Source organism: Lytechinus pictus, unplaced genomic scaffold, assembly GCF_037042905.1.
Source record: "Lytechinus pictus isolate F3 Inbred unplaced genomic scaffold, Lp3.0 scaffold_20, whole genome shotgun sequence".
Lineage (NCBI taxonomy): Eukaryota > Metazoa > Echinodermata > Echinoidea > Temnopleuroida > Toxopneustidae > Lytechinus > Lytechinus pictus.
This window is the reverse complement of record NW_026974141.1, coordinates 12,370,804-12,492,699: the sequence shown is the minus strand read 5'-3', so window position 1 is coordinate 12,492,699 and position 121,896 is coordinate 12,370,804. Positions and strand designations below refer to the sequence as shown.

Here is a 121,896-nt window from a genome sequence, read left to right as displayed (position 1 = left end):
TTCCACTTTGGTTTGGTAATAAATTCGCCGCTAATCGAAATCACCTTTTTATGTCTTGAAAATGAAGCAAATTGATCTTCATTAATCATTCCATCGATCTAGGGGTGAACATTGGTGCACAGAAAAGGGGGACGGGGTCTACGGTGCCCCGAAAGGTCGGGGTGCATTGCCGAAAATATCGCGCGAGCTGTTATGGCGTGCTATATATTATGTACGTGTATTCCAACTATTCCACTTTGGTGGCCGGGGGCTGGTAATAAATTCGCCGCTAATCGAAATCACCTTTTTATGTCTTGAAAATCAGCGAAATTGATCTTTATTAGTCATTCCATCGATTTAGGGGTGAACATTGGTGCACAGAAAAGGGGGACGGGGTCTACGATGCCCCGAAAGGTAGGGGGTGCATGGACGAAAATGCTATGTATTATATACGTGTATTCCAACAATTCCACTTTGGTTTGGTAATAAATTCGCCGCTAATCGAAATCACCTTTTTATGTCTTGAAAATGAAGCAAATTGATCTTCATTACTCATTCCATCGATCTAGGGGTGAACATTGGTGCACAGAAAAGGGGGACGGGGTCTACGGTGCCCCGAAAGGTCGGGGTGCATTGCCGAAAATATCGCGCGAGCTGTTATGGCGTGCTATATATTATGTACGTGTATTCCAACTATTCCACTTTGGTGGCCGGGGGCTGGTAATAAATTCGCCGCTAATCGAAATCACCTTTTTATGTCTTGAAAATCAGCGAAATTGATCTTTATTAGTCATTCCATCGATTTAGGGGTGAACATTGGTGCACAGAAAAGGGGGACGGGGTCTACGATGCCCCGAAAGGTAGGGGGTGCATGGACGAAAATGCTATGTATTATATACGTGTATTCCAACAATTCCACTTTGGTTTGGTAATAAATTCGCCGCTAATCGAAATCACCTTTTTATGTCTTGAAAATGAAGCAAATTGATCTTCATTAATCATTCCATCGATCTAGGGGTGAACATTGGTGCACAGAAAAGGGGGACGGGGTCTACGGTGCCCCGAAAGGTCGGGGTGCATTGCCGAAAATATCGCGCGAGCTGTTATGGCGTGCTATATATTATGTACGTGTATTCCAACTATTCCACTTTGGTGGCCGGGGGCTGGTAATAAATTCGCCGCTAATCGAAATCACCTTTTTATGTCTTGAAAATCAGCGAAATTGATCTTTATTAGTCATTCCATCGATTTAGGGGTGAACATTGGTGCACAGAAAAGGGGGACGGGGTCTACGATGCCCCGAAAGGTAGGGGGTGCATGGACGAAAATGCTATGTATTATATACGTGTATTCCAACAATTCCACTTTGGTTTGGTAATAAATTCGCCGCTAATCGAAATCACCTTTTTATGTCTTGAAAATGAAGCAAATTGATCTTCATTAATCATTCCATCGATCTAGGGGTGAACATTGGTGCACAGAAAAGGGGGACGGGGTCTACGGTGCCCCGAAAGGTCGGGGTGCATTGCCGAAAATATCGCGCGAGCTGTTATGGCGTGCTATATATTATGTACGTGTATTCCAACTATTCCACTTTGGTGGCCGGGGGCTGGTAATAAATTCGCCGCTAATCGAAATCACCTTTTTATGTCTTGAAAATCAGCGAAATTGATCTTTATTAGTCATTCCATCGATTTAGGGGTGAACATTGGTGCACAGAAAAGGGGGACGGGGTCTACGATGCCCCGAAAGGTAGGGGGTGCATGGACGAAAATGCTATGTATTATATACGTGTATTCCAACAATTCCACTTTGGTTTGGTAATAAATTCGCCGCTAATCGAAATCACCTTTTTATGTCTTGAAAATGAAGCAAATTGATCTTCATTAATCATTCCATCGATCTAGGGGTGAACATTGGTGCACAGAAAAGGGGGACGGGGTCTACGGTGCCCCGAAAGGTCGGGGTGCATTGCCGAAAATATCGCGCGAGCTGTTATGGCGTGCTATATATTATGTACGTGTATTCCAACTATTCCACTTTGGTGGCCGGGGGCTGGTAATAAATTCGCCGCTAATCGAAATCACCTTTTTATGTCTTGAAAATCAGCGAAATTGATCTTTATTAGTCATTCCATCGATTTAGGGGTGAACATTGGTGCACAGAAAAGGGGGACGGGGTCTACGATGCCCCGAAAGGTAGGGGGTGCATGGACGAAAATGCTATGTATTATATACGTGTATTCCAACAATTCCACTTTGGTTTGGTAATAAATTCGCCGCTAATCGAAATCACCTTTTTATGTCTTGAAAATGAAGCAAATTGATCTTCATTACTCATTCCATCGATCTAGGGGTGAACATTGGTGCACAGAAAAGGGGGACGGGGTCTACGGTGCCCCGAAAGGTCGGGGTGCATTGCCGAAAATATCGCGCGAGCTGTTATGGCGTGCTATATATTATGTACGTGTATTCCAACTATTCCACTTTGGTGGCCGGGGGCTGGTAATAAATTCGCCGCTAATCGAAATCACCTTTTTATGTCTTGAAAATCAGCGAAATTGATCTTTATTAGTCATTCCATCGATTTAGGGGTGAACATTGGTGCACAGAAAAGGGGGACGGGGTCTACGATGCCCCGAAAGGTAGGGGGTGCATGGACGAAAATGCTATGTATTATATACGTGTATTCCAACAATTCCACTTTGGTTTGGTAATAAATTCGCCGCTAATCGAAATCACCTTTTTATGTCTTGAAAATGAAGCAAATTGATCTTCATTACTCATTCCATCGATCTAGGGGTGAACATTGGTGCACAGAAAAGGGGGACGGGGTCTACGGTGCCCCGAAAGGTCGGGGTGCATTGCCGAAAATATCGCGCGAGCTGTTATGGCGTGCTATATATTATGTACGTGTATTCCAACTATTCCACTTTGGTGGCCGGGGGCTGGTAATAAATTCGCCGCTAATCGAAATCACCTTTTTATGTCTTGAAAATCAGCGAAATTGATCTTTATTAGTCATTCCATCGATTTAGGGGTGAACATTGGTGCACAGAAAAGGGGGACGGGGTCTACGATGCCCCGAAAGGTAGGGGGTGCATGGACGAAAATGCTATGTATTATATACGTGTATTCCAACAATTCCACTTTGGTTTGGTAATAAATTCGCCGCTAATCGAAATCACCTTTTTATGTCTTGAAAATGAAGCAAATTGATCTTCATTAATCATTCCATCGATCTAGGGGTGAACATTGGTGCACAGAAAAGGGGGACGGGGTCTACGGTGCCCCGAAAGGTCGGGGTGCATTGCCGAAAATATCGCGCGAGCTGTTATGGCGTGCTATATATTATGTACGTGTATTCCAACTATTCCACTTTGGTGGCCGGGGGCTGGTAATAAATTCGCCGCTAATCGAAATCACCTTTTTATGTCTTGAAAATCAGCGAAATTGATCTTTATTAGTCATTCCATCGATTTAGGGGTGAACATTGGTGCACAGAAAAGGGGGACGGGGTCTACGATGCCCCGAAAGGTAGGGGGTGCATGGACGAAAATGCTATGTATTATATACGTGTATTCCAACAATTCCACTTTGGTTTGGTAATAAATTCGCCGCTAATCGAAATCACCTTTTTATGTCTTGAAAATGAAGCAAATTGATCTTCATTAATCATTCCATCGATCTAGGGGTGAACATTGGTGCACAGAAAAGGGGGACGGGGTCTACGGTGCCCCGAAAGGTCGGGGTGCATTGCCGAAAATATCGCGCGAGCTGTTATGGCGTGCTATATATTATGTACGTGTATTCCAACTATTCCACTTTGGTGGCCGGGGGCTGGTAATAAATTCGCCGCTAATCGAAATCACCTTTTTATGTCTTGAAAATCAGCGAAATTGATCTTTATTAGTCATTCCATCGATTTAGGGGTGAACATTGGTGCACAGAAAAGGGGGACGGGGTCTACGATGCCCCGAAAGGTAGGGGGTGCATGGACGAAAATGCTATGTATTATATACGTGTATTCCAACAATTCCACTTTGGTTTGGTAATAAATTCGCCGCTAATCGAAATCACCTTTTTATGTCTTGAAAATCAGCGAAATTGATCTTTATTAGTCATTCCATCGATTTAGGGGTGAACATTGGTGCACAGAAAAGGGGGACGGGGTCTACGATGCCCCGAAAGGTAGGGGGTGCATGGACGAAAATGCTATGTATTATATACGTGTATTCCAACAATTCCACTTTTGTTTGGTAATAAATTCGCCGCTAATCGAAATCACCTTTTTATGTCTTGAAAATGAAGCAAATTGATCTTCATTAATCATTCCATCGATCTAGGGGTGAACATTGGTGCACAGAAAAGGGGGACGGGGTCTACGGTGCCCCGAAAGGTCGGGGTGCATTGCCGAAAATATCGCGCGAGCTGTTATGGCGTGCTATATATTATGTACGTGTATTCCAACTATTCCACTTTGGTGGCCGGGGGCTGGTAATAAATTCGCCGCTAATCGAAATCACCTTTTTATGTCTTGAAAATCAGCGAAATTGATCTTTATTAGTCATTCCATCGATTTAGGGGTGAACATTGGTGCACAGAAAAGGGGGACGGGGTCTACGATGCCCCGAAAGGTAGGGGGTGCATGGACGAAAATGCTATGTATTATATACGTGTATTCCAACAATTCCACTTTGGTTTGGTAATAAATTCGCCGCTAATCGAAATCACCTTTTTATGTCTTGAAAATGAAGCAAATTGATCTTCATTAATCATTCCATCGATCTAGGGGTGAACATTGGTGCACAGAAAAGGGGGACGGGGTCTACGGTGCCCCGAAAGGTCGGGGTGCATTGCCGAAAATATCGCGCGAGCTGTTATGGCGTGCTATATATTATGTACGTGTATTCCAACTATTCCACTTTGGTGGCCGGGGGCTGGTAATAAATTCGCCGCTAATCGAAATCACCTTTTTATGTCTTGAAAATCAGCGAAATTGATCTTTATTAGTCATTCCATCGATTTAGGGGTGAACATTGGTGCACAGAAAAGGGGGACGGGGTCTACGATGCCCCGAAAGGTAGGGGGTGCATGGACGAAAATGCTATGTATTATATACGTGTATTCCAACAATTCCACTTTGGTTTGGTAATAAATTCGCCGCTAATCGAAATCACCTTTTTATGTCTTGAAAATGAAGCAAATTGATCTTCATTAATCATTCCATCGATCTAGGGGTGAACATTGGTGCACAGAAAAGGGGGACGGGGTCTACGGTGCCCCGAAAGGTCGGGGTGCATTGCCGAAAATATCGCGCGAGCTGTTATGGCGTGCTATATATTATGTACGTGTATTCCAACTATTCCACTTTGGTGGCCGGGGGCTGGTAATAAATTCGCCGCTAATCGAAATCACCTTTTTATGTCTTGAAAATCAGCGAAATTGATCTTTATTAGTCATTCCATCGATTTAGGGGTGAACATTGGTGCACAGAAAAGGGGGACGGGGTCTACGATGCCCCGAAAGGTAGGGGGTGCATGGACGAAAATGCTATGTATTATATACGTGTATTCCAACAATTCCACTTTGGTTTGGTAATAAATTCGCCGCTAATCGAAATCACCTTTTTATGTCTTGAAAATGAAGCAAATTGATCTTCATTAATCATTCCATCGATCTAGGGGTGAACATTGGTGCACAGAAAAGGGGGACGGGGTCTACGGTGCCCCGAAAGGTCGGGGTGCATTGCCGAAAATATCGCGCGAGCTGTTATGGCGTGCTATATATTATGTACGTGTATTCCAACTATTCCACTTTGGTGGCCGGGGGCTGGTAATAAATTCGCCGCTAATCGAAATCACCTTTTTATGTCTTGAAAATCAGCGAAATTGATCTTTATTAGTCATTCCATCGATTTAGGGGTGAACATTGGTGCACAGAAAAGGGGGACGGGGTCTACGATGCCCCGAAAGGTAGGGGGTGCATGGACGAAAATGCTATGTATTATATACGTGTATTCCAACAATTCCACTTTGGTTTGGTAATAAATTCGCCGCTAATCGAAATCACCTTTTTATGTCTTGAAAATGAAGCAAATTGATCTTCATTAATCATTCCATCGATCTAGGGGTGAACATTGGTGCACAGAAAAGGGGACGGGGTCTACGGTGCCCCGAAAGGTCGGGGTGCATTGCCGAAAATATCGCGCGAGCTGTTATGGCGTGCTATATATTATGTACGTGTATTCCAACTATTCCACTTTGGTGGCCGGGGGCTGGTAATAAATTCGCCGCTAATCGAAATCACCTTTTTATGTCTTGAAAATCAGCGAAATTGATCTTTATTAGTCATTCCATCGATTTAGGGGTGAACATTGGTGCACAGAAAAGGGGGACGGGGTCTACGATGCCCCGAAAGGTGGGGGTGCATTGACGAAAATACGGCACTTGCTATTATGGCGTGCTATATTATGTACGTGTATTCCAACAATTCCGCTTTGGTCTGGTAATAAATTCGCCGCTAATCGAAATCACGATTTTATTTCTTAAGAATCAACCAAATTGATCTTTATTAATCACTTCATCGATATAGGGGTGAACATTGGTGCACAGAAAAGGGGGACGGGGTCTACGATGCCCCGAAAGGTGGGGGTGCATTGACGAAAATACGGCACTTGCTATTATGGCGTGCTATATTATGTACGTGTATTCCAACAATTCCGCTTTGGTCTGGTAATAAATTCGCTGCTAATCGAAATCACGATTTTATTTCTTAAAAATCAACCAAATTGATCTTTATTAATCACTACATCGATCTAGGGGTGAACATTGGTGCACAGAAAAGGGGGACGGGGTCTACGATGCCCCGAAAGGTGGGGGTGCATTGACGAAAATACGGCACTTGCTATTATGGCGTGCTATATTATGTACGTATATTCCAACAATTCCGCTTTGGTCTGGTAATAAATTCGCCGCTAATCGAAATCTCGATTTTATTTCTTGAAAATCAACCAAATTGATCTTTATTAATCACTTCATCGATATAGGGGTGAACATTGGTGCACAGAAAAGGGGGACGGTGTCTACGATGCCCCGAAAGGTGGGGGTGCATTGACGAAAATACGGCACTTGCTATTATGGCGTGCTATATTATGTACGTATATTCCAACAATTCCGCTTTGGTCTGGTAATAAATTCGCCGCTAATCGAAATCACGATTTTATTTCTTGAAAATCAACCAAATTGATCTTTATTAATCACTACATCGATCTAGGGGTAAACATTGGTGCACAGAAAAGGGGGACGGGGTCTACGATGCCCCGAAAGGTGGGGGTGCATTGACGAAAATACGGCACTTGCTATTATGGCGTGCTATATTATGTACGTGTATTCCAACAATTCCGCTTTGGTCTGGTAATAAATTCGCCGCTAATCGAAATCACGATTTTATTTCTTAGAAATCAACCAAATGGATCTTTATTAATCACTTCATCGATATAGGGGTGAACATTGGTGCACAGAAAAGGGGGACGGGGTCTACGATGCCCCGAAAGGTGGGGGTGCATTGACGAAAATACGGCACTTGCTATTATGGCGTGCTATATTATGTACGTATATTCCAACAATTCCGCTTTGGTCTGGTAATAAATTCGCCGCTAATCGAAATCACGATTTTATTTCTTAAAAATCAACCAAATTGATCTTTATTAATCACTTCATCGATCTAGGGGTGAACATTGGTGCACAGAAAAGGGGGACGGGGTCTACGATGCCCCGAAAGGTGGGGGTGCATTGACGAAAATACGGCACTTGCTATTATGGCGTGCTATATTATGTACGTGTATTCCAACAATTCCGCTTTGGTCTGGTAATAAATTCGCCGCTAATCGAAATCACGATTTTATTTCTTAAAAATCAACCAAATTGATCTTTATTAATCACTTCATCGATATAGGGGTGAACATTGGTGCACAGAAAAGGGGGACGGGGTCTACGATGCCCCGAAAGGTGGGGGTGTAATTTTTATTGAGAATTTGATATAGATAAAGTTCATGAATATTCATTAGGTGGGCTGATGATATCATATCGGTTATCCCCACTCGTTCTTTTGTATTTTATTATATGATTTTCTACCACTTTATTTTCACCTGGGTCTAAAACAGTTGGAACTGATTCAGTACTTCAGTTATTTGTTGTTGCAACTTCTTATAATACCAATAGAGACATTATTTACAAAAGAGTCAAATTTACAAAGAGAATTTTGAGGTCAGCAGTATTTTGTGAAAATAAAATGCACGCAGTCATGACTATCCATTTGAAGTTATTATGATGTCGTGTTCCAACTTTCGTTTCGCTTATAAAATGTTCTTACATGAAGTCGTTTTTTTAAATCATGTAATGTCTCTTATATTAAAATAATATCCATGAATTAATGAACAAATGCATTAAATTTTGTTTGATATAATATTTTTGATTCTAGGGGGAGGAAATTTGAATATTCATAAATTCATATGATTCAAAAAGATGGAATATACAGGAGAGATTACTTAATTTTCTCCAATGAATGTTAAAGAATAAATTTAAGGCATATAGAACTGGCCGAAATGCGGATCTTTAGAATATCATAACTCTGTTATCCTTGTCCGATTTTGTTTACATTTTACCAAATTTGTTTGATTCTTCTTGATCTCAATTACTTTCAGCTGCACTCATGCCATGTCATGTAGAAACATACTCCCTTTAATTCTTAATATATTCAAATGTTATACAAATCAGTCATATACTAATATTTGAAGCAATCATATTGTGGAATAGTGCATTATTGAAATTCCATATTTTCAGCCATCTGTAAGTTTGGATAACTATGCCTTTTATCTAAATACCATTTTCGCGCGCATTATGACAGTCTTCGAGACGTTTGAATTTAAGCTGTATTTAGGGTCTGCAACTATTAGACTACGCACACGGTGTAGGGCGGTTTGTATCGCGATAGCTCTGTGCGCTGGGTTTGTGCGCTGGCTTGCTTCAATATATTCTGTGCGCTGGGTTTGTGCGCTGGCTTCAGCCTGGTGATCGATCAGGTCAAGATCTACCGGGTATGGGGCGCCAAGTGTAAAGCCATTTATTCTGCTACAAAATCAATGATTTTGTTTGTAACATCAACACCCTGCATTTCTTATTTTGTTACAAAATCAAACAACAGCAATGACATTGTTACAAAATAAACCGACAGTAATGATTTTGTTACAAAATCAATCGACGGAAATGATTTTGTTACAAAATCAATTGACAGAAATGATGTTACAAAATCAATCGACAGAAATGACTTTGTTACAAAATCAGTCGACGGTAATGATTTTGTTACAAAATCAATTGACAGAAATTATTTTGTTACAAGATCAATTGACAGGAAGTATTTTGTTACAGAATCAATAAGAGGAACGGATTTTGTTACAAAATCAATCGGCAGGAATCTTAGTTTTTTATTTTCTTCTATTTTGTTTTGGAGGTATTCTAATTTGGCATTTTCACCTCTCTTAACCATTTCTTTCTTTTTCTTCATTTTTTTTGTAACTTTTATTGTAAGCCACATAAGTCTGTAGACCTATTATGTAAATAAAGTTAGGGCGGACAGCCGGGACGAACAGTCAGTTTATTATTTTTTTCTCTCTTTTTCTTCGCAAAATGTAAAACTTTTAATGTTTAAGTACCAAAAGCATATTTCAGTAAGCAATTAAACACCTTAAAACTTATTAGAAATGCATTCATGAGTATCTGTAGAAAAATACAAAAAAATGAGATATATATTTTTTTACAAAATGGCCTCGAATAGGATAAGTCGCCGTAATTTTCGGGAATTCCGAGCAAATGACCTCTCGCAAAGCATGACCCTGTTGCATGGGAACGATTTTTTTTTACTGGGGGTGCTGATGTCAATTTGACAAGCCCCAAAAATGGTTTTCACGATAAAAGGAAGGTCATTTTGATCCAGTGAAATTCGACAAGTACTAATAAAGCAAACAACCAAAGAAAAGGTTATCACCACAAAGCTAAGGTCATTTTGGTCCTTAGAAATTTGACCCAAAAAAAAATCAAATTTATTTCCACATCTGATTAAAAACACAAGTACAAGTTCATATGCAGATAGATATATACAATAAAAACATTAAAATGAAACATGTTCAGTTCGGAATCATAATGTGGTGGGAATTGACAAAGGCCAAAAGCCTTATATATCAAAATATATATATATCACTTAAAAAATATACGTCGTTTTACTTACATTTCTCCATGTTTAAACATACCAGAATTTGATAAAACAAAATTAAAATATTTTATAAAGGATGTCCTTTTTGCCCCAACACTATACGCGTTTAGAGTCCGATTTGCGCGAGATGTGGAAGGTGGGGCCGTACTTAACCAAATGATGTGTAAACATGGTAAAGGTAAAACCGACGACCGACGGACCCGTGACATATAACAATAAAATATTGCTGTACTTGTTTAGGGGTTCATTTCAGGGAATACTTGCCAAGAGTATCGTTTTGTTTCCAATACTTGTTAAGGATAGGTTTTCAGACGCCAATGCGTGTTAAGGGGTGCATTTTTAGAATATGGAAAATAATTGTATAGGGTGCTTTTCGAGACCTCATGGTCGCGCATGGTATCCACTCGTCAATGGAAGTTACCCCCCTCCCCGGATATACCCCCTCTGTTTACAATACAACGCTGTTATATTCATTGAGATGAAGTCAAAACCTAGAATATAACAATGTGATCCTGCAACTATGATCATGACTGTGATGCCTCTCTCTCTTAGGTGATCCCTCCACTGTTTTGGAGATTCTCAGAAACGAGTACATCAATTCCAGTCCGATAAGTTAGGGATTCAACATCAGGTTGGAGCGGTGGTCATGAATTTTATGTAGAAAAAAGAGAGATTTGAGGAGCAGACTATTATTCACTTCGGAAGGGAGACCAGGGGGTGTTTCATCAACATTTTTGTCGGACAAGTTGTCAGATCTGACATCTTTCCTTAATTCTGATTGGCTGAGAGGTACTGTTACTATGGTAATTGTCGGATAAAACAGAACTTGTCGGACAAAGTCCCTTCATGAAACGCTCCCCAGGTTGATGGGTTAATAGGGTAGCATATAGGGTATGCCGTATTGACATATCACTGATTTAAATCTACATAACATATGTAATGAATTATTTTATCATACATGTGCTTTTTTCTCAATTTTTTTATTTGAACAAGTAGATTTTGTTCTTCTGTTCATGTGATGCATATTTTAGCACTCTTACAAAATAATATTGTTTCACAGCGTTTTACACAATGATTTAGAACAAAACATAACACATGTAAAGATTATCGATTAAAAAGCAAGAGTTTTGAGATGTTTCTTATATACTTTTAAAGATGTAGTTGAAAGCTTGTTCCAGCATTATATCAGTAAAATTTGTTTTATGCGTGTTTTGTATTTGTACTTCCAATTGAATAAACAATTGTTTTCCAATATTACCAGTATTATCATTTTTTATTAAACGTAGTTGTTTTACTAACGATTATGATAATATAAATGTGACCTGATATCACTTGCACTACGACTGCCAATTGAAATTAATCTGATCAGATTTCCCCCCCCCCCATATTTTCATGCATCGATCTTTCTGGTAGAAATAGATTGTAAATGAATTAACTTTTAGTTTTCTGATGATTTGGTTCGGTTCATCTTTGATTCCAACCGACTATGAGAAACGCTGAAAAGTACAAGATTAACATTTTAATGAAAACAGTACTGGAATGAAGTACAATATTATTTTTAAAGATTATTGTGACATGATTGTGTGAGACGGTGTTTGATAAACTTGATTCATATTGAAAATACAAGAAATATAATGGATGTTCATTGCTATAAAGTATACATATTGTTTTGATCAGGACCTGCATCAGTTCTCAACACTCATCAAGAGCGAAATAAAGGTTGTTTTAGAAACAGGGTAACCAAATAATTATTGTCTCATTTGACTCTAAAAAGTCGTGTTTTTTCTTCATTTTTGTGTGTGTGTTGTAAAGAAGTTAAATGATTTTTTAAATATTGTGAGGGATAAAGTCACCTGCTTATTATCTGTAAATTGCTTGAATTTTTGGAGAGGAAATTTTGGACAGAAATGGATTTGACAACATAAAAAAATGATCCGTCTGAGAAATGAATTGATGTGGGTGAAGAAAACATTCTAAGCATGTTCTTAAAGACACAAACACTATTAAAAAAGTAATGTCTAAACATGCGTTAAACCACATAATTCAGTCGGAGAGGAATTTTTTTTTACAGAATTTGCATCTAATTTTTGGTTTATAGTCACAAATAGGCTATATAGCTATCAGGTTTTTTTTATTGTTAGAATATTGCAGTTCAATAATAAATTCTGATTAGTAAAATAATGCCTTATGATTGCCAATAATAAGATGCAAGGGCTCGAAATTTGAAGAAAAAAAATGAAGCAGTCACGGTAATTTTGCTCTAAAATGCAAGATACCTGGTATAGTAATTTTGAGAAGTCAACATTTTTTTTTTGCAGGTCAGTCAAACAATGCCCAATATCATTGATTTGAGATTCAGTACACTTTGTTTTTGTGATACACAGAAGGCATTTTTTTCAATGCCATTGTAAAACAACCCTGGATTTGCATCGAAATGATGATAAAACTTAAATTCAATTTGTTTGTTCTTTTCCATTAAAGGACAAGTCCACCCCAACGCAAATTTAATTTGAATAAAAAGAGAAAACTCCAACAAACTTAACACTGAAAATTTCATCAAAATCGGATGTAAAACAAGAAAGTTATGACATTTTATAGTTTTGCTTAATTTCACAAACCAGTTATAGGCACATCCTGGTCGGTATGCAAATGGGAAGACTGAGGACATCATCCACTCACTATTTCTTTTGTATTTTATTATGTGAAATATAAATTATTCCAATTTTCTCATTGTCATGTCTTACGTAGTTTATTCCTCCATGAACATATGGAATTAGCATATTGTTTGATAGTATGTGGTTCAGTCAAGTTGGTCCTTATTGTCAAATCTGTAAAAAATGAAATATTGTATAATTAAAACAATAAAAAACAAAAGAAATAGTGAGTGAGGGACATCATCGACTGTCTCATTTGCATATATCACTGAGTTGTGCATATCATTGTTTTGTGAAAAATAAGCAAAATTTTAAAATGCCGTAACTTTCTTATTTTACATCGGATTTTGATGAAATTTTCAGCGTTACTTATGCTAGTTTGATTTTTCTCTATTTATTCAAATCAACATTTTTCTGGGGTGGACGATTGCTGACTGTGATTGGCAAAAGAAAGGTAAAAAGGGCATCTTAATTTCATACGGGAATGCATTGGGCACTTATAAGCATAGGCGGCGGAAGCGGGGGGATGGGGGGATGGGGGACCTGCCCCCCCTAAATTTGAGGTGGGGGGGGACGATCCCCCCTAAATTTTAGTTAACCTTTTTTTTTTTTTTTTTTTTTTTTTTGCTTGTCAAGTTTGTTTCCTGCGTGGACCCCAAATTTCTTTTTGATGGTCCCCCCCTATGTTGGTTGATAACTTTTTTTTTTTTTTTGCTTGTCAAAAAATTTGGGTGGTCCCCCTAAAATTTTGTTGGCTTCCGCTGCCAATGCTTATAAGAAGTCAATTGGGAGCTCGTTATACACAGGCCTATATAGCTTCTAAGATGACAGGGGGGCACATATTAACACATACATTTTTATGGGGCATTTTTCCTTGGATAAAAAGGGGCACTATTGAATGCTTCAAAAACGTGTGGGACTATATATGCCCCCTCCCCCCAGTGACGCCCCAAGTTGAACATAGGCCTACTATTTGAGCATATGGAGATACTCAGTGTACGTAGACCAGTCCATATGGTTTAAAACATTACATTATTTGATAATTGAAACTTAGAAATGATGGAAAATAAACATATATACGGCGAGTTCATATGGGTCGATCATTTTATGTACCACAACCGCCCAATTTATTTAATAGTGTATAGATGCCCTATAGCTGGACGTCAGGAGCAATTAAAATTACAAAAACTTCAGATACAAAATCAACAATTTTTAGACATAATAATGTCTTTAGTGTATAGGCCTATTCATCTTTATATAGTCCTATAATAAAAAAAAGAACCTCATTTCGGCTCCCAATACATATAGCCCTCCCCTTCCTTCAATAAAAAAATAATAACTAAATAAGAAAAATTGGGGTACAAGGAAAGGGGGGGGGGGGGCTATAAAAATTGTGAGTCAGCTATAGCGAAGCGAGCGATCGAGCAAAAGTTTTTTTTGATATTTATTACAAAAATATAATTTTGTGAAGGATTTTGACATAATCAGAAATTATATCATATTTCACCCTATTCTCTCGATCTCTTAATCTATTTCCCGTAATTACTTTTTTCTTGGTCGTGAATAACGGGGGGGGGGGGGGGCAAAAGAGCCCCCAGGCCCCATGTGCGCACCACTTGATCAACCTCCCTAACCCCTCCACCATAGATCCGCGCCCCCACTGGAAATAGAAAAATCAAAACAAAGTAATATTTAAAAAAAACTAACTTTTGTTATCCCCCGACTATTATATTACGGGAGCTAGTCGAGTGTTCCCAATCAATTCAGATTACAAAAACACACGTGACGCCTTAATCCGATTGCCTACTTTGCCTGACCCATATTCATAATCATGATATGATAATGAGAACGTGCGAAATTAACTTGGAGGGAAACACTAGTGGAATTGAATTTTAAAGGATTAGAATCAATCAAACAACTATCTTTTGTTGAAGGAGTGATCCCCCGGTAAGGTCAAGAAATCAATAAACATAGAAAATGGGAGATTATTACGAGTATGAGAGCGATGAAAATGATGATCAGAAGCAACCAATTCATCGCAAAATCTACCCAATCTACGGCCGAGACCGCCGGCGCAGTGAAGGGTCGACGTATCTGGTTGGATCGTCGGGCGACAGCAGTGGCAGTGCACTGATGAATTTCGACAGTGATTCTCATTGTGGTATGTATGAAGGGGGGGGGGGGGGGGGGGGATATCGGCGCTAATGCAGTTTGGCACCGGCCACTCACACGTATTGCGAGGTTAATATTACTTAGTATGGGCACCGGCCGACTTCTTTCAAGCAAATTTTCCCACCAGAATTGGCAGAAATTGTTCGTAAATCTGTTAATGTTATGGCAACCGGTAAGTCCCTCGGCCTCACTTATCGGGCTCAGTCACATTTTGACAATATCGCGATCGGGAATGGCTAAGCCTTAAAAGTCTTAGGCTCCGCTCTGATCTCGACGTGATCATTAAAATTCTCAGTCAGACATTGCTTCAGTTGGCTTGCCGTAATTTTTATATGGATTGAAGTTAGCAATTAAAAGATTTGCCTGTGGCAGCTTGCCTGTTTGTTGGCCGCATTTTGCATGATTTTGGTTGCTAATTACATGTACTTCAGTCCATATCAAATTAAATTAGGGCGAAGCCAAGCGAAGTGATGTCTGATTGAGAATTTGAACGATGACGTCGAGATCAAAGCCGAAATACTGCTTTTCCCGATCATGATATTGAAAAGGGGTGGGTACCGTATAATGACCTTGAAATATTGCTATCATGGCTATGAAATTCACTAACAATTTACAGCTTGGAAATTTGCTTGAAGTCGGCCGACGTGTGACGTGTGAAACTGCATTAGCGCCGGGATTTCTGCACACCTAACGTTTTCCTAACTTTGGAATGTCTGCGGTCAGTCCATTTTCATTGTCTGAGCTGCGCACCCATTCACTTACACACAATTCAGAGGCTTTGATGAGAAAGGCTGCATTTTGATGCCGTTAATACATGAAAAGCTTGAAATTCAGTATTATTTCACCATTTTGACTCAGTATTTTAATTGGGTATATGTCCTGTAAAGTTTGTGGTCATGGGCAAATTGTTGCGTGACTTCACTATTTCGCAGACACGCATATATGTGCAAACAAGGGGTATTGCGCAGTCTTCGGGTAATAGGGTAATATATGCTATTAAAGTATGAGGAAATTCAGGCCTTTCATGGTAGTCTTATAAAACGATTCTTCATTGAGTGTTCGAGCGATTTATTCACAAATGCTTATTGCATCATCTGAAGAATCCAATATTTTGCAGAAAAATCCACTATTAACAACTTTCTTACCAGATAAATATCCTTCTTGCACCTGCATCTTTAAGATTTTTCCAAGAGCTCTGTTCCATTTAATTAATTAATAACATGCTTCAGCAATGACTTATATGGGCAGTCCAGGCTGAAAATAATGACTTGAACAGATAAAGGAAAATCAGACAAAACACTGAAGATAAAAATTGGACAAGGAATAACAAAGTTATGGCATATAAAGATTTGCAACATTTCAGTCGAACAGTTCTATGAGTATTAGGCCTGATGACATGAGTGAGCTGATGATGTTATTTCTACATGTATGTACAGTATGCTGTTGAAGTTTTCAATTTTACTCTGTTTATGATAATTATTTTTTAGTATGAAGCTCGTTTAATATTTAATCCTGAAAGATACATGTAAGGAAGAATTTTTGTTTCTGATCTCTGTTCAGATCCGAAGGCCCTGCTTCAAGCGGTGGTGTTTGTCGAAGATGCAGTCAAGTTCCGGAGCATCAAACACAAGATAGACCCTTTCTCTCTCTGGTACTATAGGGTCTACTATTCCAGGCCAATTCAATGGTGAGATATCTCTTTCATGCTCGTGTAGATTTAAGGTCAAGTCCACCCCAGAATAATGTTAATTTGAATAGATATAGAAAAATCAAACTAGCATATATTATAAACGCTGAAAATTTCATCAAAATTGGATGTAAAATAAGAAAGTTATGACATTTTGAAGTTTCGCTTTAACATTTGTTCACAAAACAGTGATATGCTCAACTCAGTGACATGCAAATGAGAGTTGATGATGTCCTTCGCTAACTATTTCTATTGTTTTTTATTGTTTGAATTATACAATATTTAATTTTTTACAGATTTGACAATAAGGACCAACTTGACTGAACCATATAGTATTAAACAATGCTAATTCCACATGTTCAGGGAGGAATTAATCGTTGTTTCACTTGGCAATGAGGAGAAAATTAGAATATATAATATTTTATATAATAAAATACACAATAGTGAGTGGATGACGTCATCGGTCTCCTCATTTGCATACTGACCATGAGTGTGCATATAACTGTTTTGTGAAATTAAGTGAAACTTTAAAATGTCATCCGATTTTGATGAAATTTTCAGTGAAATTATGCTTGTTGATTTTTCTCTTTTTATTCAAATCAACTTTTTGTTAGGGTGGACTTGTCCTTTAATGATCTACTAGTCAATGGAGCAGTTGGATTTACTTACTCTTTGCTGCTTTATAACAGGGCTCGACACTAGCGCCGGTCTGACGGTCCCAGACCGGTAAAAATCAATGTTGGGCCAGTAGATTTTCAGAAATAGCAAGATTTACTGGTCTGACATGACCAGTAAGAAATATCATTGTCGGGCCAGTAATTTTTCCAAAAATAGCAAGATTTATGGGTCCGACATAAACAGTAATAAAAACTATTGTTGGGCCAGTAACTTTTTCAGAAATGGTCAAATTCGCTAGTCCAACATAAACATGAAAAATATTCCATGACGCAAATTGCGAACCATTTTCCTCCCGTTAAATTCTGGCATTCACACACAGAACACACACAGAATGAATCGCATGCAATTTTTAATAGGGTAACATACAGTGAACACATGGCTAGCCAGCCACACAGCCCACATGGTAAATTTCCTACTGGCTGCACGAACGAAGCTTGGCTAACCTCTGGCAGAAATCTCTCACAGAACTGTCGAAATTCACATTTCACACTAATGAAAAGCTCTTATAATGTCCATATTTCCTAAAAAATTGCCAAAATTGGGGTAACTCTGTCATTTGTAAGCAGTAAAAGGAGAAATTTTCACTTCTGTTTTAGTTCAAAGAGATCGGGTTTCGAGTGATATCGTCTGAATACATGATAGCCCCACATATGCATTTGTGTGTGTGTTGATACACTTGGTTTCTTTCGTAGCTAGTACTAGTATATTTTAATTGAGCCAAAAAGAAACTGATAATTTATTTATGATGATAGTTTTAGCTTTCTTCCTTTGTTTTCTTTCAATCTTTCTTTCCTTCTTTCTTTTCAATCTTTCTTTGTTTCTTCCCTCTCTTCTTTTACTGTCTTTCTTTTTAAATTTTCCCTTTTTCTGTGTCTTTCGTTCTTTCATTCTTTCTGTCCTGTTAATATTTTTCTCTATTTCTAATGCTCTCTTTTTCTTTCTTTTTTGATTTCCTTCTTTCTTTAATTCTTGAGTCCATTCATTCTATATTTATCTCTTCTTTCTTTCTTCATTTTTCTTCCTTCTTTTCCCCTTTCTTTCCTTCATTCTTTGTTACTTTCTTTCTTTCCTCATTCCATCCATCCTTTCTTTACCCTTTCTTGTTTTTATTCCTTCTTTCAGCCCTTTCTCTCTTTCATTCTTTCCTTTCTTCTTTGTCTTTTGTTCTTTCTTTTTCCCCTTTGTTCCATCTATCCTTTTACCTTTTCTTTCTTCCTTTTATTTACTGCTTGCTTCCTTTCCTTTCTTTCTTTGAAGTTTGGTCTTTCTTTTTTGTTCTTCCTTTCATTACATTTTTTTTATTTTTTATATTGCTTGCTTGCTTCCTTCCTTCTTTATTCCTTCCCAACATTCTTTTTTCCTTCTATCATTTTCCCTTTTCTTGATTTCTTCCTTCTTTCAATCCTTTCTTTCTGTTTTCCTTCTTTCCATCTCCCCTTTTACCCTTTCGATCTTTCTTTTTTTATTCCTTCTTTCCTTCTTTCTTTCATTACTTTGTCTTTTGTTCTTTCTTTCTATATTGCTTGCTTCATTTCTTTCCTTCTTTCCTTCATTCTTTTTTTCTTTTGTTCTTTCTTTCCTTCCTTTCCTTCTTTGGTTTTTTTTTCCTTCCTTCACATTTTTTCTTTACTTTTTTCTTCCTTCGTTTCTTTTATTCTTTCTTTTTTCCTTCTTTCCATCTCTCCTTTTACCCTTTCTTTCTTGTTTTATTGCTTTTTTCCTTCTTTCTTTTTCTTTTTTCATTACTTTCTGTCTTTTGTTTTTTCTTTCTTTATTGCTTGCATCATTTCTTTCCTTCTTTTTTTTTCTTTCTTCCTTTCTTTCTTTCTTTCCTTCCTTTTTTTCTTTTGTTCTTTCTTTCTTATTTTTGTTCTTTCTTTCCTTCCTTTCCTTCTTTCTTTCTTTAGTTCTTTCTTTTTTGCCTTCCTTCACATCTATCCTTTCTTTACCTTTGCTTTTTTCTTCCCTCCTTCCTTTCTTTTATTCTTTCTTCCTTTCTTTCTTTTTGTCTTTCATTCATTCATTCCTTCATTTTTTTTTTGGGGGGGGGGTAACAAGAAAGGACAGCAAAATAAACTCACGCCTTTTTTTAATGTTTTCTTTATTTTTTGGGACCAGTAGATTTTAGGTTCGGACCAGTAAAAAATGGAAAAACTGGGTATCTACTGGTCCGACATGAATAGGTTGGATCAGTAGAAAAAAAGGGTTAGTGTGGAGCCCTGTTTATAAGCAAACCTATATCTTATGGCTGACATTGACTATTAAATGATACAAATTGGACATCATCTAATATGAATGACCAACATTGAAGGAGAAGGCAAAATATATTTTTTTGTTTGTTTAAATGTAGCCTACTGTACTCTAAAGTTTTTTTTATTTTAAGAATGCTGCATTGATTAATTTGTTTTGGTAGTGATTATGGGAATTCCCCTGCTGGTAAACATTCCTCTGTCCCTGTATTGACAGTTATGCGTCATGACCTTGGCCTATCTTAAATTTTATTATGTTTTGTATTGACTTTGTAAATGTTTTCCTTTATTGTGATTTCAATAAAGTGATATCAAATTCATGGGTGCAGTTGGTTGAGGGGAGGGGCAAGGTGAGGACGTTCTTTTCTAAAATTTAAACGGGTGTAATACTGCACAGCCTTCTTAAAAAAATCTTTTATTTCTATATACTCTCCTTTCCCCCTACTGTTCTTTCTTTTTCACTACGTAAAATATTAAAGTCAGGGGGAGGGAGGAGGAGGAGGGGGGTCCCCTTTTCCCCTGTTCTGTCTTGTACTTGTACATTTACATTTAACTTAACTATTAGTAGCAGAATGAAATGGAAATTATTGCTCAGTGGAGAATATTTTTGCCACACACAGCAACTTTAATCGATTTTGAAGACTTATGGTGTACAGAGTCCATAATAATTAATAAGTGTAATCAGTGAAATGGGATCCATTATTTTGGGATTTACTATCAAATGCAGGCAATCACGTGGATGGAGGGTGAAAAAATAATTAATGGTTTTCCAAAGTTTAAATCAAACTTTCAAAGTGTACATTGGCTGAATATGCTTAATCATAAGAAATGCTTTATTTTTGTGACATGACTGTGCGTGTACTGTAAAGAGAAAAAGAACAAAAGTGGGTTTGGAGGAAGGATGTGGATTGTTACTTGCTTCCTCGCAATATGCTCTTAGCCTTGTACATTTATCGGAAACAAGGCTGTGTCAACCGTGTGTCTGCGGTGAAATGACTGTAAACATATTTCATTGGTCCTCCCCCAAAGGTGACACAACATTTTCTCCGGTCTTTAATATCTCAGAAGGCAGAGAGAATCAGGATTGTTTGTAGTAGTTTTGGGCTCAGAATTATGTGAAGATAAGAATTAGGGTTCATTTGTATGCTTTTCACACTGCATTTCCTTAACCCCATTCTATCCTTATAAACCCCGGACTATCCTTAACCCCATACTATCTTTTTTTCGATTCACACTGTCTTTCTTAACCCCATACTATTTGCTTAGCCGGGGTTAACGCCTTAACCCCTGGCAATCACACAGCTCATTAATATAGATGATTTTACCATACAGAGCGCAATTAACGTGCAATTTCGACTTCTGTGATTGGCTAATGCTTAGCCCCACTTTTCCTTAGCCCGGTTTCGATTCACACTCAATCTCTTAGCACCGCAATTGTGGTGCTAGCACCGCAATATGCCGGCTAACCCTGCTTTTCTGTAGGGCCAGATAGTACCGTACTATTTACCGTGCTAGCCCACTTTGCTAAAACGTAGTGTGAAAACGAAGTGGGCTAAGCTTAACCCCGGGAAATTGGTGGGGCTAAGACCCCCCCTTAGCCCCACCAATTTAGGACAAAAAGTGCAGTGTGAAAAGCATATCAGATGATGTTTGAAGGTTTGCATGGTGGTATGAGCAATTGCAGAAGAGGTTTACGGTACACCATGTGTAAAGTCCTGGAGGGACTGAGATAAGAAAATGGAGGTGAATTGGAAAGGGGAGAAACTACTTTCTAACCTCCACTTTCTCGCCTTTCCAATTCACCTCCAATTCTATCCTCTTTTCTTATCTCGGTCCTTCCAGGACTTTACACATATGGTGTACCGTAAACCTCTTCCGCAATAGGGTTTATTTAGTTGTGGAGGTCAGGTTATAGGTTTGGCTTAATGTGGGCAATGGCGCAATTCCGTAAAATAATCCACTTTTTAGCTCATCCGGCCTGAAGGGCAAGATGAGCTTTTAATATGCCGTGGCGTCCGTCGTCTGTCGTCCGTCCACAATTTCAAAATGCTTCTTCTTCGCCATTTCAAGTCCGATTTCAATTCTGTTTGCTTTATATGATAGCACTAGGTGGGGGATTCAAAACTTCTACACAGAATTTTGAAACTCATTGAATATGCTAATTTATGCACATTTTTCAAAATTCACAAAAATGCTTCTTTATTTGTTGACTGATTTTGAATTTTTTGCTTCCATCTGGTAGAGTTTCATGAGGTTCACCAAACTTCCACACAGAATTTTGAAATTTTGACTAGAACAATTTTTATGCTAATTTATGCGAAATTAATTTATACATATTTTTAAAAATTCACATAAAATGCTTCTTCTTAATTTGTTGACCGATTTTGATTTTTTTTCTTCCATCTGATAGAACTTCATGAGGTTCACCAAACTTCTACACAGAATTTTGAAATTTGGAGTAGAAAAATATTTATGCTAATTTATTCGAAATTCATAAATCACAGAAAATGCCTCTTTAATTGTTGACTGAATTTCAAAATGCTTCTTCTTTGTCATTTCGAGTCTGATTTCAATTGTGTTTGCTTTCTATGATAGCATTAGGGGGGGGGATTCAAAACTTCTACACAGAATTTTGAAACTTTAAATATGCTAATTTATGTGCATTTTTCTAAATTCACAAAAAATGCTTCTCCTTCGTTGTTTGTTGACCAATTTTGATCTTTTGGCTTCCTTCGGATAGCACTTCATGAGGTTCACAAAAAATTTACACAGAATTTTGAACTTTTGACGAGAAAATTTGTTATGCTAATTTATGCGTATTTTTGAAAATTCACATAAAATGCTTCTTCTTCTTTAATTGTTGACCGATTTTGATTTTTTTCTTCCATCTGGTAGAACATCACAAGGTTCACCAAACTTCTACACAGAATTTTGAAATTTTCAGTAGAAAATTATTTATGCTAATTTATGCGAAATTCATAAATAACAGAAAATGGCTCTTTATTTGTTGACCAATTTTGATTTTTTTTTCTTCCATCTGGTAGAGCTGCATGGGGAACACCAAACTTGTACAAAAAATTTTGAAATTTTGTCTAGAAAATTATTTATGCTAATTTATGCACAATTTATTCATAAATCACAAAAAATTATTTTCTCCTTCATTTGTTGATCAGTTTCAATTTTGTTTGCTTTATATGATAGCTCTAGGTGGTGATACAAAACTTCAACACAGAATTTTGAAACTCATTAATATGCAAATTTATTTATATATTTTCAAAACTCACAAAAAATACTTATTTATTTGTTGATTGATTTTGATTATTTTTGTTCCATCTGAGAGCTACATGAGGTTCACCAAGGATCTACACAAGTGTTTAGAAATGTTGACCTGAAAATTATTTATGCTAATTTATATGAAATTTATTCATAGATCACAAAAATGTATGTCATTTCTTCATCAATTTCAATTCTATATCCTCAATTTATTTCACCAATATCATTCACTACAGTGTCAACTGGGCTGAAATTAAAATTGTGTTAAATTTCGTTGCGAGATGCCGGATGAGCTCCACATCATTGATGTGCTAGTTTGTACATGTACATCCGACCCCCATTTTTCTCAAGTTTTATTTCACTTCATTAACTGACCAAGTCATGGTCATTTGAGAGCATTACAGACTGAAAAGAACGTGAAATCAGAGACAGAAAATTTCATGAAGGTCCCACATAGGGGACGGATGTAGGCCTACCTATTTGATGGAATTGCATGTGCAGATTTTCCATTGGAGCAATTGCTACCAGATTAGTGAACCAGATCACATGTTATGGACCCCCCCCACACCCACACTGAGTGTCTATGGTGAAATGTATGTAAACATATTTTTGTCTCTCTTCCCCCACACACTCACCCACACACACACACACACACACACATATCAGGACCCTCTACATAGCAATCTTCACAATCCTGTTTCTAGCATTCTTCGAGCCCCCTTCCTCCCTCACGACCGGCAACAGCTCAGACCCCCGTTACCGTGGCGACCGCATCCATGCACCCTGTGGCGTGACAGAGGGCATCGAGTTCGTCTGTCTCCTGATCTTCTTTTACGATGTCTGCACCAAGGTGAGATGAAATGGATTTAATTTTTTTCCAATAACGTTGAAACTCAATTTACACATGGTGCAGTTTCGTCTATTAAAGGAAAAGTCCACCCAACCATTAGTTAATTTGAATAAAAAGAGAAAAATCCAACAAGCATAACACTGAAAATTTCATCAAAATCGGATGTAAAATACACATGTAAGAAAGTTATGGCATTTTAAAGTTTCGCTTAATTTCATAAAACAGTTATATGCTCATCCTGGTTGGTATGCAAATGAGAAGACTGATGATGTCACCCACGCACTATTTCTTATGTATTTCATTGTATGAAATATGAAATATTCTAATTTCCTCCTCATTGTCAAGTGTCATTGTCATTGTCAAATTTAAATCCTCCCTGAACATGTGGAATTAGCATTGTTTTAATACTATATGGTTTAGTCAAGTTGGTACTTATTGTCAAATCTGTGCAAAATGAAATATTTTATAATTCAAACAATAAAAAACAAAATAATTAGTAATTGATGGACATCATCGACTGTCTCATTTGCGTGTCACTGAGATGTGCACATAACTGTTTTGTGAAAAATAAGCGAAACTTTAAAATGTCATAACATTCTTGTTTTACATCCGATTTTGATGAAATTTTCAGCGTTTTGCTAGTTTGATTTTTCTCTATTCATTCAAAGCAACCTTTTTTGCTGGGGTGGACTTGACCTTTAAATGTTTACAGTTTCCCATGCAAAACTGAATCTTTATTTTTCAGTAGCTACTTCTTACAACCTTTTAACATTGGATAAGCTTTAACATTGCAGTGAATGGGATTTTTTTTTGATTTTTTATTTACCAGTTCTCTTGTGAGCATATCGGGTGTGAAATTGCCCCCAACCCCCAAATATTTAGTTTTTTCCCCCCTGCATCAAACTCAGACCTGCCAACCAGTACGTTTTAGCTGTATTTAGTACGTTTTTGCAACAAAAATATGGCAGTACATTTTTTCTTTGAAAAATACGTTTAAAAAAAAAAATTATTGAGAAAAATAATCTCTATATGTCTCTATTTCTTAAAACGTACACAAATATGGTTTTTAGATCAATGTAATTTCAGGTAACTTGTTTTTTTTTTCAATCTTTTTGTTAAAACCAGGGTGAAGATATACACATGTTTTAATGTTTTTTTTTTTCATCTGCAAGAGCAGTGCGCATTTAAGCTTGCATGCAGCTTGAGCGCCGCGATGAGCGAGTGCGCCAAGAATTTTATTATGAAGTACACTTTTTTGGGGAAAAATACAGTTTTTCATTCCCAGAATTTGGCAGGTCTGCATATTTATCTCACATGGTAAAAATACTGATTTTTTTTGTCAAAATACTGATTTTGGGGGATAAGAATACTGAAAATGTAAAATACAACTTGGCAGCTCTGCAAACTGATCCAAAATGGTCTAATATTTTCTAAATTTTATGAAAATATCCCAGAAAATTTCCTTATGGGACATTATTTGATATCACACTCATGTTACATGATGACAGTCTGTGCCATGCTGTGGTCATTCCTTCGGCGGCTCCCTACATAGAATGTGCAGACGGATCGTACACAGAATGAAGGGTCTTTTCACACGAAAATCTTGAATCATCATTGTAGCGATTATTGCAATTCGTCTTTAGAATCATTGTACCATTCACACGTTCACTCAAAAACTGTGATTTGCATTCAAATTCCTGAGCAAAGACGGTATTGTGTCCTAGGTGACTTGTCAATCAAACCCAATCAAAGCACTGCATCGCAAAAAAGAAACTACGACGAGTGCATGACCGTTGTATTATCTACGGAAGTGCTTGAAAGGTCACGTAAGCTCCGCCCGTCAAAAGGTGTTTCGGAGGTCAACCCTTTCAGACGTACAATTCGTCCCGTAATTTGAGTGAAACTTAACTGGAATTCACCTCCGGAGTAGAATTTGAATTTGTGATCATGATTCTAGTTTGGTTTTACATGTGCTAAAAATTCGTCATTAGAATTATTTTTTACTGGAATCATTCAAATTACGATTTGGTACCGTGTGAAAGGGCGGCAAATCTCATTAAATAACACAGGAATGACTCTCATGATATCCACGTATATACATGTAGGTCTTGATGTATATATTTAACATGTTTAGGCCAATTCTTGAACTGATTTTGCTTAAATATATGTCACAGTCTGTTTAAAAAAATTAGGTTTCTTTATTTAGCTGAAAAAGTAGCTGAATATCCTACACTGTAAGTGCCTACTCAACGACTTCTGAACAATATGAGCATGGTGCAAAGGTTTTTTGTTGGATGAATAGACTCAACTACAACAGGTGGGTGTTTCATAAAGCTGTTCGTAAGTTAAGAGCGACTTTAAGAACGACTGGTGATCTTTTCTAGTGGTAAATGGTATTCATCATTAATTATTTAGCACGTAAGAAAGGTTCACCAGTCGTTCTTAAAGTCGCTCTTAACTTACGAACAGCTTTATGAAACACCCACCAGGATTTCAAACTTTCACTTTCAAATCCTCAAGAGGTGTTATGTATAAAAACATTGAAAACAAAACAATGCTGTTCCTTCGATAATAATAATACAGGCCAAGATTTATGAAGTTGTTCACAAGTCATTTAATGAGTCACTTACCATACACCACTGTGAATAGGAAAACATACATGTACGTAAGAGTAGACAGAGTTGTCTTCCTTGTGCCTCCCCTGAACTGAAAAAAAAAATAATTTCAAAATTTTCTTAGAAATCACCTATTCTAAGATAAAATCCATCTGGAAATGTTTGATTGATTTGATTTATTGTTTTCTTCTGCATCCATAACATTCGTATAATACATTTTTCATAACATAATAAACATAATATGCTAGCATTTTTGGCATGAATCATAAATAAAGAGTATTAAAAAGATAATTTCAGACAAAAATGATTAACTATATGATATTCACAATTTGCAGGAGAAGGATTGTCATCATAAGCAGATTGCTTGAAAAAAATGACAATCCCAAACTTATACTAATTGAATTAATACATTTATAAAGCAGAATGGGCATACATTTTCAAATACGAAACATGAATTCATGCAATATTAAAGTATGAAGATGATAAAGCTGAGGGTGACGGTGATATGATGATGATGATGATGATGAAGGCCATGGAGATGATGGTGGTCATGATGAAGATATTGGTAATGACTAAATCGAAGGAGGAATAAATTCACGATAAAAAGGATATGACACAGAAATTTTACTTCAAATATTCCGATAATAACATAGATTTAACGTTTGCCTTAAATGAGTGAAGAGACGAAGATTGTTTTACAGGCTCTGGTAGAGAGTTCCACAAATCTGGACCATGGTGTCTTATGGATCTCTGCGCAATAAGCAATTTAGGGTTGATTAAATGGAAATTTGAAGAGTTACGGGTAGGGTAAGAATGAATAGATGTATTCAGAGTATAAAAATTGTGGAATGAAGGTGGGAGCATGTTATGTACGTACTTAAACATAAGTAGTAAACTTTGAAGAGTATTTATGTCAAATACTGTTAATAGAGTCTTTAGTTTATGGAATAATGGATTTGTGTGTGATAAATATTGGGAATCAGTACAGATTCGAATTGCTTTTTTCTGTAATAAGTATATTGTATTAATTTTAGTTTTTGCACATGTTGCCCAAACTATGTTGCAATATGATATATAAGGCAATATTAATGAATTGTAGAGTATGACAAGAGTTGTATGTGGAATAATGTTTTTCATTTTGTAAAGTATACCAACGTTTCTAGAAATACTAGTAGTTATACAACGTACATGTTCATTCCAATTTAAATTTTCATCTATTGTGACACCTAAAAACTTTGTTTCTCTTTTCCTTTTGAGAGGAGTATTGTCTATGTTTATATTGTAAGGAAATTCGTTATCATGTGAGTGTGTATGCTTGAAATATATAAAGTTTGTTTTATCTATATTGAGTGAAAGCTTATTACACTTAAACCACAAAGATAGTTTTGGTAATTCACGGTTAATTATATCTACTAAAGTTTCTAAGCTATTATGTGAACAAAAAATGTTGGTGTCATCTGCAAATAATACATATGATAATAAAGGTGTTACAGAAGTCAAATCATTGATATATATTAAAAAAAGCAAGGGGCCTAGGATTGATCCTTGTGGAACTCCGCATTGTATTATCTTAAAATCAGAAGGAATATTATTGTGAATTACATATTGTTTTCTATTGGACAAATAACTCTTAAACCAAGATAGTGTAATTCCGCGAATTCCACAATTTTCAAGTTTTTTAAGTAATATCTGGTGGTCAAGAGTGTCAAAGGCTTTGCTTAAGTCCATGAATACGCCTATGATATGTTCTTTTTTTGCCATTGCATTTGTAATTTTATCGTATATTTGTATTAACGCCTGATCAGTCGAATGTCCTTTCCTGAATCCATATTGGTTAGAATTTAGAAAATGAAAAGTATCTAGAAACTTATAAAGTCTATTGTAAATAATCTTCTCTAATATTTTGGAAATGCTGGGAAGAATAGAAATAGGCCTGTAATTTGTTATTTCATGCGGATTGTCTTTTTTTAAAACAGGATTTACCTTTGCAATTTTTAGGGAATCAGGACATATTCCGGTGCTAATCGACAGATTACAAATATGACACAAAGGAGAGGCAATATAGTGTATGATCTGCTTAAGAAGGAAAGTACTAATTCTATCAATTCCCTGTGATTTGCTTGATTTGAGATTTTTTGTTATTTCAATTAATTCCTGAACATTTGTTGGGTTAAAGAATAAAGAAGTGTTAATGGGTGTGGGAAGAAATTTTCCAAAATTTTCATCAGTTCTGTCAAGTTTGTTTGCCAATGAGGGTCCTAAGTTAACAAAAAAGGAATTAAAGGTATCAGCTACATCTTCTGAATTTATCGCAACATCATGAGCTGTGAAATTATCTTTGGGTAATATTTTGGGTTTCTTGCCAATCAAATCATTTATAATCTCCCATGTTGCTTTCATGTTTGATTTGACTTTGTAAAGCTTCTCGGAATAAAATAATTTGCGAGAAGCTCGAATTGTATTGGTTAGTCTATTTCTATAAGTTTTGTATTTATTTTTGTTTTGAATAGAAGGGTTCTTTAAAAATGCCTTGTAAAGTTTATTTCGGGTACGTATGGATCTTAAAATTGCTTTAGAAATCCATGGCATTTTTGCCTTCTTTCTTTTGACCAGTGGTATCAGAGGAAAATTTTTCTCGTAAAATGTTTGCAATTTATTGTTAAAATTTGTGTATGCAATGTTTGAATTAGACTCATTAAATACATCCAACCATTCTTCAATAGCAAGATCCCTTTTAAACGATTCAATGTTATTTTGAGATTCTTTTCTATACATTGTCGATTTGAGTATATTTTCTTTTGGAATATCATTATCGCAAAATGAAAAAACCGGCAAATGATCCGATATATCAGATATTAACAATCCGCTGGTAATATCTCTGTTTAATATATTTGAAAAAATGTTGTCGATAAGTGTTGATGAATGGCTATCAATTCTGGTCGGTTTATCTATATGGGGATAATAGCCAAATGAATGCATTGTGTGTAGGAATAAATCATGTTCATTATTTTGGGATAACAGGTTGATGTTAAAATGTGTCTTTGTGATCCAATTTTTATGATGGTTACCGTGGAAACTGTAGTTTTTGGGCCTGATTAATGCCAAACCTATATACATGAATGATGTTAGCCCTTGAATAATAAGCCACAAATTTACTAATAAAAGTTAAGTTTTGTTATTTTACAAATTTCCATTCTGGGCAGCCCAGGGTTGGCGATTTTTTTTTTATTTAGAAAAAAAAAAATATATATATCATATTTGTTTTAGATTTTTCTTTTAATTTTTCTTTTTCGTAAAACAAAGTACAAACACCAAAATATAACCCTTACACTGACACCAATTCTAAATTCATACATTTTACTATTAAATTATCCCTAAGTACATGTATTTATCTCATTAAATCCAGTGACAATAGAATTTGTATAGAAATATGTAAGTCATAAGCATGTTGTTTTCTGCTGTCTCTATCTGGTGCCAATTTAATAGCTCCTCTGCACTGGTTCTGTCAAAGTTGAGGAACCATCCTGGCTCAGCTAATTCTGCATCGCTGGTGTTCATATTCAAAGCTGTCAACATGAAGTGAGGTTCAATTTTTTTGGAAGAATTCCATGACTCAAAGACTCACATTCATCTCAAAAGAGAAACATTTTGGATTTTCAAGCCCAGGGCTGTCTGGGCCTACCAGAGGCCCGTAACATAATAATTAGCAATGATCGTAGAACATTTTTCTACGATTGATTCCATTGACTACAATGTACAATCAATCGTGAAAATCAAGCGTACGATCAATCGCTAACCTTTGTTACAGGACCCGGGTATACTTCAAAGGTCTTAAAAAAAGGAAAATCAGTAAGCACAAAATGATACATTCATAATTATTTCTCTCTTTCTATCATGATTATGAAAAAAGATTTATTTAATAGGTCTGTCGGAGTTGAAGAAGAGCAAATGGCTCGTTGCCTACGTCGTTGTCATAGCAATCTCTCTCATCGATTGGCTGGTCACAATCAACTTTGCCTGCAATGAGCTGTGGAGGGTTCGCCGCTTCCTACGACCCTTCTTCCTCATCCAGAACTCGCAGTTGATGAAGAAAACCGTGAGGAGCATCAAAAACACCATGCCAAAAGTAGCAAGGTATACTGTAATCAACTCTCTACAGGCCCCGTCTTACAAAGAGTTACGATTGATCCAGTCAGTTATAATTTTTTTCTACAGGAAATTTGAAAAATGTCCTTTGTTTTTGTAAACAAAGGCGAACACACCAAATTGTCAAGAAAACAATGAATTTATTACATAGCTAGAAAATGTTTTGAACTAACATAAATTTTTTATGTTGATGTTGCTGGCCGTACATTGTTTGATTAGATCAGTCGCAACTCTTTGTAAGACAGGGACCAGGGCCCCGTCTTACAAAGAGTTACAATTGATCCAATCAATCGTAACTCTATGGAAATCCATCAGTGTCATAATTTTTTTTTACAGGAAATGTGCACAATGTCCTTTGTAAACAAGGAGAAGCACAGTGAATTTTCAAGACAACGATGAATGCTTGAATATACATCATAGCTAGAAAATATTTTGAACAAACATGTATAACAGATGTTGACATTGCTGGCCATCCATAGTTTCGATCGATCGGATCAATCGCAACTCTTTGTAAGACGGGGCCCAGGTGTATTAAGATATTTTTATGAAATATGAATAATCCTGTGTATGACTTGCCCTCCTAGAAGCTGAATGGGAAGCCAGAAAAGAAAGGTTGTATTTACATAATCAAGATGATTAGGTAAATCACCAAGTGAAACTTTCACCTAATATGTTGTAGGTTTTGTGGGCATAAGGTAACTATGGAACTGTTAAACCCACGAGGTGCAGCCGAGTGGGTTTAGACTAGTGTCCATAGTTACCACATGCTCACTAGTCCTACCATTGCACGAACAAACCTGTGTATCATTTGTTTTATAGAACGGTGGAATTTTTTGGTGAATAAATCATTTTTTTTACAACCATCTGTAAGTAATTACCAACGCATGGCTAGCCATGCATAATTAAGATGAGTTGCAGATTTACCGAATGCAGAGCTGCCAAGTAGTACTGATTTTCCGTATTTAGTACTGAAAATAGAGAAGAATACTGATGGTTTCATGCAAAATACTGATTTCTAAAGTATCAGTTTATGTGTTGTCCTATGGTATTCCTGTGAAAATACCAATTTCCTCACCAAAATACTGATTTTCAGCCTTGAAAATACTGAAATGTTTTTGTTCAGGTTGGCAGCTCTGCGAATGCATGGCTGGCCATGCGTTGGTAATTAATAATATGCATGATACCCATTCTATAATGATTTCTATTTCATGGCAATGTTTCCTTTTTTGATATGGCAGTGTGATCCTACTTCTTCTGATTCACATCTACTTCTTCACCATGTTTGGAATGCTGCTGTTTCCCAGACCTGAGGGCGACGTTGTAAGTAAAACCCTCCCAATACTTCGCAATCAATGTTAATCGTCATGGTGACATTGTTCCATAGCCAATCAAAACTCAAGGATTCCGTAGAGGTTACCATTTGTGCCATCAATTCTAGATCCATGCAACAGGAACCAGGGGCCTGTTTCATAAAGGACTTGCAACCGTTGTAACTTTGCCATTGTGGCAACTACTATGGTTACCTTGATTATGATTGGCTGCTGAGCCCTGTTACCATGGTAGTTGCCATTATGGCAAAGTTACAACAGTTGCAAGTCCTTTATGAAACGGGCCCCAGATGTTTGGCATTGTAGTCTATTTAGATAATTATAGCAAATTAATTTTATTTTTTTGCCAATTTTATGCTTTCATTCCAATTATACTCATGAAATGATCAACAATTCAGTATGTTCCTCTTTGTTTACAAGAGGACATTGTGCAAATTTCTGTAAGAAATATTATGACATTGATGGATTTCCATATACTTGAGATTGATCAGATCAATCACAACTCTTTGCAAGACATGACCCAGACCTGCAGATTTCTGTGAATATCAACATCCTGAACAAAAAAAACATTTAATTTTCAATTCCTAAAGTTGCAAAATTATCTGTAGGAGGGGGAATCCCTCTTCTGTCCCCACTCAGAAAGTCTGATCGCTGCACTCACTTACAAGCAGCAATTTTCCTGTTTTCTTTTTTATCTTTATATTTCTCTTATGCCTACAGGGGTATACACCTGTGCCCTTTGGTTTTTTCTCTGTATCCATTAATTCATAAGTAGCTTTAAATGCATGAAAAGAAAGGCATGAAGCTTTATTGACAAACAAATTTCCACTTTTTGAGCAGACCTTTGAAATTGACCCATTGTCCAACTAATACCTCAGTCACATTTCCCCTACGGCGGCCATACAGTGAATCAAAAACAGCCGTTTTATCCATTTTTATTCAAACCACCTACATGAAGCTACTTAAAAATAATGTTAAAAAGGTTCTTTTTCGACTCGCCGTACAGAGCAAATGTGACTGAGGTATAAATAGGAGTTGGTGACATGGTATGTTTTATCAGAAATTAAGCATGATTAAACTCTTTCCGAAGTTATTCATTGTTTTTAATTGTTTTTTTTTTTTATTGCGTTTTTCTAATTGTAACTCTTTCCAGAAACCCTCGGATCTTAATAACAGGACTGTGGTGAATCAGACAACATTGACCGTCAATGCTTCAAAAATAGTAAGTCCCATTCATACAGTTCTATGTAAGATCAAAAATAGTAAGTCCCATTCATACAGTTCTATGTAAGATCCAAAATAGTAAGTCCTATTCATACAGTTCTGTGTAAGATCCAAAATAGTAAGTCCCATTCATACAGTTCTGTGTAAGATCAAAAATAGTAAGTCCCATTCATACAGTTCTGTGTAAGATCAAAAATAGTAAGTCCCATTCATACAGTTCTGTGTAAGATCAAAAATAGTAAGTCCCATTCATACAGTTCTATGTAAGATCAAAAATAGTAAGTCCCATTCATACAGTTCTATGTAAGATCAAAAGTAGTAGTAAGTCCCATCCATACAGTTCTGTGTAAGATAAAAAATAGTAAGTCCCATTCATACAGATCTGTGTAAGATCAAAAATAGTAAGTCCCATTCATACAGTTCTGTGTAAGAATAAAAATAGTAAGTCCCATTCATACAGTTCTATGTAAGATCAAAAATAGTAAGTCCCATTCATACAGTTCTATGTAAGATCAAAAATAGTAAGTCCCATTCATACAGTTCTGTGTAAGATCAAAAATAGTAAGTCCCATTCATACAGTTCTATGTAAGATCAAAAATAGTAAGTCCCATTCATACAGTTCTGTGTAAGATCCAAAATAGTAAGTCCCATTCATACAGTTCTGTGTAAGATCCAAAATAGTAAGTCCCATTCATACAGTTCTGTGTAAGATCAAAAATAGTAAGTGCCATTCATACAGTTCTGTGTAAGATCCAAAATAGTAATTCCCATTCATACAGTTCTGTGTAAGATCCAAAATAGTAATTCCCATTCATACAGTTATGTGTAAGATCAAAAATAGTAAGTCCCATTCATACAGTTCTGTGTAAGATAAAAATAGTAAGTCACATTCATACAGTTCTGTGTAAGACCAAAAATAGTGAGTCCCATTCATACAGTTCTGTGTAAGAATAAAAATAGTAAGTCCCATTCATACAGTTCTGTGTAAGATAAAAAATAGTAAGTCCCATTCATACAGTTATGTGTAAGATCAGAAATAGTAAGTCCCATTCATACAGTTCTGTGTAAGATCAAAAATAGTAAGTCCCATTCATACAGTTCTGTGTAAGATCAGAAATAGTAAGTCCCATTCATACAGTTCTGTGTAAGATCAAAAAAAGTAAGTGTCATTCATACAGTTCTGTGTAAGATAAAAAATAGTAAGTCCCATTCATACAGTTCTGTGTAAGATCAAAAATAGTAAGTCCAATTCATACAGTTCTGTGTTAGATCAAAAATAGTAAGTCCCATTCATACAGTTCTGTGTAAGATGAAAAATATTAAGTCCCATTAATACAGTTATGTGTGAGGTCAAATAATCTAATTGAATTCAGGGACCCGTTTCAGAAAACTTGTTATGACATATTTGCAATAACGGTTAAAAGCTATTGAAATCCATCCATCTGATTGGCTGATGGTAAATTTGTTATAGAAATTCTGCATTAGTTACTATAACAAGTCGTTATGAAACGACACCCAGATTCAAATACAATTCGATGGTTATCTCATTTCCAGCAACAAAAAGGAAGTACAATGACAATGTATGTCATATAATCATACAGACAATATAATTGAGATATATACACAGTATTTTTTACTTCAAGAGTAAATATAACAAAATGTAAGCTGTATAACTTTTATGGTGCATAAAGGTATACATTCTGGATTTCTTACAGTGTACTAAGTACCCTTATATACTGAACAATATGAAATGAATGTGGAGGTACTGGTAGGCCTATGTGAACATGAAAAGTGGAGTTTAGAAGAGATATATTCAATTTAGACATTTATTTTTGAATAAGTATAGTGATATACAATAATGTAGGGACAGTGATTTTCCGCGATCGCGGAAAACGGACGGAATTCACGGAAATTGCCTTTTGAAACGGAAAGTGCCATTTCAAATGGAAAACCACGGAAAACATATTTTTCCTCAGAATACACAGAACAGCAACAGTAATTACTCCAAAATCTCAACAAAATACGAATATTAACTGGCCACAAAACCTCACAAAACATGATCTCACTTCACTACAAAGTATGACAATTCACACATCGTGACTGCTCTTGACTCCATCACTCTCGATCGTACCCCGCGGGCCTCGGCCGCGTCTTGGCCGGCGGCGGGGTCGGCCGTATCGAAAACATTCACATATGCAAACAACACGGTCGTGTGTTGCTGCCCTCTACGTTTGAAGATGTAACAGCACGATATTCCGGTCTTGGAATCCAAAATGGCTGATAGGCTACAGTCGTTGACTGGTCGAAACGATGTCCAAAAACCCCCAAAATTATCGATAAAATTTAATTTAACAAAAAAATAATGCCAATAATGTGAAAGGTAAGGATGTATTTATGTCAGATATGTTTGTGAAAATATTTTGTGTACCCACATAGATCCGATTAGAGCGGATTCTACTGCGTTGTTGGTACAGTGGCAGATACAAATTTTGACCAGCGCAGCGCGAGTGATATATTGCTACTGAATGGTAAACGGAATTGCCAATTTTCCGTGTACACAAAGTCTATGGGGAAACGGAATTTCCGTTTTCTGACATGCTGAAACGGAATTTACAATTTTCTGAAACGGAAAAGGCAATTTTTTGAAACGGAAAATCACTGTCCCTAATAATGCATTTTTCAAGTCATCAATTTCAATATCAATCGATACATATTTCAGGGGTTAATTTCAGATTTTGTTTTTTCAGCTTAATTTCAGCTTATTTTTGGCCTTCCTCTGTACAAAAAGTAAGGGAGCTCTTTCTATTTAAGACTTTTTCAACACTCTTCAACTTTTTTCAGATCTTTTTATTTGTGACCACTCACACCCCTGATATTACCAAGAAGTAGGCCTATTGAGTTCGGAAGTGATAACATAATTTGTTTTTGTTTTGGGGTTTGTTTGCATTTTATCGGAACCAGGCTAATAGTACATTTGCTTTAGTGGGGTTAATTAGACATTCACGTGGTCATATCTTGGCCCCCCCCCTTTTTTTACCAATTACAACCAATTTTGGGCAATGGATATTTTCTGCATGCATCTCCAAGATTTACAGTGTGGGTCAAAAAGAAACTTGACACCTCACAAATCCCCTTTTTATGGAAAAAATTGTCATGAACGCATAATCATTATATATGGCTGGGAATAGTATCTTCTCCCAATCAATTTGATATCATGTTTATGTGGTATGTGTTCATGCTTTGATAATCAGTAGGTATTTTTTGCAGTAATGTAAATATTTACTTGCACTAATTAAGTAAGGCATGAATGCAATGAATGAATCCAGATGCCAATAATCCTTCATGAGTTAGTAAACATATTTACAAATCCCTTTTCAATGAAATTAACTTGGGAATCAATACTAAAAAGTGTTTATTAAACAATTATGATGTAAATTTTTTAAAAGGTGTTTTGAAATGGATGTCTAATGCAACCATTGTAGGATTATGACATTGACATCTGGATGACATCATTGATATCTGTATTCATTCATTGCAGTCATGCCTTTCTTTTGTGCAAATCAAAATTTACATCACTGCAAGGAATACCTCCTGATCATCCAAGCGTTAACACATACCACATAGATATGGTATTGAATTATTTGGGAGAAGATACTCTTTCCATTCATGATAACATAATTTACCTTACATTGGGCATTGGTGAGGTGTCAAGTTGTTTTTACTCACATGGTATATTAAAAAATGATATGCAGAAATCTGATTTTTATGACATCAAACTTGTGCACTCTGCACAAAAGTTATAGAATAACAAGTGATTAAAAACTATTAAAAAAAAGAAGGAAAAAAAACCCATGTGATTAAATAACAATGCAATTTGGATAATATGAAATATGATGATATTAAAAGTTAACTTGTCACTGAGTGTTAAATGACTGTATGAGTATTGAGATTTTCAAAAATATCATTTCCAATCAATTTGAAACATCAGGAGATAGGCATATAGTTCTGACTGATTTAAAGAAAAAAAAAATGTGATAAATTACTTTCTATTTCTTCCAGGTGGATTCTAGAATATTCCAGGAAGGATTGCAGCATTTTGCCAGTATAGGGGAGTCATTTTTGAGCCTCCTCGTGCTCCTCACTACGGCAAACAACCCCGATGGTAAGTGGAACATGCCAGATTTCCCATAGAGCACTGTAGTTGACAATCATGGTTTGGAATCTTCCATTCAGTTTTTAGGTAGATTATATTTTACCGTGTTCATTGCAACATGGAATATCCCAGATTCTCTATATAGCACTGTAGTTGATGATCATGGTGTGGAATCTTCCATTCAATTTTTAGGTAGATTTATTAATGAGCATATATAGACTTCTCTACTTACTAGTTAGGTCTCATTACAAGCTTTATTTTTTCAAGATTTATTCGAGCCATTTTTTATTATTTTGAAATTTCATTTTCATCCCTTTAATGTATTATGACAAAGGAAATATGTATAAATATATTTTATAAGAAGAATTAATTAATTATAATTAATAGTCAAATTGTATTAGAATCATACATTAAGTGCAATACAAATCACATATTATTTTTTTGCTGTTATTATTTTCATTATTATTATTATTATTACTATCATTTTTATCTTTATTATCATTATTGTTATTATTGTCATCATTGTGACTATTTTTATTGTTCTTTTAGTGACCATGCCTGCTTACCAAAACAACCGATTCTATGCTCTTTATTTCATCATCTTTCTTGGTATCGGTAAGTACAGTCAATATTGATAACAACCTTTTAATTCTTTTAAAACCTATTTTTTCTTTTTTATTAAATATAAATGCTAGTTGTAATGACCTGGAAATAGGTTCTAACAGAATCCATTGAAATTATACCCAAAGTTGTATATATATGAAAAAAATAGAGAATAGACAATACAAGCATAGCATTCCAGCCACATGTCTCGTCTTTTTCCAAGCAATAATAATCCACTGTCCAACATGTGCTTATTTGTGTTGGTGACCATCAGTGTAATTGTTTTTCACCTCAGATTCCATGATATCAAAGAGTTAGATTTATGTGAAAAAAAACCCAGATATAGTGGCAATCAACCTTGATTTTAAAGACTTTCTCATGACATCATTGTTTGTTGCAACTCCTTTCCTTTAGCTTTGATTCAAATTTTTTATTTATAATTTCAGGTCTTTATCTTTTCTTCAATATGCTTACTGCTGTGATCTACAATGAATTCAGAGGATATTTAATTGTGAGTATTGAAGGACAAGTCCACCTCAACAAAAAGTTTATTTGAATAAAAAGAGAAAAATCCAACAAGCATGACACTGAAAATTTCATCAAAATCGGATGTAAAATAAGAAAGTTATGACATTATAAAGTTTCGCTTAATTTTACAAAACAGTTATATGCACACCCATGGTCGGTATGCAAATGGGTGGGGGGGGGTCAGAAGTCAATATAACCTCCCCCTGAATAAAACTAAGGGTGAAGAGAGTTGCCAATTTGAATACTGGTATGATTGTGTTTTCTCCTTCTACTAGACGTTGATGCAATCGACAAGCAAATAAAAAGTTTGCCCGGTGGGGTAGTGACATCGGTCGAGGGGAGGGGGTCAATTAACCTCTCCTGCCCAAATTAACTAATGAGTAAGAGAGTTGCCAATTTGAATTCTGTTAATTGTTGTGATTATGTTTCTCCCTCTATAGACGTCAATGCAGTCAAGTCACTTCCGTAGGAGACTGGGGTTTCAGGCAGCGTTTGAGATGTTAAGAGCTCAAATCAGGACGGTCAACGGAAGCATTGAGAGGTAGGACCAACGTCCTTGGAGCATTCATGTTATAAGCTACTGATAGGCTTGCATCTGATTGGCTGAGGCGTATCGCCAACTATGTTATGGGTTTATTTCCAATCGGTCTAAAATGTCAATTCGTCCAATTGCCAACTCGTCTACTATCATTTTGTCTACCATCAGTTCGTCCACGCACCATATGGTAAACTTTCATTTAGTCTGATGCCATTTCGTGTAATAACCAGTTCGTCCATTAGCCATTCAGTCCATATACCAAGTGTTAAATTGTGCAAAATGAATGGAAATGAAATGGATATTAGATTGACTAGTTATGAGATGAAATGGTCATAGACGAAATGATGATTAGACAAAGTGATGATTGGACCAAATGGTTGTTGGACGAAATGTTGATGGGCGGAATGGCATAAGACTGAATGAAAGTAGACCATGTGGTGAGTGAACGAGTTGGCGATTTACCCTGTTGTGTAATTTGTATTAGACTATGTTATGTTCCTTGCAGAAGATGATTTAATTTAATGTAGAGCATTGTGGCCTACTAGATTATTCTCTGGACATTGAAACAGAGGGTAGTGGGTTCGAATCCCAGCCATTGCGTAATTTCCCTCAGCAAGAAATTGATTTACAATGTGCTACACTCAACCCAGGAATTTACACTGAGAAAAGCAGGCGTATATCAGCTGCTATGCTAAAGCCAGGGTAATTATGCTGCTTTACATATAGAGCGCTTAGAGACTTCTGATAAAGCAAGAGTTAAACGCTAAATAAGCAAGTGTTCTAAGAATTTGTGCATCTTTTCTCTCTATTCCCCATAATATGATAGATCAACTGTTAGTGTCAGTGTGGTAAAATCTGTTGTTCTCCAAGCTAGTATACCAGAGTCAGCTAAAAAGACTATTTTAACAGTGAGTATTGAATTCCAAGAAAGCCTAAAACATTCCACAATATGTAATATCAGGGGGGGCATTTCATATAGCTGTTTGTAAGTTAAGAGTGACTTTAGAATTACTGGTGAACCTTTCTTGTGGTAAATGGTATTCACCATTAAATGTTCATTGGTGATTATTTAGCACGTAAGAAAGGTTCACCAGTTGCTCTTAACTTACTAACTGCTTTATGAAACACCCACCCAGTTTAATGATCAGTTCATTTAATAGCTAATTCATCATTTATGATTGAGTGATTTTTTAATCACTAATGTTTAACTACAATCGATTTAATCTTTTCTAAAAGTGATTTTGACATTACAGTATTCTATCAATTTATGAAGAATTTCTTTTCATTTGTATCTTTATTGATTCATCATTAAGCATGTGATTATTTATTTAATCCACTATGATTGATTATTGAATGAATAATGCTTAGTGTTTAATTTTTTAATCATGAATAATTGATTATGTAATAAAAAATATTAAATAATCATTAAAGATGAATTATTTAATCACTTATGATTGTTTCATCTTTTATAATTAAGTATTCACAATCATTTGTGATTATTTGATATTTCCTAAAGGTGATTTCTAAGGGCTTAATATTCTATCAATTTATAAATGATTATTTTCATTAGCATCTTACTTCTGTTATCAGTGCTTAATGATAAATTGATCATCAATGATTAATCAATTATTCATAATTGATTATTTATAAAAAATGATGAATTAGTCAAACATTTGTGATGAAGTGATTAAATATTAAATCCTGATATGATTGAATATTTAATAATTGGAGATTGAGTATTTAATCTTTACTGTAGGTGAAACCGAAAGGAGAAACCGAATTTTAAGACCTTGGTTTTCTGTCAATTTATGGAGGATTCCTTCACGATTGTATCAATTTTGTTTTAATCATCAGGAGTTAGATGCTAATATTGGCGGAGTAATCACATCATCTGAGTTCCAAAGACTGTTCGATTGTCTGGATCATCAAGCAGACGGAGATGAGGTGAAGTAAAAAGACAAATTGAAAAACAAAATTTGTGAAGTCTGGGTATCAATAGCCAAGAGGATAAGGGGTGACCTGTGATTTTGAAGATGAGATCCTTTAAAGGGGGAGTGAACTGTGTGTGGTCTCTCATTGACTGTGTGTTATAAATACAGAGTCTTAAAATATACGTTTTCAGATATCTACTAATACTACAGAGAATAAATTGACCTGAAATTGTATTTGTATAGAGAAACTAAAATGTTTTGAGAGGAAAAGTAATTGTTTTTCTACTTATTAACATAATTATTGCGGTATAAATGTATAGAGTAGATAATTAACATGACATCCAAGTGGATCTATATTACTAGACTACACTAGCATTATGGGTCAGGAAACTGGCCAGGTATGAGTAGTTGAGGACTTGAGATGGCGCTATTGGTTCGTATCTGCTTTAATTTATTTATTTATTTTTTTAATTATTTTTTTGTCAGAACTTGTCTCACACATTGTTATCCCCTTCTTTTTTTGCTTCCAAGGATATTTTGAGAGATTTTTATGCCCAATTCTCATAAATTGCTGAATCTGCTCGAATTGGCAGGGCCAACTGAAAATCAGAGGGCTGGTATGTTGTAGGCCTGTAAAAAGTTATTATTGTGAAATGTCTTTTTTTAAAATCTTTTAGAGAGAGAAAGAAAAGTAGTTAAATTTTCCACTGTTTAATTTTTTTTTAATTCAGACTCCAAGTCCTAGACTAATAACCAGACCAAGACTACGGAAACTCCAAGCCTTCGTCGTTCATCGTTTCTTTGGTTACTGCGGAACAGCTGTGGCTGTTGTAAACATCGTATTTATTAGTGTAAGTATTAGAAACGTGTTATCACACACACATACTAAATATAATCTGAAGTCTGACAGAATCACTGATGTGGTTAGTGATGCTAAATTTGAATAAGATATATACCATTTCCAAGCTTTTGATTTTCTCAGTTAACTATTTTTTTTTTAAATCACATATATCTCATTTGGTTTATTGATGACTTTCTCCTGTTTGCTAGTAGAGAACTATATAAAAGAGCCGTGGTGTAGTGGTTCTGACTCTCGCCTTGTAAACAGAGGGTCGTGTGTTCAAAATACAACGCGGTCTAGCATCCTTTAGCAAGGCGTTAATCCACACTTTGCCACTCTCGACCCAGGTGCTAAATGGGTACCCAGTAGGATGCCAAAGATATTGTATGTTTAAATTTGCCAGCGCCATAATGAGGCTGCGATGAATGCAAGGAATGCTCCCTAGGGAGTGGAAATTGTGCACTTTTCGTGCAGGATTGAAATGAATCCAATGACCGGGGTAATAATATGTTGTAAAGCGCTTTGAGCCATTCTGGGAAAGCGCTATATAAAAATTGGCTATTATCATTATTATAAAATGCATTTTTCGTTTGTTTTGCAGATTGAGATCTCTACGCAGTACAATAGGAGCCTTTATCACAGTGATTCGGAATTGACAAAGTTCAACATAGTTTTCATCATCTATTATTGTATAGAACAGGTAAGTATTTGAGAGGGACCACTCCCCAACCTTCCCTACCAAAATATACAGGCCTGTACTCTGAGCTCTGATTTAATTCAACTTCTGGTCTAAAGTGATGGTTTAACGATGGTTAGCCAATCGGGACAGATACCTCTAAGTGTACAAGCTTAATATTTGACACTTAACCCTAAGAAAAATTGCGAAAGCCAAATTTTTCCTTATGTATTTCTTTGTTTTAAAATTTCATATGTATTTCTTTGCTTCTTAATCTTTTGTTTTTCATTGTTTTTTCAATGGAAATTATTACAACCCATTTAACAACTAAATCAAACCCTAAATTGATTAAGCACATCAATTAGAATGTAAAATAATCACCCTTTTATAAATTTTTTCTCCCATAGACTTTGTACACAAAGTATAAAAAATGAGCCATTTTCGGCACGACTGTCTCGTAAAAAGTCACATGGCATCGCGATGCTATACCCATACATCGTGAATTTGGTCTCAGAAGTTGCACGAGACTTCAAAGAAAAAGGTCATAAGATTTTGCGGTGCTATCGTTAAGGGGGGGGGGCATCATGCCCCCCCCAGTCTTTTTAGGGTTAAAGGGGAAGTGAACGGACCAACACTTTGTGTGGTATCTCATTGACTGTGTGTTATAAATAACTAGTCTTAGAAATATACATTTTGAGATAGCCATCATTAATACTGAGGATGAATTAGCCTGTAATTTCATTCATACAGTGAAATTTAAACGTTTTTGAGAGGAAAGTACTTGTTTTGCCGCTTGGTAACATAATTAGTGTGGTATAAATATATTGAGTGGTGAATTGTTTTCTGCTTTCTGACTCTTTGGACAATCATTCAATATATAAATGGCTCTGGCTTCTGTCCATGTCCTCCATCCAGCCAGGGTCCTTTCTTTTTCAACGGGTCGCCACTAAGTTGTTTTCGGCCTGCCCCCTTTCCTTTTCCCTTTGCTGCGTTGCAAATGCTTGAAGGTAACCCCTTAAGTGTGTGCCCAATAAATTTCCATCTTCTCGTTATTGTCGTGCTCAGTTTCTCCATTTTGGTCTTGTCTAAGACCTCTTCATTACTAATGTGTTCTTGCCATTTTATCTTCATTATTCTGGGGATGTCAATGACAGAGTCTAATGCCATTTCCATTATCTCCTCTTTAGATGCTGAAATTTTGGGCTCTCGGCTGGAGGTGTTTCAAATCTTCTATAACCAACGTCCTTGATGCCCTCTTCACAGCTGTCTTACTAGTAAGTATTTACACTGCAAATATAGTGGTGTTAACACTTCACCAGGGTCCATCCAGACTTGTTATAATAAAAAATGCTCAATATCTTAAGATTACTTTAGCTAATCGAATCCAATGATTTCAGTACCTTTAAACTGTTATTATAACAAGTTTTGTGAAATGGGCACATGGTGTGAGAGGACTGCACCGATCATTTTACACCATCATTAAGGTGCCGTGGCCGAGTGGTCTAAGGCGCCTGACTACGCATAAAAAAGTCCGGGGTTCGATCCTCGGCCGCGGCAGCTATGCCCGTGAGCAAGGCATTTAATCTACAATGCTCTTTTACCTGCTTTAAAATAAATGGAAATGCTATATGCATTGTGGGTAACTAGGTGTGAACTTGTTTATAAAAAATAAAAAAAAATTAACTCTATGGTGTTTAGCACCTATCAGTGTTATTGTGTTTGTTAAATTTACGGTGTCCAACACAGATTGGTGTCATTCTATATTTCATTATATTCTCTGCATAGAAGTTGAATGGTTGAATATTACGTTTCATTTCCCTGACAGTTATATTTTCTAAAGGGATTATATATTTTGCCGTCATGAGGAGGGTTATTTATCATTCCATAGAAATGAGGGTTTGATTTCTGTTTTCTTTGGATTTGGTCTCGGCTTAACTAATAATTAGAATACCACCTATTGACAAAGTGGAGCGTCGTGGCCCAGTGGATTAGTCTCTGGACTTTGAAACAGAGGGTCTTGGGTTCAAATCCCAGCCATGGCGTAATTTCCTTCAGCAAGGAATTCATCCAAAGTGTGCTGCACTCGACCCAGGTGAGGTAAATGGGTACCGGCAGGAAGTAATTCCTCAAAAAGCTGTATGTACCGAATAGGTAGCCTAGCTTAGCCGGGTAATAATAGCAGGGCCCGCTGGGAGAATAGTTTTTCTGAACTGAAGTGGCTACCCTGGGTAAATATACAGTTATTACATTATTATTATAATATAAAGCTAAAGCTGTGTCACGTCAGGATGATTACACAATTTTGTCATCTCGCCTGCGTAGCTTAGCAGAGGGAGACTATTGGCGCCGCTTTTCTGACGGGGGCGGCGTCGTCAACATTGAAATCGTAACCAAGGTTAAGTGTTTGAAATGTTATCATAACTTACAAAGTATATGGAGCTCGTTCATGAAAACTTGGACATGAGAGTACTCAAGTATTACTGAACGTCCTGCCTGAGTTTCAGGTCACATGACAAAGGTCAAAGGTCATTTAGGGTCAATGAACTTAGACCAAGTTGTGGGAATCATTATCAAAATCTTAACCAAGTATAAGTTTTTGAATTGCCATCATAACCTTAAGTTTATGGATCCAGTCCAAGAAATGTGGAATTGAGGGTTATCAGGTACCAATGACTGTCTTGTAAAAGTCTTAGGTCACACAATCAAGGTCAAAAGTCATTTAGGATCAATCAGAGCTGCCAACCAGTACGTTTTTGGCGTATTTAGTACGTTTTTGCAACCAAATACGACAGTACGTTTCTTGTAAAAAAAAAAAAAATCATCCCTATATGTCTCTATTTCATGAAACTTTCACAAATATGGTTATTGGATTAATGTAATTTTAGGTAACTTAAAAAAAAATCATTTTGTTAAAAACCAGGGTGAGATATACACATGTTTCATTGCTTTTTTTTTCATCTGCAAGAGCAGTGCGTATTTTAGCTGGCATGCATCTTGAGTGCCGCGATGAGCGTGCGCGCCCCGCATTTTATTATGAAATACAGTTTTTTTTTGGGAAATACAGTTTTTTCATGACAGAATACAATTTTTCATTCCCAGAGGTTGGCAGGTCTGATCAATGAGCACAGTATTTTTTTTTTCATGTGAATTGTGTTTTTTGTGAATAATTATTATTCAATAGTTGTTTTCAAAGTCAGCACTGCCGCTATATTGAATCACATATTGCAGGCGAGACTGTCAGAGGCATTCCAACTTGTTTGAAAATTATATGAATAGCCAGTGCATTTTTTTATCTTTACATTCACCACCAATCCCAGGTAGCAGAGATATTATATCTTTCGATGGAAGGATCTCAAACTTTTCCGTAAGTATTGCTGTTTTTCAACAGCAACACGAGAATAAGGGCGATTCCGTGCTAGAAAAATCAGCTATTTTCGCAACATTTTTCAACCTATTGTCCAAACAAACAAAGAACTTCAAATTGTTTTGTGGTAATAATAGAGTACTACTTGGGTAGACATGAAAAATTGACAACCAAGAAAAATATGCTGTCCATGGGTGAATTAGAGGTGAAAATGTTGTCGTACGGGACATTTCTGAGTCCCGTACGACAAAACATTTTCGCCCTTAATTCAGCCATAATCAAATATTTTTAGTTGGTGATCAGTTTTTCACATGACTACCTACTATAACTTTATTATTGACCAAAAATAATTTTTCATTGCTCAAGCAATCAGCTAAGAGACTAGAAATTTTTGACAAAATGCCCCGTACGACACGTATGGAATCGCCCATAAACTAATAATATCTTGAACCAAAAAAACCCCCCCAAAACCATACACCCCCCCCCCCCGTGCCAATAATGTGTACAGACCTCAAACTAGCTGGGGGCTACCATGGCCACCAGTAGTTGTTCTATTAAAAACTACCTAAGTGCATTTTAAATCAGGATTTATTACATATTTGTTATTGTTGTTAATCTGACCCCCCCCCTTTTATTTTTCAACCTTTTTCAACCTATTGCCCAAACAAACAAAGAACTTCAAATTGTTTTGTGGTAATAATAGAGTACTACTTGGGTAGACATGAAAAATTGACAACCAAGAAAAATATGCTGTCCATGGGTGAATTAGAGGTGAAAATGTTGTCGTACGGGACATTTCTGAGTCCCGTACGACAAAACATTTTCGCCCTTAATTCAGCCATAATCAAATATTTTTAGTTGGTGATCAGTTTTTCACATGACTACCTACTATAACTTTATTATTGACCAAAAATAATTTTTCATTGCTCAAGCAATCAGCCAAGAGACTAGAAATTGTTGACAAAATGCCCCGTACGACACGTATGGAATCGCCCATAAACTAATAATATCTTTAACCAAAAAAACCCCCCCAAAACCATACACCCCCCCCCCCGTGCCAATAATGTGTACAGACCTCAAACTAGCTGGGGGCTACCATGGCCACCAGTAGTTGTTCTATTAAAAACTACCTAAGTGCATTTTAAATCAGGATTTATTACATATTTGTTATTGTTGTTAATCTGACCCCCCCCCCTTTTATTTGGACAGAGATACCAACTTTGGTTATATGATTTGATCTTCAGTAGAGTATTTCATTAAGCATCCGGCCAGTGATTTTCACTGACAAATTTGATCTGAGCCAATCAGATGCAAGGATTTCAGTAGCTTGTAACAACAGTGAGTGAGAATCACTGACTGTTTGTTTCATGAAATGCTCCAGTGGATTCACCATGTTTGTTATCACCAGCCGTAAAATCCGTTGCAGAAAGAGTTGCGTTTAAACGCAAGTAAAAAAATCAAATGCAAGTAAAAAAATCAATCGCAAGTCCCAAAAGTGTGCTGTTGATTGGTTGAAAATCAAGTTTCGCATGATTTTTAGAGTTGCGATTGATTGCAACTCTTTCTGCAACGGGCCCCTGGTCATATAACGTCCCCAATGAGTGAATGTCAAACGTAGGAACATTGTTTGCGATTTCAGTTGTTGATTAAAACCTAAGTAAATTCAGGGTTCCCAGCCCATCAGGGAAATTTTTTTTACGTTTTTCCAGTCAGGGAAAAATCAGGGACTTTGATCAAGAAAAATACCTCAAATCAGGGAAGAATGCCTCAAGTGAGAGAAAAATCAGGGAATTTTGATCAGCCCAAAAGTCAAAAGCACGGTAGTCTGTCAGACTCGGTTATATTTTGTTGCATATCAAAACAACATCCATTGTAATTTAATGATATGTACTAGGATTGCCTTGAACCAACCTCTTTCTGTATTTAAGGTGAGGAAAGGATGGTTTTATGGGGAAAAGGGGGCCATTACATGCCGGTGTAATAGTAATATTTAGTTTTACATTATAATGGTAATGGTAATGGTAATGGTTTATTGAAAATTCATTCGCAGCCAAAGGCTGAATTGCAGAATATTTTACAAAACAAGTACAAGAATATATGATAATCAATTGCATAATGACACAATGCTTAAGAAATTAAAATATTTAAAAAGAAACTTGCCTAAATAGATGGATACAGGATTTTTTTAAATCTACGCATGATCAAAATTAATATCAACAGTTGCCGTTATTATATATAAAATGAGAATATTCATTCATTATTGTTTTTATACTGAGAATACATGTAATTCAGTGCAACAACTTAGAAAACATGCGAAACTGGGAATGGGTTTACATAATTCTCAGGGAATTTTTAAACTTCATAAGGGAATAATCAGGGATTTTGGTTTACTTGAAAAGCTGGGAACCCTGTAAATTGTAAATCAGGATTCATTACATATGTGAATCATTAATATGATTTCCACCTTGGTTTATTTTGACAAAGATAACTACAAAGGTTATACAATCATCTGGATTCATTTCATATTTGTTATGATAAATCTGATTTCTACCTTTTTTGACAGAGATAACACCATTGGCTATGCAATGTACGATCTTGTCAGGATAATAAACATTCTTATCACCTTCCGGCTTTTCAGGATTGTTACACATTTTAAAGTAAGTTGAACCAATTCGGTGGATTCACAATACAGTGCGCCATCTATCGGTTGCAGCGGACAGGCCGAAATTCCCAGTGCCTCATGGGAAAAAGTCCAATCTGTTGCAGCTGTTATATGCTAGTGCATGCATGTCGTTATGCTGTGTTGGCCGACGCGGCTCGACCGGCTTGCATATGCTGTTTAATAGGGTCCAGGAGGTGGGAGAGAAATGTGCCCACATATTTCTTTGAGAGTTTTCGGGGAATTCTTCCTCCGCTTTTGCCAAACCGTTTTCACTTTTGAAGCATCACAGTACATTCGCACTGTGCGCTGCCGTCCGTTGTCGACCCTGAAGTTAGAAATTTGGCCTGTCCGCTGCAACGGATAGATGGCGCACCATATTGTGAATCCACCGAATTTGACAACTCTTTCTTGTATTTACAGTGTACCAAGCTTACATTTTTGTCCTGCAAATACACTTCTTATTCTTTATTCATGAATAATTCTAATAGTTTTGTGCTACATTGTCCTTAAGTAAATTGTAAATTATGTTGTAAAATATGGGATGTACATGTAAGTTATTGAGTAGAAGAAATTAACCAGTTGTCTCACGATGTAGCAAACGTAGTGTGAAAGCGACGTTTCGTCTGCAAGCTGCTAGACTTCGTCAGGCAATGAGCAAAGACGCTGCTGCGCACGGGTTATATAGCGTCGGGAGCTATTGTCTGGCTCCACTCGGGCGTGAGCCGCGCTGTGATTGGCCGAAGCCGCTGGCCAATCAGGGTCCGCGCTGGTGCTTTAATCCGCTATAGTAATCCCATTTGTTGATGGTATCGCGCATCTTCTCCGCCGGCGCTTGGAGAAGCATGGCATCCGAGTTATATTCAAGTCCGACAGCATCCGCAGCCAGCTGGTCCGTCCGAAAGACCGCCCGATCCCCGACAGACGCGATGGGGTTGTTTATAAGATCCCATGCTCGACTTGCGACAAAGTCTACATCGGTGAGACTGGTAGACCTGTGGGGGAACGCATGAAGGAACATCGCCGTGATGTTCGGCTTAGGCGCACTGATAGCTCTGCTGTTGCAGAACATGCTTGGGACTCCGATCATCCACCTAACTGGGATGAGGTCAGCTGCATTGCTCATGATAAGCATTGGTATACGCGGCGCGTTAAGGAAGCGATTCAGATCCGTTTGCACCCGAGCAATATCAATAGGGACAGCGGCATTGAGATCCCTGATGCATGGTTACCGGCCATCCGACGGCATACTACATCCACCGTTCAGAGCGCACGGCGCCCGCACCAGCAGGTGCCTGACACCAGCGCAGATGCTGATTGGCCGGCCGCACCGGCCAATCACAGCGCACGGTGCACGCTCCAGCGGGCACCAAGCACCAGCGCGGACCCTGATTGGCCAGCGGCTTCGGCCAATCACAGCGCGGCTCACGCCCGAGTGGAGCCAGACAATAGCTCCCGACGCTATATAACCCGTGCGCAGCAGCGTCTTTGCTCATTGCCTGACGAAGTCTAGCAGCTTGCAGACGAAACGTCGCTTTCACACTACGTTTGCTACATCGTGAGACAACTGGTTAATTTCTTCTACTCAATCCTTCACCACGATGAACCTCTTCCACATCATGTAAGTTATTGTTGCAAATCATTTAATAAATAATAATTTTTGCAATATTATTATGAGAAATGCAACAATTGCAAATATAAGTGTATAGTGAATTTTAGACAATCTATCCTGGATTATTAAGAAAATATCAACAATGATGATAAAATTTGATATCCTTTGCTTATGGTGCTGAAGGCCTTTCAATGTTACCCTAACTTAGCATTTCAGTTATTTGATAAGTCCAAATTAAGACAGTCTTGATAAGAATGATCGAAGTTATGGTTTTTCAAATTTCATTGAGCAATGCACCTTGAATTCATATCTCTTATTTTGTGCTTGTGCTGATATATTTGGAAAGTATATCTTCAAATTGGCAATCTTTGTAGAGTGCAATTTTGTTTTCAATGAAAACTGGCAACTATCTTTGTTGTAAAGCTTCATTCTTATTAAAGGTGTTTCATTTTATTAGACCTGCCAATTTGAATGAAATGCAGCATATTTATATTCAGATTTTTGAAGGTTTTATTTTTCATAACAATAGTTACAAAGTTATACATGTACAAGCACTAATAATATACCTTTATCAAAATATTAACATAATCATAGAGATCTATGTATATATAATTTTATGCAAATATGAACAAAGCAACTATTACAAGATTAAGGAAGAACATGGGAAATTTATATTTATATAAAGCATTAAAGCATACTAAAACATATTTACAAGCATTAAAGAATAACAAATTTATGTATGATGGGCATAGAGATCAGAGCATGGAAAATTGACCTTGTATCATTAGTAATACAAAGTTATGGAGGGGTGTCAAATTGGCAACAGAAATTGCCAATTTGCTGTAATCCCTTGTTTAATTTTGTTTTTTTTACAGACCATGGCCATTGTGATTAGTACGATGCTGGATCTGGTTAGAAATCTACGAGCCTTTCTTGGCATCCTAGTGGTAAGTTGACAATTGATCCTCCTGCAGACATGCCAACTGTTACCTTTTTAGAGTATTTGTTCCTCTTTTTTGCTATGAATATACCAATACTTTTTTGTATGATTTGTTACTTTTTTTAAAATCTCGGATCACGGAGTATGTATTATACACCGCGCGTGACACTAGCGCTGGTCTGACAGTTCCAGACCGGTAAAAATCACTGTCCGGCCAGTAACTTGTTACATGAAAAAACAAGTAAATTCTTGCCTACGAGCACATGTTTAAAAGGGTGAATTTTTGACAAGTTTTTCAAGAAGAATCATTTCCCATGTTTTTCACTGATCTCACTACAACAGGCTGGCGAATGTTATGTTGAGATAAATTTTTTTAAATACTCTTTTTTTTTCCTTCTAAGAATACTTTTTTTTGTAGAAGGTTGGCAGGTCTGCTTCTAATAACATTTAATACTGTCCACAGTCTTGCCCCTCAATATATTTCTGAACTCATTTCTCCATACACCCCCTCAAGGACACTAAGATCATCAACCCAACAAGTCCTCTGTAGACTAAGAGCTAAGACGCATGGCGAAAGATCCTTCTACACCCTTTGGAATTCCCTCCCCAGTACTCTCCGATCACAAAATGATCCTGGACTTTTCAAATCCCAACTTAAAACATCTATCTTTAATAAAGCATTCAATTAGATAAATCCCTATACTTAGCCATATGTAATTGATTAATGATGATGTTGTTTAATTGTAATATTAAGTAATTTCCGATGTTCTAATTTATATTGTATAATTTATGTCTGTAAAGTGCATTGAGAGTCCTTACAGGTCTGAAATGTGCTATATAAGAACTATATTATTATTATTATTATTGATGATGATAGTAATATATTATATTGGATGGGATATGGGATACCAGAAATATTCCAAGAGTTCAGGCAAATATTCCACAAATCGGAGATGAGTGTAATATTGGCCCTATTTCCTCTATTTTTCTTGCAGGTAATCTACTATGTGTTTGCAATCCTTGGAATGGAAATCTTTCGGGATCAGAGCCCACAACCCCCTAATATCACAGACATCACGTAAGTCCACATTCCGACATCATTTTGATTATATGAATGGTGGTAATGGTTAGGTGAGCAGGAGGGGATGGGAGGGGCAAATGGCAGAGTTTTGTTAATGATTTTACTGACTAACTTCATGCGTGCGCAGAGGCAGCCTCCTAATCTTAAAAGATTGCTCGTGAAGAATCGGTTACCGGGACCCCCTCCACCAAAGGGTAACCAACCCTGTGGAAAACCCCGTTGTCAAATCTGTCCGCACATCATAACTGACGGCTCAGTACATCTCCCAACTGGCTATGCCATCAAACCTCCCAACCACAACTGTGATTCAAGTAATATTCTTTATTGCTTCCTCTTTGCTAAATGCCCAGATGTAACATACCAGTACTAAATTTAGGATAAGATTCAATAATCACAGGTCTACTATCCGACAACACCGCACTTGTTTCCCGGTAGCCGACCACTTCGACAAAGAAAATCACTCAAAATCTCAAAATCGTTCTTTTTGGAGGAGGCTATAAATCCACATATGAGAGGAAACTCGCTGAGCTTCAAGCCATTATTCATAGCAGAAATTTTCAGTGTGGCCTAAATAGATATCTCTCTTGGCTGGACAAATACAATTTTCATAATAGCAGGGCCCGCTGGGAGAACAGTTTTCGGAACTGAAGTGGCTACCCTGGGTAAATATACCATAATTATCATTATTATACATTTATATTCAGATGTTTCACATCTTGGCTAAAGTAAATAATCATGATATTGGTCATACAAAGTACAGTTGAGCAGATTAACATTCATTGTTGGAAAGGATGTTTAGAATGTACAGGCCAACAAGTTTGCAGACTTCAGCTCCGTCAAAGCTGCCCATTGTGACGTCGAACAGGCTCCTATTATCCTTTTTCTTCCATGGGGCGTCTTTGTCGAACAGGACGGACTTCCTCGTGTGCATCATTATCTTTATGTATCAGGCTTGGATGTTAATGTACTCCTTTGCGAATTCGATGGCCTGTCTCAGTAGTTTTTCCGATATGGACGGGTAAAAGCTGACCACGTCGAAGCTGATGAAAGTATGTTTCTCTTTCTCTTTTATGTTCTTGAACCACTCAATAACGGTGCTGGTTATCCGCCATTGGTTAACACATGCCGCCCTTCTGACGGCATTGTTGATATTGTCGAGTATTGATTTACTGATACTCCTGGTTTCTGCATGGAAGTGTGTTTTCAAAATTGTCCTTGTGGTCCTTTAGGGTGATGAATGCTTGCTTTTGTGCCATAGTCTCCATTCTTTCGTCGATCGTTAAGTCAGTGGCGATTGCCCGTGGTTCGGTGTGGATGCCATTCACTGATTTGATGCTGGAAGATTGGTAAAACTTGGTTATGTTCTCCAGCAGGAGTTTGTTGCATAAAGGTTGGTCCATCTCGTAGAGGTTTCACGTCTTGTCAGCAGGGATTAGCAATTTCTGTGACCTTTTGATGTTACAGATGTCTTCTTTATTAAAGTCTGTCTTGGAACTGGCTTGGTGATCTTCTGAAGCCCAGGGGCCCATTTCATAAAGGTACAGCGTCAGCGTCAAGTCCCAAAACAGCGTCAAATTTTCACTTGCAGCGTCAAATTTAATATTTGACGCTGCAGCGCATTTCATAAAAAGTTGACGCTCCAGTAGGAGCGTCAACTTTTTACTGGAGCGTCAAGTATGGTTACTGGAGCGTCAAATAGGGTTAAATATTTGACGCTGGTCATAGAGGAGCGTCAAGTTGACACTGTAAAGGGTTTTTCATTAAGAATGGCGTACGTTGTGCTCAGGCATGCCCAAAGGGCTCTTTCAAGAGAACGGATATTTAGAGCAATGTCTGTGATAATTAATAATGGTTACACCTCGTAATTCCGAAGGTTCTATATTTCGAAGGTTCGTAATTCCGAAGGTTCGTAATTCTGAAACACGTAAATTGCCTATACCTCGATGTTCGTCAATCCAAAAAACGTAGAAGGGTTTGTTAATCCGAACATTTGTGGCGTTATTCCGAAGGTTCGATAATCTGAAAACGAAATAAGGTTCGATGTTCCAATGGTTCGTTAGTCTGAAAACGAAATAAGGTTTGTTAATCATTATGTTTTCGGAATCACGAACCTCATTTTGTTTTCGGATTAACAAACCTTCGAAATTACAAACCTCACTTTGTTTTCGGACTAACGAACCTTCGGAATAACGAACCTTATTTCGTTTTCGGACTTACGAACTTTCGGAATTACGAACCTTCGGAATAACGAACCTTCGGAATATGCGAACCATTGGAATAACGAAGCTTCGGAATTACGAATGTATGCGTTAATAATGCTAATAACATGAATAAAGAATATATTAAGGGAACGCTTTCTAGTAGAAATGCAGTTTCTTTTTTTTGTCCTACCTACCAAAAAAAAAATGTTAAAAAATTCTTCTGAAACAACAAATTTTTAAGTTTATCACAGGGCAGGCCAAGGAAAAAAAAAAGGGAAGTTATAGGCAGACTTTAAAAAAAAAAGACAAATGGAGAGGATTTTTTTTTCTTGTAGGAAAAAATAGAGGAAAGTAGATCTATTATGTGGAAGTGTTTAATTTAAAGCCTACATTAAAAAAGTCCTAGGCCATAAAAATAAATGATAAATTTTTTTTTTTCTGTTTCTGACTTTCTCAACAACAAAAAAGTCGTGGCCATGGCATTGTATTGTGGAATCCGTTTACTTTTAAAGTTTAAAACTTTTAGTTTACGGTACTGAATGGTTATTCGCCGTTGAAACCGATCCATTATGAACAAAAATAATCTTTTAAGGTCATTTTCGATGTTTCATGCATAATTAGAGCATACAAATTTACTTCCTTCAGGGTGATTTTTAATAGCACTGCACCAGCAGTGGCCTGCGCCTGCCTTGTTGTTGATACAACCTTGCATTACCGACACAAATAGTCAAGTGTGGGACTAGGATGAAAATTGTACGGTAGAAACTTTGTTGAAGGTGAATTTTTGACCGGCAATAATAATAAATTTTCCCCCTTTTTAAAATAATTTGTTCCCTGGCATAGGGCTAAATTAAATCAATTCTCTGAAAACTTACACAATGGAGAAACAACGCTATGCCATCTTGTCACAAATTGATATTTTCTTCTTACTCTCTTCCGAAATTGCAAGCCATCACCATAGAGCCATCACTATGCTTCAACTGCTAGTCTTATGCTGCAGACCCTGTTTGCAGCTGCTAAATAATAATTTCGCTCCCGAAAAAATGAATAAGCAAAAAAAAAATAATAATATTCTCTTTCAATTTTTTTTCTTCTAATTTTGCTTCTCAAAGGTGGGGGGCCACGGGCCGGCTGTGCCCCCCCCCTGGATCCGCCAGTGCTTTCTACCTAAACTTATGACTTGAATTGAAAACAAAAAAACTGGAGAGAAAGGGGATTTCCCCCTAATCAGCCTCGTACATGACTATTCAAATAAATAGCTGGAAAGTCAAGCTGACTTTCCAGCGAATGTGCTTTTATGAAATGCAAAGTTGCTAGCATAGCAAGTTGCTAGCATAGCAAGCAAAAGCTGCTATTCTACCAGAGTTGCTATCATAGCAACTTGCTATGATAGCAACTCTTTATGAAATAGGCCCCAGGTTCTCGATCATGTGTAGCATGTCATTTTTTAATGGTATTAGCTCTTTGATTTCAAAGATTAAAAAAGAAGAAAATTTTAATTGTTTAATTGTTTAAAAAGTATAATTTATATTTGAATTAGAACAATGTTATGTATGTTATTCATTATGATGGAAAATGTTTGCTTATTCGTTGTCATTATCACCATCATCAATAATCAATATTGTTTTTAATTATTATTTATTTGGCAAAATGAAAATTGCACTGTAAGCAATATAAACAATTCCAATATCAAAGATTGAAGAATAGAAATAGAGATTAACCACTGGAATGCCAGGGGGAGAAATAGGTAACTGAATAACTGTGGTGGCAATACGCCTTCTGCCCCACTTCCAGTGGTTATAACCATATATATACATGAATTCAAAATATTAAAATAATTTATACATTGTTTGGATCTGTTTAAGTTTGGAAAAACCCATAACTTTCTAAACAATATTACAAATGAGTTAGTTATGATTAAAAATATGAAGCTAAAAGTACTAGGTATTAAGTGCAGAATAAACATGCAAATTAAATTAGAAATTCAGCCACTAATCTATATAATTTCAATGGCAGGCCTACTTACTAGTTGAATATAAATAAAAAGAACAGGAAAAAAAAAATCACACCAAAGTACACAGTACGAGAATAATTCTTTTTAACTGTGCCAGCCACTTTGACACAGCAGTTATGACCACTCTCGAGCACAGGAACTTGGGCAACTCTTCCCAATAGCAGGGAAATGCGTTGATTGTAGAGCAATGTAGTCGCTGAGTCCTGGCCCGGAGGTGAACGAATCTTACAGTGTCGACATGTCTGGGATTTATACTAATGGAAAGTTTAACAGTGTTACATTCCATAATCCCAAACAATGACTTTGCAACATCAAACAAATTTTCTTCTTGACTTGAGAGATTGCCAGCCCAAAACCCCAAGTCTATTTTCATATGTCATTTGTTTCAAAATTACACGAGTAGCCCGTCTCTGTACATTCTCTATTTTACTTGAAAGTGTTTTCGTGTGTAGATGCCATGCTGGCTGACCATACTCCAATAGTGGGATAACAATCATCTTAAATTTAAAAAACAGAATTGGAGACGGATAAAATAAAACCAAGCATGCGATTAGATTTGCGGATGACATAATCTACGTGGTTGTGCCATGTCAGTTTGTCATTCAAAATGATACAGGGGTGTACCTACATATTTATATTGAGTGACTTGTTCAAGGCGAGTGTTACTGAAGTAATTTGGAATTCCTGGGTTTCGTGACCACGTGATTCGCATAACTTTGGATTTGCTGATATTGATGCTCATTTTGTCGATGAGGCACCATTTGTTAATTCTGTTCAGGTCGCTTTGCAATATGTGGCTATCGTTTGCGGTGAAAATGGGTCGATAGAGTATAGAGCATCATACGCAAAGAGGACGCATGGTGATTGAGTTTGGACAAGAATATCATTAATGAACATATTAAAAAGGACTGGTCCCAAGACACTTCCTTGGGGCACCCCTGAAAGTACAGAAAACCGGGAAGAAAAGGCACCTCTATGAATTACTCGCTGTTCCCTATTACTTAGAAAAGTATAGGAAAGAACAAGAATTGCAAGGTTCTACGAGACAACATCCAATCTATCACGAAAAAAGGTCGCGGAAAAGGAGTAAAGGGTCTTGGAAAGGTTGGTGCGAAGCGTCATCGCAAGGTTCTACGAGACAACATCCAAATGTTTTTCACTTTCTATCTTGCAGTCAAATACCAAAGTGTGGGACCTATGAGCAGCTGAATTACTATGCAAACAATTTTGATGATTTCGCCGTAAGTATGGTGGCTTTACCATGCCAAATTAACTCTTGTTTTTCCTAATTTTTTTGGAAAATTGTGTGATTAGAAACAAAGGTATTAAGCTCGTCAAAATATAAATTATTCCTTTCATTGTTGTTATTATATTAGAACTCTCAGACCACTTTGATATCATGTTAGAATTTGTTTGTAATAAAGACATTGAGGGTTTTAAAACATTTTGTTTAAACTGAATACTTCATGAGGTTTTGTTCTTCACTATTTTGAATGTAAACAACTCCATAAATATTCAGTCCTTGCCCTACATGTGCAAAGTGAAAGAAAAAGCAGTAAAATTGGGATAATGTACAGTGTGACATTGAATAGGCAATGAAAAAATCAGCACCTCATAAATACTATATATGTCATTATTATCTCTCATTACATATTTTTATGCCCTCTTGAATTTCCTGTCTTGAAAAAATCTTGAAATACACTGGTACATAAAATAATATTGTACACCTCACCTCACCTACATGTATGTCACATTTGATAAACGGTATAAACTTTCATAACAAGACATGCATGCGGAAAGTAAATTTAAAAAAAAAACATTTTTTAACTTTCGGTTTTGAATTTCTTGTCTTGTAGGAAAATCTGGAAAAATCATGTGCATGGAAAAAAAACGTGTATAGAAATGTGATATGTAATGTTCTCTCGTGTTTGTTTTTCAGTCGGCCATTGTTGTCCTGTGGGACATCATGGTTGTAAATAACTGGCATGTCTTCCTGGCAGCCTACTCGCAAACAGTTAATAGGTAAGCTTTAAAGATAAATGGTCTGTCTTATCGTTCCGTGCAAGCCTTGTGGGGGAGTTGTGGGTGATTGCTTGCGACTCCCCACCAACAAAGTTTCAAGCATATTCAAAACTTTTCTGCATGCAAATCGGACTTGCGTGCTCTCCTGCGAGATACTGTCAATGCGGGTGACATGCGGTTAGCAAAAGCAGTCGCGTGCAAGTCACACGCAAGGTTTGCACAGAACGAAGTGACAGGGCCTTGAAGGAATATTGTTGCAATAACAGTGATTTGATGAGAATGTACTTAAAATCAAAGTAAATTGTTACCATGTCACGGTAGATCTAGATCGGGGGGGGGGGGGATGTTCACAAATATTAAATCACATTTAAAAGTGTGTGGGAAGTTCACCCTGATATAAGTTCATTGTAAAAATAGCAGGAAAAAAAATATTGACAAAGTTTTGAGAAAAATCCATCAAAGAATAAAAAAGTTATTAGATTTTTCATTATTTGATTTGTGATGTCATATGCGAGCAGCTTTCCTACACATCGTATGCTAAAAAAATCAATGAAATGTCAGTTTCTCAGAAAATTGAAAATGGTTTTTACTGTACCTTCATTATATTATATTAAAAGACAAATCTTTTCACAAACCATTCCTAAAAAGAAAAAAAAATCATCATGAACCATTAAATAAAATAAATTTATGCATTTTATATTACATGATATATGGGGCAGCTGCTCGTTTATGACGTCACAGATCCAAAACTTAAAATTCTGAGAACTTTGTACTTTCCTAATCTTTAATGGATTTTTCTCAAAACTTAACCAATATTTTGTTTAATATTTTTACGACAAACTTTACTTGAGGGTGAACTTCCCCTTTAAAGGCGGTGAGTGTCAGAATTTAACCCCCCCCCCTCGACAAATTTCGCCACTACGCCGCCACGCAAATTTTTGACCACGCAGTTCGCGGAATTTTTACTATCAAGCATGACTCTTGAGTGAAACTCCCCCAGATTTATTTACATAAACCCAACTTTGTGAAGTCTCAATGTCTAAACAGAAAATGATCACCCTGATGGTCACCAACACAGATAAGCACATGAGGGGACAGTGTATTATTATTGCTTGGAAAAAAGACCGGACAAGAGGCTGCAATGCCATGCTTGTTTTTTTTCAATTTCTCAGCAATTACACATTTTCTATTAGAGACATTTGGCACTTTTTTTCATATATTTTCATACATAAAAACATTCATACATAATAAAATTTTGGTGGTCATATCACTTGATTTTGTTCAAACTAGCATTTATGATTAAAGTCCTATACTTGAAGTTGTCTTGTAAAGAAGTTCATTCTTTTATCAGATTGTTAACATCAATACCGCTACAGTGAAATGATTGTATGATAATAGAATTGTTTCAGCTTGATTAAAAAGCAAATAATCATTTTTCAAAGCAGTTTACACGACACATCTGTTTTAAATTTCAATTTTATTTTTCTGTTTTAGATGGTCCCAGATGTATTTCATTGCCTGGTACTTTACATCGGTATTAGTTTGCCTCAATGTATTTACTGCAATCATTCTAGAGGTGAGATGATGATGATGGTGATGATGACGATGATGATGATGATGATGATGATGATGATGATGGTGATTGTGATGATTATGATGAAGATTTTGGTGGTGATGATGGTGATGATGATGATGATGATAACGATGATGATGATGGTGATGATGATGATGATGAAGATGATTGTGATAATTATGATGAAGATTTTGGTGGTGATGATGGTGATGATGGTGATGATGATGATGATGATGACGATGATGATGATGGTGATGATGATGATGATGATGATGATGGTGATGATGATGAAGATTTTGGTGGTGATGATGGTGATGATGGTGATGATGATGATGATGATAACGATGATGATGATGGTGATGATGATGATGATGATTGTGATAATTATGATGAAGATTTTGGTGGTGATGATGATAATTATGGTGATGATGATGATGATGGTGATTGTGATAATTATGATGAAGATTTTGGTGGTGATGATGGTGATGATGATGATGATTATAGTGATGATGATGATGATGATAATGATGGTGTTGATGATGATGATTATGATGATGGTGATGATGGGGATGATGATGATAATGATGATGGTGATGATGATGATGATGAGGGTGATTATGATGATGGTGATGGTGATGATGTTGAGGGATGTGGTGGTGGTGATGGTGATGATGATTATGGTGGTGGTGATGATGATGATGATGGTAATGATGATAATGATGGTGGTGATGATTATGATGATGGTGGTGATGATGAAGATTATGATGGTAGGATGATGATTATGATGATGGTGATGGTGGTGGTGATGATGGTGTTGATGATGATGATGATGACGATGATTATGATGATGGTGATGATGATGATGATGAAGATTATGATGATGGTGGTGATGATGATGATAATGGTGATGATGATGATGGTAATGACGATGGTGATGATGACGATGATGATGGTGGTAGTGATGATGATGATGATGATGAAAATAGTGGTGGGGATGATGATGATGATGAAGATTATGCTTATGATGGTGATGATGGTATTGATGACGATGGTGGTGATGAGGATGATAATTATTGTTCTGATATCGACGGAGGTCATGGTGACGATGATAGTGATGATGTTGATGATAATGATGAAGTAATATCTATAATAATACATTTGTGACTATCTTACCTTCTTTTAAAAGAACTTCATCACATCCTGGGATCGAAGCCAGAAGAGGCAACAGCAATCTTTAGAAGAGGGCAATAGACCTACAGCTTATCTAATGTCTGTACATACTATGTTTAGGTAAGTGAGGTTTTGGAGAGGGGGGGGGGGGAAGAAGGAGAGAGAAAGACACAGAGAGAGAGGGGAGGAGGGGAAGAGATAATTTTTTTCATTCATTCATTCATTTATTGATTCCACTTTTAAAACAAATAACATAATATACATAACAAATGTATTCGTAAACATAGTGTATCAAAGATCAAATTAAATATCTAACATAAGTATTTAAACATAGGGTACACTACAAAATGTAAAAAAGTGAGGAGCCTAAATAAAAAGCAAAACCTTGTAGAAAATTAGGCTCCCATTGGGAGAAAATATAAGTTGTTACTTTGGGCGAACAAATGTGGAAACGGAATACATATTTATTACATTGAATGTTTTACACAAAATATATCGAAAGGCATCAAGTAACCAGAAAATGATGAAGTAGAAAAAGAATAACAATAGTAAGATAATGGACAGAGAAAAAAACACAATAGGTACTTTTTGCTTTTACTATGGGGAAACTCTCTACAATGCATCGATTCCTTTAAAGGACAAGTCCACCCCAACTAGAAGTTGATTTGAATAAAAAGAGAAAAATCCACGAAGCATAACACTGAAAATTTCGTCAAAATCGGATGTAAAATAAGAAAGTTATGACATTTTAATTTTTTTTCTCTATTTATTGAAATCAATGATTTTCTGTGGTGGACTTGACCTTTAAAAATGCAATTAAAATCACAATGGAGAGCTGAGAGGCTTTTGTCGAAAGTTGGCATACTGGGACAGCAGATCATCTGAAGATTCCAAGCAATTGCAAATATGTCGTCCAGAGTCGAGATTCCGATGCTGTCCCGGTCCATGTCCATCAGCTTTAGACAAAAGCCTCTCAGCTCTCCATTGTGATTTGACTTGCATTTTCAAAGGAATCGGTGCGTTTTAGAGAGTTTCCTCCTAGGAAATGCGAAAAGTCAGGAGTGAACGACAGGGAGAGAGTCTTTAAAGAGATAGAGAAAAACGTAAGTTTCAAATAAAAATTGCCCTTTTCTTTTGCTCGTCACAACTTTTCCTTATCAGTAATAAAGTAATTTAAGTTATTTTAAAGATAAATTTAGTCATTTATTAATTTGAATACAAATTCAATAAAACACTCCCTTTGAAACTTGGCCAATGTTGAGCTCCTGCAGAAATACCTATCCCATCTTTTGTTCTTTCAGGGACGATCTCCAAGAACCTACTGAGAGTGAACTCCTAGATGAGATCTTCAAGCATCCTCATATACAAAACCTGCGCTTTTGAGACCATCCCTTAGTCAGTGTTTTGTCAATTTCCTTGCCGACTCAACCCCATGGCAGTCATAACCAGTATCTTCTTTTATATAAAGTAAGGACAAAAATCAACCAAAGATGTAAGAACTGCATGTGGATATATGATGGTGGTGAATTTTTACCTGATTACCAAATGCTTGTAAATAAGCAACCAGAGGATTGACAGCTTGTGTCCTCTCCAAGGGACCTGGTAATGAGGATCAATGCATTACCAAAGGACACTAGCGCACCTATTGGAAAACCAACCCGGGTCACCGGAATCCGAAACCCCTGCTCTACCGACTGATCTATCACGTATAACCCACCCATTCATGTGGAATGGTTTTGAGGTGCTAGGTTCTAAGAGAACAGAGTGAAATGGTTCATGAAACGATGTAAGTTGAAGATGTACAAGTCAACAGTCAATTTGGTGGAACTGTTACAACCAAAAATATGGGCAGATTACAGATTGATCATGACTGGTTTTCTTCTGGGATCGCTGAGGTTATCTCTTACATTCAAGAATTCTAACATTTAGTAGAGGTGCGGATGATGACCTTCCCGCTTCTTGAGCACCTACATACCCTGAGGCCAAATTGAAGTCGAAAGACAGAAACTACAATGTACATAGGATGGAGAGCTTTGAACAGTAACCTGCTCCTTAACCCAAGGATGTTCCTATCCAGGCAACTGCCACTCAACCTCAACAGGGATTTGGCTCCTGTGTAATTTGAATGACTGTATCACAGAATTGTGATAACCCCATTGGATATGTGTGTGCTTAAGAATTGCATTCACCAGTAATGGTAATGGCCGCCTGTGTGAGCAAATGCTGACCTTGCCAGAGACTTCCAAAGACTAATAGGGTGATGGATGCATTTGACAATCTTATCAGAGATATGTTGTCTTTGGTTGATCGTTCTTGATGGATATTTGTCTACTCACCCTGGGATATTGTGTGATTCTACAGAACATGCTGCATTCTGGGACTCGTGGGCAGGAATGTAGCAAAGTAACCACAACAAACTTTTCTTCAGTCAACAGGTGATATGCCTCTCATTTATACCTTGCATCAGACATCTATGATGTCTCTGAGTGTCTTACAAGGATATCGTCAGCACTGACAATTGCTTCAGGCTTGTCTGTATGGACTGGATTTCTGGATTTATACCATGGTCTATACATCTATGATGTCTCTGGGTGTCTTACAGGAATATCATCAACCCTGTCAGCTGCTGGAAATGTGTCCAGATGGGCTGGATGCTAATGCTCTTGAAGATTTATTCCGTGCTTCATAGCTATATGATGTCTCTGAGCGTCTTACAAGAATATCATCAACCCTGCCATTGGCTTCAGGCTTATCCTAGTGGAATGCATGCATTTTCGTGCTCCTACTGGAGCTCTCCATCCAAGTGCCATGAACAGATGCAGGTGCCATAGATCCTTCAATCTACGCAAGGAGGTGGTCATCAGGAATCAAGATAATGCTGCACTTCTGGATCTACTTTGTATGAAGAATCTAGGATTTTAAACATACTATGGATTTTCACAACAATGCAGATAATGGTGAATACCATGAGCAAGGTCAAAGTTCATATAAGGTTCAAGTACAGTCAAAAGTTCAAGCAAGGTCAGACGAGGACTGCAGTTCAGATTCCTTGTGCAAGGCTGATTTGAAGAAATTTCAGGTGGGATTCAAATGCATGCCAAAGCTGAATTTCTTCAATTTTCTTAAAGTTCTATTTTAGAAGTTCTAATATGTTGGCTGTTCCCGTGTTGAGTTCATTTCAATAGTTCTTACCAAAGTGCTATTTTTTAAATAGTTTGAGTTGAATGTTCATATTTATACAGTCAACTCTGCATACTCATATTTGATGATTAAAATAGAAAGATCCCTTGATTAACTAGTCTGAAGTGAAGCAAAACGTAAACAAAGCAAAGAAAGAAAACACAAAAAGAAATATAAATGTGAAGATGAAGATGAATAAAAAATGTTACATGAATTTAATAAAAAGAACAGATTGGTAAAACTTTAAACAAAATTTAATATCATAAAATGTCATATATATATTTGAAAATTGGGGATGGCTTCTTCCTCCCCATCTCCAATGAATTTGCAGTCCATCATTCTTACATTTTTCATTTTTATTTTTTAATTCATCGTTGTTTTGATGAGAGCAGAGTTGACAGTAGTTGAATTGTTTTGCTTTTCTTTTGTAAAACAAAAAAATCATTTCCTCAAAGTGTTTGTCTTTTTTTGTCGAGACATCTTCAGCACAAATTAGCATTCTTCAGCTCGCTCTGATACTCTAATACCCAGGGGTGATATTTTTAGTGCATTTTATATCTTCTGTAGGTATATTTTTGTACAATAGCAAATGGTATTCTGATAATTTTTTTAATGCTGTTTTATAACTGTACTTTCATTTTTGAAATAACTTTAATTTGAATCAAATCAAACTTATTCCACCATACATGCCCAAATGTTTTGTTCTGGGTTTTAGAGTGTCGAGAGTATAGTCAAAGAATGCTAACTCACTTTATTTTTGTCAGTGTCATCTTTTCTTAACTTCATTGTTAATTAATGCATTTACTAACTGATGAGTTAAAATTTATTGGAAATTGTTATACTTACAAAGTATTCTATCCCAATTACTATGTGGCTGGTATTCTGATTGTCATGGTTTAGTTAAACCTAGGTTATTTAGACTGTAATTTTATGGAGTGCCAGTTGTCAACTTATTCACTGATTAAAATTTTTTCCTATCCTTCTTCAAAAAGTTGTCAAATTTAATAAAGATTTGAAATGGGAAGAATAGGAAAATGCAAAATTTTTATGAATTCTAATTTATTACGTGTTACATTATAATTGTCACAAATGTGGAAGAAATATTATGAGGCCAGCATTCAATAGAGAAGTGGTTTTTAAGATTCTAGTTTAGACTAGGGTTAAACCTAGGTATAATTATCACAATACCGCCCCATGTGTTTTAATTAGCGTGAGGGAAATTTCAGAAAATAGCCAACCATTCTGTACATTATTCAACCCCAATTTTTTCTACATTCGTGCTTCATTTGCTCAATCTATGATTATTTAAGAGCATTTCAACTTTCATGTAAAGTAGAAAATTTGGATGAATCATTTCAGGCAAGTCCCAGTTACTGTTATAGGGAGTTGGACAAACATACATTATGAAATTGCCTTTAAACTAATTTTGAAAGAAAAATCATGAAAGTTCATGAAATCATGAAAGGTTGAAAATAACAAAATAACTTTTGTTCTCAACACAAGTAAACATCTGGAGGTAACTCAAAGATTTTTTGTGTGTGTTGAGATCCAAAATTTAATATTTTGTTAATTTTGAAAGTGTTTTTTTTTATATGAGCCATAAGGTTGGAAGCAGAATAGAAGTTTTTGCCGCGGTGGAACACCATTTTTTCCCTCCAGATATTTCACTCTGGTAAAGTTCAATACTATACCTCAATTATTGACTGCCTTTCATTTCATAATCCTATCAAGTTTGTTAAATGCTATTCGCCAGAAACTTTTTACTCAAAATCTGTACAAATAGTAGAAAAATTCATATAGAACTAAGCACTGCCAAGTAAGTCATGACGATCGAGTTCAGGGGGCTGTTACATTAAACTTCTTTTAATAACAAATTTACAATAACAGTTAAAAGCTAGTGAAATCCTTCAATCTGATAGTAAACTTGTTATATAAATGCATTTGTTATTATAATAAGCTGTTTCTGCTGCTCGACGTGCATGTTGCTAAAATTCATGTTTTTAAAGGATCGACATGAGCTTAGGTCACGAATGGCTTGGCCTCCATGAAGTTTTTGCTGGATAATGAAACAAAACAACATATAACCAGTGCGCATACATTCGTAATTCCGAAGCTTCGTTATTCCGAACGTTCGTATTTCCCAAGGTTCGTTAGTCCGAAAACAAAGTGAGGTTCGTAATTCCGAAGGTTCATTAATCCGAAAACGAAATGAGGTTCGTAATTCCGAAGGTTCGTTTTCGGACTAACGAACCTTCGGAACAACGAACCTTATTTCGTTTTCGGATTAACGAACCTTCGGAACAACGAGCCTTATTTCGTTTTCGGATTATCGAACCTTCGGAATAACGCCACAAATGTTCGGATTAACGAACCCTTTTACGTTTTCGGATTAACGAACATCGAGGTATAGGCAATTTGCGTGTTTCGGAATTACGAACCTTCGGAATAAAGAACCTTCGGAATTACGAAGTGTAACCAACCAGTGACTAATGCCAGATCAAAATTGAAAATCTGGATTAAATATGTGAACCAGACTGGGCACCTACCAAGCAATGATATATTACTGGCTGAATGAGAAAATATGACTTGAATAATATGGAGTAATTCTATCTATCTATCAATCAATTAATCTTATCTTATCTATCTAAAAACCAATATATCAATCATTTAAATCAATAAAAAAGGAAAAGACACATGTTTCAGACGAGGTATTTGCTGAGAGTCTCTGCATTGAAACATATTTATAGAGGTTCTGATAAATATGATAAACTTAAATCAAACTTATGTTAATATTAGTAATGGTAGTTCTCAAATTTGTTTACAGATTTTAACTTGCCAGGGCCTAGTAACACAGAGGTTTTGCAATTCATCATACACTTGATTTTCACGATTAATTGTACATTGTAGTCGATGCAATCAATCGTAGAAAAATGTTCTACGATCATTGCTAAGCTTTGTGTTACGGGCCCCAGATCACACATTCTGGAGCGTTGTGGCCCAGTGGATTAGTCTTCGGACTTTGAAACAGAGGGTCGTGGGTTCGAATCCCAGCCATGGCGTAATTTCCTTCGGCAAGAAATTTATCCACATTGTGCTGCACTCGACCCAGGTGAGCTGAATGGGTACCCGATAGGATTTATTCCTTGAATGCTTTAGCGCCTATATGGCCGCTCAGCTACAGCCGGGGTAATAATGATATACCAAGTATATTTCAGCGCCTTGAGCACATTTTCAATGTGGATTTGGCACTTTAGAAATACTCTATATTATTATTATTATTCTGCATTCTGAGATAATTGATACTTGCCTTTGAAAAATAATAATAGGGAATGGAATGATATAAAATATCTGATCAGAACTTGTTGATCTGGGGAGTGTTTTATGAATCATCTTACCCGTTATTTTTACTGACAAATTTGCCCTTAGCCAATCAGAGGCAAGGATTTCAGTAGCTTATAACAAATAGTCGGTGAAAACCACTGACTATAGATTTCATGAAATGCTCCCATGGTAAACTTGAGTTGAAAAAATTATTTTATATTAGTGTTTTACTACATACATGTACTGTACGTACTATGGATAATAGTAATAATATTTTATTCATATATGTATATTCAGTTATAATATTCATAGATACATTATAGATGTACTGCCAATCAAAAATTCTATTTATTGCCAAATGCGAACTTTTTAATCAATTATAAATGACATCCATGATGAGTAGAAAACAGCTGGTTTTTATCCTCTGATTATGGATATTTCTTTATGAGTACTTAAAATGAGGAATTCTGTGTAATTTGTTGTTTATAGGAGAATGTGCTAAAGATGGAAATACTCTGGTGCACTTTTTAGTTTAAAAGAAAAAATTGAATTCCAAATTCTTTCATTACACTTATTGTTCTTTAAAAGAAAAAAGGGATTTATACAGTATGTTCAATATGTGCAATGTCATTTACAATCATATATCTAATATATTTTTTGTGCTTCATAAAGTCATCAAACAAAATAATGGTCAAACCTATTCAGTCTACTTGTAATGCCACTTAGTTTTAGTTGTCATTTAATCTAATATCCATATTATGTGATTGTTATTTATCATACTGTTACTAAGTAACCAAGTTTATCTTTACATATTTTATTTTTTGTACAAAACTAACAAATGATATATTTTAATGAATTTTATTTTTCAGTTATAGTATTTAATCGTTTAACCTGTTTTACAAACTTTTGCTTTTTTATTCAAAATTTAATATTTTGATGATTCATTTTAAATTTAATGAGGTAACGTTTTAGTTTCATGATGTATTTTGAATTGAACGAGGTAACAATAAGGACTTGTCTAGAAATAAAATAGATAATTCATTGTACTTAAATGTTTTGCGCTAACAATTTGATTAAAAGTTGTTTTTGTATTGAATTAATACTAATGTTCGTTTGTTTTGATTTCAGATTAACATGTTACGAGCATGTGAGTAAAAAAAACTTGACACCTTACAAATCCCCAATTTAAGAAAAAAAATATGTCATGAATGCATGATCATTATATATGACTGGAAAGAGTATCTTCTCCCAAATAATTTGAAACCATATTTATGTGGTATCTGTATGTGTTAACGCTTGGATGATAAGCGGCCCATTGCAGAAGGAGTTGCGATCAAACGCAATTCAGTAAATCTTGCGCAACTTGATTTTCAGCCAATGAAGCACCCGTATTCTGGGCTTGCGCTTGTTATTTTGGCTCACGTTTAAATGCAACTCATTTTGCAAAAGGTGCCAGGAGGTATTCTTTGCAGTGATGTAAATTTTGATTTGCGCCGAAGTAAGGCATGACTGCAATGAATGAATCCAGATGCCAATGATGTCATATTCCTACATGAGTTAGTAAACATATTTGCAAATTCTTTTTCAATTCAATTAACTTGAGAATTGGTACTAAAAAGTGTTTATTCAACAATTAGAATGTAAATTACTGAAAAAGAGTTTTGAAATGGATTTTAATGCAACTCTTGTAAGATTACAACATCATTAAGGCCTGTCTTGCAAAGAGTTGCAATTGATCAGATCAATCGCAACTATGGAAAGCCAGCAAAGTCAACATATAAAATCCATGTTTGTTCAAAGAAATTTCTAGATATGAATGTATGTCCATAAATTCATTCATTTATTGACAATTTGGTGTGTTCTCTTTTGTTTACAATTGACATTTTGCAAATTTCCTGTAGAAAAATTTATGACACTGATGGATTTCGGGCCCAGAATTCATTCATTGCAGTCATGCCTTTGGCACAAATCAGAATTTAAATCACTACAAAGAATACCTCCTGGGGTCCGTTGCAGAAAGAGTTGCGTTTAAACGCAAGTAAAAAAATCAATCGCAAGTCCCAAATGCGCGCTGTTGATTGGTAGGAAATCAAGTTGCGCGTGATTTTTTAGAGTTGCGATTCATTGCAATTCTTTCTGCAACAGGCCCCTGATCATTCAAGCGTGAAGACATACCCCATAAATATGGTATCAAATTATTTGGGAGAAGATACTCTTTCCAGTCATATGTAATGATTATGCGCTCATGACATATTTTCTTTTCTTAAATTGGGGATTTGTGAGGTGTCAAAGTTTTATTTTAATCACATGGTAGTTGAGTTTTGTATGATCATTCTTGTTTCTGTCAAGATACTTTGCCCTTATTTGTGCCTAATCCTTAAAAGTGAAAAGGAAAATTTTTAAAACTTTTATCTCTAACTTTTTATATGTTTGATTATGTAAATTTATGTTGCAAGCATTCATCCTGCTGCATAAAACTGAATTAATGTTAATCAAGGTTTCCTTAGATGTATATCCATAGATCACAAACTTTATGATCAATTATACGTTTAGTGCAATAGGTCCCAGTTCTATTTTCCCCCAAGAATTGTTACTTAAGAAAAAAAAAAATCGTATTTACAGTTGGTAAAGGATTTTATCATCGTGACTCAAGTTGAATGCTGGTTGCATAATGGCAACAATTAATTTTAATCACCATCATAATTGTCATCATCATCATCATCAGGATCATTACCAAGACCACCACCATCATCATCACTGTCATCATCATCACCACCACCGTCATCATCATCATCACCACCACAACTACAATCACCACCATCATCATCAAAATCAACACAACTATTCTTATTGTTATCTTCATCATCATTATCACTATCACCACCACCACCATCATATCATTATCACCACCACCTCCACCACCATCATATCATCATCATCATTACCATCATCATCATCATCACCACCACCATCATCATCATCACCATCATCATCATCATCATTACCATCATCACCACCACCACCACCATTCTCACCATCACCACCATATTGCAGTAGTTTCATTCTCTTTATCCTCCTCCTCATAATTGTCCTTTGAAACTGACCATTTCCTTTATAGATAGGCTAGAAGTCCATTGCAAATAAAATGGACTTTGTCATTCAATTTGATATAAATCCTTGGCCCCTAATTATTTTCTAATTTTGTTAATGTTTACCTGTCTACCTCCTTTATCACGTATGACCATTACTGAAAAATTCCTGGAAATGGAAACAAGTAATTATAAAGTCAGTTATTTCGTCAACTTAGGCTTGTTCAGACTGGTGCCATAAAACATACAGCAACAAAGCTGTTGCAAGACAGTTAGCTCAAGGAAAGTGGTTTGCATATGCAGCCTGAACTTTAAAGACTAGTAACTGACAAGGACTGGTGCACATTAAGTCCAGCGGAAAGTTCTATTTGTGCTAGTCTTGTGTCAAAACCCACTTGTTGATCAAATTTTCAATCGGGGTCTGTGCCTGCAGACTACCCTCAATGCACATTGAGCCTTGATAAGGAATTCCAAAAATGTAACAAACTATGAAGTTGGAACATAAAAGAATGTGAAGAATGTGACTAACATACTTCCTTTGTCAAGTATGACCTTGACTTCATTTAGGGGACATTGCCCTCTTTAAAAAAGTGAGTCAGATCAGGAATTTTCGGGGGGGGGGGGGGGGGGCTCAGGAGGAGGCCTACTGAAGTACGTTAACAGCTTATATTACCTGCAGAAACGTTGTCCATGTCAGGTACCTGGCTTAGTTAAAGCTAAATTAAAGGTAAATTCCAGTTGTGGGAACGATCTCAAAATGACTTTTTACAGAATTTGATATAATGATCACCAAAGTGTCTGTTTGTATGAATAAAAAATATGTGCCAAAGGATTCTGGAAGAAATTGTGTAATTGCTGAGAAATAAGCAAAATAAGCGCGGATTCAGTCACTTCCGTCGGGTCTTTATTCCAGCAATAATAATACACTGTCCCACGTGTGCCTATCTGTGTTGGCGATCTTCAGTGTGATCGTTTTTTAGCTAGATACTATGATTTCACAAAGTTCAGTTCATGTAACTGTACCAGATCTAGATCCATGATGATATAGTAATACTTAACCTGGTTCTACAGACTTTCTCACGAAATCAATGTTTTACTACAAATACTGTCATTTAGCTTTAATGATGATATTCCACTTTCTAATTCGACGCCAAGATGATATATGCAGGTAGTCTTCAGACACAGACCTTGATGAAACTTTTATCATCAAGTTGCATGGTCTTCACACAAGACTATCACCAATGAAACTTATTATTTCTTGCTCTTCTTTTATCATCAAGTTGCATGGTCTTCACACAAGACTAGCACCAATGAAACTTATTATTTCTTGCTCTTCTTTTATCATCAAGTTGCATGGTCTTCACACAAGACTAGCACCAATGAAACTTATTATTTCTTGCTCTTCTTTTATCATCAAGTTGCATGGTCTTCACACAAGACTAGCACCAATGAAACTTATTATTTCTTGCTCTTCTTTTATCATCAAGTTGCATGGTCTTCACACAAGACTAGCACCAATGAAACTTATTATTTCTTGCTCTTCTTTTATCATCAAGTTGCATGGTCTTCACACAAGACTAGCACCAATGAAACTTATTATTTCTTGCTCTTCTTTTATCATCAAGTTACATGGTCTTCACACAAGACTAGCACCAATGAAACTTATTACTTCTTGCTCTTCTTTTATCATCAAGTTGCATGGTCTTCACACAAGACTAGCACCAATGAAACTTATTATTTCTTGCTCTTCTTTTATCATCAAGTTACATGGTCTTCACACAAGACTAGCACCAATGAAACTTATTATTTCTTGCTCTTCTTTTATCATCAAGTTACATGGTCTTCACACAAGACTAGCACCAATGAAACTTATTATTTCTTGCTCTTCTTTTATCATCAAGTTGCATGGTCTTCACACAAGACTAGCACCAATGAAACTTATTATTTCTTGCTCTTCTTTTATCATCAAGTTACATGGTCTTCACACAAGACTAGCACCAATGAAACTTATTACTTCTTGCTCTTCTTTTATCATCAAGTGGCATGGTCTTCACACAAGACTAGCACCAATGAAACTTATTATTTCTTGCTCTTCTTTTATCATCAAGTTGCATGGTCTTCACACAAGACTAGCACCAATGAAACTTATTATTTCTTGCTCTTCTTTTATCATCAAGTTGCATGGTCTTCACACAAGACTAGCACCAATGAAACTTATTATTTCTTGCTCTTCTTTTATCATCAAGTTACATGGTCTTCACACAAGACTAGCACCAATGAAACTTATTATTTCTTGCTCTTCTTTTATCATCAAGTTGCATGGTCTTCACACAAGACTAGCACCAATGAAACTTATTATTTCTTGCTCTTCTTTTATCATCAAGTTGCATGGTCTTCACACAAGACTAGCACCAATGAAACTTATTACTTCTTGCTCTTCTTTTATCATCAAGTTGCATGGTCTTCACACAAGACTAGCACCAATGAAACTTATTATTTCTTGCTCTTCTTTTATCATCAAGTTGCATGGTCTTCACACAAGACTAGCACCAATGAAACTTATTATTTCTTGCTCTTCTTTTATCATCAAGTGGCATGGTCTTCACACAAGACTAGCACCAATGAAACTTATTATTTCTTGCTCTTCTTTTATCATCAAGTGGCATGGTCTTCACACAAGACTAGCACCAATGAAACTTATTATTTCTTGCTCTTCTTTTATCATCAAGTTGCATGGTCTTCACACAAGACTAGCACCAATGAAACTTATTATTTCTTGCTCTTCTTTTATCATCAAGTTACATGGTCTTCACACAAGACTAGCACCAATGAAACTTATTATTTCTTGCTCTTCTTTTATCATCAAGTTGCATGGTCTTCACACAAGACTAGCACCAATGAAACTTATTATTTCTTGCTCTTCTTTTATCATCAAGTTACATGGTCTTCACACAAGACTAGCACCAATGAAACTTATTATTTCTTGCTCTTCTTTTATCATCAAGTTGCATGGTCTTCACACAAGACTAGCACCAATGAAACTTATTATTTCTTGCTCTTCTTTTATCATCAAGTTGCATGGTCTTCACACAAGACTAGCACCAATGAAACTTATTATTTCTTGCTCTTCTTTTATCATCAAGTTACATGGTCTTCACACAAGACTAGCACCAATGAAACTTATTATTTCTTGCTCTTCTTTTATCATCAAGTTGCATGGTCTTCACACAAGACTAGCACCAATGAAACTTATTATTTCTTGCTCTTCTTTTATCATCAAGTTGCATGGTCTTCACACAAGACTAGCACCAATGAAACTTATTATTTCTTGCTCTTCTTTTATCATCAAGTTACATGGTCTTCACACAAGACTAGCACCAATGAAACTTATTATTTCTTGCTCTTCTTTTATCATCAAGTTGCATGGTCTTCACACAAGACTAGCACCAATGAAACTTATTATTTCTTGCTCTTCTTTTATCATCAAGTTACATGGTCTTCACACAAGACTAGCACCAATGAAACTTATTATTTCTTGCTCTTCTTTTATCATCAAGTGGCATGGTCTTCACACAAGACTAGCACCAATGAAACTTATTATTTCTTGCTCTTCTTTTATCATCAAGTTGCATGGTCTTCACACAAGACTAGCACCAATGAAACTTATTATTTCTTGCTCTTCTTTTATCATCAAGTTACATGGTCTTCACACAAGACTAGCACCAATGAAACTTATTATTTCTTGCTCTTCTTTTATCATCAAGTTACATGGTCTTCACACAAGACTAGCACCAATGAAACTTATTATTTCTTGCTCTTCTTTTATCATCAAGTTGCATGGTCTTCACACAAGACTAGCACCAATGAAACTTATTATTTCTTGCTCTTCTTTTATCATCAAGTTACATGGTCTTCACACAAGACTAGCACCAATGAAACTTATTATTTCTTGCTCTTCTTTTATCATCAAGTGGCATGGTCTTCACACAAGACTAGCACCAATGAAACTTATTATTTCTTGCTCTTCTTTTATCATCAAGTTGCATGGTCTTCACACAAGACTAGCACCAATGAAACTTATTATTTCTTGCTCTTCTTTTATCATCAAGTTGCATGGTCTTCACACAAGACTAGCACCAATGAAACTTATTATTTCTTGCTCTTCTTTTATCATCAAGTTGCATGGTCTTCACACAAGACTAGCACCAATGAAACTTATTATTTCTTGCTCTTCTTTTATCATCAAGTTACATGGTCTTCACACAAGACTAGCACCAATGAAACTTATTATTTCTTGCTCTTCTTTTATCATCAAGTTGCATGGTCTTCACACAAGACTAGCACCAATGAAACTTATTATTTCTTGCTCTTCTTTTATCATCAAGTTACATGGTCTTCACACAAGACTAGCACCAATGAAACTTATTATTTCTTGCTCTTCTTTTATCATCAAGTTACATGGTCTTCACACAAGACTAGCACCAATGAAACTTATTATTTCTTGCTCTTCTTTTATCATCAAGTTACATGGTCTTCACACAAGACTAGCACCAATGAAACTTATTATTTCTTGCTCTTCTTTTATCATCAAGTTGCATGGTCTTCACACAAGACTAGCACCAATGAAACTTATTATTTCTTGCTCTTCTTTTATCATCAAGTTGCATGGTCTTCACACAAGACTAGCACCAATGAAACTTATTATTTCTTGCTCTTCTTTTATCATCAAGTTACATGGTCTTCACACAAGACTAGCACCAATGAAACTTATTATTTCTTGCTCTTCTTTTATCATCAAGTGGCATGGTCTTCACACAAGACTAGCACCAATGAAACTTATTATTTCTTGCTCTTCTTTTATCATCAAGTTGCATGGTCTTCACACAAGACTAGCACCAATGAAACTTATTATTTCTTGCTCTTCTTTTATCATCAAGTTACATGGTCTTCACACAAGACTAGCACCAATGAAACTTATTATTTCTTGCTCTTCTTTTATCATCAAGTTGCATGGTCTTCACACAAGACTAGCACCAATGAAACTTATTATTTCTTGCTCTTCTTTTATCATCAAGTTACATGGTCTTCACACAAGACTAGCACCAATGAAACTTATTACTTCTTGCTCTTCTTTTATCATCAAGTTGCATGGTCTTCACACAAGACTAGCACCAATGAAACTTATTATTTCTTGCTCTTCTTTTATCATCAAGTTGCATGGTCTTCACACAAGACTAGCACCAATGAAACTTATTATTTCTTGCTCTTCTTTTATCATCAAGTTGCATGGTCTTCACACAAGACTAGCACCAATGAAACTTATTATTTCTTGCTCTTCTTTTATCATCAAGTTGCATGGTCTTCACACAAGACTAGCACCAATGAAACTTATTATTTCTTGCTCTTCTTTTATCATCAAGTTGCATGGTCTTCACACAAGACTAGCACCAATGAAACTTATCATTTCTTGCTCTTCTTTTATCATCAAGTTGCATGGTCTTCACACAAGACTAGCACCAATGAAACTTATTACTTCTTGCTCTTCTTTTATCATCAAGTTGCATGGTCTTCACACAAGACTAGCACCAATGAAACTTATCATTTCTTGCTCTTCTTTTATCATCAAGTTGCATGGTCTTCACACAAGACTAGCACCAATGAAACTTATTACTTCTTGCTCTTCTTTTATCATCAAGTTGCATGGTCTTCACACAAGACTAGCACCAATGAAACTTATCATTTCTTGCTCTTCTTTTATCATCAAGTTGCATGGTCTTCACACAAGACTAGCACCAATGAAACTTATCATTTCTTGCTCTTCTTTTATCATCAAGTTGCATGGTCTTCACACAAGACTAGCACCAATGAAACTTATTACTTCTTGCTCTTCTTTTATCATCAAGTTGCATGGTCTTCACACAAGACTAGCACCAATGAAACTTATCATTTCTTGCTCTTCTTTTATCATCAAGTTGCATGGTCTTCACACAAGACTAGCACCAATGAAACTTATCATTTCTTGCTCTTCTTTTATCATCAAGTTGCATGGTCTTCACACAAGACTAGCACCAATGAAACTTATCATTTCTTGCTCTTCTTTTATCATCAAGTTGCATGGTCTTCACACAAGACTAGCACCAATGAAACTTATCATTTCTTGCTCTTCTTTTATCATCAAGTTGCATGGTCTTCACACAAGACTAGCACCAATGAAACTTATCATTTCTTGCTCTTCTTTTATCATCAAGTTGCATGGTCTTCACACAAGACTAGCACCAATGAAACTTATCATTTCTTGCTCTTCTTTTATCATCAAGTTGCATGGTCTTCACACAAGACTAGCACCAATGAAACTTATCATTTCTTGCTCTTCTTTTATCATCAAGTTGCATGGTCTTCACACAAGACTAGCACCAATGAAACTTATTACTTCTTGCTCTTCTTTTAACATCAAGTTGCATGGTCTTCACACAAGACTAGCACCAATGAAACTTATCATTTCTTGCTCTTCTTTTATCATCAAGTTGCATGGTCTTCACACAAGACTAGCACCAATGAAACTTATCATTTCTTGCTCTTCTTTTATCATCAAGTTGCATGGTCTTCACACAAGACTAGCACCAATGAAACTTATCATTTCTTGCTCTTCTTTTATCATCAAGTTGCATGGTCTTCACACAAGACTAGCACCAATGAAACTTATCATTTCTTGCTCTTCTTTTATCATCAAGTTGCATGGTCTTCACACAAGACTAGCACCAATGAAACTTATCATTTCTTGCTCTTCTTTTATCATCAAGTTGCATGGTCTTCACACAAGACTAGCACCAATGAAACTTATCATTTCTTGCTCTTCTTTTATCATCAAGTTGCATGGTCTTCACACAAGACTAGCACCAATGAAACTTATCATTTCTTGCTCTTCTTTTATCATCAAGTTGCATGGTCTTCACACAAGACTAGCACCAATGAAACTTATTACTTCTTGCTCTTCTTTTAACATCAAGTTGCATGGTCTTCACACAAGACTAGCACCAATGAAACTTATCATTTCTTGCTCTTCTTTTATCATCAAGTTGCATGGTCTTCACACAAGACTAGCACCAATGAAACTTATCATTTCTTGCTCTTCTTTTATCATCAAGTTGCATGGTCTTCACACAAGACTAGCACCAATGAAACTTATCATTTCTTGCTCTTCTTTTATCATCAAGTTGCATGGTCTTCACACAAGACTAGCACCAATGAAACTTATTACTTCTTGCTCTTCTTTTAACATCAAGTTGCATGGTCTTCACACAAGACTAGCACCAATGAAACTTATCATTTCTTGCTCTTCTTTTATCATCAAGTTACATGGTCTTCACACAAGACTAGCACCAATGAAACTTATTATTTCTTGCTCTTCTTTTATCATCAAGTTACATGGTCTTCACACAAGACTAGCACCAATGAAACTTATTATTTCTTGCTCTTCTTTTATCATCAAGTTGCATGGTCTTCACACAAGACTAGCACCAATGAAACTTATTACTTCTTTCTCTTCTTTTATCATCAAGTTGCATGGTCTTCACACAAGACTAGCACCAATGAAACTTATTACTTCTTGCTCTTCTTTTAACATCAAGTTGCATGGTCTTCACACAAGACTAGCACCAATGAAACTTATTATTTCTTGCTCTTCTTTTATCATCAAGTTACATGGTCTTCACACAAGACTAGCACCAATGAAACTTATTATTTCTTGCTCTTCTTTTATCATCAAGTTGCATGGTCTTCACACAAGACTAGCACCAATGAAACTTATTATTTCTTGCTCTTCTTTTATCATCAAGTTACATGGTCTTCACACAAGACTAGCACCAATGAAACTTATCATTTCTTGCTCTTCTTTTATCATCAAGTTGCATGGTCTTCACACAAGACTAGCACCAATGAAACTTATTACTTCTTTCTCTTCTTTTATCATCAAGTTGCATGGTCTTCACACAAGACTAGCACCAATGAAACTTATTATTTCTTGCTCTTCTTTTATCATCAAGTTGCATGGTCTTCACACAAGACTAGCACCAATGAAACTTATTACTTCTTTCTCTTCTTTTATCATCAAGTTGCATGGTCTTCACACAAGACTAGCACCAATGAAACTTATCATTTCTTGCTCTTCTTTTATCATCAAGTTGCATGGTCTTCACACAAGACTAGCACCAATGAAACTTATCATTTCTTGCTCTTCTTTTATCATCAAGTTGCATGGTCTTCACACAAGACTAGCACCAATGAAACTTATTATTTCTTGCTCTTCTTTTATCATCAAGTTGCATGGTCTTCACACAAGACTAGCACCAATGAAACTTATCATTTCTTGCTCTTCTTTTATCATCAAGTTACATGGTCTTCACACAAGACTAGCACCAATGAAACTTATTACTTCTTGCTCTTCTTTTATCATCAAGTTGCATGGTCTTCACACAAGACTAGCACCAATGAAACTTATTATTTCTTGCTCTTCTTTTATCATCAAGTTGCATGGTCTTCACACAAGACTAGCACCAATGAAACTTATTATTTCTTGCTCTTCTTTTATCATCAAGTTGCATGGTCTTCACACAAGACTAGCACCAATGAAACTTATTATTTCTTGCTCTTCTTTTATCATCAAGTTGCATGGTCTTCACACAAGACTAGCACCAATGAAACTTATTATTTCTTGCTCTTCTTTTATCATCAAGTTACATGGTCTTCACACAAGACTAGCACCAATGAAACTTATTATTTCTTGCTCTTCTTTTATCATCAAGTTGCATGGTCTTCACACAAGACTAGCACCAATGAAACTTATCATTTCTTGCTCTTCTTTTATCATCAAGTTGCATGGTCTTCACACAAGACTAGCACCAATGAAACTTATTATTTCTTGCTCTTCTTTTATCATCAAGTTGCATGGTCTTCACACAAGACTAGCACCAATGAAACTTATTATTTCTTGCTCTTCTTTTATCATCAAGTTGCATGGTCTTCACACAAGACTAGCACCAATGAAACTTATTATTTCTTGCTCTTCTTTTATCATCAAGTGGCATGGTCTTCACACAAGACTAGCACCAATGAAACTTATTACTTCTTGCTCTTCTTTTATCATCAAGTTACATGGTCTTCACACAAGACTAGCACCAATGAAACTTATTACTTCTTTCTCTTCTGAGTGAGAGGAGCCCTCTGTACACAAGTCATATGAAGGGAGTCTAGGCTGCATATTCAGACCAGTTTCCTCTAGTGAAGGGTTTGCACCGCAAACTAATCTGCCGGTGCTTTGCCTTTAATCCTGTTATTAAAGGGGAAGTTCATCCTTAAGAAACATTTGATGTAAATATACCAGAAAAAATATGAAGAAAATATTGGTTAAGGTTTGAGAAAATTCCATCAAATATTGAGAAAGTTATTAGAATTTTAACTTTCTGATTTGTGACATCAAATAATGAGCAGCTGCTCCATATTTTATCGAATATAAAATGCAGTAATTCATATTTTTGAATGGTTCTTGGTAACCAATAAAAAAATTATTTCAGTAGCAGGGGTGAAATAGTTTTTTGATATACTGAAAGTAAGAAAAAAATAATTTTCGATTTTCTATAATTGTTTGATGTAGATGTAAAGGCCTACATTGAAAAGGGAATAAAATCGCTTCAATCAGAGAAAGGGTGACTTTTCAATCTTGGATTTATAATGAAAAGGGTAAATATTGCACCCTATCATAAAATAAAATAGTTGAGGCATTATTAAGAGAATTGATGACATGAAAGATACTTGTTTAGGAGGATGTTTAAAGGTCAAGTCCACCCCAGAAAATTGTTGATTTGAATCGATAGAGAAAAAAAAAAGTTTCGCTTATTTTTCACAAAACAAGTTATATGCACAACTCAGTGATATGCAAATGAGAGAGTCGATGATGTCCCTCACTATTTCTTATGTTTTTGATTGTTTAAATTATAAATTATTTCAATTTTTATAGATTTGACAATAAGGACCAACTTGACTTAACCATAAACTTGAAATAATGGTAATTCTACATGTTCAGGGAGGAATAGAATTTTGTCTCACAAGACAATGAGGAGAAAATTTAAATTTGTCATATTTCATATAAAAAATATAAAAGAAATAGTGAGTGGATGACGTCATAGTCTCCTCATTTGCATACCAACCAGGATGTGCATATAACTGTTTTGTGAAATTAAGCGAAACTTTAAAATGTCACAACTTTCTTATTTTTCATCCAAGTTTGATGCAGTTTTCAGTGTTATGCTTGTTGGAATTTTTCTCTTTTTATTCAAATCAAGTTTTATTGGGGTGAACTTGTCCTTTAAGGTGTTCTGACATAGGGAGATGATTACTTGTTTCAGGGTCCATTTTGAAAGTCCAGCATGTACTAACGTGGTGCCCACCAACTAAATGACAGTGCCCCTTCCCCACCCCTCCCACCTCCATGGACACTTTAAAACTTATTCGTTTATAAGCTATTTTGGGGGATAATTCATCAGGAGCCTCGGTTGATCAGTTTAAAATTGATTACATAATTGTGCTATTGATGAAAATCTCTCATCTCAGTGCCCTGTCTTACAAAGAGTTGCGATTCTTCCAATCACCCTCAACCATGGAAAGCCAGCAACGCCCGCATTTAAAATGGATGTTAGTTCAAAATGTTTTCTAGATATCGTGTATATATTCATGAATTCATTGTTTTCTTGACAATTGGTGTATTCGCCTTTGTATACCAAGGACATTTTGCAAATTTCCTGTAGAAAAAAATTTATGACACTGATGGATTTCCATAGAGTTATGATTGATTGGATCAATCGTAACTCTTTGTAGAACGGGGCCCTGATTAATAGCTGAATTATTACTTGCCCAATCTGTGCCCTGTTTCACGAAACGCAATAAATTGTACAATTGATTGTAATAGTTCAAAAATACAATCGATTGTAAATAATAAATATTGATTGCAACTTTTATGTTTTAGTTTCCCTTGTTGAATAAAATGTTCATTAATTGTTCAAATTATCAGTTGAATAATTAATTGTATAAGCAGACTTTTACTGAAATGATTGATTTAACTTAAATTCACCTATTGATAATAGTTTGATCCTAGCGTGCAGCAACGAACACCGTTTGACTGTAAAGTGAGACTGCCGAAGTAGGGTTAAGAACACTCTATTGAGCGATATCATGTGATTGCGATCAAATTTACGACCTTTTTGATATCATGTTACGTTCTCAAAAACGCTCAGTCGGTAGAACTACCAGTGAATGCGTGTAATCTCATGACTTCTAGCCATGGAGTTTGGATGCATTTGCTAAGTAGGAGTCTTGTATGAAGGGGTGTGTTTATACTCAGTTTTTATGACTTGGAATATGCGTTTTAAAACGTTAAGTTCAAAATGCATAGTCTGGTATGAGAGGTGCAGTTTTTACTCTGCTGTTTTTTACCCAGCATATGCATTTTGAATGGTGTGTTAAGTTCAAAATACATTTTCTGGTGTGAGAGGGTGTGTTAATATTCAGCTGTTTTGACTTAGAATTTGTGTTTTATGAGGTGTTTAGTTCAAAATACCTGGTCCGCTGTAAGATGGTGTGTTTATACACAGTGTTTTGACCCAGAATATGCAATTTGAAACGTGTTTAGCAGTTTAGCTCAAAACGCATTGTCAAGTATGAGTTGGTGTGTTCATACTCTGCATTTTGATCTATAATATGCATCTTATGAACATGTGTAGTTTTAAATACATTGTCTGGTATGAGAGAGTGTGTTTATACTTGGCTGTTTTTATCAAGAGTATGCATTTTGGGACGTGTTTAGTTAATAATACAAATTCTGGTATGAGAGGGTGTGTTAATACTCGGCTGTTTTGACCCAGCATAGCATTTTATACTGCTTTCACATCAAGGTACGATCGCAGAGACCGTACCCAGCGACCAATGAAATGACAGTGTTGAAGCATTTCATCGTATTCAGCGACCGATCTTTTTGGTCACAAACGATCGATCGCTGAGTACGACCTGAGAGGTACATCAGCGACCGATCGTGACCAATGCAAGCTGGATGTGAAAGCACATCGTACTCAGCGATCGATCAAAATGCCCTATTCATGCTTTGTGACTTCAATGCGCATAGCGTAAAATATGCGCAGATCATGATGCGCACAAACTTACCGCGACCGATCGCTCTGGGCCTGACCAAATTTTGACGACAGTGTGAAACCACGTCTGATCAATCACTGGGTACGGTCTCTGCAACCATACCCAGCGACCGTACCTTGGTGTGAAAGTGGTATTAGATAATTATAAGAATAATGATGTTGATATTAATAGCAATGATAATGATAGTAATAATATAGGTATATTTACCGAGGGAAGCCACTTCAGTTCTGAAAGCTGTTCTCCCAACGGGCCCTGCTATTACTATTATGATAATGATAATAGTAATAATGATGATAATGATAGTTATGATAATAATGGTAATAATAATGATGATAATAATAGTAATATTGATAATAATAATGATAGTGTTTTTAAAAATAGTGAGAAAATATTTGTAGATTATATCTGTGAAATCAATGAAGAACCAATTTTGTGATAACGTATTCTTTTAAGCTCATTGAGCTCATATCTTGTGAAGATGTGAAACGAGCCAGTTTGAACTGGTTTAGAGTGGATTGTACTGGATCAGTCTTGAATTTACTCAGAATATTTTGCTAGCATTTACCAGTGGATTCAGTGATTTTAATTGTTATCAGACCATATCAGATCATATGCAAAATTTGAATATTTTTTATGATATGTACATAGAGTGAGAAAGATACTTGGCCCAACTGAGATTTTACGACCTTCTGGAGATTGTTTCATAGTCAGTCATGCATGCAATGATCCATATGGAAATGGAGAATCAAAATGTGCGGGGAGAATAACTCTATCAAGACCTATTGATAAATCACAATTAAATGTTTATACTTCAGACAAGACAACTTCAAACTGATGGGACATTTTTTCTGACTCACTCTGTAGTAATTATAATTCATTTTAAACCCTTTTTCCACTTTGCTTGTTGTACCTCAGATACTACATATTATTATCACCCTGGCTTTATTCTGACCACCACCTTAATAATAATAATAATATAGGTATATTTACCCAGGGAAGCCACTTAAGTTCTGAAAACTGTTCTCCCAGCGGGCCCTGCTATTATCATTATCCGGCTTTAGCTGGGCTGCCTCGGCGCTCAAAGCATTCAAGGAATTTCTTCCTACCGGGTACCCATTTACCTCACCTGGGTTGAGTGCAGCACAGTGTGGATAAATTTCTTGCTGAAGGAAATTACGCCATGGCTGGGATTCGAACCCACGACCCTCTGTTTCAAAGTCAGAGGACTAATCCACTGGGCCACAACGCTCCACACCTTGGTACCTTGCTCGTGAATTAGATTAATTTCATAAATCATAATGATTTGTTTTCTCCGTCGCCTATGTACAAGAGACCTTGGGTGTGTTTCACAAAAATTTAAGTATGACTTAGAGTCGCACTTAAATTTTGATGCATACATGATATGCAACTCGCAATCTTATTGATTAAAACGCAATAGTGCATGTCCTTTTGACATGATCTGACCAATGCGGTCATGCCTCTTAATAACGCACGCAACTCGATATTTAAGTGCGACTCTAAGTCATACTTAAGTCTTTGTGAAACACCCCCCTGAACAGGGGAGCATTTCATCAACATATTTGATTTGATTTAATGTTTTCTTTTGCATACATTCATATAATTTGTAGAAAACATTTTTCATTTTGTCTGACAACTTTCCTAGATTTTGATTGGCCGAGAAGCACTGTTACTATAGTAACTGTCAGATAAACATAGAGTTGTCAGATAAAATGTCTGACAAGTCCTTTCATGAAATGCTCTCTCTATGACTACAATACATAAGGAGAGAAAGATTCAAGGAGTGTATAAAAATAATAGTTGTCATTATTGTTCCTCCAGAATTCCACGAGCAAAGAGTTTTTGAAACACCCAGGTCGATCGAATGCTGCAAAATGTGGATGGTTAAGTTACAGAATGACATGGAAGCCCTGACTTGGATTTGAACCCATGTCCCTGTGATTGAGAGGTGAGAATCGGAACCACTACACCATGATGCTTTATTAATGTCTGCATAAAATAATTAACTAAAAAAAAAATCTCAATAATAATGAATCACAACATTAATGTCAATCACAAGTATGGTTATTTTAAAGTTAGAGATGAAATTAATGATATGAGCTAAACTTTTTTCATTGTTTTTTTTTAATGGTAATTTTGCATGTCCCAGATTACCACTTGTGGATACTTGCCATTGCTGCACGTGAAAAAAACAACAACACCAAAATCATGAAAATAATGACTTGTGAATTTGTTAGCTGAGTGAAAAGTGTGAAAAATAGCTGCACCCCAAAATCAATTAGAATTCAACTCAGTTCAATTCATTTCAATCGCATTCAATACATTTTATTTAAATCACATTCAAATTCAAATTTGAATTCAATTTCTAATGAATTTGAATTTAAAAGTCAATATTAATTTCAATTTCAATTTCAAAATTGAATTCAAATTCAATTCCAAATCTAAATTAAAAAAAAAAAAAAAGCTGTACTCCATAATGAATTAGAAGTTTATTTCAATTCAGTTGAATTACAATTCAAATTCAATCGAAGTTCAAATCTAAATTTCAAATTCAAATTCGTTTCAATTCTATTTTATTCACTTGCAGCAAGTGAAGCCCAATGAAGCTGATTGATCAAGACAACGGTGCTGACTTTGATGGTCGAATATATTGTGCTTATTTTAAAGGTAAGAGAGAGAAGGAGGGTTATTGGAAGGTGAATGGAAGGTGAATAATACACTTGAAGCTTAATGAAACTATGATGAGGCAATTAGCTGAGAAAGAGAGAGGATCAGAGGGAGAGAATGGGAAAGAGACAGATAAGGTGGATAGATATATAGACAGCTGGATAGATAGATGGATGGATGGATAGATAGCTGGATAGATAGATGGATAGATAGCTGGATAGATAGATAGATAGATAGATGGATAGATAGATGGATAGATAGATAGATAGATAGATAGATAGATAGATAGATAGATAGATGGATGGATAGATGGATAGATATATAGATAGCTGGATAGATAGATAGATAGCTGGATAAATAGATAGATAGCTGGATAGATAGATAGATGGATGGATGGATAGATAGATAGATAGATAGCTGGATAGTTAGATAGATAGCTGGATTAATAGATAGATAGACAGATGGACAAATTGATAGATCAATAGATATAAAGAAAGATAGGTAGTTAGACAGATGGACAAATTGATAGATCTATAGATAGTAAGAAAGATTGATAGATAGAAAGATAGATAGATGGATAGATGTATAGATAGATAGATGGATAAAAGAGGATCAGAGGGAGAGAATGGGAAAGAGACAGATAAGGTGGATAGATAGACAGACAGCTGGATAGATAGATGGATGGATGGATAGATAGCTGGATAGATAGATGGATAGATAGCTGGATAGATAGATAGATAGATAGCTGGATAGATAGATGGATAGATAGATAGATAGATGGATAGAAAGATAGATAGATAGAAAGATAGATAGAAAGAAAGATAGATAGATAGACAGATGGACAAATTGATAGATCTAAGAAAGCTAGGAAGATAGATAGATATCTCAAGAACTCGAGCTTTGATTTTATCATGTCTCTTCAACAATATTTGTGCAATGTCGCCCTCTATGTTTTGCAGTTGGTAAGTTCCTTTGCCATCTGACATTCATGAAATGAAAATATAGTATATTTGTGTTTGAATAGCCTGTATTTAGTGAAATAATATTACCATAAGAGGAACTAATGTAACTCTGGGAAAACATTTCATGAAACAGGTAGTCGGTGACTTTCACTGACCGGCTAAAAGCTACTGAAATCCTTGCAACTGATTGGCTCGGAGCAAATTTTTCAATGAAAATCACTTTATTTCAGGAAACACTCTGGCTGATAAAAAGGGTCAAATCATTTTCTCAAATATTTCCTTTATGTAACCATCCTATAAGGATGCTGCATTGGTGATATTAAAAAAAAATTCATCGTGAGAATGGTGATCAATTGCGATTCTTGTTTTTTATTATGTATACTGGGCCTTATAGCAGTGCATTAAAACTTATATTTTGGTCCAATTCGCCTGTGCAATATCAGAGCATAGTGAATGATATGCCAAAACTCGGCAAAATCCCAATAGACTTGTGTACTTAACTTTCCATGCATTATTATACAAATAATGAATGTTGATGAGTGCAATGGACAGAATACTTCATAAGGTGACAGATGAAATGATCCATCCAACGAGGCGTAGCCGAGTTGAATGGATCATTATTTCATCTTTCACCGAATGAAGTATACTGTCCATTGCACGAATGAAAAAACATTCATTATTTGGTTTATATGACAACTAAAAAATGATTTCCCCCCCCCCCCCCATATGAAATACATGAATTTCGATGCAAAGCATGCTCATGCAGTGCGAGTTCGGTCTGTTGCAGTGATTGTTACGTCATTACAACATGCGCACTGCTGGTGCATGAGCTGCATGCAAAGAGCTGCAGTCTTGGTGCGCGAGTGCAATGGACAAAATCGTATGGATCCAAAATTGCACGATGAATGGATACAAAATTGCACGGTTGATGACGTCATTGCAAAATGGGCTGAATGAACGATATCAAACAACCAGTCAAATCGCAAGGATCTATCTAGGTGTCATATAATGAACCATATTGCACGGTCTGGTGAATAATGGACATTAGTTGGATGGGCATTTCTTCTTGGGATAATAGAAATATTCCACATGTTAGGGAAAATATTGCAGTCTTCATTGACTAGTGCGATGTTGGCCCGGACTCGTGAAATATTTTTGATATCCCATTCTGTGCCATTCAATATGATATAAATATAGACTGGAACTATACACAGGCTTTATATCGGGATAGCATTACCATGTCAATGACCACCAGCAAAGGCTTCATGCTTCATTAACACGCCTCTTTCCAAGAAAGTATTCTAATCAAACTAGATCATGATGCAAAGTCTGCCTTGTTTCAATACCACATAAGGTGGTTTCAAACCGCCTCGATCACAAGAATCCCCGTTAAATTACGAGAACATTTTTAGGCTAAAAAATACCCATTAATTATTCCTGCATTCACACCGCCCCGAAACATACCCTTCGGGATAAATTCCTGAAGTTAGGAGCATGCGCAGTATGGTCAAATAAGCAGGCAAGGCGTGAGATTAAAAACCACTAGCCCAGCAGCCACCCACGGCGCCCGCGCCCAACGACACGCTGGGCTAAAAGTTCCCGTAAATTGCTTTCACATTGCCAAAATACCTGCGACCTTGGAAAAATCCCCGCGAAAGTTCTCGTAATTTCGCCAAGTACCTACTATTTAGCGGGTATTTTCTTTCGGAGAAATTACGCGTAGTTTGCTTTCACATTACCAAAATACCTGGTATTTTCTGATCGGGGTAAATTTCCCGATCAGAGAATACCTGGAACTGACGAACTTCGAGGCGGTCTGAAACCACCTAATGTCTGATTTTGAGCCTATTATCTTGGTTATTAGTTGGCTTAATACCCTTTAATCTTAGATTGTTTCCTGTGTAAAATTCTTGATGGGGTGGTGGATTCAATTACGGAGGCCATCAAACTTTTTAGTCTCAAGTTCAGAGTGCATAAGAACATGTACATATTTATAGCTTAAAGTTAAATGAAAGTAGCTGCAGTAAATCACTGATTTCATGAGAAAGTCTGTAAAACCATAGAGCTATTAATAGCTCCATGGTAAAACCAAGGTTAAGTATTACTATATCATCGTGGATCTAGATCTGGTACAGTTACATAAACTGAACTTTGTGAAATCATAAATCTAAGCTGAAAACCGATCACACTGAAGATCGCCAACACAGATACGCACACGTGGGACAGTGTATGTTATTATCTGGAATAAAGACCCGACGGAAGTGCCCGAATCCGCGCTTATTTTGCCTATTTCTCAGCAATCACACAATTTCTTCCAGAATCCTTTGGCACATATTTTTTATTCATACAAACAGACACTTTGGTGGTCATTATATTGGATTCTGTAAAAAGTCATTTTGAGATCATGACCACAACTGGCATTTATCTTTAAATGGGGTGTTGCACGAAACTTGCGATCAATTGCAAATCAATTTGGGGTCCCCAAATCGATTGTATGTCTTGAGATTGATTGTAAATATGTGATTTATTGCAAATTGTAATTGATTGTTTATCTGCTTCTTGCAACAAAGATTGTAAATCTGATATGCTTTGCCTTAATATACCTTTATTATTATTATTATTGTTATTACTATTATTATACAGATATTGCCTACCTAGAGTTTGAATATAACATTTCCTCTCCCCGACGGAGTTATATTTTTCCCAAGGGATCATATTTTGCCCGAAGCGCGCAGCGCTGAGGGAAAATATTATCCCGAGGGAAAAATATAGCTTCGGAGGGGAGTTGAAATGTTATTTATTAAAACGATAGACCAGGCAATATCTGTTATATTATATAGTCTATGTGGATTCGCCATCAGAAATTGCATTCATCATCTGGCTCAAACCCGAAATTCTTGCTACAGCTCTGATCCATCTACGTCATAATATATTTTGTTTTAAATACATCAAGCGCGTTCTTCATGCAATCGACGTGTTAACATTAGCGCGTACATTAAATAAACTACCTTGTTACGCAACTTGTATGCAGCGAGTGACGTCACCTTAGTGAATATAACGCCGCAATTGAAAATACAACGCAGTATATTCCCTGAGGTGACGTCAAAACCTAGAATATAACAAATGCGATCCTCGCAGCTATGGTCACGTGATGGCGTATTGACCTATCACTGATTCGAATCTACATAACCTATGTAATATTAATTTATATGTCACTATAAAATTGCAACAGAAATTTGTGATTGATTGCAAATATTATTTTGCAACACCACATAGACTTTCTTGTGTATTGTTGGAAAAGGTTGAACAGGTATTTTAGTGTTGGTTAAAAAAAATTGATGTGTAGAGTTGATTAAATGTAGCAAAGACAATTCCTTTTTACTGAATATTTTACCCAATGTTGGGTAATTGTTTGGCTATGTTGAGCTGTATGAACATGTATGGTGTTCTGAGAATTTGTGTTAAAAACCCAGCTTATTATATTAGGCCCCTTGGAGAGGAACTGGAGCCATATGTCCCCTGGTTGCTTACGAACGAACTTTCATACTTTCTCTTATATATTTTGTATTTCATTGAGAAATAAAAAAATGAAGAAATCAAAATGTGACAGTTCATCCCCATAATCATATATTTTATTTTGACATTTTAATTCATTAAGCATTTATTTAATTTATTTATTCATTCATTCATTCATCCATTTGTTCATTCGTTCGTTTGTTCGTTCGTTCATTCATTCACTCATTCATTTATTCACTCATTCATTTATTTATTTCATTAATTCATTCCCTCATTCATTTATTTATTTCATTAATTAATTAATTAATTCATTTTTGTCTCACCTGCATAGCAGAGTGAGACTATAGGCGCCGCTTTTCCGACGGCGACGGCGACGGCGGCGGCGGCGGCGGCGGTGGCGGCGACGGCGGCGGCGGCGGCGACGGCGACGGCGGCGTCAACACCAAATCTTAACCTGAGGTTAAGTTTTTGAAATGACAGCATAACTTAGAAAGTATATGGACCTAGTTCATGAAACTTGGCCATAAGGTTAATCAAGTATTACTGAACATCCTGCCTGAGTTTTATGTCACATGACCAAGGTCAAAGGTCATTTAGGGTCAATGAACTTAGACCATGTTGGGGGAATCAACATCAAAATCTTAACCTAAGGTTAAGTTTTTGAAATGTCATCATAACTTAGAAAATATATGGACCTAGTTCATGAAACTTATACATAAGGTTACTCAAGTATCACTGAACATCCTGCTTGAGTTTCACATCACATGACCAAGGTCAAAGGTCATTTAGGGTCAATGAACTTTGGCCGAATTTGGGGTATCTGTTGAATTACCATCATAACTTTGAAAGTTTATGGATCTGATTCATGAAACTTGGACATAATAGTAATCAAGTATTACTGAACATCCTGTGCAAGTTTCAGGTCACATGATCAAGGTCAAAGGTCATTTAGGGTCAATGAACTTTGGCCAAATTGGGGTATTTGTTGAATTACCGTCAGCCATAAATTTGAAAGTGTGTTGGTCTAGTTCATAAAACTTGGACATGATAGTAATCAAGTATCACTGAACATCCTGTGCGAGTTTCAGGTCACATGATCAAGGTCAAAGGTCATGTAAGGTCAAAGAACTTTGGCCACGTTGGGGGTATTTGTTGAATTGCCATCATATCTCTATAAGTGTATTGGTCTAGTTCATAAAACGTGGAAATAAGAGTAACCAAGTATCACTAAACATCTTGTGCGAGTTATAGTAGTTTTCAAAATCAGCACTGCTGCTATATTGAATCGCGTGATGCAGGTGAGACGGCCAGAGGCATTCCACTTGTTTTTAATTTCTATTTTTTTTGTTTGGGAGGTAACTTATTATTTCATATTTCCTATTCGTGCTTTATCTTTAGATATGCTGCATCTCTCAGACCAAAATAACATGAGAAAATTATTTTGTTTATTTTGCCTCTTCAAACAAGGATGTCCCTCTTCCGAAATCATGCAGGTTAGAACTTTTATTTTTAGCCAATTTTTTTTTGCTATCATTTTTCAATCATATTCATGTTGTTTGTATAGCAACCGGTGAAAGTTCCGATCTGTGAGGATGAGAGGAAGGATGTCTTTATCCGAGAACGATAAAATCTTGGCTTTATTTTCCTTAACCTGTCTTGGACCATTCATATAGTCCCGTGAGAACAAGAACAATTTTTTAATGAAATGAATCTAAAGACGATCAGTCCATTTTAGTAGCTGTTTGATATTCATATTATATTACATGGTTAAGAATGGGATTTGAAACATTCCACGAGGGAGGGAAGTTTGCACGAATTGAAGATGAGTGCAATATTGGCCATCATGAGCTGAAGATTTCTGGTCTATCCCTTGGAAGAAAAGTCATACAGTGTAATTGCTGAAGCCGGGGTAATAGTATGCAGCGCTTCGAAACATTTGTATTAAGCGCTATATGAATGTTGCATATTATCATTATTATTACTATTATCTTGAATAATCATTACTTGTTAGACTGTGCAATAATATAGCACAATATTGCACAGTAAATTTAAGTATATATGCCTTTGGGAAATTTGTCAGATTTAGGCACATGGTGCAATACGCTCTGATATTGCACATGCAAATAATGCTGCATTTTTCATACACCACTAAAAAAATATATGATCATTAGGAATGTTTTGAGATTACAGGTTTATAGATATGCCTCAATACTTAGACTCCAGTTGCATGCATTAGTTGTTGCTATGTCTGGCAAGTGATAAGATGGTCACTCAAGAATGTGTAGGCCTCCTGGATTATAAAATTTTGATGTAGACCTAGGCCATGGCATACGTCTGCATTATTGTTTTCATAACTAAATTGATACATGGGTAATTAGAATTAGCCCAACTTTTGGATTAGCAGATCTTATCTTGATCTCACTATTATGTCTGAATACCTGACAAATTAGGGTCTTGGTGGTAGACTAGTAGCGGAATACTTTTAATTTAGTTTTGGTCTGATCACTCTAGACTATCAAACCAGGAAATAAGGGCTGTAAAAGTTTACTTCATGTGGTAACAAAACTTCCTAAATCTATGAATGAAATACCTATGATAATGCTTGAGTACCAACATATCAGGGTCTTGATGGTCGACTAGACGCTGAATGATTTAATTCAGGTCTGACCTTCGTAGACTATCAAACCAGGAAATAAGGGCTATAAAAGTTTGCTTGATTTGGAAACAAAACTTCCTAAATCTATGAATGAAAAACTTCCTGAGAAGATAATGCGGTTTTCTGATAACACTTGAATGTGCCAGACTTGATAATGATAAAACTTTATCTTAACTTTGGATTTTGGGGATCTCCAATCAGTAGTTGGGGGAGGAACTTGAAACCACCCAATGAAAGGGTTGTTTAGACCAGAAAAAACTCCTAAAACGTAATGTAGATTAACAATCTTTGGATAACTATTAAAAAAACAGTAAATTGATGAAACCCTAGACCGGAAGTATCAATTCCCTCTAAAACCTGTTAGGTAAAAAAGTCTTTAGATGATAACCATTAAAAAAACCCAATAAAATCATGAAAAACAAAAAGTCACATGATAACCATCGAAAATTGTCATTAAAAATTATAATTAAATAATGAAAAATATTAAAGAAACTTGCATACTTTTTTATTACAGCTACATGTATTACTTCACTAATGTATAAGAGACAATTAGATAAGAAAGGAACAAGACATGGTGTTTGATCAAATCTGGTGCTTCTACACCTTTCTGGAAACAGTTGTACAGTAAAAAGTACCAATGAGAATAGGACCTTCAGTTCAGTCTTTCTAATGCTAAATACCATAACCCCCTTCACAATATTACATTTGCTACTGGACAGGATAAGCATTTTGTACAATAGCTGTATAAATTATTTTATTAGTCTGAAAGTGGGGATGGAATGGGAAATTCTTGGTAGGTGGACCCTAATTAGATTACATAAAATAGAGTTAGATTTATGTACTTATAAGCCTGTAAAGTGTTTTAAGGTCATGAATTTGTACAGTTATAAATGTGATTTTTTTTTTTTGGGGGGGGGGTAAAAAGATGGCATAATTTTTTCAGCCTTTGTCCGAGTTCATCCCAGGGGCCCCATCTTACAAAGACTTACAATAGACTCAAATCGGACTCAAATTGCGATAGATCTAAATATGTGTAGTTAAGGGATAGGACTTTTAGATCAATCTCAACTCGAGTTTCATTTGAATCTATCGTAACTATTTGTAAGAAGTGACCCAGGACTATTGAACTGTCTGTGTGGCTAAACTTTGAGGGTGACCCAACAATCTGACTGTCTTTGCCACCGCAACCAGCACCATTAGCTACACTATAACTACAACTGCCTTAGCTACAACCATTATAACCACTACCATCACCACCACCACCACCATTTACTACCATCACCATTACTGTCACCACCACCATCATTTCCACCACCACTGCCACAATTAACACCAGCCACCATCATTTACTACCATCACCATTACTGTCACCACCACCATCATTTTCATCATCACCACCACCACAATTGCCACCAGTTATCACCACCACCACTACCACCAGTTACTACCACTCCCATCACCATGGCCATCACCATCTGTCACAAACCACCAGCAACCGCCAGTTACTACCATCACCATTACTGTCACCACCATCAAATCCTCCAAATCACCACTATCACCACCACAATTGACAACCACAATAACCACCCGCCATCACCACCACTGCCATCATCATCACCATAGTTATCACCATTACGTCCAGTTACTACCACTACCATCACTAATATACCACCATCATCCCTCACTAACCACCAGCTACCACCACCTTTATACTGTCACCACTGTATCACCACCAAAGTAACCACTTGCCACCACCAATGCCACCGTCATCACCAGCACAATTGCCACCATTTACCACTTCCACCACTACCGACACCATAAGCACCACCACCACAAGCTACAGAAGACGTGAAATAACTTTTTTCCCAATGTTCTTGAATTAATTTTTAAAGGGAAATTCACCCTGGTAAGAAGTTTTTTAATGAAATACCAGAAAAAAAATTTAAATGTTGGTTTGAGGAAAATCTGTTTGAGATTAAGAAAGTTATTCAGAATTTTAAGTTTTTGATTTGTGACATCATACATGAGCAGCTGCCCCATATGTTATGCAATATAAAATGCAAAAATTTCAATGTTTTAATGGTTCATGATGACTAATTTTGTTCTTTCAAGAGCGTGTGAAATAATTTGTCTGTTGATACAATGAAACCCATTTTCAATTTTTTGAGAAAATGACATTTTATTTATGTTTTGAAATTCATGATACATGGGAAGCTGATCACATATGACATCACAAATCAAAATATTAAAATTCTAATAACTGTTTAATCTTTGATGGATTTTCCTCAAACCTTCATCAGTAAATTTTATTATATTATTATTTTTCTCCTATTTTTACAATAAACTTTTATGTCAGGGTGAAAAATCCCCTTGAAAAGGTTTAGTATAAAGAATGAAGAAATATTTGGGGCAAGAATTTGTCATTTCTCGTTTATCGCTGACCATGAACCATTCATTGCTAATGGTCCGTTGAAAGTAGGAGACCTTCTTGAAGACTGGGAGCATTAAAGGTAGAATCCACCGAAATGATGGTTAAATTGAATCATTTAGTGTTGGTAGGTCATTTTTTAACAAGTAAATTGGGAGGGGGATGCATTTCATCACCATTTTTCATCCAACATTTCCTTGATTTTGATTGGCTAAGAAGCAATAGGCGGTGCTGCACCAGCCCGAGTTTGCTCAATCTCGAGATTCAACAAACCCCATCTCCACCAGCGCAAGAAGAGCAAATCGTGCTCGAGTGAGGCGTTGATGCATTACGGTCTGACGCCGAGGATAAATAATCCCGAGTTGAATCTCGAGTCCATCTTCACTTGCAAATTAGCGGGATAATTCGTAGATAGCGTGCTATTTTGCAAATTATCCTAAGTTGACTTAGGATTGCAATCTCGTGATTAATCCAGCGAAATATCACGATGATTGCGTCTCCATTACAAATAATCTCGAGATTGTATAGATTGGGATAATTTGCCAGATCAGAAATAGCGCGATTATTTGAAAACACGATCTGGCTAGTGCAGTGTTTTTCAGAAAAAAATAGAGTTTATTGGATAACATGTCTGGGCTCCCCATGTAAATATTCTAATCATTTTTTTTGGTAGTTTTCCAGGGCTCTTGGGGCACTTTGGGGAGCAAGTTAGCCCCCAGCCCCTATGTAATGTTTTCCCATGATTTGTCACTGAGCTCATAAGTATGGGAACTTCATCTGATTGAGGCAGGTGCGAAGGTATGCAATGAATTATTTTTTTATATGAGGAGGTGTGAAAGCATCTAAAGGATGAACTTGATGTTGAAGAAATATGCAGTTCTCGTGGAGATTCCATAAGTCAACTCTGCAGTCAAGTCAAAAGGGTTTCCGCAAACTCCATGGTCAAATCGACTGGTAGTGACACTATGATGGAGTGGTCAGATAAAAAGTTTTTGTTGGGGTCAGGGGTGGATGTCCTATTTACACTAATCCCAAACCATATGTAATGGTCACTGGATATGACCAATAAACCCAAAGGCATCAGCTGGAGGACACTCTAAAAGAATGTTTTGTTTTCCGCTGCAAAGATGGAGTAACCAGGGACATGCAAAATACCTGAGCTGAAATGATAATTGTGGTAGGTACATTTTAGTCTGCTGTGCAAACCCTTCACTTGAGTAAAGGGTCTAAATTGCAGCCTATTCATGCCTTGTGTACTGAAGGCCTGAATTGAAACACCATGCAAGTATTGTATGTGCTAGTCTTTGCGTGGAGGCACACTTGTTGATCAAAGTTTCAATCAGGGTCTGTGCCTGCAGACTAGGAAAATTTGGCTTTGGATATAGCTTTATGTTTTTGTTGGATTTAAAGCTAAAGGACTGCAGGCTTGCAGCAAACCAAGATTTTCAGAAGAAAGTCTTTATAATCAAGGTTAATTATCACCATATTTTTAAATGAACTTTGTGAAATCAAAGCTGAAAACTGATCACATTGAAGATAGCCAACACAGATAACCTCATGTGGGACAGCGATCAGCATATTATTCTTATTGCTTGGAGCTGAAATTTTAAGCTTGTTTTGCTAGTGTTTCAGTAATTAGTTATGCACTTTCTTCCAGATACCTTTAATTGGTACATATTTTGTCTTATTCATGCAAACAGATACATTTGGTTGGATTCTTATTGAACTCATTTTGATACTCTTTCCACAACTTGTATTTCTCTTTAAAGTCCTCTCTTTTGGACCTGGTATTGATGGTTAATGCCCAGCCAAAGGTCACGAGCTACGTGTACATGAATTAATGAATTAATCTTCAGCTGAAAAAATGATTGGGTACTAGTTATGCCAAGCAAAATTAAGAATATTCTTGTAACTTTGTCGACAAAAAAAGGGGCCACGCTATCCCCCTAGTCTGCAGGCACAGACCCTGATTGAAACTTTGATCAACAAGTGTGTCTCCACGCAAAGACTAGCACATACAAAACTTGATGTTTGCCTTCAGAACACAAGGCATGAGTAGGCTGCAATTCAGACCCTTTACTCGAGTGAAGGGTTTGCACAGCAGACTACCATCCCCCTTCCCATCAACCACAAGACACCTGTTATGTAGTACTTTGATGCAGGAAACTAAATCTTAAATTCCAGTGTCTTTCTTCAAGATGTTCAGCCCCCCTTTATTAGTCTCCCATGGGAACTGTGTGATATTGTAGTTTGATGTTATAGTACACTTCCATTTTTCATCACCATTGGACCAAAGTTTGGCTGCGTTCATACCCGGTCTTCGAAAGAGGATTTCACGATGAAAACAAAAAGGTTTTCTGGAATAAAGGTATAATTAGTGTACCGTATGCGAAGAGGAGGAGGTCGAATAAAGTTGAATGAATAGGCCTACTCTAAAAGTTTTAAGTATAAGAATTTTTTTTTTCTGTCACTCAACAATTGGAAACATGATACGAAAGCGAGTGTGTCTTTATGTCTGCTCAGTATGAAAAATCTTCCTTTTACTATTTTACTGATTTTATTTAGATTTTTCTAAATTTTATTTCATATATTCATTATTCATTTTGTTTTATTTCTTCTCTTTGTTGTTTCTTTTTTGTTGGGGGATGGGGGACATTTATGTATGCTCATAATAAGCATTCTTTTGCACCTATGAAAACTCATCTGTTATACATGTAAAAACTCTCCTGTGGCTGTGCTTAAAAAAAATGCCTGTTACAATTTAGATGTCCATTTCCACGTTCTGTGGCAAGTATGAATGCAGTCTTGCCTCTGCATTCCTGCCGATTATCGGACTTCTCATCTGCTGCACCGCTGGACCAGACCAGCGCAGGACTTGGTTGAAGATTGACCCTGAAAGGGATCCCATCTTCCCCTGTACTTTCAAGGTGGTTGCGGTCAGTCCCCCTTGGCCACGCCCACTTTGGCCTGGATAGACTCGGACATCAGGGTTTCATGCTAACAGAAGAAAAAAAATTAGCAAGAGGAAGGGGATCTACCTCACTTTTATTTATTCACTTGTTATCTTTTTGGGAGGTCCAAAGAACATGAGAATAAGGAACATACAAGACCTTAGTTGTGAAATTAAAATTTGCAAGGGGATCTACATCAATTTTGGTGTTTTTTTTTTTTTTTTTTTTTTTTTTTTTGGGGGGGGGGGGGTTAGGGATCAGTTGGATCTAATTAGGAGGGAAGAAAGGAACATGATCATTAGCGGGTACATTAAAATTTAAAGGGGGATCAAATGAATGGGAGTCCAAAGAGCAAGAGAATAAGGAACATACAAGACCTTAGTCATTGGGGGTACATCAAAATCTGCAGGAGGGATATACATCAATTTTGGTGGGTTTTTTTTGGGGGGGGGTAGGGGTCAGTTGGGTCTAAGAAGCAAGGGGGAAAGGAATAGGGTCGTAGGTGGTTCATTAAGTGGTGGTTCATAGGGTCGTAGGTGGAGCGTTGTGGCCCAGTGGATTAGTCTTCGGACTTTGAAACAGAGGGTCGTGGGTTCAAATCCCAGCCATGGCGTAATTTCCTTCAGCAAGAAACTGATCCACATTGTGCTGCACTCAACCCAGGTGAGGTAAATGGGTACCGGTAGGAAGTAATTCCTTAAAAAGCTGTGTGCGCTATGAACGCCTAGCTTAGCCGGGTAATATAGGAGCGCCTTGAACACCTAACAAGGTGGATATGTGCGCAATATAAATACCCTATATTATTAAAATATTAAAGGGGTGGGGACAGGGGTCAATGGGGGTCTAAGGAGCAAAGAAAATGGAACACACAAGACCTTTGTCAGCAGTGGTATATTACAATCTGCAGAGGGGGGGGTATATTAAAATATGCAAGGGTCTTTTTTTTTTGGGGGGGGGGGTCAAGGGTGGTTTTAGGGGCAGGAGAGAAGCGAACATACAAGACCTTTGTCAGCATTGGTACATTACAATCTGCAGGGGGGTCTACCTCATTTTTTTTTTTTTGGGGGGGGTCAATGGGGTCACTAGGAGCATAAGAAAAGGGAACATACAATATGTTAATATTCATTATTGGTGCATTATAGAGGGGGGATCTACTTCAAAAGATTTTGAAGGGAGCAGGCAGGTTGGGGGGGGGTTCAATTGGGGCACAGGAGCAGGAAACAACGGAGCAGCATATTGAAATACAGTGTCCGAGAAAAGACTAGTAATTGTCTTCAACCAATATTTAGTTTCTCATCGGCCACTATCCCATTCCTGACCCCCAATATTTTCATTCCTAAGCTGTTCCATGCCCCTGACCCAAAATAAGTGTCCTCAAATATTTTAAAGGAAAAATCTATTTTTGAGGAGAAACGGGTATAACGTTAGATTTGAAGATAATACATCGTTATTTGATCATGTTTTTATATCCTTTAAGTCTTGATTATTGGAACTCTTTTTTTTCCAACACTGATTTAAATGTACTCTATCAGGTCACATGTTATCAAATTTCTTGGACTAGAATCACAAATGAAATATGCAATTAACAATATTTGATTTTTTATTGATTTGATAGGAAATGTGTGAGGAAATCATAATAATATGCAATAAGGCATCTAACAAATGGTGCATATATGTCATTGGCTAATAATTCCTTGATTGAACAGTCCAGTTCATAGATTCAGCCTTCAATTAACTCACAAATCCACATCTTCTGATCATAAGTTAGAAGCCTTGTAATATTGCTATTTCATGTTCGACTTTGACACACTTTTCATAATTTCTTTCACCTCTATTCATTCATTTTTCACAAAACAGTTATATGCACAATTTAGTGACATGCAAATGAGAAAGCCGATGATGTCCCTCGCTCACTATTTCTTTTGTTTTTTTATTATTTTAATTATTTCATTTTTTACAGATGTGACAATAAGGACCAACTTGAGTGAACCATAAAAAGTTAAAACAATGCTAATTCTACATATTCAGGGAGGAACAAACTTTGTTTCACTGGACAATGAGGAGAAAATTAGAATATTTCATATAATAAAATACAAATGAAATAGTGAGTGGATGACGTCATCAGTCACCTCATTTGCATACCAACCAGGATGTGTATATCTGTTTTGTGAAATTAAGTGAAACTTCAAAATATTATAACTTTCTTATTTTACATCCGATTTTGATGAAATTTTCAGCGTTATACTTGTTTGATTTTTCTCTATTGATTGAAATCAACATTATTCTGGGGTGGACTTGACCTTTAATGGACACCAATTCTTTCTCAGGACAGATTTTCTTCCACCGAGCAAACTGACCTTACTAGTTCTTTTGTATTTACTTATTCTCTTAGGTAATGATGACAAAATTCCACTTCCTTTTCGAGATATTTTCTGTTTGATTAGATTGATACCATAGTAATAAAATAATAATTTGGCAGACAAGTCAAATGTTTGAAGAAGGTCGGTTGAAGGTTAACAAAAGGTCAAGTTCTTGTAATATTGAAGGTATATGTTTTCCTCATCTTCTATTCTCTTCTTATATATTTAGATCTAGGACTGCACTTTGAATAAAATATATTAGTATACCTCCCTTTTTCTTTATATGAAAAATAATATTGGTTGGTGCCCTATTTTGCTTTATAAATTAATCAGTTTGATGAGCTTGAATCTGGGGTTGTCATGTTTTCAAGCCATTCACTGTAAAAATGCTGTTTGAAATTTTAAGCATGTTGTTTAAGCCCATCACTCTAACAACTATTGTTTAAACTTTTTAAACAACTGTTTGAATTTTTAAAGCAAGTTGTTTAAAAAGTTTAAACAATTTCAAAAAAATTAGAATAACATGTTGTGTGATATTTTTGTTTTACTGCGTATGCTTATGATGACAATCCTCCTCTTGAAAATTTTGAATGTTACAATAATTTGGTAGTAGATCGTTTTTGTTTGGAATTATATATTTTATTCAGTACAGTTTATGTATGATTCATGCCAAAAGCATTCATTAACATTATGTTTGGTTTGTTGTGAAAAAATGTATTATATGAAATATATAAATGCAGAAGGAAACAGTTAATCAATTCAAGTCAAATTTTGCCTGTTTGAATATGCTACCAGACAGAAGCAAGAAACAAGAAATTATATACTTTCATGAAATCCAAGGCCTTTTTATACTCTGCTTGATTAAAAAAAATAATGATATAAATAATAATATAAAATAATAATATGAAATAATAATAATGATATAAATAAATAAATATATTTATAAATAATATAAATAAATAAATGATAATAATGATATAAAATAATAATAATATGAAATAATATTAAAAATTAATATACTTTCATGAAATCCAAGGCCTATTTTCATGAAACCGTTTCATACTCTGCTTAATTTGCCACAATTCACAGTTTGCTGATAACTAGATTTAATATAAGAATATTGTGCATTTTCCATTTTTATAAGTATATTGTGCATTTTCCCAATGGGGCGTTTTGGCGTGCACCTGTAATCCAAGCTGTGGGGAAGTTACAAATTGATGCAGAGGTTCGAGCCCTGGTCACGTCTTTCGGATGGTGACGTTAAAGGTCGGTCCCAGACGTAAATAATCATATCTGATTGATACACGTCTGACAAAACTCAAATACACACACACACACACACCATACATGAGAAAGCCTTTGTATTATATTTCTTAATTACAAGCATATCATATTTCTTAATTATGAGATAGATAGACAAATAGCAAATTTTTAGATTATTATAGACATTAAGATAATATTACTGATAGTTTTCCAGGTAATTGATAATTTATCTCAAGTGCATTTTTCTCATAATGTAATCTTCTAGAGTTCCTCTGTTAAACAGAAGATAAGAGCTCCCCCTGCTGCCCAAGATTGGGAACACTGGATTCTTGACCATCATGGCATTAGCTTGACCTTGATATTTGACCTTTCAGTGTGACCCCTGACCTTCAGTGATGACTTATGAAACACTAACCTTCATTATTAGAATGCATGATACAATATAAAATTTTCTCTCTGGAAGCGATGCTTGTGAGTCTCAATCCTTAAAGGGATGGTCCAGGCTGGAGATATTTATATCTCAATAAATAGAGTAAAATTCACAGAGCAAATTGCCGAAAATTTGATCAAAATCGGATCACAAATAAAAAGGTTATTGAATTTTTAAGATTTGCATTATTCCGGTGAGGCATGTCTTTTATGAATATTCATTAGGTGGGCTGATAATGTCATATCCCCATGTGTTCTTTTGTATTTTATTATATGAAATAAGGTTTATTCAAATCTTTTCTACTTCGAACTAAAACAATTGGATTGACAACTGATTAAGTTAAGTGCATTAGTTATTTATTGCCACAACTTATTTTATCATAATGGATACACATCATTTACATGTGTATGAAAAAATGAAGCATTTATGATTTCCTGTAATAACATAAGAAAAAGGAAAGTGGGGATGTGACATCATCAGCCCACCTAATGAATATTCATGACGATGTGCATATCACTGTTTTCACAAAATATTAATAAACTTTAAAATTCAATAACTTTGTTATTTGTTATCCGATATTGATGAAATTTTCAGCATTTTGCTCTGTGAATTTTACTCTATTTATTTAGATATAAATATTTTTAGCCCGTACCATCCCTTTAAGGATTTAAAAAAAATGTTTGGTTTTCTTTTCTATCTGTCTGGGAATTTAGATTATGAATGTGAAAAAAAGAGGATGTGAAAGTTCTAAGCAGAGGAAATTGAAGGTTTTTGTCAATGTAAGATGAAAAATGATTCTGAAGAATTTGAGGAATCACTGAGAAGAGGATGTTGCAAAGACATTGCTATTCTACTAATGTTTGCAGACTCCTATTGCCAGTCTATATGTACATTCCTTCTCTATATCATTAGGTTCATTCAGACTGACTCAATTTCAATTTTCTTCAACCTTAAGAATAATAATGCAAAAAAAAATCATGCAGTGTACATATGCAATAGATAATATAAAAATATGGCTAGGATCATAAAAAACATATAACTTGTAGAGAATGGCCCAAAAAAGACAATAGTAACAAAATAACCAACATCAAAATGTAATTTTTAAAAAAAGGGGCAAACTTCATCTTCAGACATATACACGATCATACACACACACTCACACACATAAACCCTGACCATGTTATAGATTTTCCATTAAATAGGCCCTACATAGTTTTTTAAAATTGGATATGGTTGAGCAATCTGTAAGATTCCACTTTTTTTTTTATATACTTTCAAAGATATTTTATCTTCAATGTGTAAGTTTGACATCCACAATAAATTGCATACAGGGAAGTACTGAGCTTGAGAGACATTTCATTATTAGTGTGAAATGTGAATTCCTAGCAATGCAAGGGACCGTATTTCATGGAAGTTGTCAGTACCGACAAGTTGTCATTATCGGTAGTTACCATAGTAAGAGTCAGACACCTGTGCTTCTCAGCCAATCACAACTCAGGAAACAAATGTTTATTCAATAATCCCCAGAAAAAAAGATAGAGGAAGAAAGGGGGTGCGGCAGTCAGAGTACCATAACGAAATACAATCTCATTGTTAATATACCAGTTATGCAAACAATCTCAAAATGAGTTTGAACAGAATGCAATGAAACTGACCAATCAAGTGTTTGAATGTATAAATGAAAAAAAATATGTGCCAAATGGCTGTGGAATAAAATTGTGTAATTGCTGAGAAATTAGTAAAATAAGCACGGAATCCATCAAATTTCAGGTATTTTTCGAAGCAATATTAGTACACTGTCCCACATATGCTTTTCTGTATTAGTGATCATCAGAATTATCGATTTCGAGCTAAGATTTTGTGATTTTACAAAGATAAGTTTACATTCATGTACCAGATCTAGATGTATGAAAATATTTTGACAATTAACCTTGATTTAAAAGACTTTCTCACGAAATGATTGTTTGCTTCACCGAAACTGTCTGTAACCTTTGATATTAATATGAATTTGATCTTTGTTCCCTTCTTGAAGACAGATTATTATCATTCATGGAATTATGGGATTTCCATAAAATTGGAATTCCCCAGAATTCTTAATCTATTGTACTACTTGACTTCATTCCGTGATAAGCAAAATATTAGTTTTTGTGACATGCAGCCAAAATCTAGTGGGGCTTTTCAAGAAACCTACAATTGATTAAAAGTCTGTAAATTAATTGCAAATTTGCAATTAATAGCCAGTCCGCTTCTTCCATCAACAAAAAGTAAATTGATTTGCTTCAGTTACAATAGATCTATCAATTGTGAATTTGCAACTGATTGTGAAAATTTCCTTGCGTCACTCCTAAGACTGGAAATTAGATTTTGGCAAGGGTTCTTGTTTGGGTATCGATGTGCGGCAACTGCCATTTTTTTTCAATCGAAATTGTCTTACTAATTAAAAATTGTCACAAAGTTCCACCCCAAACATGTGCCCGACCCTTCATTTCAGTTTCATTTTGGCCATGCAGCTTCAATGTTTTTGCCAGCGGACTGGCTCTTAAGTCATGTTTGCATTTGCTACAATCATTGTATGATTGACTAGTCTTCATATAACACCTAGGCTGCGTTTATGCGACCTCAAGCCAGAATCACGATTTGAATGATGATCTGAATCATGATTCAAAACACAAACATGAATCACAATACCACAAAATCAGCGTTTAGACGACCTTCATTCTAACGCTGTTTCTCCTCTGATTCGGGCCGATCAAGTGCGCATCACAGTGCGCAGACCCAAGAAGTATAGGTCAAATTTTCGCACGTGTCTCGGCTCTCGAAAAATCAATCTTTCGCTTCCAATATTCAGTCTATTATACCTCATTTTGTTTACTTTATTTATCTTGCAGTTTATCGAAAATGGAGTTCAAAGTGAATTTCAGCGTAATCCAATTTAATATTGACATTGTAAACTCAACAACTGAGATCATTGTCTGTCCATTTAGTTAATTTACTAGAACTTGCAGTTAAAGCCATGACAAAAAAAAAAAAACAGTGGACGATGTGATAACCAACACAGAAATGCATGCGTAGCACATAATAGCACATGCCTTGAGCTTGGCAAGAGTCAAACAGGAAGCAGCCAAACACAGTGACATCATAGAATCATGATTCAAATCACGATTGTGTTTATACGACCTTTTTCGCTCGTGATTCTACAGAAACTTCTTCCCAAACGCCCCTTTTTCCGTGTTTCATGTTTGTGATTTGAAAGACGTTTATTTTCACTTCTGACTAAACGTAATCGTGATTCTGCAGAATCATGATTTGAATCATGATTCAGATCATGATTCTAGGGTAAAAAAGTGGCGGATAAACGCACCCTAAACGTAATCGTGATTCTGCAGAATCATGATTTGAATCATGATTCAGATCATGATTCTAGGGTAAAAGAGTGGCGGATAAACGGACCCTAAACGTAATCGTGATTCTGCAGAATCATGATTTGAATCATGTTTCTAGGGTAAAAAAGTGGCGCATGAACGCACCCCTAGATAGATCATTGCCATTTGATTGGTTGTTTGATGTCAATCATTCAGTCCTATTGAAACGATATAATCGTCCGTGTAATTTTGGATAAATTCATCATGCAATTTTTGGTCCATACGATTTTGTCCATTGCACGAGACCACCAGTGCTACACACGTACAAACACTTGCGTGTGTAGTCTGCGTGCTATAGGTATGCAACAATCAACGGACGGCGTTCGCAATGAATGCACTTTTGCATTCAAATCTATGAATTTCAAGTAACAAGGAGCTGCCAAGCTCCTTGGTAACAAGCATCTAGTTTTAGGTGTCATATAAAAAAGTACTAAATGTTCTTTTCATTGATGAAATGGATGGAATACTTATTTGGTGAAAGATGAAATGGATCATTTCATCTTTCACCTCATGAAGTATTTTGTCCATTGTACTCATAAACGTTCATTATTCGTATAATGATTTTTGATTGTATCGGAATAATTTTCCTGGTATCGCATCGCAATTTGCTCCACATTTTTGAAAGACTGCTATGCATCAAGTCTTTGTATAGCATATTTTTACATAGGACTGTACATAGTTGAGAGCTTTTCTCTTATGACCAAAAATGCTATTCAAATTTGTAAAGCAAAATTATTCCCTGTGTATCATATTTATGTTACAAAAACGTCTTATGAAATGCACCCCGCTCCCCCCCCCCCCGCCCTTCAGGTTCAGTGGTTGCATGCATCTTATCATATCATTCCAGGTATTTGGTTAATGTCAGTTTTTCATTGTTCATATCCTTCCTGTTCAAACATATCAAATTTGCTTGTCCACCCACTGGTATAACTAATGAGATTTATACCGGCTCAATATAAACTTTCATTTTCATTTTAGGATAGAATTCGGAAAGAGATAAAAAGGTTTTCTGATATGTGTTATAAATCTTATCTTTATTTACATTTTTGAACAAACTCTTTGACTTAACTTGAAGTTATCTTTACATCATATTGGTTTGTGTTAAACAGTATTAGGGGGGCGGTTGTGGTCGACGGCACTGATTAAAGATAAATAGTTATGACCCAAATACAGAAAAGTGCATTGACCTATTTTAAGACACTATCTAAATGGGTTGATATATGGTAAGGGAAAATAAAAAAACTTCAGGCATGCTCACTATTCAACAGAGGGTGTTAATCTGTTACCCATTTAAACTCCTGGATTGAGAGCGGCAAATGCAGAATTATGTTGTTATACAATGTGAATGTTGCATTATGAGGAAATATTTGAGCCCCATTATTTAACTATTATGATACACATTCAATCTCATGGGTGGAGAGTGGCAAATCCATAATTACGATGTACTTCCATGTGAATGTTGCATTATGAGGAAATATTTGAGCCTCATTATTTAACTATTATGATACGCATTCGATCTCATGGGTGGAGAGCGGCAAATCCATAATTACGATGTACTTCCATGTGATTGTTGCATTATGAGGAAATATTTGAGCCTCATTATTTAACTATTATGATAAACATACGATCTCATGGGTGGAGAGCGGCAAATCCATAATTTATTCTTCCATGTGAATGTTTTATTATCGGGAAAGATTTGAGAGTTACTATCATGGTAACTTTGACATCCACTGGTAACTTCAACAAAATCCTTGATTTTGATTGGCTATTGAGCACCGTTACCATGGTAGGTAGTAATAGCAAAGTTGCAATTTTTGTTACTTATGTAAATGCAAAGATGCCCACATCTCTCCCTAATAATACAACAGTACACATGGAAGTCAAATATGATTCTAAATTTGCCGCTCTCCACCCGGGAGATTGAACGGATACAAGATCGATAGTCTCCAGTGCTGTTTCTTGGGATTTCACTGCTCTGGGACCATTGCCCATCTCTCTCCCTCCTAATAATGCAACAGTACATAGAAGTCAGATATGATTCTAAATTTGCCGCTCTCCACCCGGGAGATTGAACGGATACAAGATCGATAGTCTCCAATGCTGTTTCTTGTGATTCCACCGCTCTGGGACCATTGCCCATCTCTCTCCCTCCTAATGATGCAACAGTACATCGAAGTCAGATATGATTCTAAATTTGCCGCTCTCCACCCGGGAGATTGAACGGATACAAGATCGATAGTCTCCAATGCTGTTTCTTAATAATAATAATAATAATGGATATTTAGAGGCGCTAAAAACAAAAAGTACCATAGCGCGTACAATGTATGAATAATTTCTTGTGACTCCTTCGCTCTGAGAGCATATTGCATCTTGACGATTACTCCTTTAACTCTCATCGAGGGGTCCTTCTACCAAGTACCATGGACATGTGACCTCTGGTTTCCCCCTGACTCTGTGTTGCATATTTCAGCCATGAGATCATGACAATTCCAATTTGTCCTGAAAAAAATCTCTCTTTTGAAGTCTTTCTCTCCCAGAAATTTTCCCATGCACTGATTCCACTTGCAGGCTTTGCGGGGCCTCAGAGGTCTGCGTCTAGACATCTTTAACCTTTGCTCCGAGGATGCCCTGCCTAGGATTCCTTGAGGAATGTGGGAGAGGAACAGGGGGGTAAGGATGCCCCCCTCTCGTTTGAAGCTGTCAGAAATATGATTTGCCGATTTTGTAGTATAGGTGTATTGATTGAAAGCTGATAGACTGTATTTCAAACTCGACCATTGCCATCACCATGCAGCGCCACCACCAACATCACCAGCACTTCTTCCATCACCACCACCACCACGACAACAACAAACACCACAACTACCACTATAACCAACACTACAACTACCACCACAACCAACACCTCCAAAGTATAATTCAGTAACACAACAATGCACCATAGCAGTATGTACATCATCACCACCACCAATGATGTCAAAATTGTTATCCTCATCATCCCCCTCCTCCTCCACCTCATCATTGGCATCATCAGTAGCATCATCATCATCACTATCATCATCATCACCATCATCATTATCATCATCATCATTATCATCATCATCACCATCAACACCATCATCACCATCATCACCACCATCATCATCATCATCGTCATCATCATTATCACTATCATCATCAACGTCATCATTATCATCAACATCATCATCATAGATATATATTATTACCCCGATCAGATGCTGGCTTACCCACACACAATGTTTTCACTTTCTCCACTCCTTGGGGAACATTAATCTTCCTTCACCATCTTTACTATGATCATGGACCTAGTAGGTCCATGTTATGATCTGTGTCATAATAGACCCTAAGGTAGCCTTCAGTTTGTATGAACCCTTCTGAATCGGGAGGTCCGGTGATGCCCCGCCCGCCCGCATCATCACCTCGGCCTCCTCTGCCTCAATTCATCCTCCTCGGGTATTCCAATGAAAATAAACTTCCCTTTGACCCCCTCTGGGTCACGTAAAGTGTCTTCCTTTATCCCCCGCTCCTCATCAAGAGGAAATGTCAGGTGGAATGGCTTGAACTTGAGCTTGCTCAAAGAGAAAATCCAACTTCTGGAAGACCCCAGGCAGTGACGCTAAATCCCACTTTAGCACCAGGATCCTTTGGCAAGGCATTAAACTACATTTGCCACTCTACACTCAGGAGGAAATGCCAAGTGGAATGGCTTGAACTTGAGCTTCCTCAGAAAGAAAATCCAACAATCAAAAGCTTTTATGGTATCGGTCAATACGACCCCAGACAGGGAAGCGGAAGGTTAAGGGTTCAAATCCCACTGTAGCACCAGTTTCCTTTGGCAAGGCATTTAATCTGCATTTGCCACTCTACACTCAAGAGGAAATGTCAGGTGGAATGCCTTGAACTTGAGCTCCCTCAAAGAGAAAATCGAACTTTTTAAATTCCTATAAAGAGAGTGAAACTAAAGGTTTAGGGTTCAAATCCCACTGTAGCACCAGTATCCTTTGGCAAGGCATCATAATATATTTGCCGCTCTCCACTCAGGTGTTAAATGGGCACCTGGATAGGATACAAAAAGCTTTGTTCTCAGGATTGTAGATTCCATGAATGCATCATATAGATTAAATACTCCCCAGGGAATGGAGAATGTAAACATCGAAAATGGCAAGTCTCATTGAATACAATGACTGTAAAGGTGATGTTCTGTAAAGAAAAGGCAATGCTTCTTATATCAAAGTAATATGAGGTGTGGGGTCAAGAAGGTTGTACACACTCTCCCAGTAGGCCAAAGGAAGATGCTTAAGATAAGTAGGGATGCCACTTATCAAATTTTAGTTAGAATTCTGACTTTTTATTGATTTTCTTTTTGATGGATATATTGAAATTAACATCTGATATACTCATTACAAGAGCAGTTTTCTCTTTTCCTTTTGGGGTGAGTAGGAATAAAAGAGAGACATTTTTCTTCCTTTAACAAGGTAGTTCAAGTCAAGGTCATCTTTGTGTCTTGTCCTTATTATGGTGATCTTTATTTACTCAAAATAAGCAAGGAGGGTTGCCCTACATAATGATTCCAGATCTTGTTTCACTAGGTGGTTTCAAACCGCGTCGATCATAAGAATCCCCATTAAATTACGAGAACTTTTTTAGGCTAAAAAATACCCATTAATTATTCCTGCATTCACACCGCCCCGAAACATACCCTTCGGGATATTATTCCTGAAGTTAGGAGCATGCGCAGTATGGTCTGATAAGCAGGCAAGGTCTGATAAGCAGGCAAGGCGTGAGATTCAAAACCACTAGCTCAGCAGCCACCCACGGCACCCGCGCCCAACTACACACTGGGCTAAAAGTTCCCGTAAATTGCTTTCACATTGCCAAAAACCTGCGACCTTGGAAAAATTCCCTCGAAAGTTCTCGTAATTTTGCCAAGTACCTACTATTTAGTGGGTATTTTCTTTCAGGGATATTACGCGTAATTTGCTTTCACATTGCCAATATTACCTGGTATTTTCTGATCGGGTAAATTTCCCGATCAGAAAATACCTGGAACTGATGAACTTCGAGGCGGTCTGAAACCACCTAATGGGACCCCTTTCACATGAATTTCTTTAACGTGATGACCTCTTTCACAATGTCTTTTTCATCGGTTCTTCGAAAGGATTACTCATTGCTCAATGAAAACATTGAATTTTGACAATTTTCTTCACTCTCTAAGGGAGATGTCTGGATTTTATTTTTGGAATGATTATGATAATAAAGAGCAAATTTTCACTGAGTATTTTAATCAAGGTTATATTTGATGAAATGTCATGAACCTGCATCGTTCTGGCCAGGCCAGGGGATAGCACTCCAATTTCATTGCTGTGCACCCCAACACTACTAAACGTTTTACCTTAATTGGTCAATTAATACCCTATTCATGTATTTTCACCTGTTTTTTATTATTATTATTGGGGATGGGGGAGGGCTAAATTCCACCCCCTTCCATTAAAAAAAACCAACATGCTAATGATCAGAATATTTCAGGTCCTACTGCCCAGCAAACGTAAAAGGGTTTGAAAATATTGTTTTTAAGTTCTGAAAACATTTTATGTTTGCTGGATGGACACTTGATTTGGAAATTATCATAGGGATGATCCATAACTTGTTGGATGTTTTTCTTCAATTTTATATTACCTATTAAAAGAGTTTAAAAGGACAGTCCTCTCTATCCCAGGCTAACTACGGCAACGTTGCATTAAAGTCTGGAGCGCTGTGGCCCAGAGGATGGGTCTTCTGACTTTGAAACAGAGGGTCGTGGGTTCGAATCCCAGCCGTGGCGTAATTTCCTTCGGCAAGAAATTCATCCACATTGTGCTGCACTCAACCCAGGTGAGATGAATGGGTACCTGGCAGGAATTTATTCCTTGAAATGCCACCGTGCTGGGAATTTATTCCTTGAAATGCCACCGTGCTGTAAAAGGCTGCAGGGCTAAAGCCAAGGTAATAATATCCAAGTCATTTGGAAGTATGTTAGGACATAATGTGGTATGCACTTTATAAGAACTGTGTTATTATTAGTAGTATAAAGTTACCATTAGGGTAATTTTGCCATCCAATGGTAACTTTCATGGAATCCTTGATTCTGATTGGCTGATGAGCACTGTTACCATGGTAGTTACCATTGGATGGCAAAATTACTATAATAGTAACTTTCATGCAACAGGGCCTAGTCTGCAGCTTTGCAAACCCTTCACTCAAGTTAACTGGTCTGAATACGCAGCCTATACGTTGACATGTGTACTGACAGCCCTCTGGCTCATATGCTAGTCTTGTGTGGAGACCCACTTGTTGATCAAAGTTTCAATCAGGGTCTATGCCTACAGACTACATGAAGTTCTGTAGATAAGTTAAGTCCCACCCTTAGCTTGTTGTAAGCTCACAAGCTAACACTTCCCATATCTGATTATTGTTTGCTTTCTGAGTAATTATTTCATTTTGACCATGCTTCTTGACATCTCCTAGTCTTACTTCCAGACCTTCCTGCAGGCAGAGACCCATAAGTATTCTGTGATAAGTCTTGAGAAAAGTCTAGCAGAAGTGCCAACTGGTGTTGTGCATCTTCAATACAAAATTCAAAAATTTCATATTTTTTTTAAAGGAAAAGGAATATGCTTGTGCTTGACCAATAAAAAGTGCTTGTTAACTTGGAGAGAGAGAGAGGGGGGGGGGGGGGTGGGGTGGATGTCTAGCTGAGGCATGTACTGAGAATTTACACAATTTCACCTGTAAACCAATCCCATAAAATACAAAAGAAACCAAACCAAATTGATTACCGGTAATAAAAAAACCAACTATTTTTGTACTGGTGCAAACATAAACTTATGAAAAGAAAAAGTATAGGGGAAAAAAGAATTTGGTTAACCCATCGACTACCTGAATTCTGCAATTCCCATAGGATTTATACAGAGACAATCTGGTTCCAGTAGGCAATGGGTTAAATGGTATCAATACAGAGTAATATATCGTTAAAAACATATTCCTAACTAACAGAAGAACGAGCCAGGTATATCAGGCTATTTTCATCTCACCAATTAGAGTGCTTTGCAATCCTCCCTAAATAATTTAGAACTCCTTCAAGCTTTCAGTTTGATTTGACTCTTTAACAAGTGTGTGTCAATTTAGTCAGTCAACAAATACCATTTAAATTATTTGCCTTTCCAATTTACGTGCCTATTTTTTTCATGTATTTCTTTGAATTTTCACTTTTTCTGGGTCTTCCTTCCCCCTTTTGAAGACCTCTTATTTTCTCTGTATTGAGCAGCTTATATTTTGGAACAAAGTACATGCATGTATTTTGAGGGAAAGGTGGAGAGATTGAAATATGTGGAAAACACCTCAGTTTAAAGGGAAGTTCACTGTGAATAAAAGTTTGTTGTAAAAATACCAGAACAAATAGTGAGAAATATTGGTGAAGGTTTGAGGAAAATCCATCCAAAATAAGAAAGTCATTGAATTTTAACTTTTTGATATATGACGTCATATATGAGCAGCTGTCCCATATGTTAATTGTTATGTAATATAAAATGTATGAATTTCATTTTTTATGGTTCATGGTGACTAATAAAATTCCTTGAGGAGCAGGTGTTAGATAATTTGTCTATTGATATACTAATGATACAATTAAAACCATTTTCAATTTTTTGTTGTTGAGAAAGTGGCAATTCCTTTATTTCTTTGAGACACGATATGGGGAAGCTGCTCGCATATGACGTCACAAATGAAAAAAATGAAATTCTAATGACTTTTTGATTTTTTTATGGATTTTCCTCAAAACTTCATCAATATTTTTAATTATTTCATCTGCTATTTTTTTTACAATGAACTTTTTTTTTCAGGGTAAACTTCCCCTTTAAGCTCTGTAAGATTAAAGGCAAGTCTGTTGGAGGGTATTTTCTCAATTTAGAGCTACTTTTCTTCTCTATCTTATGTCCACTTTCTAAGCCTTGCTCCTTTTATTTATCGAGATGGTGGAGATGGTGGTTGTATGGGAGGAGACTTAAGAATACCATGTCAACAAAACATGTAAGGCTTCATAGCACCAGTTGCAATGTCTCTTTACACTATGAAACATTGAATTATCTGTAACACTGTAATCTGGGGTGTTAGATCTGACACCATTTGTTGTCCCTGGAGGACCACACCAAGAGGTGTTAAAATTATACACTATAGTTTAAATATAACACCACAGAGTGTTAAAGTAGCAACCAAAGGTGTTGTAATAACACCCCATGGTTGTTTAACTAACACCATAGATTTATAGCACCAGTTGCAGTGTCTCTTTACACTATGAAACACTTAATTGTATGTAACACTGTACTTGGGTGTTAAAACTGACACCAGTTGTCCCTGGAGTACTATACCACATCCTAAGGTGTTAAAATTGAAAGTTTGAACATACTCTGATAGTGTTAAAGTAACAACCAAAGGTGTTGAAAGAACACCACCAATTTAACACCAAAGTTAAAAATGTTAAGCAACGCTGTATAAGTCTGTCACTCTAACAAATATTGCTTAAACTTTTAAACAATTGTTTAAACTCTTTACAACAACTTGTTTTGTTTATATCAATGATCAACTTAACTGGAATGATCACATGAAACACATCAGTAAACCAATTTCTCGAAATATAGGTATACTGTATAAAGTTAAGTACCTTGTACCTTATAAAATACTTTACATGTTGTACAATACTCTTATTCTACCTTATGTGTCATATTGCAATATTCTATGGGCAACATCAACGAGTGTCACAAACCCAATTCTTTTGTTGCAAAAGAAAGCAATTCGCATTTGTGCTGGAGTTGGTTACCGTGATCATACACGCCCTCTGTTTATAAAGCTGCAATGTCTTACTGTTGATGATGTCCATTTTCTTCAAACTTCCCTTTTTATGTATCGGTTTAATGCCAAAATGTTACCTACCTGCTTTTCCAATATGTTTCAACAAAATAGTGCTATCCATACCTACCACACAAGACAAGCATCTAATATGCATTTGTATAACCCTCGCACACTGTTGGCTCACAAATCTATCAGACATTATGGACCTGATGTTTGGAATTCGATACCTACTAGTACTAGGAATATATTATCAGTGCATTCCTTCAAAAGTGCGGTAAAACGCATACTTGTCTCTAAGATGTAATTTTGTTGTACTGTACATTTTAAACTTAAATATTGATATAATTTCAATTATTATTACGCCTCACACACTCCTTGTAAATATTTGTAAATAGTTGTGGAACATAATAATTTGTTATTTGGTTTTCTTTGTTTGTTAGTTTTTTGTTTTTGTTTTTTTTCTTTCCCCTCTTTGTGTAATCGTTAGTTTTGACTTTTCAGTATTGTTTTTATATTCATGTATGTATTTCATATATCCAAAGGTCTGACAACAGCTCAAGCATCTGCTTATTTTGTCATACCACTGCATGTCTGCAACCTTGCTATAATCAGTTATGTTAATGTTATGTTAATCATCATAATTATACATTAGTATTATGTAAAATTTAATGTAATCAATTTTGTGATGGTCACACTATGTACATTGTCATGACATGCAGAAATAAATAAATAAATAAATAAAATAAATAAATAAATAAAAAAGTTTAAACAATAGATATTAGAGTGACAGGCTTAAACAGCGTTGCTTAACATTTTTAACAGTGTTTTCACAGTGTATTTGAATGAACTTGTCCTCCAATGAAAATTTTCAGGAATCCGCTTTTAGAGTTGTCTTTTGAGAGCAGAGATTGCTACTTTCGTTTTCTAGCAGTAGTTTTGTATTGTTATCTACAGATCATAAATGTCTTTTGCATGAAACTTTAAAGGTAAAAATAATTGTCTTTATAACTGACTACAGTATTCAATGGGGCAAGTTGACATATTTTGGAAAAGGGAATAAATTAAAGGGATTCTCCAGGCTGAAGATATTTATATTTCAATAAATAGAATAAAATTCACAGAGCAAAATGCTGAAAATTTGATCAAAATCCGATAACAAATAACGAAGTTATAAAATTTTAAAGATTTGCATTATTCTGGTGAAACAGTTCTAGGCATATCTTCATGAATATTCACTAGGTGGGCCGATGATGTCATATTTCCACTTGTTCTTATGTATTTTATTATATTAAATCATGTTTATTCAAAAAAAAATTACCCAGAACTAAAACAAGTGGATTGACAACTGATTTAGTGCATTAGTTATTCATTGCTGCAACTTATTTCATCATCATGGAGACACATCATTTACACGTGTATCGAAAAATGAAACAATTATGATTTCATGTCATAACATAAGAAAAAGGATTGTGGAGATGTGATATCATCAGCCCACCTAATGAATATTCATGATGACGTGCATATAACTGTTTTCACAAAATATTTCTTAACTTCAGAATTCAATAACTTTGTCATTTGTTGTCCAATTTTGATGGAATTTTCAGCATTTTGCTCTGTGAATTTTACTCTATTTATTTAGATATAAATATCTTCAGCCTGGAGCATCCCCTTAAGGAGAGAAAAATGAAAGAAAGGAAGAAAAATTATGAAAGGAAGGAAGAAAGGGAGATTTTGAGGAAGCTATGAAGGGGGGGGGGGGAAGCAATCAGTATACAAATGATGCATGGGTTAGAGTGGGTCAGTAGGAACTGTGTGCACAAGGTAACTTTGGCATGGTTTAGACCATAATGCCAAAGTTACCGCGTGCACACAGTTCCACTGACCCACGAAAGAAACCCATGCATCATCTGTTTTATAGAATGGAAAAAAAATTATTGAATAAACCACAAAAATTAATGATATACCGGATGCATGAAAATATTTACCGGACGCATGATTTTTTTTACCGGACGCATGATTTATTACTGGATGCATGAAAATTCCAAAATGTAATGCAGACCCTTTGATAACCCTGGACAACATAAATATGTATGCCTAACTTGATAATATGTTGGCACAAAGGCATTATTATACCCAAAATGCCAGATACAGCTTTGCATTGACTAGATCTATGAGGCAGCCTCAGACCTCCAATAGCTGTGTGTGTATGCCCGGGCCGCGCCGGGGGCCAGTGCCTACGCCGCTGCCTGGGCCTGCAGTGGAGGTTTGGCTGTGCACAGCCAGCCCAGGGCACGTTAGATCGTATGTCTGGACTTCTCAACTAACGAGTATGCAGGCAGTTTTAATCCCTATGACAATTACGGTACGGTATTTGTACTTACAGATCATTTTGCATCCTTTATTTGATTTATTCTGCCTTGATCGAAAATTCAAAAATTTGACGTAAACAAGCGTAACAGTACATGCGCGATGACATCACAATGACCTTTTCGGACGATAGCTTGTTTACAGTGGATATCGTTTTGATTATCGGGTTATCGTTCATGCAGCCAGTAAAAATTCTTGCATAGCTCTCAACCAATCAGATTGCAGGGATTTTCCCATCCATTCTATAATAGAATCTAAGAAAAGAAATTGAAGGACTTGAGAAAGTAAGAAACATAAACTACATAAACAATACTAACAAACAAGCAAAGGAAGAACCAAGGAAGAAATAAAACAAGAAGAAATTGAATGGAGAGGGGGGGGGGGACTTATTGGAAAAACAACATTTGATCGAAGGTTCATAGATTTAGGAGATATTAGTGTTCCCAATTTTTATAGACCTGTTTTTTCCTCTTGCATAGTAAAAAAAAATGATATTTTTTCAGCCTGTCACTTTAAGAAAAATTTGTTAAAACTTTTATTAAAACTTTTAAACAATTGTTTTAAGCTACATGTTTAATGCTTTAAACAATAGTTGCTAGAGTGTCAGGCTTAAACAATATGCTAAGATTTTAAACAGTGTTTTCACAGTGTACCTTAAGTTACATTCCAAATATTCATAGTTGACACTGGATTAATAACATGACAGTTTGATCTTTGGATTAATAATATTCTCCTTTCTCTTTTTCTTCTTTCTCATCTTCTTCTTCTATTCCTTCTTCATCTTCTTCATCTTCTTTTTCTTCTTCTTCTTCATCTTCTCTTCCTTCTTCTATTCCTTCTTCTTCTTCTTCTTCTTCTCCTTCTCCTCCTCCTCCTCCTTCTCCTCCTCCTTCTCCTTCTCCTCCTTCTCCTTCTCCTTCTCCTTCTCCTTCTCCTCCTCCTCCTCCTCCTCCTCCTCCTTCTCCTCCTCCTTCTCCTTCTCCTTCTCCTTCTCCTTCTCCTTCTCCTTCTCCTCCTCCTCCTCCTCCTCCTCCTCCTCCTCCTCCTCCTTCTCCTTCTCCTTCTTCTTCTTCTCCTCCTTCTTCTTCTCCTCCTTCTTCTCCTCCTTCTCCTTCTCCTTTTCCTTCTCCTTCTTCTTCTTCTCCTCCTCCTCCTCCTCCTCCTCCTCCTTCTCCTTCTCCTTCTTCTTCTTCTTCTTTTCCTCCTTCTTCTTCTCCTCCTTCTCCTTCTCCTTTTCCTTCTCCTTCTTCTTCTTCTCCTCCTTCTTCTTCTCCTCCTTCTTCTCCTCCTTCTCCTTTTCCTTCTCCTCCCCCTTCTCCTCATCCTCCCCCTATTTAACACTAAAGATAATCTGCTTGTAATCTTGCAATTTTACAACCTATCACACCCTCCTGTGAATTTCCTATTTCTTTCAAGTGGGAGAGAAATGTCAAAATTAGTATTTGTTATGTGGCAAAATTGCCCTTATTGTTTCAGGATTAATTCAGATGTTCAGCACCCTCTGTTTACACTTGTGATATATTCTTTTTGGATTAATTACTTGACACCTTTTAAGCACATAACACAGGTCTTTCAGTGTTAATCTCTTTTACGAAGGACTGGAGTTTACTAATTTTGGCCAATATTGGTGGAGGATGAGGGGTCCTTCTACAGCATTGAAGATTGGATACTATTGAAGTATATGTTTGTGATTTGGAAGATAATCCTTGGATGTTCAATGTGATTAATTGGGTATGAACACACATTTTTGTCATACAACTTATGGTATTGATGCTTGGCTCAAATAACTTTAATACCCCCCTCTTACAATCAGAAAGGCGTTGATTGGTCAACAGTTATAAGCTTAATGCCATGTGAGTTATTGAGAGAATACATGAGATATGCCAATACACATGGAAAGGGGAGGGGGGGGGGTGTTTCACAAAGATTAAAATCTGACTAAAAATCATACTTGAATTCCCATTTGCAAGTGGTGAATTATAAATCACCATTGGTTGGATATAGATCATGGCAGGCACTCTAGCAATTATCAATAATGAAATAACATCTGAAATATCATAAATGCATTGAATCTATTTTACTTTGAAGCTTTTTGTGAAACACCCCCCATTTGCTTCATTAAGAGGTCATGAAGCTACTGTGCTCGCACACATAGTCACTTTAACCCCCCCCCCCCCATTAATATCAGAATTAAAGGAGTAAAGGAAGGAGAAGGGGTACATTAAGTACCCCTTTCAAAGGAACCCCAAGTCAGGAAGGGGTATTGATGTTGTCTCAACAGGTTTTGTTTTGAATTGCACATTGTTATATGCTTTTCACACTGCATTTTTTTCCTTAACCCCGGGAAATTGGTGGGGCTAAGGGGGGTCTTAGCCCCACCAATTTCCTGGGGTTAAGCTTAGCCCACTTCGTTTTCACACTACGTTTTAGCAAAGTGGGCTAGCATGGTAAATAGTACGGTACTATCTGGCCCTGCAAAAAAGCAGGGTTAGCCGGCTTATTGTGGTGCTAGCACCACAATTGCGGTGCTAAGAGATGCAGTGTGAAAACGAAACAGGGCTAAGGAAAGTGGGGCTAGGGATTAGCCAATCACAGAAGTGGAATTCCACGTTAATCACGCTCTGTATGGTAAAATCATCAATATTCATGAGCTGAGGGATTGTATGGGGTTAAGGCATTAACCCCGGCTGAGCAGATAGTATGGGGTTAAGAAAGACAGTGTGACTCGAAAAAAGATAGTATGGGGTTAAGAAAATGCAATGTGAAAAGCATATTAGAGAATAGACTATAATGTTTTGACCACAATGAATTGTAAATTCAGCCTAATTTGATCTATCAAAAAGATCAACAAAGAGATATTTAATCCAACAGATAAAGATACCTTAACCCCCTTCCCCCTCTTTATGTCTGGAATCCAAAGGGGTGTAATATAACACCCCTCCACCGGTGACATTACCCCTCTATTGCTTCCTCCAGGAACCAGAAGGGGTGTTAATTCATAAGGATTTAACTCAATATTATTCCAGCTTTTAACAGAAGATTGTTAAATAATGGGATATACAAAGTTTTTAAACATGATGAATAGATAACTAAATAAAAGCAGAATAGGAACTAATTTGATTTATTACAAAGGTCAACATGGAATTTAGCCATCAAACAAAAAACCTTAACCCCTCCCCTTCTTTTGTTACCAGATAAAAGATGGTATAAAGAATGTGTCAGGGGTGTAAGAGAGTACCCCTTTTCACAAGAGAGTGCTAAATACATTACAATTAGCTCCATTGTCAGGTAAATGGAATAGGCCAACATGCTCCTCATGTGGGTGGGGGGCATCTTTTTAAAGAGTTCTCGTACAGGGAGGAATACTGTTAAAATATGCTGACTTTAGAAAACTTTAGAAACAACAATTAATTAAAGTGCACTATAAAAACGCTGTTTAAAATTTTGAGCTCAATGTTTAAGCCTGTCACTTTAACGAAAAGTTGTTAAAATTTTTTAAAACTGTTTCATTCTTTAACCTGTTTAAAACTTTAAACACTAGTTGTTATAATGGCAGGCTTTTTATGGCAATCTCAATTCAATTCAATTCTCTTTACAATCTAATATTTATTTTGAGACAGATTCCTTGACAAATATAGTTCAAGAGATTTCTGGGAATCCATAATCACAGATAAAAAGGATATTAAATATTACCTATTTCTGATTGCATATTACAAAGGTCAACACAGAATTTGGCCATCAAACAAAAAAACCTTAACCCTCCCCTTCTTTTGTTTACCAGATGAAAGATGGTATAAAGAATGTGTTTTTTTTACATTTCTGTATTTATTCTTATTATGTACAGTATGTTCCTTCAACTGTTTACATCTCATTTATTGTAGGGCCCCATTCACAAGCTCTGCTTTTTAGGGGTCCTCGAAAACCTCTCAAATACGTTATTTAGCCTTTTGTAATATCATCTGTTCATTGATTTGTACTTATACATGTATGTCTGGTTTTTGAATAAATTAAACTTGAACTTATTAGATATTTATGAATTTTAATTTAAAAACAAAACTCCGACTTCATTTTCACAGTGCATTTGTTTTTTTGAAGTAAAACTTAGACCATTAGAAAATCCAGTATTACCCCCTCTATAGAGCAACTATTGCCAATGTTAGCTTGTTAGAATATATATTTTTTCTTTACATTGTTTTGTTGACTTTCTACATAGTTTTCGATTTCTTGAAAGAAGAAGTTTTCAATTTAGATATTTTATCTGAATTAAAAAAAAAACAAAAAAAACAACAATCTCAACTGGCAGCCCAAGATAATTCAGAAGTGATGACAATGATAATACTAACAATACTTTGCTTATAACAACCAATAATGTAGGAACAATCCTTTCAAGTGCTGTGTAATGTATATTATTATCCAGGGCCCGTCTTACCAAGAGTTACGATTGATCCAATCAATCTCAAGTGTATGGAAATCCATCCATACCATAATTTTTCTACAGGAAATTTGCTAAATATCCTTAGTAAACAAGGAGAATCACACTGAATCTTCAAGAGAATGATGAATGTATGACTATACATCTTATATATTTTGAACAAATTTGCATCTTAGATGTTGACGTTGCAGGCCATCCGTAGTTGTGGTTTTGATCAATCGCAATTCTTTGTAAGACAGGGACCTGGTCATCGGATCCTGGCTTGCCTGCACATAATGTATGCACTTTCTCTACTCCATGGGGAGCATTCTAATATGAGTTTCCAAACTTAACTGCTAGGCACGACACTAGCTTCGCTGGGTAGAGAGTGGCAAAGTGTAAATTGATTAGAAATTGATGCCTTTGCTATAGTGGCCATGGTGGGAATGGAACACACATCCCTTTAAAGGTAAAAGACCGTAGTTGCAGCAAACAATTATTTCATGAGAAAGTCTTTTAAATCAAGGTTAATTGTCAAAATATTTTCATACAACTAGATCTAGTACATTAATGTAAACTTATCTTTGTAAAGTCATGAAAACTTAGCTCAAAATCGATAATTTTGATGATTACTAACACAGAAAAGCATATGTGGGACAGTGTATTGATATTGGTTGGAAAAATATCTGACATTTGATGGAATTCCTTGCTTATTTTGCTCATTTC

At 36.2% G+C, this 121,896-nt stretch overlaps 1 protein-coding gene across 2 annotated transcripts; it reads left to right on the top strand.

Annotated features, from left to right (window-relative positions):
• The first annotated feature begins 14,720 nt into the window (after positions 1–14,720).
• LOC129283050 (two pore channel protein 2-like) lies at positions 14,721–65,348 on the top strand. Of its 2 annotated transcripts, XM_064114905.1 has the most exons (24): positions 14,721–15,062; positions 16,634–16,760; positions 23,627–23,810; positions 30,336–30,559; positions 31,810–31,891; positions 33,053–33,121; positions 37,184–37,286; positions 37,827–37,892; positions 38,327–38,391; positions 38,849–38,949; positions 39,773–39,854; positions 40,801–40,890; positions 41,609–41,728; positions 42,320–42,418; positions 43,582–43,668; positions 45,712–45,758; positions 48,322–48,415; positions 50,905–50,976; positions 51,965–52,047; positions 57,440–57,506; positions 58,205–58,287; positions 59,782–59,863; positions 61,047–61,150; positions 62,332–65,348. In XM_064114905.1, the coding sequence occupies exons 1-24, from the start codon at positions 14,879–14,881 to the stop codon at positions 62,411–62,413; spliced, it is 2,397 nt and encodes a 798-aa protein (XP_063970975.1). In that variant the 5' UTR covers positions 14,721–14,878; the 3' UTR covers positions 62,414–65,348. The 2 variants fall into 2 exon arrangements, 1 of the variants encoding a protein (XP_063970975.1); XR_010296777.1 differs by lacking the exons at positions 57,440–57,506; positions 58,205–58,287; positions 59,782–59,863; positions 61,047–61,150; positions 62,332–65,348 and adding an exon at positions 55,663–56,288 and having other exon boundaries at positions 51,965–53,565.
• Positions 65,349–121,896: the final 56,548 nt, after the last annotated feature.

Coding starts and splice junctions, on each gene's coding strand:
- LOC129283050 (XM_064114905.1), top strand. CDS start 14,879: ATGGGAGATTATTACGAGTATGAGAGCGATGAAAATGATGATCAGAAG. Junction 38,950..39,772: donor GTCAACGGAAGCATTGAGAG/GTAGGACCAACG, acceptor ATAATATGATAG/ATCAACTGTTAGTGTCAGTG. Junction 43,669..45,711: donor TCTTCACAGCTGTCTTACTA/GTAAGTATTTAC, acceptor CACCAATCCCAG/GTAGCAGAGATATTATATCT.